A 144,179-nucleotide genomic window follows, 5' to 3' on the forward strand; every position below is an offset into this window, starting at 1 on the left:
TACTATTGGGTTAAAGTAAGAATACCATGCCAAATTGATGCGTTTTCTGATGAGTGGTTTCCTTTTTTTGTGATTAGGATATCATGTTTATATGAACAGTATTAAAATAATTTATTAGCATTATGTGGCATTATTTCAAATCTATTCAAGTAGCTTGTCATAGCGACGATAATGAAAGTTACAGCCTGGTGTAAAGTTTAAAATGAGAGCAGGATGCTTTCTAATCTCCTTTGACAAAAAAAAAGTCTCTTTGACTGAATTTTGCTGAAAACGCAGATCGAGCGGATTAGGTGTATTTACATAGATTAGTGTCTGCAGGTGAAGAGGACGGAGTGAAAAGGTGTTGGTCGAAAGAAGCAAGGAAGGGTCTTCAGCTGAACAAACAACGGCTTCTTCCGGGAAAACTTTGGAACTATGTTGACAGAACAAATGTGAGCGTCCTTTATTATCATGGTCCACACCATTTAATCCCCATTTTATTCCCCAGAATTGTTCATTGGGTGCGCAAATTTCTTTTCCTCGGTGTCGCCCGCCGGTCCTTTCTATTTTCAATCCGGTGTATAGACGATTGGTCTGGAATCGTTTTCCTTTATTTCCAGTTTCTTGTTGATTTTCCATTGTGGGAATATTCAACGGAGAGTTCGTCCTATGGCTGAGCCTTCAGAAACAGACTGATCCACGAAGCATGCCCTTAATTTTAAACGAATTATTTTCAACTATATACGAGTTTTAAACAGTATTAGTTATCCAAAAGTTCGGACATTACCTAGTTCTGTAAACGCATATCTCAAGGATCAAAGTTCAGTAGATTCCGCGCGCGCGTGTGTGATTCCTGATCACTTCGCGTGTAAACGATGCATTTTACCGTATGTTTCAATGTGCATGTAACAAAACTGATCTTCTTTTGTCTTTAAAAATCTTAAAGCCAATTGATTCCAAAATCAAATACATCAAAACGTGAATTCGGTATCCATCGTCTTCATGCCAGTCTCTCTCTACAGATTCAGGATGATTTGTTTCCACTCGAGCGTTCGGGCTCCAAGGCGGCTACCGGGGCCGATGAGGGGACAACATAGACCAAACAAAAGTCAAGCGGCAGCCCTCAATTTTCAATTTCACATTCTACATTGTGAGTGGTCTTGGGCTAGGAATTCCCAAGTGTTCAGATCCAGATTACTTTATTTTGTTGTTATTAAACCAGGCTGCAATGAAATTCCTTGCTCCCCGGAATCACAAAGACGACAAAATCTGCAGATGCTAATAATTCAAGCAACACACAAAATGCTGGAGCAAGTCAGCGGGTCAGTCAGCATCTATGGACAAGAGTAAACAGTCGACGTTTCGGGCCGAGGTCTGGATCTTGGCCCGAAATGTCGACTGTGTACACTTTCCCATAGATGCTGCCTGACCTATAGAGTTCCTCCAGCATTTTGTGTGTGTGGCTCGGAAAATCAATTGTCTACAATGGTAGTGATGAATACGGCGACGTTTACAAAGCAATGGAACGGTCCATATAGTGCACCTGATACGGTCCTCTCCACCTGGTATCATCTTCCTCTAAGAGGTATTCGGCTGGACAATCTGCGGGCCTGGGTTTGGACCTGTCAACACTTAGCTGAGTGTAATGGGAGCCTCAATGTTGGATGTTGGATATTGACACTGGATTGTTTGCCCTTTCCAGTGAATTGGGGGGGGGGGGGGAGAGCAGCATCTGAGATGTATTCCCATTGCCTTGAGAGTCTGCTGCAGGTAATCTAGATATCAGAATTATGTAGGAGGACAAAGATTACTGCTGCTGGTAGACCATGAGATTGTTCCCAAAAGTGAGGTTTTCATCTTCAGAAGCAAATTTCATTATCAATCTCTTGGCTTCATTGAGAGAGGCTTTTGATAGTGGAAAGTGTTTCAGAATTTCCAGAGCCCCATCTTGAATCTCTGTGATGCAGAGTGTACAGTGGAGGTAGATCAGTCTTTATGGGTGCATCGTTTATTGAGGAAACGTGAGCAGAATGGTCGTTGCAACACAAACAATACCTATTGGCTCGATGGCAGCGTTAATATGTTGGTTTGAAGCACAAAGTAAACAACTAAATGCGTTCTACTTCCTGCGTATATTTTTACGAATGAAATTTCTTACATTTGGAGACAGATTATGGAGGGACTTTGCATATTGCTGTGCGCAATATTCTGTTTACTCCGAGGTGAAGCTCTCAGTCGTCATTGACATCACTGAGGTACAGGAGGAGAAAGGTCTTACACTGGGAGTTACAAAAGACAGTAAAGACTTATCATTAACGAAAACTGTCCTAAGGTTTCACAACCGCAAATGTGGTTAAGTAAGCTATTGCCCGGAATTTTTTTTTAAATCACTGGAGAATATTTCAAAATTAAACCGCGCTGTATTTCTGTAAAGCGACTCAACACACAGCTATCATCGGGCTGGCCGAAACCCAGGACTCGGCCCGAAACATCGACTGTACTTTTTCCCATTTATGCTGTCTGGCCTACTGAGTTCTTTCAGCATTTTGTGTGTGTTTCCAGCATCTGCAGACTTTCCCTTGTATGTACTTAAATCATATGACAATAAACTGAACTTTGATTTCTAATTATTTAAATTGTCCTGTAATCAAATAGAATTGTCCCTATCTGCCCGTTTATTTAAAGATATTTATTTTAACTATTCTAAAAATATATGCAATTGAACATAAAAGTTCTAACAACAGCGATAATTCGCAGTTTTCCTTTCGAAGATCAGTTTGAACTATTGAGACAGAGACAGAATTACTGAGACTGAATGACCGTCTGGCTGGTGGCGACTCGAAGAGGGAGGGAACTGTTCATTTCGTACCAAATGGTTTTTACCGTTGTCAGTCTGTCTCTTCATATATAAATGTAGACTGACATTCCGCCTGATCGAAGATTTACACATAAATACATTGCAACAGACATAAAGGTAGTGATCAATATTAAGACTCGGTGGCATTACATTGAAGCCTAGTGCACGAGCGTAATGTTTATCTTCAAGCAACATCACTAATAGGCAAACTATTGTTGCATTGTCATTTTGCTGATTACACGTTTGCTTTCCTGCTAGATCAGCTGTTTTTCAGGAAATAATTCATTGACCTCCATATAGATACGCGCGTTTCGAAATCCTAAATTTAAAATATATCCACTAAACGAGCGGAAAACGCCAAGAACGTGAAGCCAACTAGTTGACTGGATGATGCCAGTTATAAGACTGTAGACGCAATACATAATGCTGCTGGAGGAATGAAGCCGGTCGAGCAGCATAGGTGAGGGTGGGGTGTGGTGGTTAGGAATTGTCGACGTTTTGATCCGAAATACTGACATTTAATTCCCCTTACAGATATTGCCCGAACCACTGAGACCTTCCCGCAGATTGTAGCGTCTGATTCCAGCTTCTGCATTCTCTTGTGTCTCTGTAGAGGATATCTTGCAGAAATATTATTTTTAATATATCATTAATGTTTAAATGTCTGAATCTGTAAACCTCATAGCTCCTTCCTTCATTCGGCTGGTGTGGAAATGTGCCTATTTAAATAGGGAGCGCTGTCCTGCAGTGGGAGTGACTGCCTGGTGCCTGCGAGAAGCGCGCACGTCACCAGAGACTTGCTGCTCGAGTCAGGAGGGAAGGTTTCCGAGGCACATTCCTCTCCTTTCCCACTTCAACCTGCCCTCTGCCAATGCGACTGCCTTCATGGTGCAGGAATGACTGCCGAGAGCCAGCGGCCACCTTCCGAGGAGTCGTGCTGTGTGTGGACTAGGAACCAGGTGGAAGTGAAGGTGGAGAAGGAGCCGGTGGCGCAAAGCCATGCAGAGATTCGGCACGGAAGGAGGCGCAAGCGGCCTCCCCAGCGGGACAAACCTCCTTACAGCTACATCGCCCTTATCGCCATGGCGATCGCCAGTTCCCTGGACAGAAAGCTCACCTTGGGTGGAATCTACAGGTTCATCACAGAACGATTCCCCTTCTACCGGGAAAACTCCAAGAAATGGCAGAACTCCATCAGGCACAACCTTACCCTCAATGACTGTTTTGTCAAGGTTCCCCGTGAGCCAGGACGACCTGGGAAGGGAAACTATTGGACACTCGACCCAGCTGCCGATGACATGTTCGAGAGTGGCAGCTTCTTACGAAGGCGCAAGAGATTCAAGAGGTCGGATATCTCCACTTACTCTGCCTTCATACAAGAATCGAACGCCTTCAGTCCGGTACAAGCAAGCAAACCATACTCAAGACCGCTATATGCCAACATGGGTATCAGCTCCAACTATTCCCCGGCCCTCCCGACATACCCTACTGCCCATTATCCGTCCTCACCCTCCGCCTTCAGCAATAGCCAGCCACGGATATACAGTCTCAGCAACATGACGGAGCACCACGGTCCTGGGACAGAGCTGGCCCACCGCACCGCCAGTCCGTTTCTTTCGGAGTTGGGTCCTAGTTATACCAATATTGGAATGAGTTCCTACCATCCTCAGACCTGCAACGGGCCCATGCTTCCCAGAAATTCTAGCGGCGATTCCTACCCTTACACCAGGTCCAACTCACATCTCCAAATGGATCAGTCTGCTTGTTGTCTCGCCAATAGCCAAGCGTATGACACCTCTGGCCGCTTCCCTATCCCTACCTCCTCGGTAAGTAATGAGCCAATGGGCCCCTTTGGAATAATTTCTTCTGGACAGTTCACATCACTCCGACACTATAACAGCAGCGGACAGATCAATTGTCCCAGCACTTACTTTAATCATCAGTCTTGCTATACAAAAGTCGACGGGCTCCGACCTTCCGCTGAAAGCTATAACAAACTTTAGACCATTCCCCGACAACTACTATGGAAGTAGGCTTAAACTGTCCGGGCGTTCGAGCGAAATCGATAGAACATAATTCAGTTGTCCAGCTCACGAATATTTGATTTTTTTTGTTACAACTTGCTCGTTACTGTACAGTTTAAATATTTGTATTTTATGAACTTATCTGTACAATTCTTACTCTGAGTTTATTCTTAAAAAAATTATAACGACATTGTTTCTTCTATGGAATTGACGGTGATTTCAAGTTACTGGGGCACAATCCTTTCAGAAAAAGGGGGTGATAATTCCCAAAACTTCGAAGTGCGTCATGTTGGTTTAACTATAGGCGTTTAATAATTTCGAAATGTAGTATCAGTCCTGCTTGCACAAATTAGACCCCACGCTCATAAGGAGAAAATGATAATAATCAAAAGAAATCGAGATAGACATGCTGATGTAATCAAAGTAAGGTTTGTGCTCCAATTCCTTAGATTAAAGCTATCACCACATCCCTGCGTTTAACTTCAACAAATCAAAATGTCAGTCGGGAAAATCGGTGCGGTATGGACAACTAACGTTTCGAAGACTTTTGGACAAAGGTTGGAAAATAAATCAGGATATTTTAATATACTGTAATTACTTTGAATGCTGTGGGTTAATTATAAATCTAACAGATTTTACCCAAGTTCAGCGCCATTTTTGGTGTCAGTGTCTGTGCCGGGGATGTTGGCTGCTGCATTGATAGGAATTGCATAAAGTATCAAGTTTCCCGTACACCCATTTTCACACAACTGCACGTGGATAAAGAAACTGATTCACCCCATTATTAGCATTGATTTAAGGACAATGATCACAGTGTCTAATTTATTTACTACCTGGACTTCGCGAGTTTAACTCTGGTTAATAAAATAGAATGTGCAAGGACCACAGAGAAAAAAAAGTTTTGAGACGAGTTCATCTCTCCGGGATTAATTTTGAGGTTTGAAAGGATTTTAGTATTTTGATGTCAAATCTATTGGATGTCATCCCAGTTCTGGCTGGAGTAGCTTAATGTGAAAGTGATTGACTAAAATGTAACTACCAGCCTCAGTATTCCACATTCTTTTGATTCAGGTATTTGGGCTGGAAAATTAGAGATGATTAATAATATTAGCGACCGGCAACTTAACACAAGACACGTAATATGTGCGGTGTTTATCCGAAAACTCATTGTTTGGAGATGCTTTCATACAAGCTAATGCAATGGAAGTAATGTGCATTCATTTACTCAGTCCAGAAGTTGCAGAATATATAAAGATTTGCATTTAAACAATGCTGAAGTACAACTAGTTAATTACTTGAATTTGTCCTGTTGTAGGAAACATTGCTGCCAAACTATGCCTAGCAAGCTTCTAGAAAAGAAAATTTACCAAATTTAGTGATACCTATCAAGGAATGGATATAGGTTGGATCATTGGTCACACACGTAAGCAATGCTTTCCTCAGGTTCCGATCAAACTTTTCAGCAATGCTCCGAGCCAATTCCTGAGGAAGTATAAAACCTTCTTTATTGCAAACTCCACTTAGGACATGACAAGTTTCCTCAATGCTAGGTGCAGAGGCCACGGACCACAAGACATCGGCTACGAATAGAAGTAATAGCTTTTGATGTTGAGCTACAGCTACATCTGCATGTGAACATGTACTTTTCCATTGTCCTCCTCAATGCATGCTGGGCATTCTTTGTTAGTCTTTCAACTTCTGTTAGTATTACAACTTTGAAGTCTCTCTGTGCACTGGTCTCAAGTTGCTGAGTCTGTGCCACTGTTTTAATTGGTTCTTGAATAACCACTCCGTCACTGTTCCCAGCATCACTTGCATTCATTTCAAGGTGAAATTTGCTTGCTATTGAGATTACTTCCAGTTTCATTTTAGATGGTGTTGTAATTGTTTGATGTTCAATTCTTAGCTTCTCTATCCCATAAAGCCCACAAAGCAAACACATTATCCTGGTCTTCTTTCCTGAACGTGAAGGCCCATATACCAATAAATGAGGGAAATTGCCACACTGCACTAGATTTATGGAGCTAACGGGCCCGCTCCCTGTGACAGTCCAGTTTGCTCAGGGACGTCGGTCGGTTCTTGACCACCCAGAAACTCATGTCGATAACTTATCCAGCATTTCCGAAGTTAAACCGCCAAACCTTCCCCGTGCACTCCGTTCTCCTTGGAGTGGCGGAGGATGGGAGGTGACCTGATAGAGGTGTATAAGATGACGAGGCTTTGATCGTGTGGATAGCCAGAGTAAACACAAAGTACACTGCAGATGCTGTGGTCAAATCAAATAGAGGCTTTTTCCCAGGGCTGAAATGGCTAACAGGAGAGGGCACAGTTTTAAGGTGCTTGGGAGTAGGTACTGAGGAGATGTCAAGGGTAACGCTATTACACAGAGAGTGGTGAGTGCGCAGAATGGGCTGCCGGTGATGGTGGTGGAGGTGAATACAGTATGGCCTTTTAAGAACTCCTGGATAGGTACATGGAACTTAGAAAAATAGAGGGCTGTGGATAACCCTAGGTAATTTCTAAAGTAGTACATGTTTGGCACAGCATCATTGGCCAAAGCGGCTGGATTCTGCTGTAGGTTTTCTAGGTTTCTAGCTTCTGTTGGTCATGGGGAGAAATTTTGCTGTAAGAGAATCTAAAACAACACATCCTCAGTGCTGTAACATTCAAAACCTTGTAGGGTTCAGAGATCTGATTGAACAGCAAACAGTAATTAGAATCCTACAAGCTTGATATTAGACTCAATGTTTCAGCGTGTTAATTCCCTTAGAATGGGATCCTATTAAATCCATGGAGTGTGTTCAAATACAACAATCTTTTTAGCTACTGAATATTTTCTATTTTCAATTTATGCTTATAGAGTTTAACTGGACTGCAAGGGTGAACTGTCTTCATGCCACAGACTGAAAACTATTGACTGCATATTGCTACCAATACGTTATCCTCCTTATTATCTTTTGCAGAGCTGGTGTCAAGATTAATTTAACGAATTGAAATTCAGAAGGGACAGAAGGCCTGAATACAGTTAAATATTTATATATTTTATAAATTGCTGATTAAATTTATAGAGCATCAGAACTACTGGCCAAAGTCTTATTCTGATTGAATACCAGAATACAGAAATGTTAATGTTAAAAAATTCCAAGTGTTTATGATACCTGTTTGTAATCAAGTGAAAATCTCTTTTAATGATTAAAACATCAAAATGGCTAATGACTTTGAATGAAATTTAAAATCGAGTTTATGGTCATGCATTGGGAAATTTACTTGCAGAGTCAACACAGATATATTACACAACATCATATAAGCAGCAGTCACAAGAAAAACATAAAATAAATGTAAAGTGTGCTCTATTTTTTACAAGAAAGGCCAATCAGATCAAAATCTATTTTAATGTGAAGTAAACAAAGTAATCACTTTGTTGCCAAACTGTAGTGGTTTGGCATTTGCTGGTTGCTTCAAGGACTGAATGGGTGAAGGAAAGTAGCTGTTCTTGAACCTTATGTAAAACTACTGAGCGATTGAGATATGGCTGGTACCTCTTAAATGAATATATCTGACATATTTTGAGGAAAATTCACTGAAGTACAATAAGGTTTAATTGCTGCACAATACTTTGCAATCTAAGAATATCCTAAATCCATTGTTTGTATTATCAATTGAATTACCATTACTCAGGTAAAATTTATAAGGATTCTATAACTACGTACCTACTAAGATGCATGCCAAGGCAAGACAAATAAAGTTGCAAGATGGATAAAATGGCTGTTGAAAAATCAAAATGTATCCACTTAATAAGATCGACATACTACCTCCAAGTTACAAATGCCTGACTTATGGACATCCCCTACATATGAACGAGTTATAATGCTATTCATTATGCTTCTGTAGAGGTGAGGTAACAATATTGAGCGACTTTTGTTTATTTTCTGGCTTATGGACAAAACAGACCTATAGATGTTTGTAAAAATGGAACTTGTTCATTACCCTGAGGGAATTTTCCAGTATCTATTTAGCTATTACTTATTTAGATAAGTTTCAACAATGTCCAATTATTTAGAAGTGGAAATTTGGCCTTTTCTGATATAAAACACTTGCAGGCATTAATAAGGCATCTTTCTTTCACATGAAAGATATGCATTTTCAACTCTTGAGTTGGTGTTTTGACCATAAGTACTCACTTTCATGTTAAATTTACATGTTCCAATAAAAAGAAAGACTTCCATTTCTAATGTTTCTTTCACATCCTTAATTAATTTCTGGGTAATGAATGACCTGTACAAAAAGGATGGGTATATCGGAACTTGAGGGGACCAATGTCCCTGACAGACAGTTTGCTAGAGTTGTTGGGGAGGGTTTAATCTAGTTTAGGAGGAAAATGGGAACCAGAGTGATAGATCTGCGAATGGGACACTTGGTGAACAGGTAGAAGCCACATGTAGAGAGACTGTGAGGAAAGATAAGCAGATGATAGGGAAAAATTTCAGTAACTGGGATGGGTTGAAGTGTGTCCATTTTAACTCAAGTATTAGGAACAAGGGTGATGAAATTAGAGCATGGGTCAGACTTGGCTGCCACAAAGATAGCAACGGCTGCTAGATGTTGCAGAGTTTAGATGTTTCAAAATGAACAGGAAGGGAGTATTCCATAGACAACCCCCTTCATAGAAACAGAGAAACTGAGGAATAAATTGGGAGCCAGATTTTGGAAAGGTGCAAAATAAAACAAGGTTGTTGTCACGAGTGACTTCAACTTCCCTGATATTGATTGGCACCTTATTACAGCAAAAGGCGTTAGTTAGTGCAGATTTTGGTAGGCGTGTCCAGGGAGGATTCCTGACTCACTATGTAGACAGGCCAACTAGAGGAGACCCCATACTGGATCTGGTACTAGTCGATTAACCAGATCAGGTGACAGATCTCTTGGTGGGTGAGCAATTTGGAGAGAGTGACCACAATTTCCAGACCTTTAACAGACCCCTGGAGCAGATGGTAAGGGCCAGTATTTAACTGGGGGAGGGGGAATTATGATGCATAGTGCAGAAACTGAGCTCCGCAGTATCATAGTGGTTAAGATGACACTATTACTGCTTGGGGCATTGGAGTTCAGAGTTCAATTTAGACATCATCTGTAAGGAGTCTGTATGTCCTCCCTGTGAAATGTGTGGGTTGTTTTCTCTGGGTCCTGTGGTTTTCTCTCGCAGTGCAAAGGACATACCAGTTTTTAGATTAATTGGTCATTGTAACTTGTCCCATAATTAGGTTAGGGCTATATCAGGGATTGCTGGGCAGTGTGGCTCAATGGGCCAAGTGGGCCTATTCCATGCTATATCTCTAAATGAAAGTGAACTAAACTTAGGAACATAAATTGGGAAGGGATGCACTCAGGGAAATGCACAACAGAAATGTGAAGGTTGTTTAGAGAGATTTTGCATGGGGTTCTGGATAGGTTTGTCCTACTAAGCCAGTGTAAAGATGGTAGAGTGAAGAATCCATGGATGACAGGAGATGTGAAACATCTAATCAAGAGGAGGAAAGAAACCTACTTAAAGTTTATGAAACAATAATCAGACTCCTCCAGAGGGTACAATGTAGCCAGGAAGGAGCTGAAAAATGGGCTTGGGAGAGCTAAAAGGGGGCATGAGAAGGACTTGGTGAGTAGGATTAAGGAAAATCCCCAAGGCACTCTACACATATGTGAAGAACTGGAAGATGACTGAGGTAAGGGGCAGAAGTGGAAACAGTGCCTGGAGTCGGAGAAGGAAAGGGAGGTCCATTATGCACTCTCTGCTTCAGTATTCAACAGTGAATGGGACCTTGATGCTTGTGAGGATAGTGTAAAGCAGGCTGTATGCTAAATGTCAACATTAAGAGAGAGGATGTGGTAGAAATCTTGAAAAAAATTAGGAAAGGTAAGTCCCCTTTGGCCAGACAGGATATACCACATGTTATTACGGGAAGGAAGGGAAGTGATTGCTGTGCCTTTGGCAATGATATTTGTGTCCTTCTGGCCAGGGAGTAGTACCAGATGATTAGAGGATGGCAAATGTTATTCCCTTGCTCAAAAAAGGGTGTAAGGAAAACCCTGTGAGTTATGGACCAGTGAGTGTTACTTCATTGGTGGACAAATTATTGGAAAAGCTTCTTAGAGACAAGATTTACAAGGATTTGAAGAAGCATTCTCTGATTAGGGATAGTTAGCATGGCTTTGTGAGAGGTAGGTTATGCCTCACGAATCTGATTGAATTATTCAAGGAATTGACAAAACAATGAAGGTAGAACAGTGGATGTGGTGTATGTGGATTTTAGTAAGGCGTTTAATAAGGTTCCCCATGACAGGCTCATTCAAAAAGTCAGGAGGCATGGGATCCAGAGAAATTTGGCTGCATGGATTCAAAATCAGCTGGCCCATGAAAGACAGAGGGTGGTAGTAGATGGAGTGTATTCTCTTTAGAGGTCCGTGATCAGTGAGGTTCTAGCACCCCTACCCTTTATAAGTTTTATTAAGACTTGCCTGAGAGTGGGTTAGTGATTTTGTAGATGACATGGAGGTTGGTAGAGTTGTGGGCAGTGTAAAGGTTGTCATAGGTTTCAGCGGGTTAGTGACGAGATGCAGGGCTATGCTGAGAAGTGGCAGGAGAATTCAACCTGGAAAAGTGTGATGATTCACTCTGGAAAGTCAAATTTGAAGGCAGAATACAGAGTTAATGAGAGGATTGTGCGAGGAACAGCTGGCTCTTGAGGTCCACGTCCATAGATCCCTCAAAGATGATGTGCTTGTTGTTAAGGTGGGTAAGAAGACATCTGGCATGTGGGCCTTTATTGGGGACTAAGTTCAAGAGCCAGGAGGTAATTTTGTAACTCTGTAAAACACTGGTCAGACCACACTTAGAATGTTCAGTTCTGGTTGCCTCATTCTACTTTAGAGTGGGTGCAAAGGAGATTTGCCAGGATGCTCCTGGATTATGGAGCATATGGTTTATGAGGATAGGCTGAGCAAGCTAGAGCTATTCCCTTTGAACAAAGAAGTGACTTGATGGAGGTGTACAGGGTGATAATAGGTATAGATTGAGTGGATAGCCAGAGAATTTTTCCTAGTGCAGAATCGGCTAAACTAAGGGGGCATAATTTTAAGGTAACTGGAGGAAAAGCGGATGTCAGAGATAAGTTTTTTTTTAAACAGAGTGGTGGGTGTGTGGAACACTGTGTCGTGGGTGGTGGTAGAGGCAGGTATATTAGGGACATATGAAAAACTCTTAGATAGGCACAAGGATGATAGAAAAATTGAGATCTATGCTGGAGGGAAGGGTTAGATTGAGCTTAGAGTAGGTTATAAGGCCAGCACAGCATCGTAGGCTGCAGGGCCTGTATTGTGCTTTATATTCTATGTAACTTTTCAGTTTTCCTATTAAGATGGCAGGATAAATTACATGTGCACCCAACTTTATCTCACCACTACTTCTTCACAGTTCCAGTGTACTAAAATTGTCAAACTGTTTGCCCAACAATGGATGAGCAGATAATTCCTTTGATTAAATCTTGAAAGACCAAAGCCATCAATTTTATTCCCAATGGATCAATCCCTCTGTGAAAATGTGTTTACAATTCTATTGTCATCTTTGACCTATAGAACAATCTTCAAAGATCACCTATTTTCATATTTAACATCTCCCTGTCTCATATAATAACAACTTTCTTGTTTTTATGCCTTACTATTCCACCACAGTCTTAAGCAATCTTTCTCATTATGTCCTCCATAAACTTGACATCATCCAATTTGTTGCCCACATTCAATGTTGCATCAAATCTTCTTCACCTATCATGTTCTGTGGTCATCCTTCATTTGGTTCCCAGCTAAGCAAAGCTAGTATTTTAAAAATTGGTGTCTTCCTTTGCAATTCTCTTTTTTTTAATCTCAAACTTACAAATCTCTGTTATCTCCTTCCTGTCCATAAACCTCCCCCATCTTCTCTAAGTTTAGTCTTTTGACCTTTCCTATATTTAATTGTCCCACAATTGTTCATGGTGTCTTCAGGGGTGGTGCATCATCAATAACTCTCTGAGACGTGAGTCGAGATAGGCTTTTATTATCTGGAAGAAAGCACTGTCAGCAGCAAGAGACCATCATACAACATCCTAGAGACTGAGGGAGGAGCAGTGCCTCCAATCGCCTTTATACAGGGGTCTGTGGGAGGAGCCACAGGAACAGCCAGCAGAGGGGCGTGTCCAGACAGGTGTATGTAGTTCACCACAAGGGGCCAAGGCCAAAACACAGGAATTCTTTCCATCTTCATCCAGCTTTAAGATGCACCTTAGATCTACCCTTTGATCAAGCTTCTGATCAATTTCTCTGAATTGTCAACTTTAGAGTAAAACCATTAATTTTTGGCTGATAATACCACAGAGAACCACTTTAGGATGTTTTGCCTTATTGAAAGTACAATATCAATTGAAGTTACGTTGATGTTTTGTAACAGGGGAGCAATTGTCAGTGTGCATTACCTTTAACATTGTCCTTGACTTTTAAAAGTGCTTTGTTTCACAAACAGATACAGTGTTTTATCTCTAACCAAGCAGGTTGTGCAATGTTTTAGGGTTGAGGGCAAGGTAGATAAGGCTAACATATATTCTCCTTTCCAGTCTGATTTGGAGAACATAATGATGAGCCACTTCTTGAACCACTGCAGTCTGTGAGTTGAAGAAGCACTTTCAGTGGTTTAAATGAAAAAAAAAACGGGCTGCTGGAGGTCAGGCAGCATATGTAGATGAAAAGAGACAGTTAATTTTTGGGTCTAAACCCTTCTATTAAACTGATGAAGGATCTCGACCTGAAATGTTGACTATCCATTTCCCTTCATCGTCGTTGAATTTCTTGAGCAGTTTGGTGTTTTTGCTCCAGATTCCAGTATCTACAGCCTCGTGCCTCCCACACATGGTCGTTTGGTTAGACAATTCCAGAAATTTGACATAGTAATCATGAAGGAATGTTGATGAACTTCTAAGTCATTGTGCTCTGCAGAAACTAAAAAAAAACTGCAAATGCTGGAAATCTGAAATTGAAACAAAATATGTCAGAAAATCTCAGCAGGTCAGGCAGCAAAGAGAAACTTAACATTTCTGATGAGAGCCCCTTCATCAGATTAGGGGAAGAGCAGAACAAATTAGTCTAGTGAAGGGCAGTGGGTAAAACAAGGAAAATTTCCACCACTTCTTTGACAGGATGAAAAATTTCTATTACTTAAGGAGCTATTAAGTTTCTTTGTCCCTATAATGTGTTGTTCTTGTATAGTTCAGCCTATTAGGACATGCCCAACATACCAGAAGAGATAACAAAAAACCATGGATGCAAAGCTGAATGCAGATAGAATGAAAGAATGAGTTATCTAAAGGAGGGGAATTTGATATTGAGCCCTGCAGGCTGCATTTCTGTCTAGACAAAAGATGGAAAGTTGTCTCTCAAACTTGTTTTAGGTCTTAGCGTAACAGTGCAGGAGGCACCTGACAGCAAGGTCAGAGTGGGAGTGTGCTGGTGAATTAAATTGGCAGGCAGCTGAAAACTCAAGACACACTTCTGTTGGCTGTGCAGGTGCTTCTCCAAGTTTAATATGAGTTGGACGAGGACATGGATGTGGTGATGCTCCCATGTATCTGCTGCCCTTGTCCTTCTAGACAGTAGAAGTTGCTGGTTCTACTAAAGGTGCATTTGAAATTGTGCCCCATTGACTAAATTCCAATTTATTAAAATAGTTCCAACGTATCTCAGGTTGTTTTTTTAAAGGCGTAAGCTGCCTACTGAATTTATTTTGTGCTATTATATTTTTAATGCTGAGTAAAAACTGTCATAGAATCAAACTGCTTTTATTCTAATTTTAACTACCTTGGTTGAAGAAAGATGGTGAGTTAATTTGCCAAGTTCTTAAAAAGTGATGAATCTTCTGGGAATAGTTCATTTCTCCATCTGTAACACTAGCTCATTGAGATGTGGGGCTGAATGTTTCCTTACCCTTTCTAATGCCATTAAAACCATATAATCAACTTGCTTGTGAAGGTTGCACACTGGGAGGGATCTGAGACTTTCAGATGGGGGGCTCACAGAATAATGCTGCCAGGATTTCCTATTTAATAAACACAGAAAATTCTGCAGATGCTGGAAATCAAGAGCAACACACATGAAATGCTGGAGGAATTCAGCAGGTCAGGCAGCATATATAAAGGAGAATAAACAAAGGTCCTGATAAAGAATCTTGGCTCAAAATGTCTACTGTTTATTCCCCTCCATAGATGCTGCCTGACCTGCTGAGTTCCTCCAACATTTGTGTGTGCTTTCCTGTTTAATGCTGTTTTTGAGCTGTTAATGCCCAAACAACAAAGAAATGTTTTTCTTTTGTTTAAACAACTTTACTTTCAATGTTTTAGTTCAGTACCTGAAGGCAGCTTCCTTTTTTTTCCACCATCCCACCTCTCCCCCCCACCCCCGACACACATAGAAGCACAAGTGCATATGCCTACTAAATACTTACTTGGTCCAAATGAACAGAACTCAGCACTGTCTCAGTCTGCTGTTCCCTATTAATATATTCCAAGTTCATGCTGCTTTCAACACTCAGGCTTGCTGCTGCGAAGTTACCTCTTGGGAAAATGTAGCAGTTTGATCAGCTCTCAACTAGCCACAGGGAAACATTATAACAAAGTAATTGGTGGGGGATTGCCCCTGGGAAATTGTGTTGACATGGATAGGTAGTGAAGAACAGTCCAGTAAAGTTGTGTCCCTTGTGCAAGGGATCCACAGGGATCCTCCTCTGCTATAGCCCTATGTTCCCGGCACAAAACTGAGGAATAGAGTGTGGTCAGTGGATCCTGTACTTCAGGGAAACTTGCAATGCAAGCAAAAGCTCATGCCTGATTCTATGGATGGAAGGAAAAACAAACAGGTGGTCCGTCTAACTGATCAGTGAGCAGCAACCTGATGGACACTGTAGATTAGCAGTAGCAGCCTTGAAACAGTCTGGAGGCTGGGAATCTGAGACAGAACATGACCTCGTCTTCTACAGATAAAACAGTCAAAATATATGTCATGGGTTGTACTAGTGGTGACAGGAATTTACAGATATCTGTGATGATAGAATGTAATTTCAGTGTTTAAATACCATGGTTACAAAGGAAATGAGATGAGTAAATCTTGGCTGTTCTGAGGGACTGTAGGAAAGATGGGCAACTGAACCATGCCACCGTAGTTCAGGGTGCCATCAAAGAGGCAGGAGAGAAGAGAAATTGTGTTGTAATTAGGGATAGGATACTCAAGGGAATAGACACAATTCTCTCTTGCATGGACTGAGTGTTGTTTTGTCTGCCTGATGCCCTAGTACAGGAAATCTTATCTGACCTGCAGAGTAATTTGGAGAGGGAAGGTAAAGATCCAGTTGTCATGGACCATATGAAAACCAACGACATAAGTGTGAGGAAAGAGGTTCTGTTGAGGGAATTTGAGCAGCCAGGGACTAAATTAAATTAAATTAAACACAGCATCAAAAAAGCAATAATCTCTGGATTGCTACTTGAGCTACATACAAAATTGTCACAAGGTTAACAAGATCCGAAGGTTAAATGCGTGATTCAAAGATTGGTGTGGAAGAAGTGAGTTTGAATCCCTAGGACACTGGCACTAGTATTGGCAAAGTATCTCCAGCTACCTGCCTTTTCCCCTTAACCCTTAATTACCCTACAATGCATATATCTATCCAACCTTGTCTTAATTTTTACTGAGGTAGCCTCCACTGCTTCATTGGGCAGAGAATTCCAGATTCACCACTCTCTGGGAAAAACAGTTTCTCCTCATTTCTGTCTTAATCTACTCACCCAAATCTTGAAGCTATATACCTAAGTTCTAGTCTTATGTGCCTCTATCTTATCTATCCCTTTCATAATTTTATATGCTCTATAAGATCTTCTCTCATTCTGAATTCCAGCACGTACAGTCCCAGGCAACTCAATCTCACCTCATAGTCTAACCTCCCTCATCTCTGGAATCATCCTAGTGAGCCTCCTCTGCGCCACCTCCAAAGCCAGTACATCCTTCAACTAAGGAAATCAGAAATGCATGCTGTACTCCAGCTGCAGCCTAACCAGTACCCTGCACAGCTGCAGCATTATCTCCCTGCTTAAATTCAATCCCTCTAGTAATGAAGGCCAACATACCATTTGCTTTCCTGATAGCCTGCTGCACCTGCAAACCAACCTCCCAAGTCCCTCTGCACAGCAGCGCTCAATTTTTCACCATTTAAATAATCTGCTCTTCCATTTTTCCTTCCAAACCGGATTACCTCGCATTTACCAACATTGTACTCCAAATACCAGACTCTATCACTTACCTGTATCTCTCTGTATCTTCTAAACAATTTGCTTTTCCACTCAATTTAGTGTCATCAGCAAACTTAGATACATTACACTTGGTCCCCTCTTCCAGATCATTAATGTATATTGTGAACAGTTGCGGCCCACCACCAACCCCTGCGCCATACCACTCACCACTGGTTACCAACCAGAGTAACGCCCATGTATCCATCCCAACTCTCTGCTTTCTATTAGTTAACCAATCCTCTATCCATGCTAATACATCACCCTCAATTCTATACATCTTTCTGGGCAAGTCCTCTGGAAATCCAAGTAAATAACATCCATCTGTTCTTTTCCTTATCAATTCTTGACCATCCTTTGTTGAGGTCTCAAATTCATGTTTGTATAGTTGCAAGAAAAAGCAGAAAGCATTTTCATAGATTTAATATTACATTTTATTTTCCTGTAACCTGGAGTTGGAACACTTACTGTTATGCTACATGCAACATGTAATACAATTCTTCTCGTTTCTAGTCATTGATTACTTTCATATCTGTGTAAATTTACAACAAAACTTGCATTTTTAGCATTAAAACAATGAGGAACTGTAGCTTTGGCACATGACCTAGTCAACTGTTAACTTGCCAAAAGAAACTATGTGATTAAGTTGATAATTTTGAAAGATTAATAGCAGCCACTTGCCATAAGGACCCACCCTTATATCAGAACCTCTGGGCATTCCAGAGCAGGTCACAGCCAGTGAAATATTTTTGAACTGAGGTTTTTGAATTACAGGAAACAAGAGCAGTCAATTTGCCCATCAAATTAGTAAGGTGATAATGACTAGATAACCAAATATTAGCCCATGATATAAGTAAAGGACATTCTAGGGAACTATTGACAGATGGGCCATTTGCCAATCATGCTGTCTTTCTGATGAGATGTTGGATCATGGCACAGATTTGGCAACCAAAGCTCCATTGTGATGCTCAAAAATTTCTGCTTGTTTGAACTTTGTAAGTCTAGCATCAAAGCACCATCGGGAAATGGCCAGCAAAAAACTGCCAAAAAATATGTGCTTTTCTGCTCTAATGGCAATCCTGAACTTAGTGCCAGTTATGTGGAGAAATGCTTTTATGTTCTAATCCATTACAACCAGATTATAAAATACATAGGGTAGGGAAATACTACCAGATGCTTGACGGCCATTACATCCACCAATGAAATGTCCACTAAACTTCTAGCTCATTTATATTTGTAATTTGCTATGTGCATGTTGACTACCATATTTTCTTTAATGGGTAAGTGCCATCCAAAATTCAGTAATGGCTGTAAACTATAGCTGATAGAGGTGCAACACAAGTACTTTTTTCTGCAATCTTATGGAAAGATAGAAAAAAAAGGTTTTAAAGAAATACACATTTTGAGGAAAAAGTAAATTTATTTAGTTTTTCTTATAGTAATTTTGAAAAATTTCTGAACAGCAAACATGTCTGAAACTTCTTTTTTAAAAAAAACCTGAAGCCATGGTTGGTTTTGAGAACAAGATTCAGGAATCAGGTTCGTAACTGGGGTTCTCAGCATGTGATCAGAGCCAGGATCTGGAACATCAGGAATGCAGATAGGTTTACATACAGATTAAAACTGAAGTCTAATGCTGAAACATACACAAAAGTTATATCCAAAGACTGGTTGACCACTGTCTGTCATTACATCCTCTGTGTCACATTAAGTGGCCTTATTGGCATCTACAGTTTTGTAATCTGTGTCCTTTTCCCTCACAGATAAGGATTTAACGTATACAAAACATGAGGAAATCTGCAGATACTGGAAGTTCAAGCAACACACACAAAATGCTGGTGGAACGCAGCAGGCCAGGCAGCATCTATAGGGAGAAGCGCTGTCGACGTCCTGACGAAGGGTCTTGGTCCGAAACGTCAACAGTGCTTCCCCCTATAGATGCTGCCTGGCCTGCTGCGTTCCACCAGCATATTGTGTGTGTTGCTTAACGTATACCAAGTTGCTTCAATCCTATTTGATATTAGAAATTCCAATTGCTGAGCAAAAGAAATCAAAAATCACAGCTCTGAGAGACCTGTTATCAATCATCCGACAGAAAATAAATGATACAATTTTGAGGAATTGAGTGAAATTGTCACCGCAATCTAAATGACATAGCAGTATTATGGATAAAACTTACAAAGAGACATTACCAAATTAATTTTATCTAATTCAGTTCTTCAGAAGAAATAAGCACATTACTGAAATTAAAGTTACTGATAGAAACCAATACGGTTGCCTGAAAAGTGGTGCAAACCTAATGATGAATAAATATTAAAATCACAATAGTTCATGAGTATTTTCTTCAGATGAAGGATTAGAGAACAGGTTACAAGACTGTTTCCAGTCTAAAGCCAATTATACATTCTTATCTTCAGAAGGAAAGTTTCAACATCACTGAAGCACCATAACTTCATAACAGTAAAATGAAGGTCATTCAATGGAATATTCAATGGAAATGCACTTTGTAAAATCTAAGTGTTTGTTCGAGAGGAATTGCAACTCATCACGGAAGATTGTTAAAGGTTTTTTTATTTTATTGGAAGTGCAATGCTTTCAGCTGGACCAATTTAAACTTTGACAGTTCCAATGTCTGGTGGCTCTTTCAGAGGTTTTATCCTGAGGATTTCACTAAAGCCATCTCCAAACCAAGTGGTGATGTGGGCAGTGTCCAGAGTGAAATAAAAGAGCATGTCCCGGCACTGTGTCCTCCGATATATGGATCTTGGATCAGCTGATAACACAGACATCATGGCAGATTTTATTTCCTCTACAGACTGGAAATAGTTCAATGTCATTTTCTCTGGATCTGTAAATGTACAGAAGGTGAAAGATTTAGATTGGAAGTCAGATATTATAATAAAATTTAAGAAACACAAAAGAGCCATAAAACTAAAATTCTACAGATGGTGGTGGTGGCGAGAGGTGGGGGCTTTTAAAAATGATGCCATAAATACTGAACAGATGTAAAAGCATATGAGAAGCAGAATTAACATTTCAGGTCTATGACAGAGATTTCATGAGAACACTGGCTTGACACATCAATGCTGGCTGACATTAATCAGGACTGATGTGGCAGGCTTATAAAGCAACTTTCATATTCCTTTCAGGTCATCCTAAGCATTTAATATTCAATGAAGTGCTTCCAAAGTGTGCTTACTATTGCAGTGTAGCAGCTGCCAAATTATCAGGAAACTCTATTCTATTTTGATCAGGATTGAGAAGTGGGCCTTTTCCATTTTTATGTCTTCCTCACAACACAGCCTCACTTTAGTAATCCAAAAGACAGCACCCTTAGCAGCAGAGCAAATCTCACTTTATTCTCAATTTTCACCACACTTAAATCCATAATGTTCTGACTCAAAAACGAAAGTACTATTCACTGAATCACACCCAAAAAATAACTAAACACTCAACACATGAAACAAGGCAGTTAAGGCATTCTATTCTTTTCAAAAGTAACTTCTTTTCATAACCAACTGCACAAACTTCATTCATTTTTATCAACTTCAAAGAAATCTAAATTAATGCTTACAAAATATAACATCTTGTCTGCATGAACACCCTAATGTCTCAGTATTAAGTGTAAGCAGTGGTGTGGCATTTGTGTTTGGGTGATAACGAACTACACTATTTTGAAAAGTACGTGTTCCCTTTGCCCCACATTTCACTCTAGGATCACTTTAAACAGAAAATGTTTTAAATCCATACATGAGCAGATGGGTGGATGCAACTGTACTCATCTTTTAAGTACACAGAATCTGTAGACTTACTACTATAATGTATATGGCAGCTTTTAGACCTCAGATGAAGTGCTGAGTTCTAGTCTGCACAAGACACCTTGGGAAAAGGATGCCAGACATCCAATAGAAAAGGCTCAGTGACATTGATTATTTTGAAAAAGTTAAGGAATTAAAGCTGTCCCTGGGTTACGAACCCTGACTTATGGACAGCGGTGATAAAAAGCTTGTGAACCCTTTAGAATTTTCTCTATTTCTGCATAATATGACCTAAAACGTGATCAGATCTTCATGGAAGTCCTAAAACTAGATAAACAGAACATAATTGAACAAATAAATATACTTTTTCATTTATTTACTGAGAATAAATATCCAATATTACATGTATTCGTTGGAAAAAGTACGTAAATCTTGCTTTCAGTAATGGGTGTGACCCCCTTGTATAGCAATAACTTCAACCAAAGGTTTCCAGCAACTGTTGGTCAGTCCTGCACATCAGCTCAGAGGAATTTTAGGCCATTTCTCCTTATAAAACTGCTTCAACTCTGGGAGGTTGGTGGGCTTCCTTGCATGAACTACTTACTTCATGACCTTCCACAACATTTCTATAGGATTAAGGCCAGGACCTTGACTTGGCCATTCCAAAACTTGAAATTCCTTCTGCTTTAACCATTCTTTGGTAGGCTGACTTGTGTGTTTAGGGTCGTTACCTTGCTGAATGACCCACTTTCCCTTGCGTTTCAGTTCACAGACGGATACACTGACATTTTCCTGTGAAATTTGCTGGTGTAATTCCAAATTCATCGTTCCATAAATAATGGCAAGCATCCTGGTCTCTGACGCAGCAAAACAGGCCCAAGTCATGACACTGCCGCTACCATGTTTCACAGATAGGATGAGGTTCTTATGCTGGAATGCAGTGTTTGCTTTTCACCAACCATAATGCTTCTCATTAAGTCAAAAAGTTCTATTTTGAACTCATCCGTTCACAGAACATTCTTCCAATAGCCTTTGGGCTTATCCACATGACCCTTAGCAAACATTAGACGGGCAGCAATGCTCTTTTTGGAGAGTAGTGGCTTTCTCCTTGCAATCCTGCCATGCACACCATTGTTGTTCAATGTTTGCCTGATGGTAGACTTATGAACACTAACATTAGCCAAAGCAAGAGAGGCTTGTAGCTCCTTAGATGTTACCCTGGGGTTCTTTGTAAACTCCTGGAATAATACATGCCTTGCTCTTGGAATGATCTTTGTTGGCCGACCACTTCTGGGGAGAATAACAATGGTGTTGAACTTCTTCCATTTGTACACAATCTGCCTGACCATGGATTGGTAGAGCCCAAACTCTTTAAAAATGGTTTTCTATCCTTTTCTAGCTTGGTGAGCATCAACAACCTTTTTCTGAGGTTCTCAGAAATCTCCTTTGATCAAGGCATGGCTCACTTCCAAAAACCAGTGTGGTGAAGATCAGACTTTGATAGTGAAAACCCAGGCTTACTTTCATTAAATAGGGCAGAACCTCCCACACTCACACCTGACAGTCATCTCATTGATCGAAACCCCTGACTCTAATTTCCCCTTTAAGTGAACTGATAATCCGAAATGTTCACATATTTTTTCTAACAAATACATGTAATATTGCATTATTTTTCTCAATAAATAAATGAACTATAAAGTTTTTTTGTGTTACTTATTTAACTGGGGACTTGCATGAAGATCTGGTCACATTTTATATCATTCTGATGCAGAAATAGAGAAAATTCTAAAGAGTTCACAAACTTTCTAGCACCATACAAATGGGCTCCTGTAATACTATTACATTCGGAAGCCTAATATTTGTACAAAAGTGTGTTCTACTGGAAAGTAGAAATAGTATTTTTCTCTCTCCACTTTTAGTGATTATTCTTTATCATCAATCTTTTCAAGCCATTCCTTACAATATTGTGAAGGTTACCATATAGAGATTAAAGTAAACTTTTTATGAAACTATATACATGTTACCATATACAACCCCGCGATTCAATTTCCTGCAGGCATACTCAGTAAGTCCAATAACTATAATAGAATCAACGAAAAACTGCACCAACTGGGCAGACAACAGTGTGCAAAAGTCACACAAACCATTCAAAAAAGAGTGCAAATAATAATAATAAGCAATAAATATCGAGAACATGAGATAAAGAGTCCTTGAAAGTGTGTCCACAAGTTGTGGGAACAGTTCAGTGATAGGGCAAGTGAAATTGGGTGAAGTGATCTCTCTGGTTCAAGCGCCTGATGGATGAGCAGTAATAACTGTTCCTGAACCTGGTGGTGTGAATCCTGAGACTCCTGTACCTTTATTCTAATAGCAACAGTGAGAAGAGTGCATGGGCTGGGTGGTGGACGTCCCTGCTGAAGGATACAGCTTTCCCAAGACAATACCCTGTGTAGATGTGCTCAGTGGTGGAGAGGGCTTTTCCCAGTGATGGACTGGGCCAAATCCATTACTTTTTGTAGGATTTTCCATTCAAGGGCATTGGTGTTTCCACACCAGGTAGTCATGTAGCTAGTCAATATACTCTCCACCCCACATCTATAGAAGATTGTCAAAGTATTTGATCTCATGCCAAATCCTCATAAACTTCCAAGGAAGTAGGGGCATTGCCGTGCTTTCTTCATAATTGCTCTTATGTGCTGGGGCCAGGACAGGACCTCTTATAAAATAACACCTAGAAATTTAAAAGTTGCTGAACCACTCCACAGCTGATACCCCCCCCCCCCCCCACCACCCCCGATGAGGACTGGCTCATGGACTTCTGGTTTCCTCTCCTGAAGTCAATCATCAGCTCCTTGGTCTTGCTGACATTGAGTAAGTGGCTGCTAGACCAGACAATATTCCTGGCAGAGTGCTCAGAGGACATGCAGACCAGCTGGCAGATGTTCTCACTGACATCTTCAACATCTCCCTGAGCAGCACCGTCATTCCAACGTGCTTCAAGGCCGCCACCATTGTCCCTGTGCCGAAGAAGTCTTCAGTGTCGTCTCAACGACTACCATCCCGTTGCTCTCACATCCATCATCATGAAGTGTTTCGAGAAACTCATCATGAGGCACATAAAGACCCTGCTGCCCCCTCACTGGACCCCCTGCAGTTTGCATATCGTCCCAACCGCTCAACAGACAACACCATTGCCACCATCCTCCATCTGGCCCTCACCCACCTGGACAAAAAAGGCACACACGTTCAGATGCTGTTCATAGACTTCAGTTCAGCATTCAACACAATCATCCCTCAGAAACTGATTGGAAAGCTGAAACTGCTGGGCCTGAACACTTCCCTCTGCAACTGGATCCTAGACTTCCTGACTGGGAGACCTCAGTCAGTCCGGATCGGGAGTAGCATCTCCAACACCATCACACTGAGCACGGGGTCCCCCCAGGGCTGTGCTCAGTCCACTGCTGCTCATGCTGCTGACCCACAACTGTGCAGCAACACACAGCTCGAATCACATCAAGTTTGCCGATGACACAACCGTGGTGGGTCTCATCAGCATGAACGCCGAGTCAGCATACAGAGAGGAGGTGCAGCGGCTAACAGACTGGTGCAGAGCCAACAACTTGTCTCTTAGTGTGAACAAAAGAGATGGTTGTTGACTTCAGGAGAGCATGAAGCGACCACTTTCCGCTGAACATTGACAGCTCCTCCGTTGACATCGTTGAGAGCACCAAATTGCTTGGATGTTCACCTGGCAGAGAATCTCAACTGGTCCCTCAATACCAGCTCCATAGCCAAGAAAGCCCAGCAGCGTCTCTACTTTCTGTGAAGGCTGAGAAAAGTCCATCTGCCTCCCGCCATCCTCACCACATTTTACAGAGGATGTATTCGAAAGCATCCTGAGCAGTTGTATCACTGCCTGGTTCAAGAATCTTGGATCTTGGATCTTGGATCACAAGGCCCTGCAGCGGATAGTGAGGTCAGCTGAGAAAATTATCAGGGTCTCTCTTCCCGCTATTACAGAGATTTACACCACAAGCTGCGCCCGCAAAGCTAACAGTATTGTGAAGAATCCCACGCACCCCTCAATCTGTTCTCCCTCCTGCCATCTGGCAAAAGGTACCGAAGCATTTGGGCTCTCACAACTGGACTGTGCAAGTTTCTTCTCCCAAGCCATCAGACTCCTCAATATTCAGAGCCTAAACTGTCACATACATCATTTATTATATTGTAATTTGTCCTCTACTGTGCCTATTGTCTTGTTTATATAATTATTGTACTGCCCGGCACTGTTTTCTACACTTTATGTAGTCTTGTGCATGTCTGTAGTCTAGTGCAGTTTTTATGTTGTTTTACATAGTCTAGTGTAGCCTTGTGCTGTCTCACAGAGTCTAGTGTAGTTTTGTGTTTCATGTAGCACCAGGGTCCTGGAGGAACGTTGTTTCGTTTTTACTATGTACTGTACCAGCAGTTTAAGTAACAATAAACTTTACTTGACTTGTTGTTGTGGTACCATTCAGTCAGACTGAAGATCTACCTCCTATATGCTGATTTATCACTGCTTTTGATTCTGCCTATGGCAGTGGTGGCATCAGCAATCTTAAACATGGCATTCAAACTATGGTTAGCCACGCAGTCCTAAGTGTAAAGTGAGTAGCGCAGGGAGCTAAGCACACAGCCTTGTGGTGCACCTGTGCTGATGGAGATTGTGGAGAAGACATTGTTGCCAATCCAAAATGACTAGGTCTGCAAGTGAGGAAATCGAGGATCCAATTGCATAAGGAAATACTGAGGCCAAAGTCTTGAAGTTTACTGATTATCTCTGACAGGATGATAGTATTGAATGCTGAGCTGTAGTCGATAAACAGCATCCTGACGTATACATCTTTGCTGTTCAGGTATCCAGAGCTGAGTCAATGAAATGGCATCTGCTGTAGTCCTGTTGTGCAGGTAGGCAAATTGGAGCAGATCCAAGTCACTTCTCAGTTATGAGGTATTGTGTTTCATCATCAGTATCTCAAAACAATTCATCATTGTGGATGCAAATACTACTGGACAATAACCATTGAGGCAGGTTACCTCATTCTTATAAGGCACCAGTATAACTGAAGCCTGTGTGAAGCAGATGGGTACTTCAAACTGCCAAAGCAGGAGGTTAATGATCTTAGTGAACACTTCAGTCAGTTGATCTACACGGGTCTTTAGTACTTGGCCAGGTAACCCACCTGGGCTGGATGCTTTCCGTGGGTTCACTGTCCTCACGTGGGCCTCAGAGTCTGAAATCACAGAGTCATCAGGGCTGTGGAAGTTCGTGATGGTTCCTCCATGCTTTAACAGTCAAAGCAATCAATTCAGCGCAGACACAGGCCCTTTGGTGCAATTAACCCACAAAGAACTGTTATTCTATCTAGTCTCACTGACCCGCAGCTGCGCCATAGCCCTCAATAACCCTCCTTATACTTATACAAACTGCTCTTAAATATTGCTATCAACTTGCTCCACCACTTCGTTTCATACTCACAGCACTCTCAGAGTTAAGACGAACCCCTCATGTTTCTGTTAAATATTTCATCTTTCACATTTAGCCCATGACCTCTTATACTAGTCTCATCCAACCTCAATGGAAAGACCCTGCTGGCATATCCCATCTATACCTTTAGGTTCTGTATAACTCTATTAATTAATCTCCCCTCTTTCTCCTATGCTCCAGGAAATAAAAGTCCTAACTTATTCAACCACTCTCTAAAACTCAGATTTTCAAGTCCCAGCAACATACTTGCAACAGTCTTCCCAGTACTCTTTAAATCTTATTGACGTTTCTTATTGGTAGGAGACCAGAACTTCACATCTCTCCAATTAAACCTCACCTACACCTCATACAATTTCAATGTAACAGCTCAACTCCTGTACTCAGTGCTTTGATTTATGAAGGCCAATGTGCTGAAAGCTCTCTTTACAACCTTATCTACTTGTGGCACCCCTTTCAAGGAATTACGGATCTGTATCCTCAGGTCCCTCTGTTCTACTGCACTCTTCAGCACCCTAATGTTCATTGTGCATGTCCTACCCAACGTTTGTCAACCCAAAATACAACACCTCACAATTATTTACATTAAATTCCATCAGCCATTTTTGCTGATCCACATCCTGCTGCAAGCTTTGCTTCCTTGCTGTCTAATACACCTCCCAATCTTGGTGTCATCCACAAATCTGCTGATCCAGTTTAACAGATTATCATCCACATCAGTGAGACAAATGACAAAGAAACCAGCACCAGTCCCTGTGGCACATCACTGATCACAGGCCTCCAGTCAGAGGGACAACTACCTACTATTACTCCTTGGCTTTCTCCCATGAAGCAGATGTTGAACCCAGTTTACATCATCCTAAATACCAAGTGACTGCACCTTCTTGACCAACCTCCCATGCAGGACCTTATCAAAGGTCTTGTTGAAGTCCATGTAGGCAGTAGCCATTCATCATCAATTTTCCTAGTAAAAATCTTTGAAAAACTCTAAGATTGGTTAGACACAACCTACTACAAAGCCATGTTGACAATTCATAATCAGGCTGTCAATCCAAACACTTACATATTCTTTCCTTTAGAATACCTTCCAATAATTTACCCACTACTGACATCAGAATCCCCAGCTTATTATATTATTGTTTATTTTTAGAACCCTTCTTGAACAATAGAACAACATTGGCTGCCCTCCAGATATCTGGTATCTCACCCATGGTTAAGGTCATTTTAAATAGTTCTGCAATTTCTGCATGAGCCTCCTGCAAGGTCTAAGGGGATACTTTGTCATTCCCTTGGGATTTATCCATCCTAATTTACCTAAATGACAGCAAGTACCTCCTCCTCTGTAACCCTGATACAGTGCATGACCTCACCACCATTTATAGTTATATAAATCATATAAATTATATAAAGCATCAGTTATATAGATTCCGCATCCATCTCCTGCATAAATACACATTAAAAAAATCCATTTAATATCTCCCCCATCTCTTTTGGCTCCATGTGTGCGTAGATGACCTGATCTTCAAGCAGACCAATTTTGTCCCTTGCTATCCTTTTGCTCTTAGTCTACATGTAGGGATTTTTGGGATTCCCCTTCACCTTGTCTGCCAGAGCAACCTCATGCCTTCTTTTATGCCTCCCGATTTCCCTTTAGTGTTCCAATGCATTTCTTATACCCAAGCACCTTGTTTATCCCTTCCTGCCTATTTTTGCTATGTACCTCCTTTTTTTCTCTCTTAACCTGGGCCTCAATATCCGTTGAAAACCAAGGTCCCCTAAACCTGTTATCCTTATCTTTTATTCTAACAGGAACATACAAATACTGTACTCTTAATATTTCACTTTTGAAGGTCTCCCACTTACCGTGCATCCCTTAGCCAGAAAACAATCCATCCTAATCTACACTTGCCAGATCTTTTACTGATACCATTAAAATTGGCGTTTCTTATCCTTGTCTATTATTATCTTGAAACTAATAGAATTTTGATCACTAGATCCAAGTGTCCCCTATACACACTCTTCTGACTTATGGACAAAATCAACTGATGGATGCATGTAAAAACAGAACCCATTGATTATCTGGTGACAGCACAAAGATTTAATACAGGTGTTCAAGATAACAGGCAAAAGAACTAGAGGGGAAATTAATTATTTTGTGCAGCTATTTGTGATTATCTGCAGTGGTCCTCTGAAAGAAAACTGGAAGCAGGAAAGTAATTTTCAAATTGGAGCTGATCGGAAGCAACTAAAACAGAAAACAAAAATCACAGGACCAGATGTGGGACAGTGGATAAAAAGCAATGCAGCCAAAAACTTTATCCAAGAACTCTCAGAGGCTAGTAACCTTACTTATGAGTCATTACTATTATGATAATTTCATTATTCAGTTGGTGATACGTCTGAAAGCAGAGACCTGGATTCTACATTCCAATTTCACTATTAATTGCACCATCATTCATACCTGACCCTCCTGGAGCCTGAAACTGCTGCAAATCCATTTCTGCATGAGGAGTGAATCGAACCTTTAAGGAAGTCACAGGTGGCTGTTTTATCCAAGTTGCAATATTGCCATTGGGCAATTTATTCCAAGGTATGTTAATAGCAACATTATCTGTTTTCTTCCTCTTGCTGACTATCAGAGATTTCTCAGGCTTAAAGCAAATTACTTCTTCTTCTTCAGTTATTTTGTTTACAATATCACTGTGAACTAACTGGCTTTTGATTTTCTCCACGGTTAAGTGTATGCTTTCACAAGAAGCAATCCCTTTTCCAGCAAGCTGATCAACTTTCTCACTTAGTTGATGTTCACAATACTTCTTTTTTTCGGGATTATCGTTGGTAGTTTGTAGTGAGATTTTCCCAACCTTGCCTTTTTCATCCATTATCTCGCCATCTGTCTTTCTAAATGGACACGTGGTATCTTTGGGGGAATGTTCTACCTCAACAATAGCACAATCAGCTACTAACTTTGAAGCCACTTTGACATGGATTGATTGCTTATCCTCACTCTCCTCAGTTACCTTCCCAAAGATTGGATTGGGTATTCCTTGGCATTGCTCTTCTGGCACAAAAACCTCTTGACTCTCATTTACATTATCCATTGGGTCAACCCTAGGTGCGTCATAATCTGGAATATATGGTTTAATGTCCAGTACTGGCGTTCCTTGTATCATGTCAATTCCCGAAAGATAAAGAGTATCACCTGAAAAAGGTTTGGAAATTACACAGTATCAATCACAAATAAAAATCAGTATTCATTGTCAAGCATGAGTAACCACAATATTAAAAATCGGGCTGAATCAATTTGATCTATTTTTGATGGAATACAATTTAAAATACTGACATAAGGAGTCAAAGTTGATGTGAACTGGGTTCTCCAAATCCGGGAGAAACTGATCCTTTTTTTTTCAATCTTTTTATTGAATTTCATATATAAAGAAAAACATAATATAAATAGATTATAAGTGCACTAGATTTGAAGTTAAATTTATAATAGGATAACAATATCTTATTAAATATCAGCCAAAAAAAAAACTTACAATAAACAATCAAACCTATTTTGATTGAATATGAAAAAGAATAAAAATAGTCATCAAAAGAAAAAAAAATGTAAAAATGCACGAAAAAATGTATATTAAAAAAAAATAAACCTAAACTAACATGGGCAATAATACCAGTTTATATGAGTATGATAGTGTCAAAAACTCTGGAACTCCATACCAGAACAAGAATAAAAAGAGAAAAGGTCTGAAAGAGGCCAAATTAATTCATATGAAAGTGTCGAATGAACGGTCCCCAAGTTTCTTCAAATTTAATTGATGAATTGAAAATAGTACTAATTTTTTCTAAACTCAGACAAGAGATAGTTTGAGAAAACCACTGAAATGTGGTAGGAGGGTTTACTTCTTTCCATTTTTGTAATATAGACCTTCTGGCCGTTAATGTTACAAAGGCGATCATTCGTCTGATTGAAGGGGAAAGTCGACTACCATCCTCATTTGGTATACCAAAAATTGCAGTAATAAAATGAGGTTGTAAATCAATATTCCAAATTGAGGAAATGGTAGCAAATATGTCCTTCCAATAGTTATGTAAGGTGGGACATGACCAAAACATGTGGGTCAATAAAGCCACATCTGAATGACATCTGTCACATTGAGGGTTAATATGAGAGTAGAATCGAGCAAGCTTATCTTTAGACATATGAGCTCTTTGTACAACCTTAAATTGTATTAAGGCATGTTTAGCACATATAGAAGAAGAATTAACCATTTGTAAAATTTTTTCCCATTTTTCTGTTGATATATTATATTGAAGTTTTTTTTCCCACTCTTGTTTAATTCTACCTGATATTTCTGGTTGTATCTTCATAATCCTATTATAACTAAGAGCCACTAATCCTTTCTGACAAGGATTCAGGGTAAAAATCATGTCTGAAAAATCTGTCAAAGTTGAATTGGGAAAGGATGGTAAAACTTTATATAAAAAATTTCTAATTTGTAAATATCTGAAAAAATTAGATTTAGGTAAATTAAATTTGTTGGAAAGTTGGTCAAAAGACATCAAACTACCTTCAAAAAAGAGATCACGAAAACATATTATACCTTTCCTTTTCCATATGCTAAAAGCTTGATCTGTTAAAGAAGGTTTAAAAAAGAAGTTAAGTAAGATAGGGCTATCAAGAACAAAGTTTTTCAGAGTAAAAAACTTACGAAACTGAAACCAAATTCATATTGTATGTTTGACAATAGGATTGGATATCTGTTTATTGAGTTTAATTAAATCAACAGGAAGAGAAGAACCAAGAACGGAGAATAAAGAATATCCTTGTGCAACATTACATTCTAAATTTACCCACTGTGGGCACAATGGTGAATCCAAATCTAGTTTCCAATATATTAAGTTTCAAATATTATTCGCTCAATAATAAAATCTAAAGTTAGGTAAAGCTAAACCACCATCTTTTTTAGATTTCTGTAACCGTCTTTTACTTAACCTGGGATTTTTATTTTGCCACACAAATGAGGAAATTTTTGAATCAATGTTATCGAAGAAAGATTTAGGAATAAAAGTTGGTAAGGCTTGAAATAAATATAAAAATTTCGGTAAAATCATCATTTTAACAGCATTAATCCGACCAACAAATGATAAGGATAAAGGAGACCATCTAGTAGTAAGTTGTTGAATTTGCTGAAGCATGGGTAAAAAATTCAATCTGAATAAACCTTTATACTTCTTAGTAATTTTTATACCTAAATAAATAAAGTTATCAGTAACAACTTTAAATGGTGTCCTGTCATTCAATAAAGTTTGCGCATTTAAAGGAAATATTCACTCTTATCCAAATTTAGTTTATAACCAGAAAAACTACCAAATTGAACCAACAAGGATAGAATAGCGGGAATAGACCTATCAGGATCAGAAATATATAACAACAAGTCATCAGCATAAGGTGATAACTTGTATAACTTTTCATTACGAGTAATACCAAAAATATTAGGAGATTCACGAATAGCAATGGTTAAAGGTTCTAATGCGATATTAAATAATAAAGGACTTAAGGGACAACCTTGTCTCGTATCACGAGTTAATTGAAAAAAAGAGGATCTGTAATTATTTGTAAAAACAGAAGCAACAGGTTTATAACATATTAATTTAATCCATGATATAAAATTAGAACTAAAATTAAAATTTTTCAAGGCATTAAATAAGTACGTCCATTCAACTCTATCAAAAGCTTTTTCAGCATCTAATGAGATAACACATTCTGAGGTTGTGGGTGAAGAAGTATAAATTATATTAATCAATTTTCTAACATTAAAAAAGGAATACCGATTCCTAATAAAACCAGTTTGGTCTTCTGAAATAATCTGTGATAATACTTTTTCTAACCTAATAGCTAAAATTTTTGTAAGAATCTTAGAGTCTACATTTAATAGCGATATAGGGCGATAAGATGCACATAAAGTAGGACCTTTATCTTTTTTAAGAATTAGAGAGATAGTAGCTTCATAAAAAGACTGGGGTAATCTCTTCTTAGTAAATGCATCATTAAAGATTTCACATAACCAAGGGGAAAGCAAAGAAGAAAAAGTTTTAAAAAATTCTATAATATAACCATCAGGACCAGGAGCTTTCCCTGAATTCATTGATGAGATAGCCTCTCCTACTTCGGCCATAGAAATAGGAGCATCAAACACACTTTGATCTTCATCTGTCAGTTTGGAAATACTTAAATTGTTAAAAAAATTATCCATCATGGACAGATCGCCATCAAATTCTGATTGATATAAAGATTTATAAAAATCTTGAAAAGTATTATTAATTTCTTTATGATCAGTAGTCAGATTACCGTCTTGTTTACGAATTTTAATAATTTGTCGCCTAGTCGAAATAGCTTTTAATTGGTTAGCTAACAATTTACCAGTTCGATCACTATGAATATAAAATTGAGCCCTGGTCTTAATTAATTGATTCTCAATTGAAGAAGATAATAATAAGCTATGTTCCATTTGAAGCTCAACTCTTTTCTTATAAAGTTCTTTGGTAGGAGTAACGGAATAAATCTTATCAATTTCTTTAATTTTATCCACCAATAAAGCTATATCTAAATATCTTTGTTTTCTTTTACCAACGGAATCTGAGATAATTTGTCCACGGATAAAAGCCTTGAAAGAGTCCCAAAGTATTCCTCTATCAATCTCTTCGGTATAGTTTGTTGAAAAAAATGTCAATTTGTTGTTTTATGAAGGTAATAAATTCTGGATCTTGAAGCAAAGTAGCGTTGAGTCTCCAAGATCTAGTATTAATGGAAGAGTCCGAAATCTTGATAGATAACTTCAAAGGTACATGATCCGAAATGGCAATAGAATCATATTTTCAATCAGTAACATCTGTTAATAAACGATGATCAATAAGGAAATAATCAATTCTAGAATAACTATGATATACATGTGAAAAAAATGAAAATTCTTTATCTTTAGGGTTCAAAAACCGCCATATTTCAGTAATTCCCGAATCAACCATAAAGGAATTAATAAGTAAGGCTGATCTATTCGGAAGAGTTCGAATAGGTTTAGATCTATCCATCAAAGGATTCAAACAACAATTAAAATCTCCACCCATTATCAACATATATTCATTTAGATTAGGGAGGGAAGTAAATAAACGTTTAAAAAATTCAGGGCAGTCAAAGTTTGGAGCATAAATATTAACTAGAACCACTTTTCGATTAAAAAGTGAACCAGTAATCAACAAAAATCTGCCCTGTGGGTCAGAAATAATTTCATGATGTGTAAACGAAATTGAGGGGTCTATAAAAATAGACACACCCCTAATTTTGGCGGTACAATTTGAGTGAAATTGTTGACCCTTCCAGAACCTAAAAAAGCGTTGATTATCCTCCCTCCTAATTTGGGTCTCCTGTGCAAAGATAATATTAGCATTCAGTCTATGGAATACTTTGAATATTTTTTTACGTTTAATCGGATGATTTAAACCATTAGTATTCCAAGAGATAAAATTAATAGACTTATCCATCATGCCAATATTGATTGTGTATGTCATAAAAGGTTAAAAAGACACATAAGCCATAATTCAGGAAGAAGAAACAATGATTCAGGAGCAATCGGAGAAAATGACACCTCAACAATATTAATAATTTAAAGTCGGCCCATAAACTAAAAGCAAAAAAATAAAAAGCAAAAGCATGAGAAAAGATCCCTACCCCCTCCCCCAACCCCTCGAAAAAAAGCCAAGCGGCAGGCGCACAAACTAATACTAATATTACCCCCATTTCAAGATGGCAACTCCATGAAAAGATAAAAAGAGATTATAAAACACCCAGATTTAAGTACAGGGTTGCAAAAAAAAAAAAGAATATATATCAATCAAAATGAAAAAAAGTAATATAATAAAGTAAAAGATCATTAATTAAAAAAGGATAAAAATTAAAGTTTGAAACAGTGTAATATGCCTTTAAAAAAAATCCATATTCAAATACAAAAAAATGACATTTCAAAAGCAAAGACTTATGGGAAGAAGAAACGACATTTTGAAAAAGCCATATTACAAAATATAAATGTAAATTCACCAATCTATTAAAAAAAGTTTAAAGAAAAGGTTATCAAAATAGAATTAAAAAAGGATTCAATAATCACTACAATATAAAAAATTCGTCCCATTCTCAAATACAAGCAAACAAATGAATGCTTACGGAAAGCAAAGTCTTATGGGAAGAAGAAACGACATCTTAAAAAAAAGAAATCATTATTACAAAATATAAACATGTATATCCAATTCAGAAAAAAAATTAAGAAAAAAGACATTATAGTAAAATTAAAAGAGCATCTATAAACCATGAAAACTGGGTCTACAGACCAAAGTAAAAAGCTATAACGCAATAAGTTAAAGCCCAAAACGAAATGGCATCTTCTCTCCAAAAATTCTTCAACATAACACATAGTTCAGCTTATGCTGCAAGATCGATGTTCTTCGACGAATTTCTTCGCATCTTCCACAGTATTAAAAAAGCGCTGACTGTCGTCACTCAACGTAACTCTGAGATTCGCTGGGTATCTTAAAGCTTGTTTAAATCCAATCGAATGAATCTCTGCCATCACTGGTTTAAAAGCGATTCTTGCTTTCATTACTTCAAATGAATAATCTTCAACAATACGAATCGTGTTGCTTCTGTAAGAAATCACACCTTTCTGACGAGCTAGTCAGATTAAAAGTTCTTTCTCCCGAGGATAATGGAGGCGAACAATCACAGTTCGTGGCTTGTCTCTCGAGATCGAAAATCTCGAAACTCTGTGGGCACGATCAATAGTAGGTTTAGCTTTCAAAACATCGGCGCCAAAAACTTCCCATAATAAGTTAGAGAAAAATTCAGTTAAGTCACCAGATTCAACATTTTCGGGAAGCCCGATGATTCGCAAATTCTGTCTGCGAGAACAGTTTTCAAGATTGGTGATTTTAAACTTATAATGCTCTACTGTTTTAGCAGTTGACAGTACCTTCTTCTCCAGTGTTTTGATTGTACGTATTTTTTCACAAATTAACTTGTCAAGAGCTGCGAACTTTTCTTCATGTCGTTCAATATCTGCTGTCTGCGATTGTAACTTGGTATCAAACGATCTAATGGCTTCTTCGAGCCCAGACATTTTCGCAGTAAGCTTATTTTCCAGACTTGTCATTTTACTTTCCAAACTTGCAAGTTTAGTATCCAGTTTAGCATCCAGAAGATTAGAAATTGCCTCAATAGATAGAGGCTCTTTAGACGATTTCTTAGGTGCAGACATTTTAAGTTTGGAAAGATTAAATCAAGTATTATTTTAGAAAAGAAATAAATCGTAAGTATCAACCCATGTAATAAAGATGAAAAGATTTGATTAAAGGGTGATTATAGTTTAAAAAATGAAGAGCGCCTAAAAGGCAGGTGTTTACATCGCCATCTTGAAACTCCGCCCCCCAGAAACTGATCCAAAGCTGAGCTTTCAAAATTGCTTGAATTAAGGAACAATTTCACCTGTATAATGTAATTCCAACCTTCCCATGTCAGAACATGTATAACACACTTAAGTCTCCAAAGTTTCCCAAAAAATCCTTATATTAACTTGATTTTGAATTAGATCACTGTTAATCATTACTGGCTCAGAATTTTGGAATGATCCATCAAGAAACTTCACTACACATGCTGCAGCTGTTTCAAGCAGTGGTTATTCAGCACTTTTAAAGGCAAGTAGGGACAAGTGATGAGTCCCAGGAGTATCAAAGTCCTCTATATTTAGCATGTGAACTAACAAATTTCCAGTGCTTCCCTCTCAGCTCTCACAACCTCTATTATGGGCACTGGCAATTTTGCAAAGGTTAATAGCATTGTTTTTCAGATTCCTTTCACTGATCATTTAACTAGTTTGACACACTATCTTAGTAATTTTATGACTATTCATCTTTTAGTATGGAAACTGCAAACACTCATAGTGCAAACATTCTGTCATTAAGAAAAGTTCCACTTAAAAATTTATTACTGCCTCCTTAATCTGGAATTCATGCAGACAGCACTAAGATCCTTACTTCTGCTTTCCCTGTTTTCAATGAAGTCTTATTGTATGCAACAACGTAGTCTAGCGCCCACACTGAATATATCTGAAGCAGCTTACCTTCAATCTTATCAAGCTTCCCCAATGTTAAACCTACTGCATTGGGGCGGTGTGGACTTCTTGTAGAAAACACTCCAGTTTTTAATCCATTCAGTCGAGGTGGTTTGACTTTAGCTTTATAGCCTTGATGCCCATTCTTGTGAAAAATAAAGATAATCCTGTATTCAATATAATCAATTGTTTCACATTTAAAATTTAGATATTTAATCACATATTCAAGCAAAGAATAGGGTTATTCATTGGTACAGAAATTTTTAAAGAGTATAGAACTTGTGTTGCAATATACCTATCGATTATTGATGGAATAATATAAAATGACTCTCAGACAATGATTGCAGTATTCTGTAAATTGAGATATAGTCTTTAGTAACACACAACCACCACCATGACCACTACCATCTGGAGGACAAGAACAGGAGATACCTGGGAACACCACCACCTGGAAATCCCCTCCAAGTCACTCACCATCCTGATTTGGAAACATATCACCGTTCCTTCATTGTCGCCTGGTCAAAATCATGGAATTCCCTCCCTAACAGCACTGTGGGCACCTACATCTCAGGGACAGCAGAGGTTCAAGAAGACAGCTCATCATCACCTTTTCAAGGGCAACTAGAGATGGGCAATAAATGCTAGCTTAGCTGGTGACCCCCATTATCTCATAAATGAATAAATAAAACACAAACATAACAGAAACAGCCACTCATACTTGCTGCATCATTCAATGAGTTTTAAGGCTAATCTTTATCTTAGCAGCACTTTACTGCACTAACCACAAATCCCTTAAATCTGAGTACCTCACAGTTGTTGTTCTATCAGTGTCATAGAACTGTACAGCACAGAAACAGGCCCTTCAGCCCAATTTGTCCCCGATACCCATGTACACTAATCCTATTTGCATACATTAAGCTCATATCCCTCTTCTTTCCTATCCAGGGATCTATCCAAATCCCTCCCCACTATTTTCCCTCCGCTCATATATACCTGCAAGTGGCAGAAACACTACACCTACCCATTCTCCTACTCCCTTACTTCAATTCAGAGTCCCAAGCAGTCTTTCCAGGTGAGGCAACACTTCACCTCTGAATCTGTTGGTGTCAATTATTATATCTGGTGCTTCCGATGAGGCCTCTTCTACCCAATGTGAATCTGTGTAACTACTTTTTCAAGCAATTCTGCTCCTTGTGCCAAAAGTGGAATTTTCTGGTGGCCGATCCCCATTCCAATTCTGATATTTAAATTCCTATCCTCATCGTTATTCCGACATGATGATCCATGGTCTCTTCTTTTGCCATGATGAGGCCATTCTCTGGGTACAGGAGCAACACCTCATATTCTGTCTAGCTGGCCTCCAACCTGTTGGCATAACCGTTGATTTCTCCTTCCAGTAATTTATCCCCTCTCCCTTCCCTCTTACATTCCCCTTTTTGGCTTCTTACCTTTTCTCCTCACCTGCCTATGACCACCCCCTAGTGCCCCTTCTATGGTCCACTCTCCTTTCCCATCAGGTCCCTTTTTCCCCAGCGCTTTCCCTATCCCTCCCTCCTGGATTCACCTGCACCTTCTTACATGTCTTCGTTTTCCTCCCCCCCCCCACCTCACTTCATTCTGGCGTCTTCCCCTTTCCTTCCAGTCCTGTTGAAGGGTCTCTGTCCAAAACTTTGAATGCTTATTCATTTCCATAGATGCTGCCTGACTTGCTGAGTCTCTCAAACATTTTATACATTACTCTATCTAGTCAATGCCTTTTAAACATTGTAACACATTCCAAAGATGTACCAGTTGGCAGGTTAACTACTCATTGCAAATTGTCCCGTCATTTGGCTGGGGTTGCCGGGTGAGAAAGGCCAATAAATAAACAAATGTATCTTGCTCTACCATTTCCTCTGGCAACTTGTTCTATATATTCAGTACTCTCCACATGGAAAACTTGGCCCTCATATCTCCTACTTCAAATAAGAAGTACTCAGTCTATCGAATCTCTCCTTATAAACAAGGCCCTTGAATTCAGGTGCATTATGATGAATACCATCTGCACTCTCTGAATGCAACCACATCCTTCCTGTAGTGTGACAACCAGAACTGCACACAATACTCCAAGTGCAGCCTGACCAATACTCTGAACAAATCATGAAGCATATTTTGTACTTAAATGCCAGACTGATTGTGGAGAAAATATTTCTAACTTTCAAGGAAATCCATCATCATATTAAAATAATCCACTCTTCATATTAGACAAACCTAACATATTTGCATATATTTTGTTTTCAGACTGAGATCTTGTATCAATACTCGAGCCGGCCAGTGGAAAAGTGGCATCCAGACTGGAATTCAAGGTGGATGGTTCTGCGTTGAAATCTGGCCAGGTCCCAACTGGACAGAAGCAGTATCTGCGCGGAAGAAAGGCCTGGCAATTTGCTTCCATATTTTGCCACAAAAACCCGATGGACAACTACACTATCCATAGGGTTATCATGAGTCAACAATGACTCAACGGCACAACACTTAAAAATTTATATTATACTATTATTCTCAACATCCCCAGTAGACAATTTTATGACAAGGAACTAGAAAAATATACTGCAAGGCTCTATTGTTCTTATGGAGTCTTTCAGGATGAGGCTACAAATCAGAGCCTCTCTTATTTTTTTTTCCCCACTCTGCTCTTTAGTCCAAGGACATATTCACTTATCCTAGCTGGGAACTGTATCAAAAAGGAATGCTGATCCGAGATTTTAAAAATCACACTGTGATGCTGGTGCTCCAATTTGTTACAGCATTGTCTTCCTCTGGGAGTGTACAGTACCTAAATTTGAACATATTGCTACAGTTTTATTTTCTTTCTGAAAATTAATATCCAAGCAATAGAAATTCATCACAAATCGTTAAGCATTAGAGCAGGAGCTATAGTTCATGGTAGAGTAGCCCCGCCACTTGTATTGGAATGCAGACATTCCTGAGACAATGCAAATATAAGCCAAAAGAAGAAAATGAATTGGTTTGTTATCTGCAGCATTGTTCATTGGAATCTAGGGATTCAGATATACAAATGACCAGAAACAAATGAAAGCACCAGACATGTACACTGGAATAGTAGAGAAGCTTTGTTAAGCAACTTTAACACTCCACATAAATTTCTCATCTCCATAAAAACATCCCAGAAAAGATAGAATCTGATTATTTATTTTCAAGTTTAAATTGGTTACAGTTATTTTCTCTGAAAAAAAAAGAGGGTGATGTGTCAACCTGAGGTTTATAATATAACAAAAAGCCTTGACAGGGAAAATACTTGCAAACTGAGAACCCATAACTAGAAGTCAAAAATAAGATACAGCCACTAATTAATACAGTGGGGAATTCAGGGGAAGAACTTCTTAGAATGTGGAATTCTCTTCCAGAATATGCTTAAAACAAACTGGGCAGATCCATTTACAGTGAAGCTTGGTAGCAAAGAGGAGAAAGGAATTAAAAAGGCCAGTGTGAAGGGGTATGAAGCAGTTGATTTGATACACAAACAGTAGGATAATTAAGTTGAACTGAATAGCTTGCTTTTGCAATGTAGGTTCAATGTATGAAGAACTATTTTAAAATACATCATAGTTATGACAATGTACTTTATTTCCATCCTAAAATCTTATCAATCATTGTATTTATAAAATCAAATGTACTGATTACCCACCTAATCCAGAAAGAGAAATAATTAAATATATTACAGTTGATCCACTAGAATAAACTAAAGCTTCAACAATCTAATAAATAATTTATCCAAATCCTTAGCTGAATATGTGCTTGCCATTTACCCATTCCAGTGCATAACTAAGTAAAGCTGACCAGCTATCCAATCACAATATATTTCCAATTATTTATTTCTGTGATTATGATCCAAGCTTGGAAACTGAGTATTTTAAAATCCCATCACTGTAAGTTGTGAAATTGAATTTGCTAACAGTGGTGACATAATCAACAAGGTGACACGGATATTGGATTTTCATGAAAATAATTTATTTTGTTTATAGAGATACAGTACAGGCAGAGTAGGCTCTTCCAACCCTTCGAGCCAAGTTGCCCAGCAATCCCCAATTTAATCCTAGCCTAACCACAGAACTTCTTAAGCTACAAAGCGGACACCTGGAGGAAACCCACCTAGTCACGGGGAGAACATATAAACTCCTTATAAGCAGCAGCAGAAATGACCCCAGGTCGCTGGTATCATGAAGCGCAATGCACTATGCACCATGCAACCCAAATAATACTGGCTCAGGTAAGGTAACCTATGATACCAGAAGTGGCATAAAAAACTACTGTATATCAGATTTACTCAAAGAGTGATTGAGTAACATATTTGCACTAACAATCACAATGAAGCACGATGGAAGATAGCTCAATAACACCTAAACAAAGTAAAAACTTGTGCACTAAATATGCCCTGCCAATTTTATACAAAAGGATGAGTACAGCAGCTAACACGACCAAAGATCCCCACCAACCCTGGCCATCGTCTCTTCTCTCCTTTCCCATCAGGTAGCAGATAGAAAAGCTGACGAAGGATCTCAGTCCGAAACGTCGACCGTGCTTCTCCTTATAGATGCTGCCTGGCCTGCTGTGTTCCACCAGCATTTTGTGTGTGTTGTTGTTTGAATTTCCAGCATCTGCAGATTGTTATTTTTAATTATTGTTTTACCTTATTCTACCTCAATGCACTCTGAGATGGTTTGAACTATATGAACAGAATGCAATTTAAGCTTTTCACTGTGCAGTTGGCCCTCCTTATCCGCGGGTTCCACATGCGTGGATTCAACCAACCGCAGATCAGGAAAACCCGGAATTTCTCTCTCCAGCACTTATTTGAGCATGTACAGACTTTTTTCCTTGTCATTATTCCCTAAATAATACAGTATAGCTATTTACATAGCAATTACATTGTATTAGGTATTATAAGTAATCTAGAGATGATTTGAAGTACAAGCAGTCTTTAAGTCGGATTTGGACCCAAGTCAGAACAGGTACATCTGGTATTATTTAGTGTCAGTTAGTCAAACGTTTGTCTTAGTATATAGTATATATTTTACCTTTCTATGCATATAAAACACTTAAGAAGCATATGTACTTCAATAATTAAACCACTGCATTGCTTAGTAATAACTGTAGCTTTCATTGGGGCAGGGCTTTTCGCATGCTCCATTATTCTCACTTTATCCTTTAAATTTGTTCCGATCGTTGACCGACTGTAACCTAAAGCTTTTCCAATGACCGATGCCGTTTACCTATTTCCGATCACTTTATTATTTCCACTTTATTTTCAATCGTGATCGTTTTCGGTCAACGGAACATTCAGCAGCAGCTGCGGGCTGCAGGTCCTGTGCTCTGCCGGGTCCTAAAGTCCACCGCACTGAGACGTATTAAATAAGGGACTTCAGCATCTGCGTTTTTTGGTATCCGTGGGGGGTCCTGGAACCATTACCCCGTGGATAAGGAGGGTCGACTGTATTTTCATAAAAGTGACAATAGTAAACTAATAATAGTGAAAGTGAAGATCACAATACAATAAAAAATTACAGGAAAAGGCCAGGAGTCAGATTTATTTTGCTGAAATTTCAGTACATAAAGTGTATTGATCAAATCAGGTTGCCAAAAAGTGCTACTGTTAGATCCAATGAGCTTGCTGACAGACAACATTTCCAGTCAATTAACCAATTTCACAAAACATTTAATCCTTTTGTCATAATCGAGTGGTTATCCTGTGGCTACCCACTTTCTATGCAGGCGAACCGGTTCACAAAATGGCGCATGCATCAGCAAAGGCCAACGGATTACCAAGCCACGCGCCTAACAGCAGGCCAGACCAGGCCCGGCAAAGGAGTTCACACAACCCAGAGGCAGGCATGAGGAGGCCAATGAACAGTGGCGTTTCTACCACCAACGATGGGGCACAGAAGTCCACCGTTGTTGTCCACCCCGCAAGTTTCCAGGAAACGCCAGGGCCAGCCACTGCTAATGACTATGGTGGCTGGCCACCAGGAAAGCCTCTTGTTCATCTGGGACAAACAGTTGGGACACCGCTTTTTGGTCAACACTGGAGCGGAAGTCAGCGTCTTAGCCCTGATGGGGTACAACACCCGCATCAGGGAGCCAGGACCTACCCTGAGGGCCGCAAAAGGCAGCATGACATGGACCTATGGCACAAACACAGTGCAGCTGCAGCTCGGTGCAAGCCGGTTCACGTGGGACATCACACTGGCCGCCGTGACCCAACCACTCCTGGGGGCAGACTTCTTGCGAGCTCACAGCCTGCTGGTTGACTTACAAAGGAAAAGACTGGTCCATGCCAAGACCTTCCAGATGTTCTTCCTGGGTGAAGCCAAGTTACCAGCCCCGCACCTGGACTCCATCACGCTGTCTGACAACGAATTCACCAGGATCCTGGCGGACTTTCCATCAGTTCTGGCATCGCAGTTCACGGCAGCCATGCCCAGACACAGAGTACAGTACCACATTCCGACCCAGGGACCACCCCTCCACGCCCACGCATGAAGACTCCGTGGACAAGCTCTGCCTGGTGAAGGAGGAGTTCAAGAGGATGGAGGAATTGGGTTTCGTATGGCAGTATGACAGCCCATGGGCCTCCCCCCTGCACATGGTGCCCAAAGCAGCCGGGGGCTGGAGACCATGCGGCGACTACCGCAGACTGAATGAGGCTACCACTCCAGACCGCTACCCCGTGCCGCACATACAGGACTTTGCAGCAAACTTGTACAGGGCAAGCATCTTTTCCAAAGTAGACCTCGTCTGGGTATACCATCAAATTGCAGTACACTCTGAAGACATCCCCAAAACAGCACTCATCACCCTGTTTGGCCTGCTCGAATTCCTCCGAATGCCGTTTGGCCTGAAGAATGCCGCACAGACAATCTAGCGGCTAATGGATGCGGTGGGACGCAAACTGGACTTTGCGTTCATCTACTTGGACAACATCTTCGTAGCCAGCAGTAGTCGTCAGGAGCACCTGTTCCACCTCTGCCAGCTCTACTCCCGCCTGAGTGATTTCAGCCTCACGATCTACCTGGCCAAATGCCAGTTCTGACTTGACACCATCGACTTCCTGGGCCACAGGATTACCAAAGACGGGGTAACACCTCTGCCTGCCAAGGTAGACGCGATCTGCCACTTCACCCAGCCCGACAGTCAAAGGCCTGCAGGAGTTTGTTGGTATGGTGAACTTCTACCACCGTTTCCTCCCCTCAGCAGCCCGTAACACATGCCTTTTGTTTACCCTGATGTCGGATAAAGGCAAGGATATTACTTGGGACAAAAAGGCCATGGCCGCTTCCGTTAAAGCCAAGGAAGCCTTGGCAGATGCTGCGATGCTGGTGCACCCCAGAATGGGCGTTCCAACTGCCCTCACAGTGGACGCATCCAACACAGCAGTCGGTGGGGTGCTGGAGCAACTCATTGAGGGGCGTTGGCAACCCCTGGCGTTCTTCAGCAGGCACCTACGCCCACCCGAACTCAAGTACAGTGCCTCCGACCGGGAGCTGTTGGCACTATATCTGGCAATCCAGCATTTCAGGTACTTATTAGAAGGCAGGCCGTTAAACTGCATTCATGGACCACAAACCGTTGACCTTAGCGTTCACGACGAAGGTGTCCGATCCCTGGTCGGCCTGCCAGCAGCAACATCTGTCCTACATCTCTGAATACACGACGGACACCCAGCGTGTCTCGGGAAAGGACAACGTCGTGGCAGACGCACTCTCCAGACCAGCTATCCAGGCCCTGTCCCTGGGGGTTGATTATGCAGCACTGGCGGAGGCAAAGCAGGCAGACAACGAGATGCCCAGCTACAGGATCGCAGTCTCCGGTTTGCAGCTGCAAAACCTCCTCGTAGGCCCAGGTGAGAGGACCCTCCTGTGTGATATGGCTTCCGACCAACCTCGCCCCATCGTCCCGGCAGCAGCGAGTTTTCGACTCCATACAGGGCTTGGTGCACCCATCTATCAGGACAACCGTCCAGATGGTCTCCAGCAAGTTCTTGTGGCACGGACTTTGCAAGCAGGTCAGCGAATGGGCCAAAACGTGCACGCAGTGCCAAACAGCCAAGGTGCAGTGGCACACCAAAGCCCGCTGCAGCAGTTCGAACCCACCCGCCGGAGGTTAGACCACATTCATGCGGAAATCATGGGGCCCCTGCCATTGTTTCGAGGAGCGCGGTACCTCCTAACTATGGTAGACCCGTTCACGACATGGCCAGAGGCGGTCCCGCTCACCGACACCACTGCTGATTCTTGCGCCCAACCGCTGATTGAAACCTGGGTAGCATGCTTTGGGGTACTGGCCCACATTACCTCTGACAGAGGCACCCAGTTCACCTCCAGCCTGTGGTCGGCTGTGGCGAGCCTGCTGGGAACACAGCTACACCACACAACTGCCTACCACCCACAGTCGAACGGACCAGTGGAACGCTTCCACCGTCACTTGAAGTTGGCTCTCATGGCCCGCCTGAAAGGGCCTAACTGGGTGGACGAGCTTCCCTGGGTCCTGCTCAAAATCCGCACACCTCGTCGGCCAAGCTGGTGTACGGCACATCCCTGGTCTTCCCAGCAGAGTTCATACCAGTCCCAAGTTGGCAAGAGGAAGAACCCGCAGCAGTCCTGGACAGACTACGCGAAAGGCTCGGCCACCTGGCCCCTGTACCAACTTCATAGCATGAACAGATCCCGACCTGAGTACCCAAAGACCTGCAGAACTGTAAGTTTGTATTTGTACGAAGGGGCGCACACCGGGCACCGCTACAGTGGCTGTTCAAGGAACAATCAGGAACAATGGGTCCATGTACGTTTTGGATACTGGGGGGAAAGAGGAGTTTTTCACGGTGGACCGACTCTAACCAGCCCATGTGAACTTGGCGCAGCCAGTCGAGGTTCAGGCACCACGATGCAGAGGCAGACCGCCCAAACAGAGACTGATCCAGACTGTGGACATTGGGGGGTGTATCGCCAGTTCGGGGGGGGGGGGGGGGGTTATGTGGCGACCCACCTTCTACGCGGGCAAACTGGCTCACAAAATGGCGCACGCAAGAAGAGACTTTTGTAATGCACCTCTGAGTTCCGCCCAAAGAGGGTGGGAACGGAACTGCGTAAAAGCCAGTGCCGTGAAGTTTGAATAAACTAGTCTGGAGTACAACTTACAGACTGCGTGTCATTATTTCTAGCTCTGTGTGTAGCACATCGCTACAATCCTAAAGAATAAAAGGACTTCATATCAATTCAAAAGGGAAATTGGAAGTTGTTCTTAATTGAAATTTCCGTTTCTTTACAGCTATGTGGACCAATCATTGAGTTATAGCCAGTCATAGAAAACTACAGTAGAGAAACAGGCCCTTTGGCACATTTAGCCCATGCCAAACAGTTTAAACTGCCCAGTCCTATTGACATGCATGCAGACCAAAATTCTCCTATCCATGCACCTATCCCAAACTTCTCTTAAGCGTTGAAACTGAATCCATCACTCACCCCGGCAGCTTGTTCCGCACTCTCACCACACTCTGAGTGAACAAAGTTTCCCTTCATGTTGTTCTTAAATATTTCACCTTTTATCTTTAACCCAGCCTCTATCAAATCTCCCCTCAATCTTCTAAGTTCTAGAAAATAAAGTTCTAACTTATTGAACCTTTCCTTATAATTCAGGTCCTCAAGTCCCAGCAACATTATTGTAAATTTTCTCTGTACTCCTTCAATCTTATTTACATTTTTCCTATAGATAAGTGACCAAAACTGCACACAATACTCCAAATCAAACTTTATCAACGTCTTATACAACTTCAAAATAATATCCCTATGCTTGTACTCAATACTTTGATCTATGAAAGCCAATGTGCCAAAAGCTTTCTTCACGACACTATCAATGAATTATGGAGATATCTGTTCTACTGCTAATGTGCAAGACCTACCCTGGTTTATCCTCCCAAATTTCACACTTGTCTCCATTAAATTCCATCTGCCATTTTTCAGCCCACTTTTCCAGCTGGTCCAGATCCCACTTCAAGCTTTAATTAATCTTCCACAAATTTGCTGATCCAGTTAAGAACATTATCATCCAGATAGTTAATATAAATGACAAACAACAACAGATCCAGCATTAGTCCCCTGTAACATTTCACTAGTCACAGGCATCCAGTAAGAGAAGCAACCATCTACTACCACCCTCTGGCTTCTCCCGCAGCCTCATCTTGAATGCCAAGTGACTAAATCTTCTTGACCAACCTCCCATGCGGGAATTTGTCAAATGGCTTGCTGAAGTCCACGTGGATAACATCCACTGCCTTGCCTTCAACTTTCCTGGCAACTTCCTCAAAAAACTCTTAAGATTGGTTAGTAATGACATATCACACACAAAGTCATGTTGACGATCACTCCATCAGTCCCTGTCTATCCAAATTCTGATATATCCAGCCCCTTAGAATACCTTCCAATAACTTTCCCACTACTGATGTCAGGCTCACTAACCTTCAGTTTCCTGGCTTATTTTTACTGCCTTTCTTAAATACCAGAATGTCCTGCAATACTCCGGTTCCTCACCTGTTATTAAAGATAATTTAAATATCTCTCCTAGGGCCCCTGCAATTTCTGCACTGCCTCCCACAGGCTCAGAGAGAACACCTTCTCAGCCCCTGGGGATTTGTCCATCCTAATTTGCCTCAAAAGAACATGTAACCTCTTCCTCTATAATCCGTATAGAGTCCACGACTTCACTGTTTCTTCGCTTTACTTCTAAAGACTCTGCGTCCTTCTCCAGAGTAAATACAGCAGTCCTGACGAAGGGTCTTGGCCCGAAACGTCGACAGCACTGCCTGGCCTGCTGTGTTCCACCAGCATTTTGTGTGTGTTGTTGCTTATCCATTTAAAACCCCTTTTGGTTCCATGCATAGATTAACATTCTGATCTTCCAGAGAATCAATTTTGTCCTTTGCAATCCTTTTGTTCTTAACATACTAGGAGAACCTTAAAATTCTCCTTCACCTTGTCTGCTAGAGCAACCTCATGCCTTCTTTCAGTCCTAGATTTCTTTTTTAAATGTTTTTCTGCATTTCTTATACTCAAGTACTTCATTTATTCCGATCTGCCTGTATCTTCTACCTCCTTTTTTCTTAACCAGGACCTCAAAATTGCTTGAAAACCAAGATTCCCTAAACCTGTTATCCTTGCCTTCTATTCTGACACGTACAATTTCTCTTTTCAAGGGCTCCCAATTACCAACTACACCTTTACCAGAAAAGAGCCAATCCATACTTGCCAGATCCTTTCTGAAACTATTAAAATTGTCCTTTCGTCAATTTAGAATCATTAAACACTGACAATGTAAATACGCCGGCGCACTAAAATGCTTCAAAGTAAAGTTGCAATCCATTTATTATTCACAAAATTTATGGTTATATTAATTATCACAATTAATTACAGGGTATTTCCTAAATATATGAACATAGATTTTCAAAATTACATTAGCATATAAACATAGATTTTCAAAATTATATTAAAATTACATAAAACAAAATGTCAGCTGCTCGGCAGGAAAGACTACGTGTAGGAACATTTCAGTTACTAAGCAGCCTCACATCTGCACAGCTTAGAGGGAACAGTGATTTTTACACACAAAGGTTAAATGATGCAGTTCAGACAAATGTGCTTTTACAATTAAAGCCAACTTACCAAACATGTGAAAATTGTTCCAAGCCCATGAGTGAATGCTCCGCATTAGTAAAAATAGTCTTGCTAATTTTAAGTCGTGCACGAGACAAACCACAAACTGTTGGTTGCCGAGGTGTGCCATTTTTGGCAAAGAAGCAGGAGTCAATGTATCCTATGGGTGTAGTTTGAATGTTTCCTTCAAAATTACCAAAACATACTTGTTTATTATTTCATGACATGGGTAAGAAACTACAATTAACTTACACTATACTTAATTCTGCTATAACACTTTTCCATGATTCTAATTGGATATAAAGCAAATGATGAATTGGGGAACACCATATGTATTTTGCAGACCTAATTGGTTATAACACTATTTCAATCGGGAACTAGACCCCAATAACCAGGCACCATTGTCTCTTAAGAACACAGTATGCCAGTTTCACCATGGGAGACCTTTTGAGAGTTACTCCGGAAACTGACAGGCAATCGCTTTTATTGGTACTTAGAAATACAATTATAGTGTAATAGCAGAACCACGTACTTCCATTTCTAATCAGCAGGTCTGGGGAAAAATGTTTATCATATGTTGACTTGAAGGATAAGCAGACTTTTAAGCAATAAAGCTACTTACCAATGCTATCAGTAACCAAAGAGATATAACTTGGCAATTTATTTAAATTATCACTTACATCATGGGTAAAGCCCTCCTAACCACTGAGCATATCTGCATGAAATGCTGTCATAGGAAAGCAGCATCCATCATCAGAGATTCCCCACCACCCAAGTCACACTCTCTTCTTGCTGCTGTCATCAGATAGAAGGTACAAGAGCCTCAGGACTCTCACCACCAGGTTCACAAACAGTTACTGAAATAAAAGGGAATAACTACACTCATTTGCTCCATCATTGAAATGTTCCTACATGAGAAAATGAGATAAAGGATTCAATCTTATTATCTCAGGTTCTCCTTATTTATTGCTATTTATTCATATTTGCATTTGTAGTTTCTTGTCTTCTGCACTCTGGTTGATCTTTCAATGATCCTGTTGTAGTTACTTTTCTATAGATTTGCTGAGTATGCCCACAAGAAAATGAATCCCAGGGTTGTATAGGGTGGCATACTTGTACTTTGATAATAAAAATTACTTAACTTTTAACTTTATATATGAAAGTAAATTCTCATTGACCAACAGGTATGGAATTTTATAATTGCACCTGCTTACAAAGTTTCACCAAATTGAAAACTTCCTATTTTTATGTCATGTCAAATTTGTTACAATTTGTTCAGTAAATGTGATTCAAGAATGTATTTTCATTAGAAACACAAAAGCACACCTTCATTTCAATCTTCTATTTTCATCTGGATTCTAATCCAGTTCATTTTATAGGTTTAATAAGTTAACAGTCACTCATTGTTCTATTCTGAAATCACGTTCACACAAAGTAAAAGCTTCTACCAATGTTTATACAATAGGTTCCCAGGCTTTGACAGGCTTTATTCCTGAGAACTGTTTGTACATTGGAAATAAGCAAAATTCGTCTGTGGGATAGGACCTGCTGTGGTTCAGGAAGATTGACAGCTGGCCAGCCTCAATAACTCAGTGAGCGAGTCTGCTCAATGCTCAACTTAGCTTATTTTGACAGCTGAATTGTTGCTGCTCAGGAAGGGTTGCTGAGGGAAGCCATGCAAAAAATGACCCATTCCACTCAGCAGAAGTTACCCACAGCCAGTAAAATGTAGGCCCATCCATCCTCCCACTCCCACAAATGTTCATATGCAAGGGAAATCCACTAAATCGGGTATTCATAGCTCAGGGAGGACCCATATCCTAAAGTTATAATCCAGGATTACTAAATCAATGATACAGTACAAAATTAAAACTTAACGAAACACTACATGTGCCCTCAGACAATTATTATTTTGAAGAGAGCCACCACTAACATCCAAGAGCTGACCCAGCCCAATGCAACCCAAACCATACTCAAAGACATCATTTTCTTCAAAATCAACCCAACCTAAACCTTATACATGCAGTTTCCTCCCGCTGAGATCCTAATTCCTTATTCAGTCATTCTTTATTTTACATGAACAGAGGCGGAATGGCATAGGACAAAGGACCCCATGATAACCCTGCTGGACAGAATTTTATTCTGGTACTTAAAAAAGAACCAGTAGTTCTCAATCCATGTACAAAGACGTATTACTTCAGCAAGCAAACCCACTTCAGCAACATAGACAAATACCACCTGAAATAGAAACAAAATATGCTGCAAAACTCAGCAAGTCAGAGAGTGTTTACTTAAAGAAAATCTGTCAATGTTTCATGTCTTGACCATTCAGCAAAAGTTTAAAAAAAAGGATGCCAGTTAAATTACAATTTGGAGAGAAAGCGTGGGAGGGATAGGTAGAACAAGTCAAGAGTTAAAATGACATAATGGCAATAGATAGCTGGCCAGCGGTGAAGTGGCATCAGCACTGGACTTCAAGGCGAATAGTCCCCAGGTTTGAAAACGGTCAACTCTTTGCATGCTCTCCATCTGTGCTGGATTGAGCACTGAACTAGCAACTAGGGTTCGGAAAAAAAGTAAAACGTTACAGAAACAGCAAAGATGCTGCCCATGTGTCAGAAGGCACGAAAAGGAACAAACAACAATAATAGCAATAGTTACTAATGCATAAAGCTTCTTGGACTGTGCAATGAGTTGTTAAATGTAAGGCATTGAGACAGCCTAGTAGGTTTAACTATTACAGAAAGTTAAGAAAAACCAGGCCCATTGCATGTTTATTACTTAAGTAATATTGTAAAGACAGATGCATTCAACTGCACGACAGATAACTGGGCAATGCATACTGAATGAATTGATCAGTATTTTAAAGGAAATGGAATAGCCAATGAGAAATGAGTGCCAGTTTTGCTGAGTTCAATTACTTGGGCGTTTGACTGCTCCAACCAAACCAGACAAATTGAATTTTGCTGATAATGTAAACATAACAGAGGAACGTTTAGAACTGAAACCATTGCTGATTACACAATGCATTAGGTTTCATAAACAGAATCAAAAGGCAAGAGAGTCCATTTCAGTTTACATGAATTGAAGCAGCTGTCCGAGCATTGTCAGTTCAATAATGGGCTTAATGATGCACTCAGAGATCATTTGTCGAATCTTACAAGAAAGCAATCAAAAACGGCTCTGAACTGAAACATTTAAAAGAGCAGTTGAAATCACTGCATCAATGGAAACAACAGCCAGAGATGGAATTGAGTTGCAGTCAGAAATGAAAGTGAGCGTGAACAAAATTCCAATGGCTAAACAGAAACTGTCCTGGCTGAACTAACTGTGTTATTGTTGTGGCAGGGGCTCACAAACACCAGACCAATACAGGTTACATACTAAATTCACATCGGGCAGACAAAAATAAATGGACTGCACAGGGAAGAGAAAAAGATAAAATAAAAATCAAGTTGCAGCTTCAAAAAGAGCACTAGATCTGCATGCAATTGATTAAAAATCTGATAATGATGAAAGTGACACAGGACTGAGTAGCCTTGAGATCTGCTGTGTGAAATCAGACAGGAGACAAGCAACGTGGCCAGAAGTGAACGGCATATTCATCAAAATGGAACTGGACACTGGCTCAACCAAGAACTTATACTGGAGAAAAAATAACTCCTGAGGGAATGACAGCTGTGAAATAAAACAACCCACAACTATGTTGCCACCCACAACTCTAATCTGCTAAATTTGGCAATGACACTACATTGATTGGCCTAATTGCAAATAATAACGAGGTGGCCTACAGGGAGAAGTCATTTCTCTGACACAGTGATGTCATGAAAACAACCTCTCCCTCAATGTCACAAAAACAAAGGAGCTAGTTGTGGATTACAGGAGGAATCCCTACTAACCCCAATTAACATCAATGGCTCTGGTGTTGAGAGGGTAAACAGCTTCAAGTTCCTCTGCATCCACATCACCAGGGACCTCATGTGGTCTGTAACACCAGATGTGTGGTGAGAAAGGCACAACAGCACCTAATGTTGAGTAAGTTTGGTATAAACCCCCAAATCCTAAGAACTTTCTACAGAGGCCCAATTGAGAGCATCCTGACTGGCTGCATCACTGCCTGGTATTGGAACGGTACCTTCCTTAATCGCAGGATTCTGCAGAGCGTGGTGCAGACAGCCCAACGCATCTATAGTTGTGAACTTTGCATGATTCAGGGCATTTACAAATATAAGTGTGAAAAAAGGGCCCGAAGGATCATTGGGGACTTGAGTCATCCCAACCACAATCTACTCCAGCTGCTACCATCCAGGAAATGGTACCGCAGCATAAAAGCCAGGACCAACAGGCTCTGGGACAGCTTCTTCCACCAGGCCATCAGACTGAATAACATGCTGATTTGAGTGTATTTCTACATCACATTGACTGTTCAATTTATTATAAATTACTATGTTTGCACATTGCACATTTTGACAGAGATGTAACATAAAGTTTTTACTCCTCATGTATGTGAAAGACATAAGAAATAAAGAAAATTCAATTCAACCAAACAACCACATTGGGCTTGTATGTGGTACAAACAGGAGGGTCAGATTTGTGGGGCGTTGATTGGAGATCCATCCACCATTTGCATGCCACATCCACTGCAAGAATCAGCTGAACGGGAATTAATTAAGAAAGGTACTGGTTCTTTAGATAATCTGTGATAATGCAGCCAGTGAGCTGGATGGTATGGAGGCTGGAGGAATTCTTTCCAGTGCTGAGTGGAGCCCATGGGCAACACCAGTGGTTCCAGTAGCCAAGAAGAATGGGTCTGTCAAGATCTGTAATTATTTTAAGGTCACCATCAACTCATTTCTGAAGGTAGATCAATACTCCCTGCCCAGGATAGAGGATCTCTTTGCAAAGCTTTCTGGAGGGAAACACTTCAGCAAAGTTGACTTAGTTCAGTTAGCTGAGGCCTACCTACAGATGGGGATGGAGGAAAAGTCCAACTAATTTCAGATCATAAACACTCGCAAGGGGCTGTAATTGGCTTATTTTTGGAATAGCATCTACACTCTGGCAGAAAGCTATTGACCAGATGCTGTAAGGCTTCCCAGGCAGTGTTACCTGGATGACTTCACTATTACTGGTGAGTATGACAAGCAACATCTCCAAAATCTTGAAACAGTATTAAAAAGATTAGTAGATTTTAGGCTCAGAACACGATGCAGCAAGTGATTTTTAAACCAAACAGCACTTCCTGGTCACACCACTGATGCACAAAAATTACATGAGTGCACTGAGAAAATTCAAGCAGTGGTTGATGCCACAAGGCCAAAGGGTGTGTTCACAGTTGAGGTCCTTCTTAGGACAAAGGCCTTCAGCCTGGTTTGGGGTGTAAAACGTTCCAACCAGTACTGTATGATCATTATGATCATCAATCACAAGTGTCCATTTTCATTCCAGACAGCAGCAACATGAGTGCAGTGATGGGCTCTGCTTTTCTGAGGACACAATTGTAAGATTGAATTCAGGAGGACAATTAATCACAGAAATACTGATGGACTGTCCCATTTACGTTTGGAAAAGGAAATACCTGAAAACTTAATTCTCTAGATGTAATCTCCTATAATAAATTGAAAGTCTCCTTATTACAGCAGAGATGATCCAGAGGGAAACCAGCAAAGACCCCACATTGTCTCAAGTCTACACGGCAACACAAAATGGCTGGAATGTCCATCAGAAATTTCAGTTCCTCCATTCTTACCAGCACTAGGATGAACTTCCCTTTGATGGGGTTTGCCATACATGGGGATTGAGAGTTGTACCATCTAAGTTGAGAGCTAAAGTGATGGAGCAGCCACATGCCTGTCATCTAGACATGGTCAAAGCTCTGTTTGAAATAATAAGTCCTTGAAAGTGAGACCAAGGTTGTGGGAATAGTTCAGTTGAGTGAAATTATTCCCTGTTTCAAGAGCCTGATGGTTGAGAGTTAGTAACTACTCTTGAACCTGGTAGTGTGAATCTAGAGGCTCCTGTACCTTCTTCCTGATGGCTGCAGCAAGAAGAGACCAGGCTGATGGGGATCTCTGATAATGGATGCTACTTTCCTGTGGTAATACTGTCTCCATCTATGGCCAGCATCCTACAGATACCAAAGACATTGAATATGAATCTTTCTTTAAAAAGATACTATGAACCATAATGCACCATAATGAACGCTTGACAATATTAAATAACATACTTTTTCTTCTTTTACTGCCGCTAAGGAATATATAGGTTAATTGTCAAATTAGAACTTTAGCTAATTATAATTTCTTACCTTTCTCCAAAGATAGAGATAGTTGATTTCTGGTGGGAACATCATTCTGGATGGGCACATCAGCTTGGATAGACCCTCTTTTCAAACTATACAAGAGAGCTCGTAGATCCTCAATTGATTTCTTATGTACATGAACAGCTTTGTTGACTTCCTGCCTAAGATTTTATATATTTAAAAGAGATCATTAGCAATATGGATACATTTCAGAGTAACTCCTCCTTTGCAAAGGAATCGACAACTCTGAATTAATCTAAAAGTTACCCATGTCTGAAGACTTAGTAATAAGAAGACAATTTTGTAACGATATAATACACAATACAAAAGAAAAAGTATATTAAACAAAAGGATTACCTTAAAAAAAGTGTTAAGAGAATCTTTAGAATTCCACCTGCTATGCATCATTCTTTCTACAGATCACTTTGAAGAGATATTTTGATTCTGGAATGCATTTAGAGCACCACTGCATGATTTCAACAACTTGCGTACAGTATGGTCTCTTTAGAAAAAGAAAGACAGGAATTCTTGACAAACGCAGATGATGAGCCTATAAAGATATTACGAAGGGTTGGGAAATGCTCCTTTAAAAATGTAATAAAATAAAGGACACATTTAAAAGAAGAGCATGAAGGCCTTTCGGAAAAGAGAATTCCAAGGCCAAAGCAACACCCTGAACACCAATGAAGAGACGATGGACATGGAATGATTCACAGGAAGAAGAGCACCGTTGAAGAGCAAAGTGCTTCCATTTACAATGCGTTGCTGAAAAATTGTGGGCTAGGTTTACACGGAAGAAAGCTTTTGAGAGGTGTCTTGTACAGAACCATGTTTGAACCAAATGCAGCAAAACAATTTCACATTCAATTAATTGTATTTTTTTTTAAATCAGCATTAACTCTATATTGACCTTTAGGTTTCCTTGCTCAAGTTACTGGTCAAAAGCTACCTAATAAAATTTTAGCAACAGAGACAAATCTTTCAAATCTACTCCTCAGCTTTTTTTCTCCAGTCTTGCTGAAGGGTTTTGGCCCGAAACATCGACCGTACTTTTTTCCATAAATACTGCCTGGACTACTGAGTTCCTCCAGCATCTGCAGACTTTCTCTTTTGTGATCTAATAAAATTTGAAACACATTAATCAGAGTGTATGCCCAATATAAGTAAAAACAGAACTGAATGTATTTTAGAGAAATATTTCCATTTACAAAGCACCTCCATTATCTTTTCCTAGGTCATCCTAAAGCATTTTACAACAAATGGAAGTATTAAGGTGGAGTTGTTACTTTAATCTAGTGAAGAATATTCAACGATTTGTACACAGCAATTGTCAAAATGCATTCCAGAATCTAAACATCTGTTCAAAGTGATCTGCTTGTCCACAAACAGTAATGAAAAAGAACACTTCAGATGCTGGTAAATTGCAATAAAAAAAATAAAAAGTTAAATATAGTCAGAAGGTCAGGCTGTTTAAATGTCTCTCAATCTGTCCTAACAGAGACTCAACCCTAAATGTCAATCATTCTTTATGCTTGACCCAGTGAGTTCTTCCAGCAGTTTATTAGTTAACCACTAGAAATAGATTATCTTCTTTTGGATGTGGTTCAAGATATAACCAAGTAATTAGAAGGAATGCCCTAATGATCTTCAAAGTGGCAGCCAGAAAATATTTTATATCCAGATGGGGCTTTAATGTCACTTCAAAGAAAACTGCATTCCATTCAAACCAGCTGGAAACACAGGTTGCAAAATAAGAGTGGGAATTTTTTTTGCAGTCCAAAAATCAAATAAAAATGGAAAATACTAGAAACATTTAGCAAGTCAGGCAGTATCTGTACAGCAAGTGATACACACAAGATGCTAGAGGAACTCAGCAGGCCAGGCAGCATCTACGGAAGAGAGTACAATCTATGTTTTAGGCCAAGCCGATTTCCAACAAATGTAGATTTTCTCTTGTTTGTGATCTGTACAGTGAGAACTGTTAATGTTTCAGGCCAATAGCCTATTAAATAATTTTCAGCATCTGCAGTTTTGTGATTTTTAAACAATTAATAAATCCCTCTTTTCCAATTAAACGTATAACCAACTATTCCCAAACCAATTCCATTTGGTCCTCTACATCAGGTTTCTGTCCTACTCAGAGACTGAGTAGATTAACTGTCTCATAACTGAGACAGAATCTCCAATGGAACAGAAGAAGTGCTATACTGTCAATGAGACAAAAAAAGGCTATCTGCCATCTCAAATGAGCAAAATTTCTAGTAAATTTTTAAAAATGAAGATGTGGATATTTAACTAAGGGCTGCTACCCCATTTCTTTCTCCACATATGCTGTCTGGCCTGAGTTTTTTTTAGGCATTATCTGTTGTATTACAAAATATCCCAGGGCCACAATATAAAAGAATGGGGCAGTTTTATCAAGAGTCCTGGAGGCAATGTTTATTTTCCAGTCAATATCAATAAAATCACATTACAAACAATAGCTATGATCAAAAGCCAACACAAAAACAAACTACTGAAAATGCTCAATAGGTCAGGCTGCATTGGTGGGAACAAACAAAGTCAATGCTTCAGACTGAAACCCCTTCATCAGAACTGAAAAGGAAACAAAAGTTTGTAAAGCTACAGAAAGAGGGACATGTCTGACAGGTTAATACTGGGGTAATCATGGGGTTAAAACTGGGGTAACTATGAGGATGAGCTGAATTAGTTGATCAATGAGGAAACATGGACAAAAGAATGATTGAGATTTGAAATGCAGAGTGCAAGGACAGGCCCAAGTCAGACTGGGGATAACCTCCACTCCCAGAGGGAAAAAAGGTTAAAAAAAAAGAGATGAGCTGGTATGATAGGATAAATGACTGATCCAAGCTAAGAAACCTCATTACCTGAAGTTGTAGAATTCAATATTATGCTAATAAGGCTCCATCCTGCCCAGACAGAAAATGAGGTATTTTTCTGGGCACATTGCAACCTTTTGGGCTCATTATTGAATTCTGTAACTTCAGGTATTTTGATTTCTATAATATTACCTCGGCTTATAGATTTATTTAAATTCCTTGCTTATCTCTTTGGCAGCTCTGGATATGCGCATGCTAACCTTCTGGGCTTGTTAAACAGCACAGAAACAGACCCTTAGGCCCAAGTGGACTGGGCCAACCATAGCATCCCCCTGCTGGTCCCAGTTGCCTGTGTTCAACACAAACTCTCAGAGCCCTTTTCCAGGAAAGTACCATTTGCCTCTCCAAATGTCTCTTAATTGTTATAATTGGACCTGCCCTGGCCACTTCCTCTGGCAACTCATTCCAGAAACCACCCTCTATTACTCTTAGTGTAAAGGAGTTACTTTTCAGGTGTATTTTAGATCTCTCCCCTATCTTTATCCTCTATTTGTCGCTCCCCAACTCTCAGAAAAGAATACGACTTATTCATACTCTTCATTTTATGAACTTTTGTGAGGTCATCTCTCATTCGTCTATACTCCAACCTCTCTCTATAATCAGGTTCTCTGAACCTAGTGCAGGCAGCATCCTTGAAAATCCCTTCTACACCTTCTCTAGCTTGACGATATCTTTCCTGTAACAGACTGACCAGAAATGTACACAATACACCAAGTGTGTCATTACTTGCATAACTTGGACATAATGCCCCTACTCCTAAACTCAAACGTCTTCACAGGTGAAGGGCAGTACACAAATGTCTTCTTCACCACCCTATGTGTGGGCCACTTTCAGCACACTTGTAGCCCCACGTCCCTCAGTTCCACAACACATGTCTGTATCTTGCCATCCACTGTGGTCCTCTCCTGGTTTAAATGTCCAAAATGCACTGCTTCATGCTGAACTCAGTTGAAATTTATTTGTTATATCTCATCTCATCTCCCTTACTGATCAAGATCTCCTCATAATTCATTGTAAACTGCTTCATTGTCAACAAGACCTATAACTTTGCATCATCAACAAACTTGCTAATCATGCCATGTACAATCACATCCATATTATTTACATAAATAGTAAGTAAAAGGTCCCAACACTGAATTATGGAGCACCCCACTAGTCAGAAGCCCCCATTGAGAGAAATGACCTTCAGTCATGACCTGTTGTTTCTTAGCAATGAGCCAATACTCAATCTCATGTGACCTAATTTTTCAGATAAGCCTGCCAAGCAGGACCTTGTCAAAGGCTTCAATGATGTCCATATTTATTTATCAATACAACTTCCACTGTCCTACCTTTCACCTATCCCCTTAGTTAGCTCTTCAAAGATAAAAGTCCAAATGATTCATCAGACATGAATTCATTAGATGATCAGAGGTGGAGAGGGTCAGTAACTTTAAATTTCTTTGCATTATCATGTCAGAGGATCTGTTCTGGGACCAGCATGCAAGTGCCATTTCAAAGAAAGCACAGCAGTATCTCCACTTTCTTAGAAATTTGCCGCAATTTGGCATGTCATCGAAAAACTTGACAAACTTCTACAGATGCATTGTATCCTGACTGTTTACACCATGGGCCAGTATGGAAACACCAATGGCCAATAACAGAAAAGCCTACAGGCGAAAAGCCCTCCCTAACATTGACATCTACAAGGAGCAATGCCTCATGAAAGCAGCATCGATCAACAAGGACACCTACCATCCAGGATATACTCGCTTCTCACTGCTGCCATTGGGAAGGAGGTACACACCAGAAGGTTCAGTTACAGTTATTACCTTTCACCCATGAAGCTCCTGAGCCAGTGTGGATAACTTCACTCACTTCAACACTGAACTGATTACTGAACACAACCTATGGACTCACTTTCAAAGACCCCACAGCTCATGTTCTCAGTATTGTTTATTTATTATTTGTGTTGTGTTTTTGTATTTGCAGTAGGTTTTCTTTTGCACTCTAGTTGCTTGTCAGTCTTTGTAGTTTTTCATCGATTCTATTCTACTCCTTTGTTATACTATGAATGCCTGCAAGAAAATGATTCTCAGGGTAGTATATGGTGACATACACACACTTTGCCATTAAATTTACTTTGAACACTTCCAAAACCATGCTGACTTTCCCTGATCAAGTATTGACCATCCAAGTGATGGAAGGCCTTGTCCCTCAGAAATCACTCTTTTCTCCTCCTGTACATAACTACCTCATCATTTTGTCTAACTTATCACTAAATAACTGCTCCCATTCACTGAATCATAATCTACCCTTCCTTGTTTACAACTAATTTCCTTAGCCACCCAGTGTTTTATTTCATCACAGACAGGCACCTGCAGCTCACCAAGTTTATTTAGTTCCATTCTCAGTTTTGACAATCTTCAATCCAAGTTACCTAATCATTTCTCGCCCCACAAATGCAGCCCGTTCTGTCTTGTTTTACTTTATCACATTGCTTCTTGTGGATCACGCTGTGCATACTGGCATTTCCTATTAATGTTCCAAAAATTCGGACAGGTGTATGCAGAGGAACAGGTCGGGTGGATATGAGTCAAATGCAGGTCTAGTTCAGGAAGAAACCCTGGCCAACGTACACGAGTGAAATAGACAGAAGGGCATGTTTCCGTGTTCTGTGATTGCAGACCTTCGGTTACGGCGTGGGGAGCGTCCCACAACCCGGACCATAGTCTGAGGCCCGAAAGGCCGCAGACCCCACCCCCTTCGCTTCGTCCCGCTCCCTCACCTCAAATTCTTCAGTTCAGCCCTCAGGGTGCGGGCCTGAGCCAGCAGCAGCTGCGTGCTCGCCGCCTGCACTCCAGTACGGATATCGGCCTCTGCTCCCACCGCTACATCTAATCCAGTCACATCCATGACACCGGCAAGCGCTCGGCAACCGCCCACGTGATCCGCCGCCCCGCCTCCACCACGTGACCCGGAGGACCTCGGTTACCATGGCAGCGGATTGGCCAGTGGGAGTCCCTTCACATTCAAAGTTCAAAGTGCATATGATCCTGAAGAAAGGTCTCGGCACGAAATGTCAACTGTCTATTTCCAGAGGTGCTGCCTGACCTGCTGAGTTCCTCTAGCATTGTGTGTGTATTGCTTTGAATGTCCAGCATTTGCAGACTTTCCCGTGCTTATATTATCAAAGTATGCATACAGTATACAACCATGAGATTTGTATTCCCACAAACAGCCACAAAACTAACACCATAGAACCTGTTCAGAGAAAAACCCCACAGAAAAAAGACCATCAAACGCCCAACAAACAAAAAAAAAGAATGTCATGAAAGCAGCAAAAAGTGAGCAGATAACACCCAGAACATTAAACAAAAAACCACAGTCCCCGAAACGATTCCAGAGCCACAACCCCCAAGTCAGTCGATTCAGTGCTGTGTCAATGGCTGCAGGCCACAAAGTGCATAGCTAGTTCCATGCCTCAATCAAGTTGCATAAACAGTAAAAAAGAGTAAACACAAAATACACGGAAAGTGAACCGCAGAAACCCCAAAAGTGAGTCCACAGCCGTGGAGCATGTTCAGCATTGAGAACATCAAACTGCAAAGTCCCCCGAAAATGAGTCCACACTCACGAGCCTCTGGGATAATTGAACCTTGCAGCATGGGAACCAAGACTCCTGCAGCTTCAAGAGGAGACCAGTTAAGTGCAGGCAGAGGCTGCTGAACACCTGTTCGTTTTTCACTCTCCTCATCATCAATTTTAATCTTGCTCGACGCTGTAAGTGGAGTGGTGTGATGGAGCCAACCTCAGGTTCACGTTCCCAAGGGATCAACGAGCACTCTTGCATCCTCCGCTCTCCAACCTCAACAAGTCCCCCTGGAGATCACAGAAGTGCCGCCACAGACTGGGAGACCGTTTCGTCGAAAACCGGCACTCAGTTCAGCAATGGCGGGATCTCCCTATGGCCACACACTTCAATTCCACAGACCACTCCCACTCCAATATGTCTGTCCATGGCCTCCTCTACCGTCAAGATGAGGCCACACGCAGGTTGATGGAGCAACACCTTATCCCCTGCCTAGGTAGCCTCCTACCTGCCGGCATGAACATTCAACTCACAGACCTCCGTTGATACCCCTGCTTCCCCTTACCCCATGCCTATCTATAATTTTAGTCTGGTTCTCTTTCTCTCTCTTTTCCCCCCCTCACTATAATCTCCCCCCACCCCTACCTTTCTTTCTCTTTTATTTCCCATAATTCTCCACCTTCCCCCAGCCCATTTCCCTCCAGCCTATCATTTCCCAGCTCTCTACTTCATCCCTCCCCCCACTTCTTATCCCCCCCTTGACCATCCCATTTTACTTCACTCCTGATGAAGGGTTTCAGCCCGAAACGTCGTCACTACCTCCTCCCATAGATGCTGTCTGGCCTGCTGAGTTCTGCCAGCATTTTGTGTTTTTATTTATTTCCAGCATCTGCAGACTCACTCGTGTTGCCGCTAGAGCAGCAGCCACTTTTACCTGCTGATGGAGCAGCGCCAACGCTACCTGTTGTAGAGCATAGGTTTAGTTACACCAACCTCTCTCACAAGAACATAGCAACAGGCTGCTCAGCCCATCCAGCCTGTCCAACATGGCTGATCTGCCATAGGCCCCTACTCTTCTTCATTGTCACTTTCTACTCAATTTTCCTCTTTAAATACCCTCAGTCATCAATCTGTAAAACCTTCTGTGGTAGATAATTCCAGATGTTCACCACCCACTTCAAGAATAACCTCCATCATACCTTAGTTTTAACGAAAGGCCTCCCCAGTTTACAGACACTCAACTTGTGTACATACGACAATTTGGCAGACCAATGGAATGAAGTTGCTGGCTGGTGCAGGCTTGCAGGTCTCTTCTACCTGTGAGAACTTGGTTTGTGGCTACATTTCCAATTTCTAACTTTGATTTACAGAGTTTACAGGAACAGAAGCCTGCCACAGCCTGGAGATGTTCTGCAACTGTCCCTTACTTGCATTGTCTTACTGCTCTCTATCTCTGTGACCTCCTCCAGTCCTGCAACCTTCTCAACAAAAATATATTTTTAAAAAACTGTAGATGCAGAAGATCTGAAAAGCAAAGATGCTGGAAACAGTCAACAGGTCAAACAACGTCTTTGCAGACATCCCACCCTGCAAAAACTCATTTCAGGGAGGTAGCATCACCACCACTGGCCCCCCGCAACCCCATATCCACCCCCACCCCACCCTGCCCCAGTCAACCTCCAAGGGTTTATATTATATTATCATGGAGTTGTTTTGTTATTCTATTACAACTTTAAGCAAGTCTACAGGGAGTTTGGCCTCATCACATAGGACATCAGTAGAGTAGCTCCTGAGCAGCTAGCCAGCTAGTTTAAATAACGTCAGCTATGCTAACGAACGAGTGACACCTGTTAAACTCACCTCAGCATGTCTTTTACATTTTAACCCACCATGGGCAATAGAAAAGTCACTGTAGCAAACAGTGCAGCAAGAAACACTGTCGTTATTTTTGACCCCTATTAGGCAGTGGTACACTTTAGTGTAGTCTGGGGTGAGGTATGTTTTATATTTTATTTTTCTGGAACACTCTGTCATGGCGCTACAGGACATTAAACTGAACTGATGGACAATGAAAGAGAGAGAGAGGTCGACTGTAAATCCCACCCACAGTGAAAACTGATAGGTCTACTTAGCCCAATGAGTGACATGTTCTCTCTCTCTCTCTCTCTCTCTCTCTCTCTCTCCCCCCCCCCCTCCCACTAAGCAGCAAATAAGCAAAGGGAATCCCAGCTATTTTCTTGATTAGTTTTTTTTGTTCTTTAAGAGTTGTATTAATTAAGCAACTGTCCTAATTAACAGATGCCCAATTAACCAGAATCCATTATATTGTGGCGACCCATTTCCTGGCACATCCGAACCGACTCACAATTAGATAGCCTACGGGGGTTTGCGAGCACAGAGCTTTGGAGCCTCTGCGCCATGGGGGGCAGGTTGAGGGAGGCTTAAAAGTGAGGCTGAAGATTTCGAATAAAGTTTTTTCCTTCGACTGCAGTTACTGACCCCGTGTCGTAATTTTAGCGCTGCGTGTAGCACACCGCTACAATTGGTGACCCCGACGGTCCAAACGATTTTTGGACCAGAAATGACCGACGCCGCCTCTGTTCATGTGGTTTCGTTGAAACTGCCGGGTTTCTGGACACAGCGACCGAACCTATGGTTCCAGCAAGCCGAAGCCCAATTCCACGTTCGTCAGATCACCTCAGAAGACACCCGCTACTACTACGTGGTGTGCTCCCTCGACCAGGACACAGTGGCCCAGGTCACGGAGTTCGTACAGTCGCCCCCAGCAGAAAGCAAGTACACGGAATTTAAAGCCCTGCTCCTCAGGACTTTCGGACTCTCACGGCGCGAGCGGGCTGCCCGTTTACTGCACCTGGATGGCTTGGGCGACAGACCTCCATCGGCTTTAATGAATGAGATGTTGTCTCTCGCTGACGGACACACACCCTGCCTTATGTTTGAGCAGGCATTCCTGGAGCAGCTGCCTGAGGACATACGCCTGCTGCTGTCCGACGCAGATTTCAGTGACCCCCGGAAGGTGGCAGCCCGGGCGGACTTGCTGTGGAACGCCAAAAAGGTGAGCGGGGCATCCATCGCACAGATCTCCCAGCCACGCTCCCGGCAGCAAACCAGTCCAGGCCCGGCCGCAGAGCCCGCCAACCCCTGGCCCAATAAACACTGGTGCTTCTACCACCAGTGGTGGGGCGCGGAAGCCCGCCGTTGCCGCCCGCCCTGCAAGTTCCCGGGAAACGCCAGGGCCAGCCGCCGATGATGGCTACGGCGGCTGGCCATTGGGATAGCCTCCTGTATGTGTGGGATAGAAGGTCAGGACGCCAGTTTTTGGTCGATACTGGGGCTGAGATCAGCGTTTTACCTCCGACGAGTTACGACACCTGCAGCAGGGCACCGGGTCCCCCCCTGAGGGCCGTGAATGGCAGCACAGTAAGGACCTATGGCACCCTTCAGGTGCAGCTACAGTTTGGCTCCAGCCAGTTCACGTGGGACTTCACACTGGCCGCCGTAGCCCAACCGCTTTTGGGTGCGGATTTTTTGCGGGCTCACAGCCTACTGGTCGACCTGCCCAGGAAGAGACTGGTACACGCCGAGACCTTTCAGACGTTCTCCCTGGGTGCAGCCCAGTTGCCAGCCCCTCACCTCGGCTCCATCACGCTGTCCGACAACGACTTCACCAGGGTCCTGGCGGAGTTCCCATCGGTTCTGGCACCGCAGTTCACAGCGGCCATGCCTAGGCACGACGTACAGCACCACATCCCGACCCAGGGACCACTCCTCCACGCCCGCGCTCGGCTGCTTCCCCCGGACAAGCTCCGACTGGCGAAGGAGGAGTTCCAGAGGATGGAGGAATTGGGGATCATCCGGCGGTCCGACAGCCCATGGGCCTCCCCCCTGCACATGGTGCCCAAAGCGACAAGGGGCTGGAGACCGTGCGGCGACTACCGCAGGCTGAACGAGGCTACCACACCGGACCGCTACTCTGTGCCGCACATTCAGGACTTTGCAGCAAACCTGCACGGCGCACGGATCTTCTCCAAGGTAGACCTCGTCCGAGGGTACCATCAAATCCCGATGCATCCTGACGACGTCCCCAAAACGGCTCTCATCACCCCGTTTGGCCTTTTCGAGTTCCTCCGCATGCCGTTCGGCCTGAAGAATGCCGCACAGACGTTCCAGCGGTTAATGGACGCGACCTGGACTTCGCGTTCATCTACTTGGATGACATCCTCATAGCCAGCAGCAGTCGTCAGGAGCATCTGTCCCAACTCCGTCAACTCTGCGCCCGACTGAGTGAGTACGGTCTTACAATCAACCCCGCCAAATGCCAGTTCGGACTCGATACCATTGACTTCCTGGGCCACAGGATTACTAAAGACGGGGCAACCCCTCTGCCCGCTAAGGTAGATGCGGTCCGCCACTTCCCCCGACCCACCACGATCAAAGGCCTTCAGGAATTCGTAGGTATGGTCAATTTCTACCGCCGCTTCCTCCCTTCAGCTGCCCGGATCATGCGCCCCCTGTTCGCCCTGATGTCGGGTCCGAGCAAGGACATTACCTGGGACGAGGAGTCCGCCGCCGCTTTCGTTCAAACGAAGGAAGCTTTGGCAGACGCCGCAATGCTGGTACATCCCAGAATGGACGCCCCTACCGCCCTCACAGTGGACGCATCAAACACGGCAGTCGGTGGGGTGCTGGAGCAGCTCATCGCAGGTCGCTGGCAACCCCTGGCGTTTTTCAGCAAACACCTGCGACCACCCGAGCTCAAATACAGTGCTTTCGACCGGGAACTGTTGGCGCTCTACCTGGCAATCCGGCATTTCAGGTACTTCCTAGAAGGTCGGCCCTTCACCGCGTTCACGGACCACAAACCGCTTACCTTTGCGTTTACGAAAGCGTCCGACCCCTGGTCGTCCCGCCAGCAACGCCACCTGTCCTACATCTCTGAATACACGACGGATGTCCGGCACGTCTCGGGTAAGGACAATGTCGTGGCGGATGTGCTCTCTCGCCCTACCGTTCATGCCCTTTCCCAAGGGGTAGACTTTGAGGCACTGGTAGAGGCGCAGCAGGCGGATGAGGAGATTCCGAGTTACAGAACCGCAGTCTCCGGTTTGCAGCTCCAGGACCTCCCCGTGGGCCCGGGTGAGAGGACCCTACTCTGTGACGTCGCCACCGGCCAGCCCCGTCCCGTCATCCCGACAGCCTGGTGGCGACGCGTTTTTGACTCCATTCATAACTTGGCGCATCCCTCCATCCGGACAACTGTCCGGATGGTTTCCAGCAGGTTCGTTTGGCACGGACTCCGCAAACAGGTCAGTGAATGGGCCAAAACGTGCATGCACTGCCAGATGGCCAAGGTGCAGCGGCACACCAAAGCCCCACCGCAGCAGTTCCATCCCGCCCACCGGCGTTTCAACCACATTCATGTGGATATTGTGGGCCCCCTGCCAGTGTCGCGCGGAGCGCGGCACCTCCTGACTGTTGTGGACCGGTTCACAAGATGGCCAGAGGCAGTCCCGCTCACCGACACCACCTCCGAATCTTGCGCCCGAGCCCTGATCGCCACCTGGATATCTCGCTTTGGTGTACCAGCCCACATTATCTCCGACAGAGGCGCCCAGTTCACCTCCAGCCTGTGGTCAGCTATGGCCAGCCTTTTGGGGACTCAGCTGCACCACACCACTGCCTACCACCCACAGTCGAACGGGCTAGTGGAGCGTTTCCACCGTCACCTGAAGTCGGCCCTCATGGCCCGCCTGCGAGGAACCAACTGGGCGGACGAGCTTCCCTGGGTCCTACTCGGCATCCGCACAGCGCCCAAGGACGACCTGCACGCCTCGTCGGCCGAGTTGGTATACAGCGCGCCCCTGGTCATCCCCGGGGAGTTCCTACCAGCCCCAAGGGGGCAAGAGGAAGATCCCGCAGCAGTCCTGGGCAGACTACGTGAGAAGCTCGGTAACCTGGCCCCCATACCCACTTCACACTACGGGCGGCACCCGACCTGCGTACCCAAAGACCTACAGAACTGTAAGTTTGTGTTTGTACGAAGGGGAGGGCATCGGCCACCGCTGCAGCGGCCATACGAGGGGCCATTTATGGTGCTCCGGAACAATGGGTCCACGTTCGTGCTGGACGTTGGGGGGAAAGAGGAGGTTTTCACGGTGGACCGCCTCAAACCGGCCCATGTGGACCTGGCGCAACCAGCCAAGTTTCCAGCACCTCGGCGCAGAGGCCGACCTCCCAAACAGGTTCTGGCCCAGACTGTGGACATTGGGGGGTGTATCGCCGGTTCTGGGGGGCGGTTATGTGGCGACCCATTTCCTGGCACATCTGAACCGACTCACAATTAGATAGCCTACGGGGGTTTGCGAGCACAGAGCTTTGGAGCCTCTGCGCCATGGGGGGGCAGGTTGAGGGAGGCTTAAAAGTGAGGCTGAGGATTTCGAATAAAGTTTTTTCCTTCGACTGCAGTTACCGACTCCGTGTCGTAATTTTAGCGCTGCGTGTAGCACACCGCTACAATATTTTGTTTCTTTGCAAAATCCACTGATCTCATGTGGATAGCCTGTTTTGATAAATCTGCCTTTGATAGCTGTGCCTTCATCTGTTGTGGTGGTTTCACTGGAATTCCCTCCTGTAAAACTCCTTGAGACATATTATTGCCTAAAAGGTGCCAGATAAATTCAAATTCTGGTTCATATATGAAGCATAGAACAGAGTAGCTGAGGAAGAAGAATAACGGGATGTTAGGGTTTAGTAACTTTCTGTTCTGAGTTACACAAACTCTCAAGATTAGTGCAAAAATGAGTGCTTGGTGACATAAAGCTTAGAGACATAAAGAACTTGGGATTTCCAAAGGGACCACTATATGGAGTTCAGGAAGGGTAAGATGAGGGAACATGAACCAATTCTCATAGAGAGGTCAAAAGTGGAGAGAGTGAGCAGTTTCAAGTTCATGGGTGTTAAAATCTCTGAGGAACCAACCTGGTCCCGTCATATTGATGCAGCTAGAAAAAAAAGCAAGGCAGAGGCTATATTTCATTAGGAGTTTGAGGAGAATTGGTTTGTCACCTAAAACACTCAAAAACTTCTACAGAAGTACCGTGGAGAGCATTCTGACAGGCTGCATCACTCTCTGGTGTGGGGGTTACTGCACAGGATTGAAAGAAGCTACGGAAAGTGTTAAAATTAGTCAGCTCCATCTTGGATACTAGCCTCCGTAGTATCCAAGAAATCTTCAAGGACTGGTGCCTCAGAAAGGCAGCGTCCATTATTATGGACGTCAACCACCCAGGACATGCCCTCTTCTCATTGCTATCATCAGGTGGGAGGTACAGAAGCCTGAGGCACGCACTCAGTGATTCAGGAACAGCTTCGTCCTCTCTGCCATCAGGACAATGAACCCATGAAGCACTATCTCACTTTTATTCTGTTTTCCACTATTAAAATGGAACTATTTAATATGCATATGTGTATATACTTGTTGTAATTGATTTACTTTTTTACCTATATTATCATGTATTGTATTGTACTGCTGCTGCTAAGTTAACAAATTTCATGGCATAGGTCGGTGATATCAAACCTGATTCAGATTCTGATTCTACATGACTCCCTTGTCCATTAGTTCTTCTTGGCACTTAACCCTGCAAGTGTGACAAATGCTACACTTGCCCCCACACCTCCACCCTCACCAGAATTTAGAGCCCCAAATGGTTCTTTTGGGTGAGACAAAGGTTCACTTGTGAGTCTGTTGGGGTCAGCTCTTGCACCCAGTGCCAGCTCCTGCACGTTGCTGAGACCTGACCGCTTCACTCAGCATCTTCATTCTACATGCCATCAAGGGCAGGATCTGCCAGTGGCCACCCATTTCACTTTGACTTCCCATTCCCAAACTGGCATGTCTGTCCATGACATTTCCTACTCCCATGAAGAGGGCAAACTCAGGCTGCAGAAGCAACACTTCCTATTTCATCTGGGTAGCCTCCAGTGTGATTACATGAACATTGATTTCTCTAACTTCGATTAATTACTTCCTTCGCCCTCCTCACTCTTTTCATTCCCCATTCCAGTTACACTCTCAGTCCCTTTCTCCTCACGTGCCATCACCTCATCTGGCTCTCCTCCTTCCTTTCTTTCATCACACTCCACTGTCCTCTCCTATTAGATTCCTTCTTCTTCAGCCCTTTACCTCTTCCACTTATTTCCCCCTAGTTTCTTACTTTCTCTCGTTCCCTCACCCACCCACTTTCCTCCTCATCTGGTTTCACCTACCACTAGCCTACTTGTTCTCCTCCTCTTACCCCTCCCCCCCCCCCACAACCTTCTTATCCTGGCCCCTTCTTTTCCAGTCCTAATGAAGAGTGTCAGCTGAAACATTGACTGTTTCTTTCTCTCCATAAATGTTGTAGCACCTGCCGAGTCCCTCCATTATTTTGTGTGTTTCTCAAGATTTCCAACATCAGCAGAATCTCTTGTGTCTATGTTGTACAACAGTCTGATAAAGTGAGATCAAGTTGAGTGGGAGGAGCCTAGTGCGTAGCAAGGACCTCATTGGACAACATCAGCTGCTTCTGTACAGTTAATACTTAAAGTTCGATAGATTATTTTCATTTCAGTGGGAAGTTTATCAGAGCAGCACACACAAAATGCTGGAGGAACCCAGCAGGCCAGGCAGCATCTATGGTAAAGAGTAAACAGTTGATGTTGCAGGCCGAGACCCTTCATCAGGGTGGATACTGAAAGGATGTGTGGCACAACTGGCAGGTGTGTTTACAGACAACTTTAATCTCTCCCTCTTCATCCAGGACATCACCAATTACAGGACAACATCACCTGACTGTGCAGGTGATGCCTTCCTCCCAGATGCGCTGAATAACTTCTACACCCATTTTGAGGCAGAATATGACGTGGCAGCGAGGAAGTCCACCCCTTCTACAAATGACCAGGTGCTGTGTCTCACCGTGGCCAATGTGAGAAGAAATCTGTGTAGGGTCAACCCACGGAAGGCTGCTGGACCAGACAACATCCCTGATAGAGTGCTCAGAGGATGTGCAGACCAGCTAGCAGATGTTCTCACTGACATCTTCAATATCTCCCTAAGCAGCACTACCGTTCCAACATGCTTCAAGGCCGCCACCATCGTCCCCGTGCCGAAGAAGTCTTCAGTGTCCTGCCTGAATGACTACCGTCCCATTGCACTCACATCCATCATCATGAAGTGTTTCGAGAGGCTCATCATGAGGCATATCTAGACCCAGCTACCCCCCTCACTGGACCCCTTGCAGTTTGCATACTGTCCCAACCGTTCAATAGACAACACCATTGCCACCACCTTCAAATAAGGTTTGAGGAACAAATTCAAGAGATGCAAGAGAGCATTTAATAAGGAGATCAGGATGGTGCTGAATGACTGCCAGTGGGAGGGCTACAATGCTTCTTAAACAGGTCAATCTTAGCTAGCACAAAGGTGTGGCTCTCGATAAACAGGTCAGATAAGACACCTACTGCAACATTCCACTCCTAGAAATCTGCAACACTGTGACATCTAGTCCACAGGCTAGTATAATCCCCATGGATGCACCACTATTCTACATACAAATACTATGATGCCCAGAAGTATTGGCTCACCAGTTGCTACACAGTGAACTACAGTAGTCCACCAACGTGTCAGTGCCACTTTGTCTTAACGTTTGGCTGATGCATATGTGAATGTCTCATGGCCACCATTTTGTAAAGGTGTGCTCTTAACTTCAATTTACTGCTGATTCTTGTTTGAATTAATTTCTGCTACATTCACATAGCTCCAGAATACTCCTTAACCTCCTCTTGCCCCCGGACAGAAATCTGTCCCAGCAAGGCCAAACTTTAAGGACAATCTATTTAAGTAGGTCAGCCAAAATGCCTTTCATTTCAGATAAACATTATACAGTGAATGGTAGCACGCTGAGTTGTGTGGTAGAACAAGCAAACCTGGGAATACTGTCTCAACAAGTCATTTCATGTACACAAGTGTAAGGAGAACAAAATAATTGTTATCCCAGATCCAATGCAGCTCAAAGTAAAACACAAAAGATAAGGAACATTGTAATAATAATAATAACAACAACACATAATAAATACAAATTCATAAGATAGCTTATATTGATAGATTGACAAGATGTGACTTGACATCTAATACTTTGACAAGCTAATGTAGATGTTTGGTGGAGAGTATGTTGATTGGTTGCATCACAGCCAGATACAGTACACCAGAGCCCTTGAAAGGAAAATCCTACAAAAAATAGTGGATATGACCCTGTCCATCATGGGTAAAGCCCTCCCCAACATGGAACACATCCATAAGGAGCATTGTTGCAGAAAAGCTGCATCTAGAATACTACTTTAACTTTAACTTTGTCATCTTTGACTTTATGCCTTTTGGAAATCAGGTCATCTTTTACTTGCTTAGCTATTCACAGTAACAGAAATTTTGATCAGGTGCCCAAACTTTTGCATGCCACTGTACTTTGATAATAAATTTAATTTGAACTTTGACATATGATATTGGTGAGACCAGTTTCTTGTCACCATCTTGGAGGAAAGATATTAATCAGCTTGAAAACTTACCTGGATGTTGCTGGTATTTTAAGACCTGAGTTACAGGGATAGGTTGGTACTTCATTTCACTGATTGCAGGAGAATGAGGTGTGCGTAATTATGAGGGGTATAGATAGGATGACTGCATGCAGGATTTTGCCTCTTAGGTTGGATGAGACTACAACTAATGGTTGTAGGTTTAGGGCGGAAGGTGAAATATTTAAGGGGAAATTTTTCACTCAGATGGTGGAACAAGCTGACAATGGAAAGGGTGGAGGTGGGTTCATTTAAGAGAAGTTTGGATATGTACAAGGATGAAAGAATGTCAAGGACTATGATTCAGATGCAGGCAGATGGGGCTAGGCAGAAAACCAGGGTGGCACATATTAGAGGGGCCAACTGGCCTGTTTCTGTGTTGTATGATTCGATAAAAGAAAAGGAAATTGTCTTGACATTGTGCATTTTCCTGTAAATGCCTGTAGAGGGAGCAAAAGTGCTGTTAAAGGAAAAATGTTTTCTTACCACTGTTAACTTCAATTACTGTGTGCTTCAGACCTTGAAGAGCTATGTGACAGGAAAAACATTAAACAAATGGTGCCATTAAAATGTTGTAGAAAAGTAAACAACTCAGATGTGTCAGTTTTACTAATTTAATTGTTTTCAATAGTTCTGATCGGTGAAATTATTGCTATTGCTGTTGTCTTACATGATCTAAGGACATTCTGTGACACATTATAGTTAATGAAATATTTCTGGTGTTTGGTTACTGTTGTAATGAGGGAAAGATGGCAGCCAATAAGGACCCACTAATAGTGACAAAGAAAATTACATGCCTGATTATTTTAGGTATTGGAGTATAAATATTGATCACCAAAACAGGATCCTTCAATTCATTTGGGGGCATTTTCACCAGTGTAGCACTTCGAACAGTAATGGAGTGATGTATCAGCCTGCATTTTTATGCTCATCCCAGAGTGAAACTTGAATGAAAAGCTGTCTAACTCCCAACTATAGTGTTACCAATCAAACCATATACTGTATTCCCCTGAGGTCAGCACACTTTATTTTGACTTCTCTGAATTGATGGCCCCATAGTACCAATTTTAAAAAAATGTCATAGGTCTCTGCACAATTGTGTTTGGGCTAGGTTCCAGAATTTGCAAATTAATGTGCCTCATTTTGTCCTGTACCCAGAGTGTGACTATGCTTATAAGCCATATTGAACTTTTGGCAATTGCACTGAAAGTTGTTTCATAGCAGTACAATCTTTTTGAATTGCATCATATCATGCAGCAAAATAGAGCCCAATTTGTTGAGTAGGTTTATTTATACAATCAGTCTGATGAGGAACCATCCACTCTCCTTCACAAAGTAATAGCATATTGCAGAGCTTCAAAGCGTTACCTTACAATTGAATATAATTAGGGTTGTCTGGAAAGCCTTCTGCAGCTGTCTGATTTTCTTCCAAGGTTGCTACCAGACTAAAATGAATTATGGATTGGCCATTTTTCAGCTCATTGGTTGGCTTGTTTTTAATCAAAAGGTTTCTTAGATTAATACCAAAGGGGAACAATGGTTCATCAAAGAAGCACAATCAGAGTCAAGTCCATGGTATTGTGGTGAACCCAACTATATTGAAACGGGTCTAGAAAAGATGCAGCGATAAATGTTTCAATATTTGGTGGGGTGGAGGGCATTTCACTGACCACATACAGAATGTAATTCCAGAATGGTGAATTGCTTCCAGTGCTAGGATCAAGGAATCTGCTAAATAGCTACAGAGCATTCAGATGGGAGAGGTTTCACAACTAGAGTTTGTCATCCACTTTCTGGGAGATTAGTAAGTAGGATCACAAATGTAGTAATATCAACACTACTACCTGCAGCATGTGTCAATAGGTACAGAAGTATGAGATTAATAGAGCTGAATGTGTGGTTTAAGAGAGATGGTGCGGAACAGGGCTCTTTAGATTCATGGGATATTGAGAACTGTTCTGGGAAGATGGAACCAGTACAATCCATAAGATCATAAGACATAGGAGCAATATGAAACCATTTGGCCCATCAAATCTGCTGCATCATTTGATCATGGCTGATGTATTATTCCTCTCAACCCCATTCTCCTGCCTTCTCCCTATAACCTTTGATGCCCTTACTAAGCAAGAAGCTATTGACCTCCGCCAGGTTGAGCTGCAATCCAGGCAGTTTGCGACTCAAATGGGCTGGGGAAATTATTACCGCAGTTGGAAAAAGTTTAAACTAGATTGGGAGGGGATGAGAACCTAACTGCATTATACATTGAATGTAGCTACATTTTTCAGAAACATCTGTACCATACAGTATGACTTTTGAATCATTGATGTATTGTTTTCAGAGTATTGTATACCATCAGTAAAGTTGGTAAACTGTAAGGTCTGTCTTGTTACTTACCATATTAAGCAACAACATGAAGAACATTGGTAACATGGATAAGTATCTTCTGAGTAAGTGGCAAGGCAGTGATCAGGTGTTTGGAAAATTAGGGTAATAATAGCCGTTGGTGAGTGGAGTGTATGTCACACAGCCAGAAAATATGAGAGGTTGGAGACATGAGAGACCTGCAGATGTTGAAATCTAGATCAACACACAATCTGCTGGACGGACTCTGCGGGTAGAGGGGAATGAAATAAGATTGGTGATTTTCACAATTTATACTGTGTATTTGGATGAAAAGAGGTGGGTAAAGGGTGTATTTTTAAGACCGTTTTAGAACAAACCCCACAAGATCATTTAAATAGCAATCAGAAGATTCAAACAAAATCTGAAGTTTGGGGAGTTATCTTTTGCTTAGAGCATGATATTGAGGGGCAGACATTAAGCAAGCCATGGAGTTAAGAAGGGTCAATTTTTTAATATCTGCTGGATAGGGTATTTTACGTGGTTCTGCAGGGCACTCAGGAAGGCAACCTCTGCTGAGGATAGTCGTCGCTTTTTGGCATAAATACAAGGGAACAATGATGTAGAACAGTCTCATTGGAGAACCATCCATACAATGGAGTTAGAGAATATGAGACAGAGACAAAAGCAGAGAATACTTAGCAGCTCAGACAGTATCTGTGTAAAGAAAAAAACAGTTCATTTTTCAGGTTGGAGATCTTTTGTCAGAATGAAAAGATGGAGTTGGGTACTTAAATGGAATTTATTCTGCACTTGCAGTGGGAGTTATGAAAAATGCATTAGTAGCTCTCTTATCAATTGAAGACATAATAATCACTGTAGTTGTGTTGCCTTTAAGGCATTTGTTTAGTTTATTATATTTTCACTTTAGTAATTCGTTTGTAATTGTTTTCTAGTTAAAGTTAAGGTTGTTTAAAGTAAATTCGTTGTCTGTGATATATCGCGGCATGCGATGACGTCACACCTGGTTTCGCCGCATCCTGTGGGAAAATACTGGTTTGGAGAAACGAGAAGGAGGAGCCTTAGGTGTGTGCAGGATCAGCGTGAGAAAAGTTTTCTTTCTACGCACTAGAAACATCAGAGAAACAATGCCGTAAGTTCATGGGATAATCGATATGTTGAAGTAAAAATGTTAACGCTGATTCTGTTAAAAGTAATGACGGTTGATAAAGTTTATGTTCTTTGTTATTTAAAGAGTTGTGGATAGTTTGTGTTGATGTATTTAAAGCCAGTCGATGGCGTAGGTAGATTCTGACTGTATGTTGCACTTTAATGTAATATAATTGTTGTAGTTTTACTTTTGCAAGTATTTATGATGTAAATGTGATGCCGAGAAGGAAAAAAATACTCTATATATTTTGTATTGTTTTATCAACAGTTTTCACCATACGTTAATGTGGAAGAGTGAACAGTAAACGGTTAATCTTACTGGGACCGCCTCATTGACTGGTTTATGCTTGGTGTTTAGTTCAGAGTTCTTATACACCTGTGCGAAAACACTACAGTGGAAAGGCGGCATTACCAGGTGTTTCAAGTGCTACGATGGCATCACGATCCAGCATCAAGTCGTTGCCATCCAGCACCAGGAGCAGTAGGGCATCAAAAAGTAAGGCTGCCCATGCAAGAGCTAAAGCAGAAGCCACCAAGGTACGAGCTTTGTACGCCGAACAGGAAGCAAAATTGAAAAAGGAAGTGGCTGCCAGAGAAGCTGAAAACCAGTTAGAAAAGGTAAGGATAGAGTCAGAGTTGGAAGTGCTGATGCTATACTGAGAAGCCGAAGCTGCCAGGGTGGAAGCAGAGATATTAGAAAGTGCTGAAGAAATGCATGTTCTGGATGACGTAAAATCTACTTCAGAAAGGACCAGATTGGAACGCACAAGTGACTATGTCCGATCTCAAATGGACTTGAAGATTCGTCCTTCCTCTCTGTACTTATATGCTAACATCCCACCTCATGAAGAGTCTCAGAGAGGCCCAATTGCATCACATCCATCCGAAGAAGACAATTTACCCTTGCAACTCCACGACGAATTCAAGAATGATAAGGCTGATGACAAATACTTCTTGACACCAAACTTACCAGATTTGGCGAGAGGAGAGGCAAAGGCTGAATTCAGAACAGCAAATTCCATAACAAATGTACCCCTCAGTCATATACCCGCCGACATATTCCCCCAGACAGCATGCCACTTGCAGTTGAACCCATGGCACAGTATTTAGCACGACAAGATCTCGTCACTTCAGGACTATACCAGTTCGACGATAAACTAGAAAATTACCGTGCATGGTACTCCTCATTCGCCAACGCTATCCACGGAGTCCAGCTCGGAGCAACCCAAGAGTTGGATCTTATGGCGAAATGGCTGGAAAAAGAATCATGCGAACAGGTGAGACGCATACGTTCAGTGCACATCAACTAGCCTTACGCAAAGCATGGGAGAGACTTTGGGAGCGCTATGCGGCCCCTGAAATTATTGAAACGGTACTACTTCAACATCTGGAAAATTTTCCTAAGGTGTCAGCCAAGGACCATACTAAGTTAAGAGAGCTTGGAGATTTACTCATGGAGATTCAAGGCGCCAAAGAAGATGGCTATTTAACTGGTCTATCATACCTAGATACTTTATGATGTATCATAAAGTATACGGGATTAGACCAATCGTGGACAAACTTCCATTTGGGCTGCAGGAAAGGTGGGTGTCTGTTGGCTCAGAGTACAAGGAAGAGAACGATGGTCGATTTCCTCCCTTTGAATATTTCACTAGGTTTGTGTGCAAGGAGGCGAAGAAGCGAAATGACCCTAGCTTCATGAGTCAAGGTAGCAGTACAATTTACACCAAGCCAGTTAAATCCACTTTGAATAACTTTATCATCAATAAACCTGACTCAGTGCGTAAAACTGAAGCCTTTACAACTAACAATGACCCTAGCAAGAATTGTCCATTGCACAACAGACCCCACCCCCTCAAAAAATACAGAACGTTTAGAAAAAAACCCTTTGAAGAGAGGATGGCCCTTATCAAGGAGAAAAAAAATACATTTTAAATGCTGTTCCTCTACCTCTCACCTTGCTAGAGAGTGTACGATCCCCGTGAAGTGCCCGGAATGTAATAGCACTAATCACGATGGGGCCATGCATCCCAGCCCGTTACCACAAACCGACAAGGCTCCTTCACCCTCACAACAGGACAGCAGGGAGGGAGAGGCTCACTCCAGGACAATTGTTGTCATCTCGAGCTGCACAGAAGTTTGCAGTCAAGGTCAGTCAAGCCGTTTTTAGTCAAAGATCTGCCTCACTAAGGTGTACCCTAAGGGAGCCAAAGACAAGGCCATCAAAGCCTATATAATCCTGGATGATCAGAGCAATCGCTCACTAGTCAGACCAGAGTTCTTTGACTTGTTCAGCATTGAGAGTAATCTGTTCCCATACTACCTTAGAACTTGCTCAGGCAGCGTGGAAACTTATGGAAGGAAGGCAGAAGGCTTCCAGCTCTAGTCCCTGGATGGTAAAGTCGTCATCTGTCTCCCTCCACTCTTAGAGTGCAATGAAATTTTGAATAACCGCACTGAGATCCCGACGCCAAGTGCAGTGCTACACCAGCCACATCTCCACCACATTGCCAAGCACATCCCAGAATGGGATCCAAAAGCAGAAATACTCCTGCTATTAGGAAGAGACGTTCTCCAGGTGCACAAGGTTAGGCAGCAGGTCAATGGACCACACAACGCCCCCTTTGCCCAAGGCCTGGATTAAGGCTGGGTGGTGATAGGAGAGGTGTGCCTTGGCAATATACACAAACCGACAGTTAACACACTCAAGACCAATGTGCTAGAGAGTGGCCGCCATTCAATTTTTCAACCCTGCGCAAGTTTCATGTGTATCAAGGAAGCACGACAAGGCTTTAACAAACGTAAAGTAACCGACAAGATGCTGGGTCAGTCAGTCTTCGCTCAAACTGAGCATGATAATAAACTTGCTCCATCAGCACAAGACGCCATTTTCTTAAAAATAATGGACACCAAGGTCTTCAGAGATGAAGCAAATAATTGGGTCGCCCCACTACCTTTCAGAGAACCACGCCAGCACTTGCCAAACAACAAAGAGCAGGCAGTCAAGCGGTTCACGTCCTTGCAAAAAACCCTGAAAAGGAAACCTGAGATGCAGCAACAATACGTAGCATTTATGGAGAAGATCTTCGCTAATGGACATGCTGAAGTGGCACCGCCACTGAGAGAAGGCGTGGAGTGCTGGTACCTCCCAGCGTTTGGGGTTTACCACCCACAAAAGCCCAATCAGATCAGGGTGGTCTTTGACTCCAGTGCTCAGTGCGCTGGTATCTCCATTAATGACGTGCTCCTCACAGGCCCCGACCTTAACAATACCCTTCTCAGGGTCCTGCTGTGCTTCCGGAAGGAAAAGGTCACAGTCCTAGCGGACATCCAGCAGATGTTCCATTGCTTCTTAGTACAGGAGGACCATCGCAATTTCCTCCATTTTTTTATGGCACAAGGACAATGACATCAACAAGGAAATAATTGAGAACCGGATGAAAGTCCATGTTTTCGGCAATAGTCCATCACCTGCCGTGGCCATCTATGGGCTGCGAAGAGCCATCAGAGCACAGGAGCACAGCGATGACACCGTTAAGTTTGTAGAAAGGCACTTCTATGTCGATGACGGCTTGATATTGCTATAGAAAGATGACGAAGCAATCGATCTGCTCCAATGTACACAAGCCTCACTCGCTGAGTCAAACCTCTGCTTGCATAAGTTCGCGTCAAACTGTCAGGCAGTAATGGAGGCCTTTCCACACGATGACGGTGCTCCAGCAATTAAAGACCTAGATCTAGATGGAGACACCATACCCTCACAAAGGAGTTTGGGTCTCCTTTGGGAGATTACGACTGACACATTCATGTTCTCCATGCTGACCGTGATTAAGCCATTTACCCGCCGTGAAGTTCTCTCCACTGTCAACAGTGTTTTCGATCCCTTGGGTCCACTGGCACCAGTTACGATCTAGGGAAGAGTCCTTCTCAGAGAACTTACCTCTGAGCTCTCTGACTGGGATACTCCCCTACCAGAAGACAAGCTAAGCAAATGGGAGGCTTGGAGAGATTCACTTCAAGATCTAAAACAGCTTCATATCTGACGTAGGTACACTGCGACCTCACTCACCGAGGCAGTGGATGCGTCTTTTTCGGATGCGTCTACTAAGGCCATCGGTGCTGTGGCTTACTTGAAAGTAATCGGGAAGGATGGTCAAGTTGAAGTAGGATTTGTAACTGGTAAGGCGAAGCTCGCTCCTCAGTCCGAGCCGACAATTCCAAGGCTGTCCTGGCTGTGGAAATGGTGGATCTTATCCAGGACGAGCTAGACCTAGAGCTGGACGATATCAAGTTCTACACAGATAGCAAGGTAGTGCTTGGTTATATTTATAATGAATCAAAACATTTCTACGTGTACGTTCATAATAGTGTTTAACGTATCCACCTGTCATCAAAGCCTGAACAATGGCATTATGTATGTATGGAGGATAACCCTGCAGACCATGCATCGAGATCCTTACCTGCATCCCGTCTGGCGCAGACATCCTGGTTCACCAGACCCCCCTTTCTGTATCAGCCACCAACAGAAAATACTCAAATGAGCGAGACATTTGAGCTGATTGAACCTGAAAGAGACTCGGAAATTCGGCCGTAAATACAAACAGGAGTCACCTACCCGGAAGAATCAATACATACTAACGAACGCTTTCAGCAGTTGTCCACTTTGAATTCTTTAGTGAGAGGACTTGCATTCCTCATTCACATGGCCAGATCACACAAACACTCATCCCGAAATAATAAATGCAAGGGATGGCACAAATGTAACTTACCTCGCACTGTGGACGAATTGGCCCAGGCAAAGGACGTCATCTTTAAAGCAACTCAAAGAGCAGCCTTTGCAAGGGAGTTTTTGGCTCTCCAAGCTAATAAACCAATACCAAAGGACAGCCCTTTGAGGAAATTCAACCCGATCCTGAAGAACGATATCATTTGCATTGGAGGCCGGTTAATACACTCTCACCTTCCAGCTGCAGAAAAGAGCCCAGTAATCCTGTCCAAATACAGCCATGTGTCCTTACTGCTCACTCGCCATCACCATAAACAGGTAAGGCATCAGGGCCGTCACCTGCCGGAAGGAACAATAAGGACTGTGGATCTTGGGAGGTAAAACACTGATCAATTCAGTACTCCACAAATGTGTAACCTGCAGGAAACTGCGAGGCAAGTTGAAAACTTCTGACCAAAGTGATGTGAAAACCTACCAAAGACCAGTTGCAGAAGTCATTCTACTTCTACCTAAGGACTGATTTAGAGACTGAAGTTTTGTATTATTTACAAGAGCAAGGATGTCCTTTTGCATTTGTACAGGGCCCTGGTGAGACCACACCTGGAATATTGTGTACAGTTTTGGTCTCCAGGTTTGAGGAAGGACATTCTGGCAATTGAGGAAGTGCAGCGTAGATTCACTAGGTTGATTCCTGGGATGGCAGGGCTGTCTTACGCAGAGAGATTGGAGAGATTGGGCTTGTACACACTGGAATTGAGGAGATTGAGAGGGGATCTGATTGAAACGTTTAAGATAATTAAAGGATTTGATAGGATTGAGGCAGGAAATATGTCCCAGATGTTGGGAGAGTCCAGTACCAGAGGGCATGGATTGAGAATAAGAGGTCAGTTATTTAAAACAGAATTGAGGAAGAACTTCTTCTCCCAGAGAGTTGTGGAGGTGTGGAATGCACTGCCTCGGAAGATGGTGGAGGCCAATTCTCTGGATGCTTTCAAGAAGGAGCTAGATAGATATCTGATGGATAGGGGAATCAAGGGATATGGGGACAAGGCAGGGACTGGGTATTGATAGCGAATGATCAGCCATGATCTCAGAATGGCGGTGCAGGCTCGAGGGGCCGAATGGTCTACTTCTGCACCTATTGTCTATTGTCTATTATGTTCATAGTGACCTTACAAAGGTCAGGTGGGGAGTGCGTTGCCTTTAATGCATTTGTTTAGTTTATTATATTTTCACTTTAGTAATTTGTAATCGTTTTCTAGTTAAAGTTAAGGTTGTTTAAAGTAAATTCATTGTCTGTGATATATCGCGGCATGAGATGACGTCACACCCGGTTTCGCCGTGTCCTGTGGGAAAATACTGGTTTGGAGAAACGGGAAGGAGGGGGCTTAGGTGTGTGCAGGATTAGCGTGAGAAAAGTTTTCTTTCTACGCACTAGAAACATCAGAGAAGCAACGCCATAAGTTCATGAGATACTCGATATGTTGAACTAAAAATGTTAACGCTGATTCTGTTAAAAGTAATGATAGTTGATAAAGTTTATGTTCTTTGTTATTTAAAGAGTTGCGGATAGTTTGTGTTGATGTACTTAAAGCCAGTCGATGGCGTAGGTAGATTCTGACTGTATGTTGCACTTTAATGTAATATAGTTGTTGTAGTTTTACTTTTGCAAGTATTTATGATGTAAGTGTGATGCCAAGAAGGAAACAAATACTCTATATATTTTGTATTGTTTTATCAACAGTTTTCACCATACGTTAATGTGGAAGAGTGAACAGTAAACGGTTAATCTTACTGAGACCGCCTCATTGACTGGTTTATGCTTGGTGTTTAGTTCAGAGTTCTTTTACACCTGTGCGAGAACACTACTGTAGTCATCACTTAGAAGACAGTTGGAATAAAGATTCTTTTTCATGTTGAAAGTAGCAGTTGTTGCCCCTCAATTATTTATGATTTATGTGGCGGAAGGCACAGAGAGTATGCTATCCAAGTTTGCGATTAACTTTTACAAAGTGTACTGAGAGAACATGTAGCATTGAGTATACTTGGTTCGCTCCCCCCACCCTCCAACAGAATATAGATAGGTTGAATGAGTGGACAAATCTTGGCGAGCACAGTCTAACGTGGGAATGCATGACTTTCTGGACTGATATGAGGAATTTAATGGTAGACTCTTTTCTAAAGGGAGGAAAATTGCAGTTGAATGAAATACAAAACCATCTAGGAGGTCTTGTCTTTGAATCACAAGTAAAATAGCAGGCGGGTTCCGCAAATTACTAGGAAGGTAAATAGCATATTCCCCTTTATTTGAAGACAGTTAGAGTTTAGAGATAAGGAAATAATGCTAAAATAAGTACTGGTGAAATCACACCTGGAATATGGTGCATATTTTGATTTCTATTTAAGAAAGGATATAGATCAAAAGAGATACACTGACATAATTTCTGGGGGTTGGGGTGGGGTCGGTATTGTCGGTACCACCATCAGCCAAATTAGATTTATGTTCTTTGGAGTTTAGAAGTATGAAGGTTATTTTTATTGAAACCTATGATACTGTGTACTGTGGGAGTATGACAGTAGAAGTTGCACTGTTTCTAGTGGCAATTTTGAATGAGGGGACATAGTTACAAGATTAGAGATTAGATTCTAATTAAGTAATTAGATTAATTATTTTCCTTTGATACTGAGTGGTGCAATTTAAAAACACAAATATGCATCATAAAATGCCATTCAAAAGTGAAATGCATAAGAATTTCTCACAGATGACAGTGAATCTATCGAATGCTCTACCTTGGAGGATTGTGGAAACTAGATCGTAGGGGGTAGTTAAAAAGAAACTAAATATCATTTTGAAAGATTAGGAATTGACCATTCTTGGGAAATGGCATGAAGAGGACAAGAGGCCTGGGGCATATGAGTCAAAATCAGATTGAATGGTAGGGCAGGGAACAAAGTGGCGTACTCCTCATCCTATTTTCTGGTGATTCTATATTATTAAAAGTCAGTTAGTTTTAGGAAAAGTGAATACCAAAATATATTAAGCATCCTTTTTTGTGAAGTTGGTGTTTTGCTTTTATGTGGAGATAGATTCTAGGTTCTTGCAGGAAAAGTTTTTGCGATTTAATTGGAATCAGTTGGTTCCAGGGACTTATCATGGTGATAGGCCTGTGTCGTGTTCCTGTTGGGTGTTGATTAAGCCACTTGAGTTGAGAGATTGTAGGTTTTAAAGAAATGACAATGACAAGATCCCAGCGTCAATCAAGCTGAAGGATGTATTGTCATATCCAAGAACATTTAATGGTGACTCAAGAGATGCCTTGAAGTCTTGAGCCTGGAGAATGAAAGGGTGGATATTTCTTCACTCGTTAGAAAGGTAAGAGAAGGAAGCGTGCACGGAGAGTATTGTGAAGACTTGTGATGATAACATGTAAGTAGTAAGCAGTGATTGTGATGTGAGTTGTGATAAGCAGTCATCATTACAAATGGAATTTGAGGTGAACTCACCTCATCCAAAATGCAAGGCTTGGGCCATAAAGCAAGAGAGAGGAAAATGGAAATTCTTCTCTAGAGGGGTAAAGGTAAACATTGGGTAAGTGCATGTGAAGACTGCATATACAAGAGGATGCAAAAATGTGGAGTTATAGAGGAATTGCAGGATTACATGGTCCTGGATACAATGTAGAACTTTTAATGGAGAGTACATCTAGTGGAAATTTTTTTTAAATCATAATTGAAAAAAATCTGCAGGTGCTGAAAATCTAATGCATATTTCCATATGTTTTTTGAAGCCTGAGCAATTGGCACATCTCATCAGCCACAGAAGCAGCTGTGCAGGTGTATATTTGGCTGCCTGGTAGCAGGTAAAGCAGAACACTGGCAGTGAGGTACGAGGGTGCAAGGTATCCATGGTAGAAATAATTCATAGTGACTGCCTTCGGCTGAATAGAGGTTACTGTCTGCAACTTCATTGAAGCTAGAAATGCGTAAGTTCTGCAGTGACAAATAGTACTAGATGAATTGTTTGAGTCAAGGTCATAGTGGAGACAGTGATGTTGCTTTTTCAACCTGATGGAGTATACACAGTCTTCAGTAGCAATCAGCTTGGAAGTGGATTCTGTAGCTTATTTAGATGAAACAAGATGGGTGCATTAGGACAATAATTACACCATTGCTTAAATTACTGGGAAAACAGCAGGTGAGAAATTAACATTTTACTGTAGCAAAGCTAATCCAATCAAGTTGGATACTGCTGTTGTAGTGGAAAAGGTTTTGGAACAGTGTGTGGCATATATGGCTCTTTTGTCATTCATGGAGACACAGAAGCAGACCTTGAATGTTTGTGTTGACATATTAAGATTGCCTAAATGAAATTGAAGGTGGCATACATGGCAGTGCCTCGGGCATGGTTTTACTGATGTTGGTACATTTCACAGTAGCCTAGGTGCACAAGATAAGCTGAAGCTCACAATCGGTGAGTTGCATGCACTGGAAACTATCCAGAAAGGGAAGGTCAATAGCAAATCAACTTAGCTTTGAAGGAGTAAATTGAAAAAAAAAAGGAAGATCCAGTGTATATAGAAAACCTCTGGTGCTCACTACTCATTGTGCCCAGAGCTTTGGGTGTACAGTGTGTCCTAATGTTAAGCTACTTTCACTAGATTTGATTAATTTTGGAATTCAAAGTAACATTTTAACAGAACAAAATAAGATTCATATTGCTAAGCAATGTAGTGTCAATAATTATTTTCTTTTGATACTGAGTGGTGCAATTTAAAAACACAAATATGCATCGTAAAATTTTAAATTTTGTGTGCAATAGGAAGCACTGATAAAGATTGTCCCAATAGTTCATGGTATGACTGTTGCTCTGGTAACAGGAGAGCATTGTGCTGTGTTTCTTGTGTGATAACAGCAAGAGCCATATGGCAACTGTTAAATTTTTTATATATTCAATTAACACCCTGTGCACCTGCTATTAATTCTTTTCAATGCATAGTGATTATATTCGGAAAATACGAACATCTGAAATTTCATCTTTTCTCATAATTAGGATGTTCAAGATGACTTAAAAAGTTGTAAGGATTTGTTAGAATCCATATCCTCTGGCAGAGAACCCAGAGCACAAGAACTTCACTTAAAATTAAGACTCAGACAATTTAGGATTGGTGTCTGGAAACACTCCTTATCACAAAGGGTGGTGGAAATATAGAATAGCCTAATAAAATGTTTTTGAGTAAGTGAATCAATTACAAATTTCAAAGTTTAGACTGATTATTTTTGTTAGTCAAAGATTGTTAAAAATTGGACAGCAATGGTGTTAATGCATGTAAGATATAGATCACCTATGATCTAATTAAATGTTGAGTCAGGTTTTGAAAGACTGAATAGCCTACTGCTGAACCAGTCATAGAGTTATACAACACAGAAATAAGTCCTTTGGCTCTACACATCAATGCTAGCCAAGATTTCTTCATGAGCTGATCCCTTTTGCTTGCCTTTGCCCCATATCTCTCTAAACATTTCCTAACCAGGAACCTATCCAAATGTCTTTTAAACATTGTTATTGTATCCATTTCTGTCACTTCACCTGGCAGCAGCTCATTGCATATACCTATCATCCTCTGTGTGAAAACGTTGCTTCTCTGGTCCCTTATAAATCTTACCCTCTCACCTTGAATCTATGCCCTCTAGTTTCAGTTTCACCTACCTTGCGGAAGAGAGTGCTTCAATTCATCTTCCCTATTCCCTTCATGATTTTATAAACTACCCCTTAATCTCCCTTTCACCAGGGAAAACAGTCCCAGACTGTACTGTCTCTCCAGTCCAACACAAAACTTCCAGTCCAGCTACCTCCTCATCAATATGTAACCCAAATGTGCAAAACAACTTGCTCCAATTATTTCACATCAACTTATCAAGTGACCTAAGAATCTTGGATGGAGAGGAAAACATTTATAGCTGTACCATGGAGAAAATTCTGATAGGCTACATCACTGTCTAGAATGGAGGGGTGGGGTGTTACTGCACAGGACCAAAAGAAGCTGGAGAAAGTTGTAAAATTAGTCAGCTTCATCTTGGGTACATAGTCTCCATAGTATTCAAGACATTTTCAAGGAGAGGTACCTTAGAAAGGTCTATTATTAAGGACTCTCATCACCCTCTTCTCAGTGTTGCTGTCAGGTAGGAGGTACAGAAGCCTGAAGGCACACACTCAGTGATTCAGGAACAGCTTCTTCCCCTCTAACATCCAATTCCTAAATGGACATTGAACCCATGAACACAACCTCACTTTTTTAAAACATATTTCTGTCTTGCACTATTTTTAATCTAATTATTTAATATACATATATTACTTACTGTAATTGATTTGCTTTTTTTCTATATTATCATGTATAACATTGTACTGCCACTGCTAAGTTAACAAATTTCACAACACATGCCGGTGATAATAAACCTGATTCTGATTCTGATTCAATAATGGGCCAGGTGAATGAAGTTATCCCCTTTGTTCATGAGCCTGATAGTTAAGGGGCTTATCTGTTATGATCCAGTATTATCAGGCTGGTATGTTATCTCTTTCTCCGCCTCCACAGAGGCTGGTTGGTCTTCTGTGTATACTTCCAGCATTTTCTTTTCTTTTTTCTTGTACGGCTATGTAACTCTAAATTTGTAGTTTATCCACAAATGTGGTTTGCACCCTTGGATTATAGATAAATATTAAATAAATGAGCAGAAAAGCAATTTGAATTAAATAATGCTAAATTTAGTCATGGTTTTGAATCGTTTGAACTTATGTAAAGCAAAATTATGTCATTTATGATTGTTGGTTCCCTGTTTTATGGATAAATATGCATTCACAATTTTTGTGACAATTTTGGCAGCTGTTGTACATTATTACTACAACAAAATGCTTCTATTTTCAGATGTAGGATATATCATTTATATCACCAATAAGAGCATGTACCCAAGATAGGAAAGGGAAGTCCCTATCACTTCATTTTGCTCAGGAATAATCTATGAACAATCTATTGAAATACAGGGGTAAACAATTTCTTTATTTTCACATAATTTTACATTTTTTCTTTTTTTGTACATCCACTGCACAATATAAAATATCATGTATAAAAGTCATATCATGAACATAACTAATTTGATAAAAGTGAGCTACTTGAATGGGAAGTGCCGTGTAACATTTACAAAGATAACACTGAACCTCTGTCGAACAGGTGTTGTCAATCATGCATGTTACTACGGGGAGACACCTACAGTTGCTAATAGGGTTGTTGAATTTCTGTACTGCATTCTCTGATGGCGGAGACATAATGAGAATTTTGCTCTGCTCTTCAGCTTTGTAATTGGTGTCTGTCTAGGTAGTTGAATTGTATCATTTCAATGTGTGTCATGCTAAGTGTCATATGAATTTTCCCAATAGGTAGTGCTAGTTGACAAGTACATAGGGAAAAAATAATCTGTAAAGTGTAGTTGACTGCATTTATTATCTACTGATCTTTCTCACTAATATATCCAGTGGGGAATTCAAAGGAATCTCCTTTATTCAGAGTCTGGTGAAAATGTGAAGCTCATTATCACATGGAGTTAAGGTGAACAGGTGAGATGCATCAGTTGACAGTTAAATAAACATATTGGGGAGAGATGAATACAAGGATATTCTGATACATAATATTAAACAATCTTGAGTTAGTTCTGTTGCCCAAAATTTTAGGGGAAAATAGGGCAAAGTCAGATATATGAAGTTAGATCAAGTTAGTTATTTTGGATACTTAGTCACTCTGATTGATCATTAGACTCTAAGGGAAAGTGTTGAGGTAATTGTAGATAACTATCACCTTACCCCATCCAGGAAAATCTAATAGATATTGGTGTAAGGATAGTTCTTGATATGTTGATTCGTGAGGCAGAGGAAGTACGGAAGAAGGAAAATAGTTATAGAGAGTCATACAGCATAGAAGCAGGCTCTTCAGCCAGCAAGGTCTATCAGGTACCCATCCCTACTCATTTATAGTCAGCACAGCTCTTAGTTCATAGTCACCTATACCTCGCTGATTCAAGTGCTTGTTCAGATACTTTCTAAATGTAATTAGCATACGTGCCTCCATCATCTATTTAACCCTTTGGTTGTTTTTTTTTCCCAAGGTCATAGGAAAACATTTCCTTATTAATTGTATCTATAGTTCTCATAATTTTGTACACTTCTTACAGGTTTCGCCTCAGCATCCGCTACTAAGGAAAATAAACCCAGCCTATCAAGTCTCTCCTCTTAACTAAAGTGTTCCATATCAGGCAACATATAAATAGACCTCATTTGCACCTTCTCCAGAGTAATCACATCCTCTATGTAGTTTGACAACCAGAACTGAACACAATATTTCAGCTGTAGCCTAACCAATGTTTTATAAAATAGTACTGTGGCCTCCATGCCCTCATATTTTGTGCCCCGGTTAATGAAGGCCAGCATTCTGTATGCCTTCTTTGACCCTCCTATCTACTGTAGAAGTATGGTCCCTTTACATAAAGAACAATGCAGTTGTTTTGGAGTCAGTGCAGCATAGATTCATTAAGTTCATTCTAAGGATGAAGGAGTTGCCATATGAATTGTGAGTTAAGTAAGTTTGGCCTATATTCAGTACACTTTACAAGAATAAGAGTGATGTTTTCTGAGAGGACTTGATGGGGAAATGCTGGGAGGCTGTTTCTTCCAGATGGCGAGTCTAGAACGAGGGTGCATCGTCTCGAGCTTTGGGGTCAGCCGCTTGGAACTGAGATGATGTGAGCTCTGCATGTTCAGTCTCTGAATATATTCAAGGTGGAGATGGTTGGATGTGTGGATATAGGGGGAATGAGAGGAGGGGGGTACAAGAAGAAAATAAAGGCACATAATTAGTCAAGACCTTATTGATGGCAGAACACACTCAAGAGCATTTGATTTACTTCTGCTCAAATTCTTATTTTTAACCATGGTCTTAATGAAAGGCCAACCAGTTACAGGGGACTGAATGGCTGCATCTAATGCTGTGTTCCTCTGATGGAGATTTGCATAGAGTATAAATACCTACACACACTGGTCGGCTGAATGCCCTGTTTCTGTAATATGTGATACCCTGTTTAACTTTTCTGTCATAGGGTCAGCTCTCTTTTACTTTAAGATACTCCTTTATCATTTTTTTGTGTTTCCTTGCAGAATGCACCATAAATAGTCAGGAGACTGTAGGGATTTTGTTTCACATCCTGCCAGAATGTGGCACATTAAAGAAAGATGTCAACCGTCATCAAAGTCCTGATGTATCAGACTGTATTGTGACGGGATGCAAGTCTGCACCTTCTATAATGAGTGTTTTGGCCTGTGGTGACAAAAGTACTATTGTTATCTCCCCTGTGTAATAATAACTGTCGGATAAAACTCAAAAAAATCTATGAAATTCACATGTGTTGATGTTTTTATATGAACAAAGCTATTTGTTCTTCAAATGGGGTATTTTCCCCAGGCCCGTCTTCTGCTTGCAGTGGCAAACTCTCTGGTATCTTCATACAAGCTGGCTGTACTCCTCCAAGCTCATCTAGAATAAAGGTGAAGAATACAGTATTTTAGTTTCATCGTTGAAGTGCAGTATGATTATTTTCCTGACTACAAACCATCATAGGCACTTCATGACATTTAAGTCATGTTGATTAGGCAGTACGGGAAATATTTCATGAGGTATACGACCCATCATATTGATTCCTATAAGGTTCATTCTACACAATTTTTTTATGAACCTGATATCATTTGCATTTAGATAGCCTCTTAAAATGTAATAACCTTTGTAATAATCTGACTAAGTTATGTATTTAATAAATTGGGCTGAATCCTAGGCCATAAGCTTAGCAGAATATAGAACAGTACAGCATTGGAATTGGCCTTTTGACCCATAACATCTGTGCTGCCCATGGTCCCAAATTAAAGGAATTTTATCTGTCTGCACATGATCCATAGTGCCCACGCTGAGTACCTGTTGAAGTAGTAGCAGGACACCCGATTATTGAAAGGGTTGCACTTTGCTGCAGTGGTGCAGGCTTCTCCCACTGAGGACTTGATTGTTCTACTTTGAATCTGGCTTCCTCTTTTTGTTCTTGCAAAGGCTGTGGTTCTTGGAATGGCGCAGGTTCAGCTGCAGCATGAAACTCCAGCTCAGGCTCAGGCTCAGGGTGAGAGACCATCTCAGGCTCAGGGTGAGACTCCAGCTCAGGCTCAGGGTGAGACTCCAGCTCAGGCTCAGGGTGAGACTCCAGCTCAAGCTCCGGATGAGACTCCAGCTCAGGCTCAGGCTTCTTGGTAAGCTTAATGCTTATTCCACTGGCCTTTCCTTGCCTTCTTCTTTTTGACTTTGATTTCTCCCTATACATCAATGTGACATAAAATACTTCTCATTATCGTGCATATGAAGGCAGTATGTTATAAGCCACACAGAGAAGCATGATTTTTCAAAGTTCAAAGTACACTTATTATCAAAGTATACAACCTTGAGATTTGTCTCTTAACAGGCAGCCACAAGACAAAGAAAGCCAAAAGAAGCCATTTAAAAAAAGACCATTGAGCATCCAATGTGCAAAGAGAAAAACACTCATGCAAATAATAAACACAAGCTAATAGTGCTCTGAACTGAAGTTCACAAACAGAAGTCCGACCACAGACCCTTAGTTCAGTACAGAGCTGAGTAAATGTCACAGAGCAGCAAGCTGAACTGGACCATCCCTCGCCTTACATCCTGACACCCTGACCTTTTCAATCCAGCTTGGCACCTAGATCGTTGTCCAAGTATCGGGTTCAGTAGCTTCGATGTGCTCTGGGGCCTGGGCTCCACCTGTTCAATCCAGCCTGCGCCTGACCTTTCCAATTCGGCTGAGCACTTAAATCTATCAAACCTAGTGTTTTCCTCACTCTCCCCTCAGTTCTGCCACATCGAGTTGCCTCCAGGTGCAAAGAGAAGCTACAGGATGTTGGCCGCAATGATCATGTACCAGAAAAAGCATGACTAACAGTATTTAGCTGTTTTCTCTGTTTCTTTGGCCAGCAGTTAGAAGTCGCAGAAATACACCAGGGCCATCTTAAATCTGAACTTTTTCTTTAAAAACAAATTTAAATAAGTATTTGTTGGTAATATTGGTAATTAGAAAATAAGAAAGGAAATCTTGTGATAGAGGTAGGCAGTCTAGTGGCACAGCAAAAAGTGCTGGCATTCTGGGCTTGATCCCAACATTTGGTGCTGCAAGTTTGGAGTCCGTCCTATGATTATATGAATCTTGTCTTGGTGCTCTCGTTACTTAAAAATGTCCTAAACCTATGCTGGTTGGTGGGACACCTGGCTAATATCCCAAATGTAAGTGCAGTAGGGGAATCAGTGTGAAGTTTATGGTCATCAGAGAAAATACAGATTGTAGAGAAATAAGTGGGGAAATGGAATTAAAAGGATCAGACTGAGAGCTGGCATTGACACGAAGGCTCAAATGGTTTCCTTTTCTGTCATTAGAAAGTGAGATGATGTAAAGAAATTAAAATTGTGGAGGGCTATTGTGCAAATTTTAACGTGAGCTTCCTGTAGTGAAGTTCCACCATGTCAAGTTAATGCAGCTGCTGGGGGTAAGTTAGCCTCAATTAAGGGAGGGGAGCAGAATAGAACCATAGAACATCGCTCAAATGTATCATCTTTTTTTAAAGTTTAACTTTAAAAGTAATTTCAGACTAGTTTAGCTTTATCTTAATTATTCCATGTAATGTCTATATTTTTATTATAGACATTTGTTGTCTAAGCAGTCTATTTCCTTCATGCATATTGTAAACCCTTTTAGTTATAATTCTATTTCAGTCATTTGTACTTCCAAACTTTTCCACCACTATCATGTCACTTACCTGTTAACAATGAATATTAACAATTAGGATTATTCAGTAGATTTATAACCATTTTATTAAAGGTTATTAAAGCACAGTATTATTAAAGCAAAATGAATGAATACATAGATTCTGCATGATTAACTAGTATTACCAGTTTAAAGTTTCATTAATTAATAAAAAGGTGGTTCCAGTGTAGTCTTTGTTTTTTTTCTGTTTTAACAGCTTTAATATTATACGTACAAACAAAGGATTAATTCATCTTACTAATTATTGATTCATAAATATTTCAGAAGAAGACTATATTTCAGCAAAGGTCCATATAAGATATTATATGTTTGGAATTTAAAATGAGGCAGTGCGATTATCTCATAGGTTTGTAAAGCTGAAACAAGTTACAGAGGTAGGTAAGGCCAAAGCCTTTCAGAAGTTTGGAAACAAACATAATTTTAAATTTGAAGCTATCCTTAATTGAGACCTCATGCAAGTCAGCAAACACGGGAGTGCTACTGCAAATTCTGACTATGGTAGCAAAATTCTGAATGACCTAACATTTATGCAAGGCAGGAAGTAGGAAGACAGTGATCAGTTGGACTGAGGCAGGATCACAGTTGGGTAATGTGGAAGAAGTGGAAATAGTATACTTATGTGATTGGTTGTTCATTCCTTGGCCAAAAATCTAAACATGACGCCTAATCTGTAAACAGATATCAGGTAATTGTCAGCAAGAAGAATAAAATAAATGACCTTGAAATCTATATATTGGACCAAAGATGGTGATTTTGGGATTTCATAATATTTTGATGAATATTTTGTGGATCGAGAAATGGATCTCAGACAAGCAGTGTAACAACTTTGATGATGTGGAACAATCCAGAGAGTTAGAGCTGGCAGTGTATTTTCAGATGATATTAACAAACACGTAGTGGAGAAATAAGAAATGCCACAGAATCTTCAAGATGCGTGAATGATTAAGGTCCAGGAGCAGAAAGAGAAACTGTTACAGCAGTCTTCTGATCTCAAATGAATATATAAGAATGGAATAGGACAAGTTTAGTCCAATATGTTAGATGTTGAAAGAGACTTTTGGAAATAGATTGTGAGATTAGCCAAATCAAAGACTGTGGAGAATGGATTACCTTTGCAACAAGCAACAAGTTAATAATGTTTGATATTTTTCAGTAACCTACCAGAGACAGAATTCTACTCTGAGGACTTTATACAGGGACTCTTGTAAAAGACAGGCGTTGAACTGACAGCCAACAGCAGATACGAGAACTTCTAGATAAAGATGTTAAAAGTGGAGCTACATTTTGTGAGGACAGAGAGGTAAAGGCCTTTTCAAAGGAGTTGATGACAGCTCTTTTGAAATAAAGGATAATGGTTACCGCGGAAAGCAAATCGTTTAAAGTATCATATCGGATGAAAGCCCAGAGGAAAGTTAAGAAGTTTAATTGGAAGAGGGTTGGGGAATCTGGAGACAGCTCTCCTAGGCAAGGTGAACTAGGAGATGACACTAGGAGAAAAACAAGGAAATTAAACAAAAAGAAGTCAACTGCAACTTTCAAAGCTATATTTGAAGAAAGGATAAACAAGGTTAACTTTCAACCCAGGTACACTTGAGAGAAGTTATTCAATGGATTTCTTGTTTTGTTTTTATAAATTACATATATTCAAGCCAGAATCAGGATCATGCTTATTATCACTGACAAAAATGGTCAAATCTGTGCTTTGTTGCAGCAGTACAGTTACATAATTTTACATTGCAATAAAAAGAATAAATAGTGCAGAAGAGGAATAGTCAGGTAGTCCAATCACAAACAAGAGAAAACCTACAGATGCTAGAAATCCAAGCAACACACACACTCAAAATGCCAGAGGAAATCAGCAGGCCAGGCAGCATCGTGGAAAAGAGTACAGTCGATGTTTCGGCCTGAGACCCTTCAGCAGTACAGTACACTGAAGTCTGGACGTAGTAAGGTAGTATTCAAAGCTAGATCACAAATTGTTCTTTCAGGGGATTGGGGTACAAATTCTGTTATGTGTATGTGCTATTCTGAAATTCATTGACGATATTGCACAGGAAACAATTTTGATTGCCTAACCTGACGTTTGTGTATCTGTTCTGTCATCATTAGCTTATACGATCGATATGAAGAGATAGGAGATAAGGGTACTTTGATTTTACAAAAATGCTTTCCTCACTTACTGTAGAAGAATAATTGCAGGTTGCAGGTTGAGATAAAACAAAATATTGCTCCTCTTTTTATTATACTGAAGAAAACAAAATGCTGTTACATGAACAAGCAGCCTTGGGACCAATATTACAGCAATTCTCATAATGTTAAATTAATATGTAAATCCCATCTAATGGGATGTTAAAACCATCTTTAGTCATCAACTGCCTGAGATTCACTTCATGTGGGTATTTTAAGTCATCAGTGAGTGCAGACTACCATCCCATTATCTTGGGCTGGGTGTAAATGATTATCCCTCTCTTCTGTCATTATTAAAAAAACATCTTACTTAAACACCCACTGTGAACTCTTCTGCTCCTGTGCTTCCAGCTTTCTTTTCCTGAGCTGTTCACGGTCTCTCAAACGGTACGGAGGGGCTCCTAGTGAAAGAACAAGCAAACATTTTTATGCACCATAAATTTACTTATTTACATAATCTCTGATTTAACATGCTCTACTTTTCTCAAGTATATTCTTACATTCAGAGTATCAAAACTCATGGAGTAAGAAATTGCCCTAGGCTATTATGTTTTCATGCCAGCTTAGCTTTGCTAACCTAATAATCAACCTTTGTGCCTTCCCCAAATTATTTCTGGTTGATCGTATATCTACAATTATTTCAGTTATGTGTTGTAAATTAACATTGTTATTGATTCCATGCCGCCATGAAATTTTGCTTTATAAATGCTGGTGGAATATGATTTATTATTGTGTTACATTTAAAAAGGAGTGAAGGAGTGCAGCATGTGACTGGAATGTGAGATCCCAAAGTACGAGAAGAATGCCTATTGCTAGCTGTAGAAACAGATGTTATTCATTTTTATGACTATAATGATAAATCAAAAACAATATGTGTTTCATCACAGATATGTTGATATCTAAATCTCTTAGTGAAGTATCCACTGGTGATATGCAGTTTATAATATGCTCAGTGAAAATTGGTCTATTACTGATTAACATAGAAGAGTTTATCTTTTTATACAAAGTCAACTTAAAGTGAAAGTTTGAATATTAATTTGCCGTCCAACACACCTAAAATGCTGGAGAAACTCAGCAGGTTAGGCGGCATCCATGAAAATGAATAAATAGTCAATGTTTCAGGCCAAGACCCTTCTTCAGGCTTAGAAAGGAAGAAGGAAGATGCCAGAAAAAAAACATGCAGGGCAGAGGAAGGAGAACAAACTAGAAGATGACAGGTGAAGCCAGGTGGGTAGGAAAGCTAAAGAGCTGGAGAAGAAGTAATCTAATAAAAGAGGAGAGTGAACCATGAGAGAGAGGGAAGAAGGAGAGGTACCAGGAGGAGGTGATAGGCAGGTAAGAAGAAGTAGGAGGTCAGAGTGGGGAACAAAGAAGAGGGAAGGGGGAGGGGAAAGGAAAAAAGAGAGAAATAAATACTAGAGGGAGAAATAACTGTGCATACCATCAGGTTGGAGGCTACCCCTATCAGAATATGGGAAGTTACTCCTCTACTCTGAGGGCTGACTCATCACGGCAAAAGAGGAGACCATGGACCAACATGTCAGAATGGGAATAGGAATATGAATGAAAGTGATTGGCACTGGGAAATTCCACTTTAGGCAATGGAGTAGAGGTGCTCAGCAAAGCCGTTCCCCATTTTAAGTTGGGTCTCACCAATGTAGAGGAAGCCACGTTGGGAACATTGGATACAAATGAAAACACCAACAGATTTGTAGGTGACATGTTGCTCATCTGGAAGGACTGCTCGGGGCTCACAATGGAGTTGAGGGAGGAGGTGAATGAGCAGATGTAGCATTTCTGTTGCTTCCAGGGATACGTGCTGGGAAGGAGATTAGTGGGGAGGGACAATGGACAAAGAGATAAAGGAGAGAGTGACCTCCGTGGGAAGTGGAGAGTGGGGGAGGTGCAGATGTATTTGGTACTAGGATCCCGTTGAAGACGGTGGAAGTTGCAGAGAATGTTGTGTTGGATGTGGAGGCTCATGGGGTGGTAGGTGAGGACAAGAGGAATTCTATCCCTGTTAAGTTGGTGGGAAGACAGGGTGAGCATGGATGTCCAGGAAATGGAGGAGATGTGGGTGAGGGCAGCATTAATGGTGGAGAAAGGAAAGTCCCATTCTTTAAGAAGGACAATATCTCTGATGTTCTGGAAAGGAATATCTCATACTTGGAACAGATGTGGCAGAGATAAAGGAAGTGAGAAAACTGAGTATTTTTATGGGTGACAGGATGGGAAGAAGTATCATCAAGATATCTGCGAGAGGCAGTAGGTTTATAAAATATATCAATAGACAGTTTGTCTCCAGATTTGGAGACAGAGAGATTGAGAAAGGAGAAAGAGGTGTCAGAAATAGACAAAATAAATTTAAATGCAGGATGGAAGTTGGAGGCAAAGTTGATGAAATTAATGAGCTCAGCAAGGTTCTGTGAAGCAACACCAATGCAATCATCAATGTAGCACAGAATGAGCTGAGGAACATTACCTGGGAAGGCTTGGAACATAGATTGTTCCACAAAGCCAATAGAAAGACAGGTCTCGCTGGAGATCACGCAAGTACCCATGACAACCCCTTGAGATTGGAGAAAATGGGAGAAGCCAAAGAGGAAGCTGTTGAGGCTGAGAATCAATTCTGTCTGATGGTGGTGGTTGTTGTTGAAGGGAACTAGTTGGATCTTTTGTCGAGAAAGCAGCAGAGAGCTTGAAGGCATTCTTTATGGGAGACAGAAGTGTATAGGGAGTGGCCATCCATGATGAAAATGAGGCTGTCGGGGCCGGGGAATTGAAAGTTGTTGAAGGGTTCAAGAGCATGTGAAGTGTCACGAATGTAGATGGGAAGGGACTGAACCAAAGGGGATAGAATGGTGTCCCGGTATGCAGACACAAGTTCAGTGTGGCAGGAGACAATGGACCTACATGGACAGATAAGATTGTAGATCTTGGGTAGGAAGTATAAATGAAATGAGTAAATGAAATGAAGTATAAAGGAAAGTGGATGGGAGATCTCCAGAGCTGATGAGGTTAGTGATGGTATCAGAGATAATGCACTGAAGGTCTGGAGTGAGGTTCTTTTCAAGGGTCAAGTTAGAGAAGGTGTCTGAGAGCTGCCACCTGGCCTCAGCCCACCGCTGTACAACAGCATGCAGGTCTACTCTCCTCTCCTATCAGATTCCTTCTTCTCCAGCCACCCACCTGGCTTCATCTGTCACCTTCTAACTTGACCTCCTTTCCCCCTCTCCCCACCTTTTTATTCCCCTTTCCTTTTCCATCCTGATGATGGGTCTCCACCCAAAACTTCAACTGTCCATTCATTTTCATGGATGCTGCCTGACCTGCTGAGTTTCTCCAGTGTTTTATGTGAGTGTTGTTCTGGATTTCCAGCATCTGCAGAATCACTTGTGTTGTGATGCAGTTGATTGAGTCATGTCTCAGAAAAGATCTGTGATCTTTCCTCATCACACAAGTCAAGGGAGTGATGAAATCTTCTCTACTTGCTGGATGCTCAAATAACAGCCATTGTCATCTCATGCTAAAGCAGTCGTTAGTAAATTTACTATATCCCCTTCGTTACACAGACTGAGGATCTGAAATCCTTCACCTTTTAGAGGAGGTTCTCAAATGCAAAATGGAGCTATTAAATTATTCTTGATTATTTTGTTTAAATCAGTTAACTTCATAAATTATTTACATCAATTTGTTTAGATAGTTTTTAAATGAGTAATTTAAAAACAGTTAAAAAGCCACACGTGTTTGATATAAGCCAGTTCTGTTCCCATAGCTTTTCTTTCTGTTGAAGTCTACAGCAGCATTCTGTTCGTAACGTTGGCAGAGATTAGCTTGCCAGCTACACTTCATGGTCCAATCCCATGATGTAGTGGTTCATTTAAATCAATCCCTTACAGTTATCCAATGCATGTGGCCCAGGAAGGAACACGAGTAATAAATTCTGAGCTGCATGCCTGTGTCAAGGCAGCTCCAGCACGTTCGCTTTCTCTCCATACTCTGACAAGTAGATGTTTCACATAAATCAAAGTAACGTTGTTCTGTGCCTTGGCAAACCAAATTTCAAAGTAAATTTATTATCAAAGTACATATATGTCACCATATACAACCTAAGATTCATTTTCATAATGGAAAAATAATCATAACAGAGTAAGTGAAAGACCACACCAACTTGTGTGTTCAAACACTGTGCAAATACAAAAAGAAATAATAATAATTATGTATAAATAAATAAGCAATAAATAACGAGAACATGAGATGAAAAGCCCTTGAAAGTGAGTCCATAATTTGTAGGAGCATTTCAATGATAAAGTGAAGTAATCCCCTTTGTTTCAAGAACCTAATTGTTGAAGAGAAATAACTATTCTTGACCCTGGTGGTGTGAGTCCTGAGGCGCCTAGATTTTCTTCCTGATGGCAGTAGTGAGAAGAGAGCATGTCTTCGGAGATGGGGGCCCCTGATGATGGATGCTGATTTCCTGCGATGATGTTTTGTGGAGACGTGCTCACTGGTGGGGAGGGCCTTACCCATGATGGACTGGGCTGTATCCACTACTTTTTGCAGGATTTTCAGGAGATATTGAGACCAGGGTCTTGAAATTCATTTTGAGGGGATGATGATATTGAATGCTGAGCTGTATTCAATAAAGACCATCCTGATGTATGCACCTTTGCTGTCCAGATGTTCCAGAGTTGAGTAAAGAGCCAATGAGATAGTATCTGCTGTGGACCTGTTGCTAACTGGAGCTGATCCAAGTCACTTCTCAGGCAGGAGTTGATATGTTTCCTCACCAGCCTCTCAAACACTTCATCACAATGGATGTAAGTGCTACTGGTTTATAGTCATTGAGGCAGGTTACCATATTCTCCTTATGTACAAGTATAATTGAAGCCTGCTTGAAGCAAGTGGGTACATCAGACCACCAAATCAAGAGGTTAAAGATCTCTGTGTACACTCTAGCCAGTTGATCAACACAGGGTTTTAGTACTTGACCAGGTACCCTGACTGGGCCAGATGCTTTTCGTAGGTTCACCCTGCTGAAGGCTGCTTTCACGCCGGGCCTCAGAGACTGCACACATCTGTGTACATTCATCACACAGATTATTTAGAGCTGTATACTAATCTTAAAATATTTAAGACGTACTGGCTTTTCCTTGAATTTGTTGATATCAATCACTAGATGGGAGTGAAATTTCTCAGTACTTGTTTCAGTCCACAACCTTAAGCAGTAAACTTGAAAATGAGCTTTGTGACAAAGCGATGACAGTGGACTGGTAGAATCTCCAGGAGAATATACTTCTTCCAAATGTTTAGCTTCATTGAGTCTTCTATGCCAATCAATAAAATAATATTGATGTTACCTGGCCTGTGGAGTTCCTCCAGCATTTTGTGTGTGTTGCTCGGATTTCCAGCATCTGCAGATTTTCTCTTGTTTGTAATAAAATAACTAGTTGTGATGGGCAACAAAGTAATAATGAGTGGTTTTCCTATCAGTTTATGATGAGTTGTACAAGGACAAAGTGGTGGTATAACCTGCATTGTCATCTGATGGTACTGAGGTACTTGAACATTTCTGGAGCTTCATCTGTGCAGACCACAGAAGAATTTTACATTACACTCTTGGCTCACAATATGTCTTATGTCTTCCCCACCCACCTGGGTTCACCTATCATCCTTTAGCTATCCTTCTTCTCCTCCTCCTCCCCCACCCAACCTTCTTATTCTGGGGTCTTCACCCTTCCTTTCCAGCCCTGAAGAACAGTCAACAATTTGTTCATTTCTATGGATGCTGCCTGACCTGCCCAATTCCTCCAGCATTCTGTGCATGTTGCTTTGGATTTCTAGCATCTGTACAATTTCTTGTGTTTATATCTTATGGGAAGTCTTGTGTCTTGAACTGTGATTGATCATTTCTGGTTTGCAATCTCTGAGATATTTTTCAGAGTTCATTAAAAATCATGTTAATATGATAGAGTGCTTAGCTTCATTTCAAATAGTTAAAAAACAAATGTCCATGTTAATCCATTTCAGATGCAATGGTGGCAAATTAACACTTCAATTTACATTAATGTGGCTGATGCAGTCGGTTCCATGTGTCAAAAATCTAGGTGTGGCAATTCTACGTTAAAGTGAATTTTAGGTATGGAAACACTTTAAACTGTTTTTATATATAATAGACACAAAGTGTGGCTGAAGTCAGAAACTTACTTTGCCCAGGAAAGGTTTTATTTTTCTAAACTATTACATTTATTGAAAAATGTTCTTGGTCATATTGTTCACAATGTCTTAGGTTCTTCTTCGGATGGTTCTGAATTACATTGAAACTAGAGGAGTTCCAGCTTTTATCTTTAAAATGCCATGACGTTGCTTTACATTCATTCTGAAAGTTCTTGCCTCAAGCAGAAAGTTCCTAAATAGTTATCTAAATAGTTCCTAAGTAGTTAATGTAATAGCAGTGTAAGATCAGAGTTCATTGTTATGTGTGAGTTTCCACAGCAAATTGCAGTTTTTGAATTTGTTTGATCAGAACGCTGCTTGTTCTATTTGTGTAGCTTTGGTCTTTCACCAGAACAAGCAGTAGGTCATAGAATGTAACTTTCCTGCTGAAATATCACTTCCCAAGGACCTGAACTTAGACTGAAAATTTTAGGTATAACTGTCCTTTTGGGTATTTTCATAAGGATGTTGCAGGGTGTGATCTTTCTTGTGTTGATGTGTTTCTGTTCTTGCACAAAGCTCGGAGGTGAAGTAGAAACAAATGAATACATCTCGTTCAAGATGCAAAACTGTCTGCCACTTATTAGTAATCACCAGTTATACAAATCATGAATGCGATGTTAAAACAGGAATAATTCTCAGAAAAATGCTGAGAACAATAGTATAGTGGGATGGCCTTACAGAAATCATAGACTAGCAAAGGACAGTAGGCATATTTGGCCTATTTGCTTCACATCAACTTTTTCAATGAGCAATGCAATCCAACTCTCTCACTCTTTTCAAATACCTCTGAATATTCTCCCTTCAAATGTCTTTCTTTTTTAAATGTAGCGTCTATATGTTTGAAACACCAAATTGTTCCTGCATTCCACATGTATGTTTGTGCGTGTGTGTGCACTCTTAGCTCCTCGTGGAATCGTCGGAGCGCCATCATGACAAGCTTTTTGCACTGATCTTTTTGGTAATTGATCATCAGACAGTGTGTCTTGGGCATCTGAAACCTGGCGGAGCCCATCCCTCTCCAGGTTTTTGGAGCCGGCTGGATTCGAACTTGGGAGCCTTCACTCCAAAGTCCGGTGCTGATACCACTACGCCACCATCCGGCCCCACATTCCACATACAGGGAATTAATTACTTTGCATATTTTATGCATGAGTGCAGTTCAGCAAACAACATGAGGTTCAATATTGCATTTCCATTGCATATTTAATCATGCTGATGTATTTTGCAGGAACATAAGTATGTGACCTCAAACCACATTAAGAAATACAAGGATAAGTGACCATGATGGTGGTTAAAAAGGCAGGTTGTAAGGAGCATTTAAAAGAGAGCTAAAGGAGTGTATGGAAGGAGTTCCAAATTGTAGAGCCCAGCAGTTGGAGCCACAGCTGGTGATAATAAAAATGAAGATCAACAAGCGTCCAGATCAGCAGAAAATTGCTGATCTCAGAGAAGGGTGTATTTGCTAGAAGATTGGGTGAGTGGATAAGACTGATATGTTGCAAAGGTCTCATGTTTGTGGAATGAGAGAAGAATAAAGAGCAGCAGAAACCTGAACATTTCTTGTGGGTGTGAGGGCACACAGAAGAAAAAATGCTAAGAAATAGTTTCTGCTGAAAATGATCTTGTCAATTGTGCAATAACTTTACAGGAGAGTTACTTGATTTATGTTCCCATTCAAGGCATTTTAGATATCATGCAGGTCAAAAACAATTGTTCTAAATAGGAAAATATGATTAAATATTCCTTAGCAAATCTATTTGAATAATTGATGTGAATTTATTCTGGCATTATCCACAGAAGTCACATAGAAACTGACAATTAGTTTGAAGTGCAAAAGCATGTGTCACTGATGGCATGCAGACATAAAAACTAATGCTGGAAATATTCTGGCGATCAGGCAGCATCTGTGGGAAGAGAAACAGAGTTTATGTTTCAGGTTGGAGAACCTTCTAAACTGAAATATTACCTCTGTTTCTCTTCCCACGGATGCTGCCTGACCTGCTTTGTGCTCTCCTCATCTTCTGTTCTTGTTTCTGCTTGATTTTGAAGTGCTAAGATGAGAATAGCTAGCCGTTACGCTTGCCATTTTAACTACCCCCTCCAACCTTCCCCAATTCTTCAGGGGTTTTAAAATTCCTACCTCACCACCTCACCTTTTCAATAATGAAGGAATCAGTTCATGTTTTAGATTATTGCATTTCAGTAAATTTCACACAGAAGTAAAATATAATTTTATCTAAGCAGTACCAATTTCGTTTTGTCAATTTTAATAGCACTGAAATTTATGTAACACAATACATAGTTTGCTAAAACAGTCCACATTGATTATTAATTCAAGAAGTTGTCAACAAAAAAACAACTAAACAACATTTCATCAAAAATTTCTAAATTGTATGAAACTTTATAATGTTGGATCTTACTATTGTTAACAGTCAGTTATTCAATTGACATACATACATGGCCTCAGAATGACGTACAATACTTCTGAATATTTCTAGTCTAGCAATAATCAACCACCAACATGTGATCCAATGGAATCTGAAAGCAATCGAATTTTCTACTGCTGTAACCTTTGTTGTTACTTTCCGGGATTAAGATGAATATTACCTGGAATGTCCTGTTCCTTGGTATTCTGGGTACTCTCCATTGTGTCCATTTTCTCCACACTGCTAAGAATTGTTTATCTCTTTGAAATTACAGTGTGAAAGAAGGGAGTTAAGTCCTTTTTTTGAAAAAAAAGTGGATTAAATGGTTTCAGTGTTGACACCCACACAAGCATCGTTATCTAATATGTACATGGAATCAGTTGGCATCGCATGATAACTGACTAGCTCTCCAGAATGAACAAATAAAATGAATATAAGAGAAATGCCCAGCCAAAAATAACTGGATGAATAGATTTCTGCAAAATACCATATTGCATGGTTACTTCTGGTAACTGATAATTAAATTTGCATGGTAGGAAGTACATTTAAGTTTTATTTTTGTAGAAAGTTTTAAAGTTGTTTAACTTTAATCATTAGTTTGCTTAATGGTTTGATTTTATTTTATATTTTTATTTTCCTGTGAAAAATTATAATTAAATATCACAAGCAGAAAATAAATGTTAATAATAGCTGCATGTTACATTACCAACGTTTATACCAGGATTTAAAACAAAGCTAGGATTATATCTAGCAGCTACTTATCTTTGATTATTTAATTAGAGAACTAAAACTCCTGCTTTCAATCCAGTGCAAATATTTGACAGTGATAACAAAAAAAATTATTCATTTATCTGCATACCAACAATAGTTATTCTATCAAGTTAAAGGTAAACAAAAAGACATATGAAAGAAAAACTTCCATTTTATATTTTCATGACCTTCAAAAGCTTCAAAGTGTTTAACAGCTAATTAGCACTTTTTAAGGTTTCTTTTCTCTGTTTTAATATAATCATAAGGCTGGAATGAAGATCATGAAATACATGACAAAGAAAAGAACATGAGAGAACCATCAAGTAAAAGCATATCCTTTATGGAAAAATAAATACTTTAAAACTATTACATAGATATAAATTATGTCAGTAGAATCCAGTCTGGTTTAGAAAGCAGAGGTAGTAGATGAGAAAGTGCCTTAAGCTCAGAACTGTTTTTCATTTCTTGTTACAGTAGTTATTTCAGTGATATATTTACATCCAGATTGTAAACTTAGAAGTACAAGTAAATTACCACCAAACGCAATCATGTTTTAGGAAACACTGAAAAAAATTCATAAAAAGATAACCATTTCATTTCCTGAATGTGTATGATCAATATGTTCGATGGAAATAACTTGAAAATCAATATTTTATTTGAAACTTACTACTCATAATATGCTGAATTCTAAAAATTTGATCAAAGAGCCATTCGAGTAATCAATTTTATGAAATCACGGCTTCCTGTAGAAAACCACAATGGTTTATAAGTATACAGTTAGGCTTTGGATAAATACATCCAAAGTCCCAATTTGCAAATTAGTAAAATTATACCTGGTTCTAGCATTTTATTTTTTAATCGTGTGGTGTTTCAGTACTTTGAGCACTGAGTAAGGAGCCAGGAGAATCAAATATTCCATTCCCTAACTGCTATTCAGTTATCTCAACTGCAGAATAATGTGTGTACGTTTACAGATTCAGATTTTCAAAGGCTATCATCACACAGATAGTTGACCTGTTTATGAAGACATAATGCCACTTTGATGTCAGAGTTTGAGGTTAAAGTATGAAATACCATGCAGTGGACACAGCAGATCTAACTTGTGTCTGAATTTGCAGTTCACTATTGCATAAGGTTCTCTGCCGCTTGAAAGGTCTAAACCTAAAACATTGGCTGTCCATTTCCCTTCATAGTTCCCATCTCGCCTGCTGAGTTCCTTTAGCTTTTAGTGTGTTGCTCCAGATTTCAGCATCTGTAGTCTCATGTGTCTCCAACGAACTCTGGAACTTGAAGATTCACAAGAAAAGGAGGAGAAGTCAGTGGAAGAGGCACAGGGAGATGAACCTCCAGACAACCTACAGCATTGTCTACTAGCAGTGGATAGAAGAGAGATCACCTCTGTAGGGGTCAAAAGGGGTACCTCTTAAAACCACTCTGCACAAGCAATGCATTAGTATTGTAGTCCTCCAAAAAATTACGGAGCAATTTATTGGAGGAATACATTATAAATATATCCCTCCTTTTCAGGTGTACATTCACTGCTCACTATACATCAGCAAACAACATCCCCAAGAAATCAAGCTCTTTGTTACACCCTCCAAGTTTAATAATTGTTTCAGTTCTGAAGAACTTAGATGTCAATTGAGAGGCAAAGAAGTGACGCTGACTGATATAATACCCTCAGTACACCCTGTGTATGCTCTACTGTCTTCTGCTGCTCTCACCCATCCACTTCAAGCTTCGGACAGTGCTCTTTTGCACACCACTGTTGTGACACACAGTTATCTGCGTTACTGTTACCCTCCTGTCAGCTTGAAACAATCTGACCGTTATCCATTGACCCTTCTCATTAACAAAGCACTTTCGCCCACAGAACTGCTGCTCACTGATTTTTTTGTTTTGTTTTTCACACCATTCTCTATAAACTCTAGAGACTTGTGTGTGAAAATCCCAGGAGATCAGCCGTTTCTTAGATACTCAAACCATCCCGTCTGGCACCAACAATGGTCGAAGTCACTTAGATCATATTTCTTTCACCAAAAAATTTCTTTCTCTTAGCCATGTCTGCATGCTTTTATGCATTGAGTTTCAGCCACTCGATTGGCTGATTGGACATCTGCATTAATGAGTAGGTGCATTGGTGTACCAAATAAAGTGGCCACTGAGTGTATATATGGTAACATTATAAGATGATTAGCATTCAAAAGTCAGGAAAGCCTTCCAGGGGTTAACATTTCCATCCACTCAAATCCTACTTCAATCATTGATAACAAGATTCCAATCAAGGACAAATGGATGCAGAGTGGTTTCTGGAAGCATTTTGTTTCATGAGCTCTCAGCATAATTTAATATGTTATGCATTTTACTTGCACAATCACACAATATTCCAAATCAAAGACACGTATTCAGAGTCCTCAACGGCCGGAGGACATTGTAGAAGATTTTAAGATCACTGCCAGCAGTTTCACCTGCAACTTACTACCTGCCTCAGAGTGGCTGTGATAACTAGAGGGAAGTGCAGAACAACAAGGGATAAAACAGAGTGAGGGGAAAAGTTACCTCACATCTGTCAGATGTAAGCTCAGAAAGTCCAATCATAAACCTCAATGGAAAACTTTCGTTCAAATGAGGAAAAGCATGGAGTTCCATCACATGGTCTGCATCCATTTCACAAATTGCCAGATAGAGGCACACCTGCCAATAGATGCCATCATATGGTCAGTGGCATCCAGCTGAAAGTGAGAATGATCACAAAAAAACCTACACGACTCCCTTGTCTACTTGTTCCCCCCACCCCCCCCCCCCCATCCCTTCCCACCAATCTCCCTCCTGGCACTTACCCTTGTAAGCGGAACAAGTGCTACACCTGCCCTTACACTTCCTCCCTCACCACCATTTAGGGCCCCAGACAGTCCTTCCAGGTGAGGCGACACTTCACCTGTGAGTCGACTGGTGTGGTATACTGCGTCCGGTGCTCCCAGTGTGGCCTTTTATATATTGGCGAGACCTGACGCAGACGGGGAGACCGTTTCGCTGAACACCTACGCTCGGTCCGTCAGAAAAAGCAGGATCTCCCAGTGGCCACACATTTTAATTCCACGTCCCATTCCCATTCTGATATGTCTATCCATGGCCTCCTCTCTACTGTCAAAATGAATCCACACTCAGGTTGGAGGAACAACACCTTATATACCGGCTGGGTAGCCTCCAACCTGATGGCATGAACATTGACTTCTCTAACTTCCATTAATGCCCTTCCTCCCCTTCTTACCTCATCCCTGACATATTTAGTTGTTTGCCTGCTCTCCATCTCCCTCTGGTGCTTCCCCCTCCCTCTTTCTTTCTCCTGAGGCCTCCCGTCCCATGATCCTTTCCCTTCTCCAGCTCTGTATCACTTTCACCAATCACCTTTCCAGCTCTTAGCTTCATTCCACCCCCTCTGGTCTTCTCCTATCATTTCTTATTTCCCCCTCCCACCGCTACTTTCAAATCTCTTACTATCTTTACTTTCAATTAGTCCTGACAAAGGATCTCGGCCCAAAACGTCGACAATGCTTCTTCTTATCGATGCTGCCTGGCCTGTTGTGTTCCATCAGTATTTTGTCTGTGTGTTGTTTGAATTTCCAGCATCTGCAGATTTCCTTGTGTTTGCTCTACAAAAATACCTGAGTACTTTCCATCTGGGAAAGTATTTTAATAGAAATTGGTGCCCTGCACATTTCTCTGCCCTAACTACGGGATTACATTTTTTGACATTTCATTTTGCCTTCTGGAAGCTGATCCTTACAATTGTGGAGTCCATAAGAAGTCCTTGTATTAGAGGGGCTGCCTTCAGATTGCTGCCCATAGCCATCTGAGGAAGCAGTCTAGAATAATATGCTAGCTGTAGGGTTGTTTTAACAGATAACTTTATATCTTGTGAGGGAGTTATCATTGTCAGAGCAGGTGACCTCTCAGAGTACAATGATGCAATTCAGGGTTGGATACCATCCTGAATTCTCCATAACAGTTTTCATTGCTAAATCCAAAGATAGACATCTGAACCCTACTGTCCTCACGAAGATGTGTGCAATGAGAGCACTATTCATCTCATGATAAGCAGGTGAATAAGTAGAGTGTGCATGTGTGCTGCTGCTTATGAGGAAAGATCTCAAGCATAGGCATCACTTCTGCTCCTACTGCAGCTGGCAATTCTCTATTGAACTTTGTGTCAGTTCTAGTGAGGAAGAGTTTTTGGTCTCCAAAGATGCACTCATGGCATCCCCCCCCCCCCCCCCCCCAAGCTCAGCACGACTTTCTGCAAAAACATTGGAGCATCTTCTCCATGCACCTTGCCAGTATCAAACACCCCACCTGATGCCAGCAGCCTTTTGTGAGCCTCCCTCCAGTGTGATGTCTCCCTCCCTCTTTTCCTTGCAACTTTTGCTTAAACTGAGAAGACGATGATACTAGTAGAAATGAGATATGTTTCTGTGTCCATGTTTGACCTCTGAGGCAATTGTGGTGCTGAAACATGAATGGTAGTGAGAAAGTTAAGGCCTATTGTGTATGCGTATGAGTATCATTATGAAAGAGTTCCTCTAAATGGCTTCGCACATCTCATTTTTGACATTATTGCTCAAATCTTGATGCTTCCAACATTGTTCCATGATATTGTGATTGTCATTGCGATTAGGCACTACACCAACCAGGTATTTCAAGGTCTCAGTGTCAGCCTGGCTTCTCTGCAGTAACTCTCCCCTTTCATCTTCATCAGTCACATTGGGTGATTCAAGGAGCTCTCTCCATCTCCCCTGCAGCCTCTTATCAAACTTGTTGCTATCATGTACATGGTTGCTCTTTGTGTTGCCAGTGAAGTGCCTTTGTGATAAATCAGATAAATTTGCTTTTGTTATCTTAAGAAATGTCTGAGGGAAATGCATCCTGAATACTTTCAGCACATCAGAAAGTCCTGAAGTCCAATGTTCAGGCAATTGCCTTTTCACATGTTTATTTATTGAGGTACAGCATGGGCTGCCCTTCTGGCCCTTTGAGCTGCACTGCACAGCAACCATCGATTTACCCCTAATCTAATCACAGGACAATACTTACAAGGACTAATTAACCTACCAACCAGTACATGGTTGGGCTGTGAGAGAAAACCCGTGCAGTCACAGGGATAACGTACAAACTTTTTACAGGCAGCAGTGGGAATCAGACATATTTTCAGTTCAGCTGTGACCCAGGTTGCCCTTCCTAGATATTAAGTAATTATAAAACAGATGTATAATAGTGTAATGAAGAAAGAAAAGTATTTTCTGACAAAAAGTAAACTCTTCCTTAACCTTTATCTACTAAGGTCTGAGCATAATAGCCAAGGTCAAATCCCAGCCAGCAGTAATGGGTTGTTGACAGTTGGATGAGATATTAAGCAAAGGCCCCAAAGCATCCTCAAAATGATGTAAAAGATTCCCTGGCATTTTTGTTTTGTAAAAGGGTAGAGGAGATCTTGCCAAGCATGAACACTGACTAATATCACAAAGAAAATTGTAGATGCTGGGGGAGACCAGAAATAGAAAGGAAAGGTGGCAGAAATACTCAGGCAGCATCTACGGAGAAAGAAAACACATATTTCAAATGTTAACTTTTTTCTCACTTCAAGGTGCTGCTTGACCTACTGAATATTTCCAAAATTTTCTTGTTTTATTTTTTAACTCCAGAGAGAAAATCAGTATCACACTAATAGTATAGGTAATTCAGAGGTAAATAATTGGCTAATGCATTTTCTGTATTATAACGCTTCATTATAAAGTACATTGGTATGTGCTGAGGTTGTTTAAAGTACTGTATAAATCCATGCTATTTTCTCATTTCTTCTTTTTTCGCACCAAGGACATATGTACAGAAAAGTTCCAGAAAAAAGAAGCCAGTAACATAATGAAGGATCCCACCCACCCTGCTCATGGACTGTTTTTCCCACTCTCATCAGGGAGGAGGCTACATAGCATCCAAACTAGGATCACTAGTCTCAAAAATGGTTACTCTCCTTGAGCAGTAAGGAAGATCAAAACCTTCAACCATTAATCCACCCACCACCATAACTGCACCATTTATATACAGACATGCCTGTGCCTAGCATCACTTTATACAATCAATCTATGTATATAAGATATCTTATATTTTTATATTTTTGTGATTCTTTTATTATTGTGTTGTGTTGCATTGGATCTGGAGTAACAATTATATCTTTCACCTTTATAATAGTGCCCTGGAAATGACATTAAACAATCTTGAATCTTGAAGAATTTTAGCCTCAGTTTACCATACGCTATACTCATCATCTTCTCACCAGTTTATTGTGGAGCAATTTTGTTGTTTGCTGTCATCATCTTTGTTACAAAGCACAATCAATCTTTGATCATAAAACTATGGACACATTCACAATGAATCATTAAGTCCAGAGTTTGGTCTGGAAAGTCTACTAACTGTATTTTGTGTAATTTGCTTGTTTCACTCCAGCAACAGTCTTGTACTATGTTTATAATAGGAGATCCTTTGAAAGAATGAGAAAATGAAACCTTTCTGAGGTAACAAATATTTAGCTCAAAATGTAAAATGGTTGTTTTGTGGAGAGGTTTCTGAAGAACTGAATTGTGTAACAGGACAGAAAAAAAAAAAATGCCTGGAATTTGAAGATAAGAGAATATTCAGACATCAGAATCTGCCACACCTTCATCCTTATCTCCTGAACTACTAACGTGACTAATAAAAAAAAACGTGCATTGGGTAGAAAACTGCATTTCCTGATACTACATTATTTTTACCACAATTTTATATTTTCTTCAAACTTCAGTTGAATTTTTGTCTTTCCCAACATGAACAGTCTCAACACAAGAATATTTTTCCATACTTAGATGCGTACAGGGTCAGGTAGGGAGTTGTGTGGTTGTTTCTATGATGTTAAGTTCCATAGTGTACACATAGAAATTCAGAGCTTGTGTAATGTGGATTTGCTACTGAAAATGCTTTCCCCTACTGGAGTAGCATGTCTCGATCATAATATCAAAACGTCAACCTACACAGCATCCTTTTTTTGATTTTCAGGTTGTCAGTGATCTTGGTGAATTCAGTATGTATATACTCATTGTGTAGATGTGTGATGAAGATCTAGTGTCTACACTCTGGCAACTCACAGAAGTCCTGTGTAAATGGTGGAAGGGGAGCATGACTCACAAGATACCAGGCATCTTCTAACCTGCCTGTGGAAGGGTTTATTGTTCTCATATTGGCTTCATCAGTCATTTTGGGATCTCACTTAGCTAGGCATGGAAAATCACCCTTGATCCCAAAGAACTGCCAATAAAGAAGCATGTATAAGACTTCCTGGAATATTCAGCAGTAACAAAATTTACACTTTGGGGCATCTTCAGTTGATGTGTGGCATTGAGGAAATAAAAATTATTTCCTTTTCATATGCATTGACTTTTGATAAACTAACAAGTATTGACCACCTACTGCTTGTCACTTCCTTCAACTGGACACCAAAGTAATGACAGCAACAGAAGAACTGCAATAAGATCAACGCTGAAGATTTCAATGACCCTCAAAGAAAATCCTTCCCAGTCAGCACCTCCCGGATGTCCTGATGATGCCCAGCCAATATCAGCATCATGCTCACAGAGCATGCCTGCATTCATCATAATTACCACCTACAAGGAGAGGTGACTTCTCTCCCTGAAAAGAGACTAAAGTTTGATGAAATTTGGATAAGAGATTCAGGGACTAATTAATACATAATACTATAAGTTCTTGTATTAGAAATTTCATCATATCACACAAGAAAAAAATACAGTTCCACAGGTACCTAAAAGACAAGGTGCAAACAAAATATGGGTGACCTAATGAACAAGAGATTCAGCAAATCAAATTTTCACCACAACCAAGACTGTTTGAGGACCAAATACCCTAGGCTACTCCACTGAGAGCCAATAGAGGCCATTTTAGCAAGATCAGAGATTTTGTCAGTGTCATAGCGTCATAGAACCCTACAGGCCCTTTGGCTCATCTAGTCTGTGCTGAACCATCAATCTACCTAATAACAATGGACTCAGAACCAATATCTGTGGCACACCACTGGTCACAGGCCTTCTGTCAGGGAAGCAACTATCTACTACCACTCTCTGGCTTCTCCCACAAAAACTACACCTAATCCAATTTACTACCTCATCATGAATAGTAAGCGACTGAACCATCCTTACCAACCTCCCATGTGAAACCTTGTCAAAGGCCTTGCTAAAGTCTACATAAACAATATCTACTGCCTTGCCTTTTTCAACTTCCCTGATAATTTCTTCAAAAAAACTCTGACCTACCACACACAAAGCCATGTTGACTATCCCTAATCAGTCCCTGTCTATTCAAATACCAATACATCCTTCCAATAACTTTCCCACTGATCTCAGGCTCACTGGCCTGTAATTTTTTGGCTTATTCTTAGAGTCTTTCTTAAACAACAGAACAACATTAGCTATCCTCCAATCCTCCAGCACCTCACTGGTGGCTAAGGATATTTCAGCTATCTCTGCTAGGGATAGCAGAAATCTCTGCAATTTCTGACAAGAACATACAAACTGCTTACTCTGGAAATTACACTTTTGAAGGCCTCCCACTTACTATGTACATCTTTGCTAGAAAACAACCTGCTTCAATCCAAAGCAGCATACACAAAATATTGGAGGAATTCAGCAGATCAGACAGCATCCATAGAAATGAAAGAAAAAACAGTTGACATTTCTGGCTGTGTCCCTTCTTCAGCACTGGAAAGGAAGGGAGAAGATGCCAGAATAAAATGGTGGGGTTTGGGGGAAATGGGATAACTAGAAGATGATAGGTGAAGCCAGGTGGGTGGGAAAAGCAAAAGGCTGGAGATGAAGGAGTGGAGAGTGGACCATAGGAGAAAGGGAAGCAGGAGGGGCACCGGGGGAGGTAATAGGCTGGTGAGAAGAGGTAAGAGGCCAGAATGAAGAATGAAAGAAGAGGGAAGGGAGGGGGGGGGGGGGGTTCTGGAATGAGCCCTGGTGAGACCACACCTGGAGTATTGTGTGCAGTTTTAGTCTCCAAATTTGAGGAAGGACATTCTTGCTCTTGAGGGAGTGCAGCGTAGGTTCATGAGGTTAATTCCCAGGATGGCGGGACTGTCATATGTTGAAAGATTGGAGCGACTGGGCTTGTATACACTGGAATTTAGAAGGATGAGAGGGGATCTGATTGAAACTTATAAGATTATTAAGGGATTGGACATGCTAGAGGCAGGAAACATGTCCCCAGTGTTGGGGGAGTCCAGAACCAAAGGCCACAGTTTAAGAATAATGAGTCGGCCATTTAGAATGGAGTTGAGGAAAAACTTTTTCACCCAGAGAGTTGTGGATCTGTGGAATACTCTGCCTCAGAAGGCAGTGGAGGCCAATTCTCTGGATGCTTTCAAGAAAGAGTTAGATAGAGCTCTTAAAGATAGTGGAGTCAAAGGGTATGGGGAGAAGGCAGAAATGGGGTACTGATTGTGGATGGTCAGCCATGATCACAGTGAATGGCGGTGCTGGTTCAAAAGGCCAAATGGCCTACTCCTGCACCTATTGTCTATAATGAGAAATTGATAGTCATGCCATCAGATTGGAGATTACCCAGACGTAATATAAGGTGTTGCTCCACCACCCTGAGGGTGGCCTCATCATGGCAGAAGAGAAGGCCATGGACTGAGTGCATAAATACATCAGGGCACTTAGAAGTCAAGGAAGAAGGAATGTTGGACCCCCTAAGGAGTATTAAGGTGAATAAGTCCCCAGGGCCCGATGGGGGTTACCCCAGGTTATCGAAAGAAGCAAGAGACAAGATTGCTGGAGCTTTGAACAGTATCTTCGTGTCCTCTCTAGCCACAGGTGACAACCCAGAGGACTGGTGAGAGGCAAATGTTGTAGCTCTATTTAAGAAGGGAACAAGGGAAAATCCTGGGAACTATAGATCAGTGATTCTCATGTCAGTTGCTGGAGAAAATTCTTAGGGATATGATATATGACCATTTGGAAACCCCTGGCCTAATTAGGGAGAGCCAGTATGGCTTTGTGTGGGGCAGTTCATGGTTTACCAACTTGAGTTCTCTACCAAATTGAGTTTTTTGACAAGGTGATGAGAGAGATTGATGAGGGTAGAGAACTGGATGTTGTCTACATGGATTTTTGTAAGGCTTTTGACGATATCCTTCATGGGAGGGTAATCCAGAAGAGGAAGATGCATGGGATCCATGGTGAATTAGCTGTTTGGATTCAGAACTGGCTTGCCAATGGAAGACAGAGGGTGCTGATGAAGGAAATTATTTAAGCAGGAGGTCTGTAATTTGTGGTGTTCTGCAGGGATCTCTGCTGGGACCTCTGCTGTTTGTGATGTATATAAATGACCTGGATCAAAATGTAGATGGGTGGGTTAATAAGTTTGTGGATATATATAGATCAGTTGCAGATATGGGCAGAGAAATGGCAGATGGAGTTCAACCTAGATAAATGGGAGATGTTGTGCTTTGGTAGGGTAAACGCAAGGAGACAGTACACTACTAAGGGCAAGATTATTTACAATGTTGTTGAGCAGAGAGATCTTGGGATCCAGGTTCATAGCTCCTTGAAAGTGGCTACACAGGTCGAGAAAGTGGTTAAGAAGGCTTATGGAATACTTGCTCTTATAGTCGAGGCACTGAGTTCAAAAGTCAAGAGATTATATTTCGACTTTATAAAACCCTTGTTAGGCCATATCTAGAGCATTGCATAAAGTTCTGGTTGCCCCTCTATACAAAGGAAGTTGAGGCTTTGTAGAGGGTACAGAAGAGGTTTACCAGGATGCCTCCTGGTTCAGAGGGCATGTGCTATCATGAGTGGCTGGATAAGCTTAGGCTGTTTCTTCTGGAGTGCCGGAGGCTGGGTGGGAGATCTAACAGAAGGTTACAAGAATATGAGAGGCACACATAGAGTAGACTTGGAGTATTTGTTCCCCGGGGTTGAAATGTCTAATACCAGAAGGCATGCATTGAAGGTGAGAGGGGGGTTGGTTGAAAGGGATGTGAGGGGTCAATTTTTTACTCAGGGAATTGTGGATGCCTAGAATGGTGGTAGAGGCAAATAAATAAGAGGCTTTTAAGAAATGTTTGGATAGACTCATGGATGTGAGGAAGATGGAGGGATATGGATATTGTGTAGGTAGGAGGGATTAGTGTTTTGGGTGTTTATGCTTTTTAGCTGGTTTTGCACAATATTGTGGACCAAATAACCTGTCTCAGTGCTATTCTATTCTACGTTCTACATCAGATTGGGAATGGGAATGGGATTCGGATGTTGTTGAGCCACCGGGAAGTTCCTCTTTTGACAGATGAAGCAGAGGTGCTCGATAAAGCAGGGCCCCAATCTACGACAGGTCTCACCAACGTAGAGGTTGTTGCACTGCGAGCACCAGATACAATAGACGACTCCAGCTGATTTGCAGGTGAAGTGTTGCCCCACTTGGAAGGACTGTTTGGGGCCCTGAATGGAGGTGAGGGAAGAGGTGAATGGCAGGTGTAGCACTTTGGATGCTTGCAGGGACTAGTGCTGAGAGGGAGATTAGTGGGGAGGGGCAAATGGACGAGGAAATCAGGGATAGAGTGATCCCTGCGGAATACGGAGAGTGGTGGGAGGGGTGGTAAAGACGAGCTTAGTGATAGGATTCCTTTGGAGATGGTGGGTGTTTTGGAGAATGTTGAGGCTCATGCAATGGTAGGTAAGGACAAGAGGGAATCTAAGGCTGTAGGAAGATGAGGTAAGCATGGATGTCCGGGAAATGGAGGATATACAGGTGAGGGCAGCATCAATGGTGGAGGAAGGAAAACCCCATTCCTTGAAGAAGGAGGACATCTCTGATGTCTTGGAAATGAAAACCTCATCCTGGGGACTGGGTGGAGCCTGAAGAACTGAGAAAAGGGAATAGTATTTCTATAGGAGACAGGGTGGGAAGGTGTATAGTCAAGACAGCTGTGGGAATTGGTAGACGTTGGTAGACAGTTTGTCTCCAGAGATGGAGGCAGATCGAGGAAGTGGAGAGAGGTGTAAGAAATGGACCAAGTGATCTCAAGAGCAAAGTCGAAATTGAAAAGTTGGTGAAATTGATGAGTTCAGCAGAGGTGCATGGGACAGCACCAAAGTAGTCATCAATGTAACAGGAAGATTTGTGAAGCATTACCAGGGAAGGCTTGGTCCAAGGGCTATTCTATGGTGCCAATAAAAAGACAGGCAGAGCTAGGGCCCATGGCTGCCCCTCAAGTCTGGACAAAGTGGGAGGAGCCACAGGAGAAATTGGTGAGGGTAAGGACCAGTTCCGCCAGATGGAGAAAATTGGTGTGGAGGGGAACTGCTTGGTTCTTTTATTGAGAAAGAAACAGAGAGCTTTAAGGCTTCTTGATGGGAGGAATAAAAGTATTAGGATTGAACATCCATGGTGAAAATGAGGTAGTCAGTGCCAGGGAATTGAAAGTTACTGAGGAGATGGAGAGCATGAGAAGTATCATGAATGTAGGTGGAAAGAGACTGAACCAAGGGGGATAGAATGGAATCAAGGGTTGAGGACATGTGTTCAGTGAGCTAGGAATAGGCAGAGACAATGTACCTACCCAGACAGTCTTGTTTGTGGATTTTGGGTAGGAGGTAGAAGCGAGCAGTGCAGGGTAAGGAAACTACGAGTTTGGTGGCAGTGGATCGGAGTTCTCCAGAGTTGATGAGGTCGGAGAAGGTGTCAGAGAGAGTTTTCTGATTAATAAATGGAGAGGAGTTCTCTTCAAGGAGTAGGTATGAGGGGGTGTCTGAGAGATCCCCTGTCCTCAGCAAGGTAGAGATCAGACCGCCAGTTTACAGTGGCACCTGCTTTTGTCTGCGGGTTTGGTGGTAAGGTTGGGATTAGTGCAGAGAGAATGGAGGGCAGTGTATTCAGAAGGAGTAAGGTTCGAGGAGGAGAGAGGAATGTTGAATTTGAGCCAATTGATGTCTTGTCAGCATTTAGAGATGAAAAGATCCAGGGAAGGCAGAGAACCAGAGCAGGGTGTCCAAGAAGAGAAGGAAGGTTGGCAACGGGAGAAGGGTTTATTGTCATGGGGTGGGGACTTCTTGTCAAAGAAGTGGGCTTGGAGATGGAGGTGACAGAAGAAGAGCTAGTCGTTTTGGTGGGTGCAGAACTCACTGTGGTGAGGGCAAAGGGGGACAAAGATAAGATCCTTGCTGAGGACAGAACGCTCCACCTCAGAGAGCAGAAGCACAGCGGTAATGGTGAAGACGCAGCAGGGATTAGAGCTGGGATAAAAGGGTGATAGAGAGTTGGAGGTATCAGGGGAGAGGGTAATGGTGTTCAGGGAGGGTAAGGTGTTAGGAAGATCATTCCTTCTCTACAGGTCCCATCTTCCTTGAAAGAGAGCCCAATGATCCAAAAATCTGAAGCCCTCCCTCCTGCAATAACTCCTTAGGCACTTGTTAATCTGTATGATCTTCCTATTTCTGACCTTACTAGCACCTGGCAAGGGTAGGAAACCTGAGATTACAAACCTGGAAGACCTGTCCTTGAACTTAGCACCTAACTCCCTGAACTCACTTCGCAGGACCTCGTCACCCCTCCTCCTTCCTGGTACCACCACGGATCATGACCTCTGCCTGCTCACCCTCCCGCTTGTGGACTTGTATAAGATGACCCTAACCTTGGCATCTGGGAGACAACATATAATCTGGGAATCTCGTTCTCTTCCACAGAACCTCATTTCTGTTCCCTAAACAATATATCCTCTATCACTACAGTTCGCCTCTTCTCCCCACTTCCTTTCTGAGCCACAGAACCAGTATCTGTGCCAGAGATCTGACCACGGTGACTTTCCTCTGCTAGGTTAACCACTCCCCCCCCCCCTCCACTAGTATCTTAAGTTGTATACCTGTGGTAGAGGAGAACAGCCACAGGGGTGCTCTGCACTGACTGCCTATTCCTTCACCTCTCCTAACGGTCAGCCAGTTACCTGTGTCCTGCACCTTAGATATAACTACCTCCCCATACATCCTGACTATCAAACCCACAGCTTCCCAATTGATCCTGAGTCCAATTCCTTAACATGGTCTGTTAGAAGCTACGGCTGGATGCACTTATTGCAGGTGAAGTTGACAGCAGACTGGAGGTCTCTGTTACCAGGTTCAGATATGGCCCAGGTGCAGAGTGAGAGATACTGAAGCAGGTCGATAATTTACAGACTTTAATACGAACAGTGTTAAAGGGAAAATAAACAATAAACACTAGGCCAAACAGAGCCGTTAACTAAAACTCTCAAAAGGAACACGAAGCCTACACTGCAGCTGAAAAGAAAAACATTAAACGAATACTGCTAGTCTTCAGAGTCAGTTGACTTGAAAGTCCAATATCTCAGGGAGGGCCGAATACAACACAGCAGTGAAGCATTGCTATGCTCTGTCCAAGTCTCGACAAGCACTATGATGACAAGTATACAGTTAAATACCATAACGATTAAATAATAATTAGCTGACACATGCAAATTCACAAGCGCAATTGCTGTATCCACTGCACCGCTGAATCTGCGGTTGCAACAGGGCCCCCCTCTCTAGGTGCAGCCCCTGAGGCACCACAGACCTGTGTCCGCTGGAAGTCCCGGATCAGTGACTTGTCCAAGATGTCCTTCGCTGGGATCCAAGTGCGTTCTTCTGGGCCATACCCCTCCCAGTCCACAAGGAACTGGACCTTACCATGTACCCGGTGAGATGCCAGGCGGCACCTCACAGTATAGACAAGGGAACCATATACCAGGCGGGGAGGAGGGGGAGGTAGGGTGACTGGGCCCAGGGGAGAGGTAGTAACTGGCTTGAGCTGGGATTCATGGAATACTGGGTGGATCTTCAGTGATACTGGTAAACGCAATCTATAGGACACCTTGTTGACAGCCTTTGATATTTTTTGAACAGCTATGATGTACTTGCTACTTTTGTGAACAGCAACAAATACTGTAGGGAGTTTAAGCAATTTGGACAAGGTTCCAGGGTACTAGAAACCATTCAAAGTTGGGGATTTAGGGATCATATACTCTAGGCCAGACAGCATTGTGGACGTTTTCAGGGGATACCAAGATAAGTGGAGGACCAGGAGTATCAATGAGGCAGGGAGTCTGCTGAAGGATATGGCCAAGTTGGGAGAGTTGGCAAAGAAGTGGCAGCATAGGGAAGTATCAGGTTATGCACTTTGGTAGGCAGAATAAAGGAGCAGAGCAATGGGGTAGCCTAACTGGGCAAATATAAGGACTTAGGGCTCAACTTGCTTAAAAATGAAGTCAGAAGACTAATAAGATTCCTTGATTCAAACATCACAAAGTCTTCATGGAGTACAGAATAAAAGTACCACTGGAAACTTGTAAGAGTTTAACTAAAATTGTCATTTACTTTGGGATAAGGAGTAAAGATGAAGACTATTTTCGAAATGGGAGGTGAGTTCAGAAATTGGAGGTGCAAAAAGACTTGGGAGTCCTCATGAATGATTCGCTAAAGATTAACTTGCAAGTTGAGTTGGTAGTAAGGAAGGCAAATGCAATGATACCATTCATTTTGAGAGCACTAGGGTATAAAAGTAAGGATGTACCACTGAAGCACTATAAGACAGAGATTTAGAATATCATGAGAGCAATCATGAGAGCCTAAGGAAGAACGTACTGGCCCTACGGAGGTTCCAGAAGAGGTTCACAAGAATGTCTCCAGATGTAAGGGTTAACACATGCAAGTATTTGAAGCCTGTACTTGATGGAATTCAGAAGGATGAGAGTGATCTCATTTAAACCTATTGGTGTTACCAGGTTTGGATATGGCCCAAGTGCAGAGTGAGAGACACTGAAGCAGGTTGAAAGTTCAAAGACTTTAATACCAACAGTGTTAAAGGGAAAATAAACAAAAAACGCTGGGACAAACAGAGCCGTTAACTAAAACTCTCAAAAGGAACACGAAGCCTACACTGCAGCTGAAAAGAAAAACATTAAACGAATACTGCTAGTCTTCAGAGTCAGTTGACTTGAAAGTCCAATATGTCAGGGAAGGCCGAATGCAAAACAGCAGCGAAGCGTTGCTATGCTCTGTCCATGTCTATGATGACAAGTATGGAGTTAAATACTATCATGATTAAATAATAATTACCTGACACGTGCAAATTCACAAGTGCAATTGCTGTATCTACTGCACTGCCGAATCCGTGGTTCTGACAGTCTCCCTGCCTTCCCACATTTCACAAGTGAAGCATCCCTGCTACTCTAAGTGGACAATAAGAAAGAAAGAATAAGTCTGCCTACAACCTACATCTCTCCTCACTGAAGCCTCAATAAACCAAAACCTCAACTCTCCAATCTAACTCTGGCTCACTTGCACGATAACCATTCTGCTTCAACCTAACTTCTTTTTATTGGATCTTGCCAAATGTCTAATTATGCACAATCCAATGTCTCCTCAGGAAGTGTGGTGTGCAAAATTTGCCAACTGCTCTTGCTTGTTTCTTTTAAGCTCTCTCTCCCTCTACGCAATCCAATGTCTCCTCAGGAACTGAGATTCACAAAATATGATGGCTGTTGCTGCTTGCTTCTTTTTTCTTTCAGTATTCAGGAGAAGAGACACTTTGGAGGATTTCTCAAGCAATGATTCGTGACCACCACCTTGATACAGATACGCTTGTCTCAATTCCACACCACACTAACCATTTTAGTCTCACAACCACAGCAGGCTGGCAAGAAGTCATAAAGGCCCCCGCCAGCTGAGAGACAACAGTCACCTGTTGGTAGAGAGCATAACTGCTGAAATTTTAAAATTTGGTAGAGAGGAACATCTGTGCATGCTCATCTCCTTTATTTTCTTCGTCTGGAAAGAGAACTTTGGCAGACCTCAGAAACACCACAATTGTGACCATCTTCAAGAAAAGATTCATGAAAGACATTAACTGCTGGAAGATTCCCTTTGCTGTTTGGCAAAGATAAAGTTAATACAATTATCTTCCTTAAAACCCTCCTCATGGTGGCCAAAGCTTTACTCCCTGAAACAGTATGGATTCTGTCCATCAAAAATACAGTGGACAAGATCTTCACTGTGTCAACTACAAGAAGAATGAAGGAGGTGGTATCAGCCTCTGTACACGACCTTTTCCATCCTTTTCAGCACTTTATACCACATGAATCAAAAAGGAACTTCAGATCATTCTTCCCAAATACGTCTCTCTGCAGAAATTTATCTCCATTCTTTGTCAGCTACATGATGAATCTATGACCTATTGCCAATATGCAGTGTGATGAAGCAAGGCCAAGTCATCACTCCAGTCTTCCTTAAGTCTTTCTCTTCACAGTATTATGCCTCTCACCCAGCAAGCTCTCACTGAGGTGGAACTAATCTACAGGATGAATGAAAGTCTGTTCACTTTCTGTGACATCTACTCCAGAATGAAAAATGTTTGAACTTCAATAGTCATACAGTATGTAGATAATTTTTGCTTCTATGATCATTAAGTAGTTCAAGAGAATGACAACTACAAAATTAAGTTCCTTTTCCAATCTGAGTCCTCTCCTCAAAGCCACTGCCTATAGTAATAAATGTTCTCCATGTTTCAGGAGCAACTCTCTATGAAGGCAGACATTGATGACGACATTCACTGCTCCCTGCAACCCAATGTGCAAGAACAGTCATTAATTGTTTGGGGAAAGGAGTGTTCAAAGAGCTAGGCATCAAAATCAGCACTGAGCTCATTGCCCTCCTATATGTTTCAGAAACTTGGCCTACCTACAACAAGCACCTCAAAGCACTGGAAAGGTACTATGAAAGCTGTCTCCACAAAATCCTTCTAATCCATTGACAGGATCAGTAGACCAATACCACCATGCTCTCTCCAGGTCAGTATGTTGAGTTCTGTTCATTTAGACTATGTAAGTATTTAGTACACACGCACACTCTCCCTGTTATGTGCGCATGTTGAGAGAGGGGTATTGTGGGATGTAAAGGTGGTGGTCCTCAAGTACTGAAGGGAGAAGTTGGAAACAAAGTTGCTTAAACAAAAGAATAATGTGTCCTTGTTGTTTTGGCGTTAACAGTGGTGGAAGAGGATGGTTTCCAGATATAGGATCCCACCAGCATTTGATGAGGCAAGCCATATGAAAACTGGAAAAATTGAATTGGAATATGGATTCATGCTTCTGAAGTACATGTTTGGCACAGCATTGTAGGCTAAAGGGCCTGTATTGTGTTGTAGGTTTTTCCATGTTTCTATGTAACGGAACTGGAGAAGACAAAGCAAGCTTTGGCTGTTTCATTGTCACTTTCAAGAAGAGCAAGAGAGACTGTGAAGTCTTTCGGTGAAAGACTTGAACAAAGATGACGGTATGAATAACACTAATAAATATGTACACTTGGCTCTGTTTTAGCAAAATTGAAAAGAAGAATTGGATTTATGAGGAATATTCAGACTTTGACAAAATTTATAGAGACAATTCTAAAAATATGGCTGATTATATTATTGATTTTGAAAAGTACAGTCGTATGTGTAAATACAAAATGTAATTTGCTGACACTGTATTAGCTTGAAAAGTGATGGAAACGGTGTGTCTAGATATAAAGGACAGACAGCTAGCATTAACTGCATGCACAGAACTTACATTTGCATCTATGAAACCAGCACTGAAGAGGATTTTTGGAGTAAAGCCCATTAAGACAACAGTCGGAATTAGTTTGAGTCAGGAAACAGCATACTTCACTGAGCAGAAACAAGCATAGATCCCAGAGTGACCAGACAAAAGTACCATTATCTGGCAACAAATTCAAAAAACAAGTTGATGCACCATCAATAACTCTCGGAGACGTGAGGCGAGATATAGGCTTATATTGGCTGGAAGAAAGAACAAGCAGCAATTGACCACCACACTACATCCTGGAGACTGAGGCCGGAGCTCAGGCCCCAATCGCCTTTATAGCGGGGTCCGTGGGAGGAGCCACAGGAGCAGTCAGCTGGGGGGGGGGGGGGTGTCCAGACAGGTATATGTAGTTCACCACACAAGTACAGTAGGAAATTGAAATGTGTTAAAGTATTTACCATTGGGCAAGAAACTGGCCACATGGAACCGAACAAGTTAGGCTAACTGAAGAAAACGAACAAATCTGAAGATGTAGAAGAGAACCATATCACATTGTTTGTGAAGGAATCACTTACTAATGCAGGGACATCTGAGGGAGAGATCTTGATGATAGAATCTCTAGGATCTGCTGTTGTTGGTACAGCATGCGCGCACACAAAGTGTGCAGAGAAACATGGCTTGAAAGCTATGTGAGTGAACTAGACCAGAATGAAATGCAGAAACTGGAGAACACAGATTCACTTAGTAGTAAAACATTCAAATTTGGAGATGGAAAGATTGTACATTCCACCAAAAGAGTGAAAATCCCTGCAAAAAATAGGGCAGACAAAATGTTACATTGAAATGGAGGTGGTACCAGTGAACTATCTTGAGTAAATCTATTACTCTTGAGTAACTCTTCCCTAAAGAAAGCAGGAGCAGTGCTGGATATGGAGAATGACCAAGCAATGATGTTTCAACAGCCAGCGTCTTAAGCTCACTAGCTCTGGGCATCATTGTGTGAACATTCCAGGTAAACACTACTTGAGAACCAGTGTGAGAATGAAGTACTAACTGTCACACAAACATGACCATAGATGAGAAATGTAAAGTGTTGCTCAATCTTCACAAGCAGTTTTGACATGCGTCAGTTGTTAGACTTCAGAAACTGCTCAGGAATTCAAAGTTACAGATTATTTTTCCATCCTAAAGCAGATAATTGACACCTGTGAGACGTGCCAAAAGTTTGGCAAACCAAAGCCCAAGCCTGTGGTTGGTCATCCACGAGCATCGAAATACAAGGAAACAGTAGCCATAGAGTTACATGAACTGGAGCAAGGAGTATGGTATCTCCACATCATTTATGAGTTCACACGTTTCAGTGCTGGTAGCATAGTAAATACAGAGACCCTCAGAGATGGTTAAAAAAAAACTTCATCCATTCCTGGATAAGTGTGCATGCCCCACTATGTAAAGTATTCATTTAAGGACCCTGGTCAGACCCCACTTGGAGTACTGTGCTCAGTTCTGGTCGCCTCATTACAGGAAGGATGTGGAAGCCACAGAAAGGGTGTAGAGGAGATTTACAAGGATGTTGCCTGGATTGTGGAGCATGCCTTATGAAAACAGATTGAGTGAACTCGGCCTTTTCTCCTTGGAGCGACAGAGGATGAGAGGTGACCTGATAGAGGTGTACAAGATGATGAGAGGCACTGATCATGTGAAAAATCAGAGGCTTTTTCCCAGGGCTGAAATGGTTCCACAAGAGGACATGGGTTTAAGGTGCTGGGGAGTAGGTACAGAGGAGATGTCAGGGGTAAGTTTTTTACTCAGAGAGTGGTGAGTGTTTGGAATGGGCTGCCAGCAATGGTGATGGAGGCTGATACAATAGGGTCTTTTCAGAGACTTTTGGATAGGTACGTGGAGCTTAGAAAAATAGAGGGCTATGGGGAAGTCTAGTAATTTCTAAGGTAGGGACATGTTCGGCACAACTTTGTGGGCCGGAGGGCCAGTATTGTGCTGAGGGTTTTCTATGTTTCTATGTTTTATTCAGTGATAATGGTGGTGATTTTATTAAAGATGAATTAAGAGATATGTCAGAGAACTTTAACATTGAAACAAAGACAACAGCAGCATATAGTCCTTGGAGTAATAGACTTCTGGAGCTCCCAGGTCCTCCACAAAAGTTCAAAGTAAAATTTATTATCCGAGTACATACATGTCACCACATAGTACTCAGAGATTCTTTTTCTGCGGGCATACTTAGCAAATCTATAGAACAGTAACTGTAAGCTGTAACCATCAGGAACTGTTAACTGTAAACAAACTGTGCAAATTCAGATATAACTAGCAATAAATAGCATGAAACAGCAATATGTCAGAGTCTTTAAATGAGTGTAGTTATCCCGTTTTGTTCTCGAGCCTGATGATTGAGGGGTAGTAACTGTTCTTGAACCATGTGGTGCGAGTCATGAGGCACTTGTACCTTCTACCCAACTCACAAAATCACAGTCATCTTCCAGCTGTTCACACAACGTACCGTATAACCATTACAGCACGGAAACAGGTCATCTCGGCCCTTCTAGTCCGTGCTGAACGCTTACTCTCACCTAGTCCCACTGGCCCGCACTCTGCCCATAACCCTCCATTCCTTTCCTGTCCATATACCTATCCAATTTTACTTTAAATGACAATACCGAACCTGCCTCTACCACTTCTACCGGAAGCTCGTTTCACACAGCTACCACTCTCTGAGTAAAGAAATTCCCCCTCGTGTTACCCTTAAACTTTTGCCCCCTAACTCTCAACTCATGTCCTCTTGTTTGAATCTCCCCTACTCTCAATGGAAAAAGCCTATCCACGTCAACTCTATCTATCCCCCTCATAATTTTAAATACCTCTATCAAGTCCCCCCTCAACCTTCTACTCGCCAAAGAATAAAGACCTAACATTCAACCTTTCCCTGTAACTTAGGTGCTGAAACCCAGGTAACGTTCTAGTAAACCTTCTCTGTACTCTCTCTATTTTGTTGACATCTTTCCTATAATTCGGTGACTAGAACTGTACACAATACTGCAAATTCGGCCTTACCAATGCCTTTTACAATTTTAACATTACATCCCAACTCCTATACTCAATGCTCTGATTTATAAAGGCCAACATACCAAAAGCTTTCTTCACCACCCTATCCACATGAGATTCCACCTTCAGGGAACTATGCACCATTATTCCTGGATCACTCTGTTCTCTGGTCCATTGTCACTGACTAAGTGTTCTTGAACACCAATCCTTGAGAAAAGGCTTCTCAGCACATTAACAGTGTGCAAGGCTATAGTGGAGGTTATTGCGGACACATCTGCCCACTTTGTAGCTGCATCCACTACTATCATTAAATTTGTGCCCATGAATGATTTGACAAAATCTACATGAACCCTCTGCCAGCGTAATGCAGGCTATTCCCAAGGATGCAGAGGTGCTGCTTCGCATGGGTAAGCTGCTTGAACTGCTGATCTATCCCAGGCCACCAGACAATGCTTCAAGGCAATGCGTTCTTTTTGACCATGTCTAGATGACCAACATGAAACTCTCCCAATACTCAACCTCTCAGTTTGAATGGTACAACAACTCTCAATCTCCACAAAAGGGTCAGATCATTCTGGCACTGTTAAAGATTGAGGAACTGGAGTTTCTGCTGCAGATTCCAGCCACCTTGGGTGGACATGTAGACCTGAGACAGTGTGGAGTCTTTTCTGGTTTCCCTTTGGATCATTAGCACTGCGGCAAGGAGACTTTTGATTTGCATTAGGAAAAATACGTCAAAAAAGTGACCTCCTTTGTAAAGTTTTCAGGCATTCCTTTTCCAACGGTAAACTGAACAATCCATCAGCAGTTCCATGGTTAGTCATCCTCTAAAATTTGATCTTCTAATTGTGTCCTCCAAGAAACAAAGCCCAAACCTGCAGTCATGCTGCAGCTGTTAGTGGAGCACTCTTCTGTGGATTGAAAATGGATACAAGTGGTTGATGATCAATAATGAGGAGAAACTCTCTCTCACACAAGTACTGGTTGAAAGGTTTTACACCCCAAACCAGACTCTCTGACAATGTGTGCATACTTTTTCTCTGCAGTGTAAGGGAACATGATACAAATGCTACGGGGCATTCACTCACATCAGTCATAACATGTGACATGACTGCACCGGTACCATAAGTCGAGGCATCACAAGCAATGTGTGAGTATGATGTCTGATGCCACCATTTACTTTACTTTGGAAGATTACACACTGCTTTGTCCATTACAATTTCTTCCTGTTCTGCAGTAAGGAGTTCAAGGGGTGATGTACAGCAGCCAGATTTGGCAGAAACCTGATAGAATCATTGACAAATCCTAAAACTATGACATGCCCTTTGGCCTCAGGACATCCACCATAGCTTGAATTCTCTCAGCACACTTGCATAATCCTTGTGCCTCAACAAGTGATGCTTGGCTTAAAGAATTCACATTTGCTGCATTGTGCTCTGAACCAATAAGCTTCTAACCTTTTTAACATCATCTTGAGATTTTGGAGATGTTCCTTGTCATCCTTACTGGTAAAATGAAGTCCATCAGATAGGGACAGAATTAGGCCATTTGGCTCATCGAGTCTGCTCTGCCATTCAATCATGGCTGATCCATTTTTCCCCTCCTCAGCCCCACACCCCGGCCTTCTCCCCATAAACTTTGATGCCATGTCCAATCAAAATCCTATGAAGCTCTGCCAACGACCTGGCCTCAACAGCTACCTGTGGTAATAAATTCCACAAGTTTACCATCATTTGGCTCAAGAAATTTCTCTGCATGTCTGTTTTAAATGTATGCCCCTCTATACTGAGGCTGTGCAATCTTGTCCTAGACTCCCCCACCATGGGAAACATCCTTTCCACTTCTACTCTGCCTAGGCCTTTCAACATTCAATGAGATATCCCCTTATCCTTCTAAATTCCGGTGAGAATAGATCCAGAGCCATCAAATGTTTCTCAAATGTTAATCCTTTCATTCCCAGAATCATCCTTGTGAACCTCCTCTGAAACCCTATCCAATGCCAGCACATCTTTTCATAGACAAGGAGCCCAAAACTGTTGATGCTACTCAAGGTGAGGCTTCACCTGTGCCTTGTGAAGCCTTAACAGCACATCCCTGCTCTTGTGTTCTGGACCACCTGAAATGAATGTTAACATTGCATTTGCATTCCTCACCACCGACTCTACCTGCAAGTTAACCTTCAGGGTGTTCTGCACAAGGACTCCCAAGTCTCTTTGCAATCTCAGATTTTTGCACATAGTTTGCAAATTTATTTCTACTACCAATGTGCACGACCATGCATTTTCCAACATTGTACTTCATTTTCCACACTCTTGCCCATTCTCCTAATCTGTCCAAGACCTTCTGCAGCCTTCCTATTTCCTCACAACTACCTGCTCCTGCATCAATCTTCGTATTATTTGCAAACTTACCAACAAAGCCATCTATTCAATCATCCAAATCATCGACATACAGCATAAAAAGAAGCAGTCCCAACACCGACCCCTGTGGAACACCACTAGTCACTGGCAGCCAACTAGACAAGGATTCTTTTATTCCCACTCGCTGCCTCTTACTGATCAGCCAATGTTCTAACCATGCCAGTAACTTTCCTATAATACTATGGGCCCTTAACTTGGTAAGCAGCCTTGAGTGTGGCACCTTGTCAAAGGCCTTCTGAAAGGCCAAATATATAACATCCGCTAAATGCCCTTTATCTATCCTATGTGTACTCTCCTCAAAGAACTCCAACAAGTTTATCAGGCAAGATTTTCCCTTAAGGGAACAATGCTGACTTTGTCCTATCTTGTCCTGTGCCATCAAGTACTCCATAACATCATCCTGAATAACTGACTCCAACATCTTCCCAACCACTGAGGTCAGGATAATTGGCCTGTAATTTCCTTTCGGCTGACTTCCTCCTTTCATTTGTAATTTTCCAGTTCTCTGGCAGTGTGTCAATGATCTTTGAAAGATAATTACTAATGTCTCCACGATCTCTACCTTTCAGAACCCTAGGGTGTAGTTCTTCTATGTAAGGGTACATAACTCCGGGTGACTTATATACCCTTCAGTCTTTCAGCTTTTTGAGCACTTTCTCCCTTATAATAGTAACTGCACTCACCTCTCTTTCCTCACACCCATCAACATCTGGCACACTGTTAGTACTTTCCACAGTGAAGACTGATGCAAAATACTCATTTAGTTCATCTGCCATCTCCTTGATCCCTGTTATTGTTTCTCCATCCTCATTTTCTAGTGGTTCTATATCCACTCTCATCTCTCTTTTATTTTTATATACTTGAAAAAGCTTTGACTATCCACTTTGAATTTGCTTGCTAGCTTGCTTTCATGTTTCATCTTTTCCCTCCTAATGATTCTTTCAGTTGCTCTCTGTAGGGTTTTAAAAGCTTCCCAATCCTCTGTCTTCCCACTAATTTTTACTTTGTTGTATGCCCTCTCTTTTGTTTTGACTTCCCTTGTCAGCCACAGTTGTACTATCTTGCCTTTTGAGTATTTGTTTTTGGAATACATCTATCCTGCACCTTCCTCATTTTTCCTAGAAAATCATGCCATTGCTGCTCTGGTGTCATCCCTGCCAGCAGCTCCTTCCAATTTACTCTGGCCAACTCCTCTGTCATAGCACTGTAATTTCCCTTAATGTCATCCAGATAACATGGAGATCCTGGGCAGCCTTGCAGAACTTGGTCTGTAGCTTTCTGTCTGAGTGCAAGTCCAAAAATAACCTATTATAGCAATTATGTCCTTTGTAAGTGTTTATAGTGAGAAACACTTTGGACTCTTCTTCCATCTGTTCATAGGTGTCAGCCAAGTCCACTTTGCTGAAGTGTTTCCTCCAGAAAAGTCTGCAAAGATATCCTCTATCCCGGGCTAAGGATATTGATCTACTGTCAGTACTGGTATAATGGTGACCTTAAAATCATCACAGATCCTGACAGATCCCTTCTTCTTGGATACTGGAACCACATGGGCTCCACTCAACCTTGGACAAAATTGAAACAACACACACAAAATGACGGAGGAACTCAGCAGGCCAGGCAGCATCTATGGAAAAGACGTTTTGGGCCAAGAACCTTCATCAGGAGGGGAAAAAAGATGAGAAGTTAGAGGTAGAAGGTGGCAAGAGGGGAGGAAGAAGTACAAGGCAGTAGTTGATAGATGAAACCAGGAGAGGGAGAGTGGTAAAGAGCTGAGAAGTTGAAAGGTGAAAGAGATAAAGGGCTGGAGAAGGAGGAACCTGATAGGAGAGGACAGAAGACCATAGAAGAAAGGGAGGTGATGGGCAGATAGTGAGAGAGGGAAAAAGAAATAGAAAATGGTGAAGGACAGGAGAGGGGCAATTACAGGAACTTTGAGAAATCAGTGTTTATGCTATCAGATTTGAGGCAACCCAGATGGAAATAAGGTGTTGCCTCATCACAACAATAGAGGAGGCTGTGGACTGATGTGTCGGAATGGGAATGAGAAGTGAAATTGAAGTGGGTGGTCACTGGGAGAATCCGCTCTTTCTGGTGGATGGAGCGTAGGTGCTCAGTGAAACAGTCTCCCAGTCTACATCAGGTCTCACCCACATACAGGAGGCCACACCAGGAACACTGTATACAGTAGATGACCCCAACAGACTCAGAGGTGGAGTGTCATCTCGCCTGGAAAGACTGTCTGCAACCTGGATGATAGTGAGGAAGGTGGTGTAGTGGGCAGATATGGCAACTCCCTTGTCCATCTATCCCTTCCCACTGATCGCCCTCATGGCACTTACTCTTGCAAGGAGTCCCTACACCTCCTCCCTCACTACCATTCAGGGCCTCAAACTTCTGGTAATTGCCCACTCCACACCTTCATCTTTCCCATGTCCCTCTCTTTACCTGCATACCACCTCCCTCTGGTGTTCCTCCCTCCCCCATCCCTTTTTTCCATGGTCTTCTACCCTCGCCTCTCAGATTCCCCCTTCTCCAGCCTTTTATCTCTTTTATCAATCAATTTCCCAGCTCTTTACTTCACCCCTCCTCTTCTCCCAGTTTCACATATCACCTTGTGCTTCTTCCTCCCCTCCCCCCACCTTTTTGCTCTGACTTCTCATCTTTGTGTCTGGTCCTGATGAAGGGTTTCAGCCTGAAATGTGACTGCTCATTCTTTTCCAGAGATGCTGCCTGACCTGTTGAGTTCCTCCAGCATTTTGTGTGTGTTGCTTGGATGGGCCTTACAAAACTTGGCTGTGGTTTTCTCATTTAACACTATTTGACTTTTGATATGTTTGAGTTTTCCAATGCCATCCTTGAACACTGCTGTGGCATCATCCAGTAACTTTCTTAATTTGCTCTTAGTTAACTCTATTGCAGGGATGTGACATGCAAATGGTGAATAGATCTCCAATCAAGTTGTAGTTGTTTCAGCCAGTCATGTCCCCACAATGCTGGCCCTCTTGTGTTTACCACATACAAGCCCAATGTGGCTTGTTGGTTGTTGCATTTTATGGTTCCAAATATCATCCCCACAGGAGTTACATTTTCTCCATTATAAGTTCTTGTCTGGATATCTGCAGTCTTCACTTCAGTATCTTTGAAAATGTTTTGGAAACTCATTTTGTGGAATGACTGAAATAACTGAGCCAGTGTCCGATTCCATTTTAATTAATTTGCCGTTCATTTCTGGTGTAAACCATATTGCTCATCTATTGTTAGGTTTCACATTGTACATCTCAAGGCTACACAATCCTTTGTCACTCTCTTCATTATCAGATTTTACATCAGCAGCATGTACAGAAGATTAGTGCACTTCTTGAAACTATAACATGATTTTTTAATCTTTTTCTCTTCCCTGTGCAGTCAATTTATTTTTGTCTGCTCAACATGCTCTTTGTATGTGTCCTACTTGGTTATATCCTCTGCAAATTTCGCCTTTAAAACTGCATTCGTCTGGCATATGCGAGCCCCTGCCACAACAGTAACACAGTTTGTTTTGCCAGGCCAAGTTCTGTTTAGACATTGCAATTTTGTTCAAGGTCACTTTCCTGCCTGCAAGTCAATTGCATCTCTAGCCGATCTTTCCATTGATACAGCAATTATACTGCAATTTCTGCTGATCTTTTATAAATGAATTGTGCTTCAGTCAGAAGCTGTTTTTGAATGCTTTCTTGTAAGATTCCACAAACTAAATAATCTCTCATTGCATCATTAAGCCCATCACTGAACCAGCAATGTTCAGACAATCCCTTCAATTCAGCCACGTTAGCTGAAATGGACTCCCCTGCCTTTTGATTCTGCTTATGAAACCTAAAGTGTCCTGCCATCAACAGAGGAGAGAAATGTTCCTGGACAACTTTCATCATATCAGCAAAGCTCATTTTGTCTAGTTTGGTTTGAGCAGTCAAATTTCTAAGCAAACTTCATGCCTTTCCACCCCAATACACTCAGCAAAACTGGCACTTGCTTTTCATTGGCTATTTAATTTGCTTCAAACTACTGCTCAATTTACTAAGAATGTCTACATCAGCAACTTACCTGTTGTACAGTTAATGTGTTTATCTTTCCGATGTAACCAGCCATTTCTGCTTTTTTAAAAATGTATTATTAAAATCACTCGGTACTCACTGTTTATGAACTCTTGAATTTTGTCCATTTTTTGCCGCTTTTGAAACTTGACAAACTCCATCTCCCCTTTCTCAACACTGTTTCTCTCCTCTTGCAAAGAAAGCTTTATTTAAAATCTCGAATGACCTGCTGCACTTCAACACGTAGGTCGTAGTCTTGGATTTGTTTTAAACCTTATTCAGCGTCACTGCTATGTTCTGTAACTCCAAAACATAAAACTAATTGAAAGAAAAACATGGAGCTCGGCATAACCTGTGCACTTTAGTTTCGCTTTTACTTTAGTGAGGCATCCCCTTATGATATGGTGGCATAATGAAATATGCCATTCACATACTCTTACAAATAGCCCATAATAAATTATTTAAACAAACAGAATACTTAAACAATATATTTACAATGTTACTCAAATATTACTGAAATAATAAATGCACAACATTTACATAGCATCTTCTGCCTTCCTTTCAAGATATCTCAAAATGTTTTCACAGTTACTGACATACTGTTGAAATATTGGAAGCACAGTATACAATTTTTTTTACATAGCATGGTCCTATTACAGCAAAGCGAAAACAACCAGGTGTTAATTAAAACGTTTTTAATTGCAGATGTTGAAAATCCAAAATTTAAACTGTTCTTAAAGTCAAAGTAAATTTATTATTAATATATGTGTATATCACCACATACTACTTGAGACTTATTTTCTTGCAGCCATTTAAAGAAAAATTAAAAATACAATAGAATTTATGAAACATTATAATATCAAAGATTTACAAATAACGAATGTGCAAAATAAGACAAATTATGCAAGTAAAAAACAATACTACACTATACTACACTAGAATAATGATAATGGAGTCCTTGGAAGAGAGTCTATCAATTGTGGAATCAGTTCAGCATTGAGTTGAGTGGAATTATCCTTGCTGGTGCAGGAGTATGATAGTTTCAAGATAATAATTGTTCCTGAACCTGGTGGTGTGGTTGCCTAAGACTTCTGTATCTCCTGCACAATATTAGTAGTGAGAAGAGGGCATGGCCTGGACTATGTGAGTCTTTGGTGATAGATGTTGCTTTCCTAGGCAGTGCTTCTTGTAACTATGATTAGTAATGGGAGGGCTTTGCTGGGGCTGTAATCACCAGTTCTTGTAGACTTTTCCTTTTCTCTCTACTGTGCAATTATTAAAGTTTGTCAAAGTTTTAGATGACATACCAAATCTGCACAAACTTCTAAGAAAGTAGAAGTGCTGCTGTGCTTTCTTTGTGATGGCACTTACATGTGGGTTCCAGGACAGATCCTCTGATATGATAACGCCAAGGAATTTAAAGTTAGTCAACTTTTCCACCTCTGATTTCCTAATGGGACTGGCTCATGGGCCACTGGATTCTTCCTCCTGTAGTTTAGAGCCAGCTTCATGGTTTTGCTGATGTTGAATGAGTGGTTGTTTTTATGGCACCATTAAACCAGAAGACTAAGTCCTTCTGCAGTCCTCCTGACTCCACCTATCTTTGTATCAACCACAAACCTGGCCACAAAGCTATCAACTCCATTATCCAAATCATTGACATATAATATGAAAACAAGTAGTCCCAATACAGATTCCTGTGGAACAATACTAGTCTCCAGAAGCCAACTAGACAATCCCCCCTTTATTTCCAATCTTTGCCTCCAGCCAACCTTCTATCCATGCTCGTATCTTTCTTGTAACATCATGGGCTCTTACTTTGTTAAACAGACTCACATGCAGCATGTTGTCAAAAGCCTTCTGCAAATCCAAGTGAACAACATCCACTGACTCCCCTTTGTCTATCCTGTCTATATTTCCTCAAAGAATTTCAACAGATATATCTGTTGAAATTCTTAAGGAAACTATGCTGTCTTTGGCCTACTTTATATGTACTTCCAAGTACCTCGAAACCTCAACCTTAATAATGCACTCCAACATCTTTCCAAATATGATCAGGGAACTTTATGGAATATATATAAGTTTAAATTTCAAGGGCCTGAAATGTTAACTTTGTTTCTCTTTTCACAGGTATCGCCTGCCCTGATGAATACTTCCGGAATTTCCTGTTTATTAAAGATGGTAAACTTGGCCAGAACATTGTCTTGCTCTTGGTCTTGATGGTAGCTTGGGACATTATATGTCCACCTGAATGGATAGGCAGACATCTGGATTTAATTGTACAGATAAAAGTAATGCATTTCTTGACAGTCTTGCATCAGCACTACAATAGAATGGAAATCTTGATGTTTCTCCACAGGTGTTGAAGCTAGATTTGAAAACGCAACCTTCTGATTCAGAGGTGAGGGAGGTAGATATTGAACAGTTATTATAATTATGTATTGTAGTTTGTATCATGGGGAATTTATGATGCTTTGTTGACAGTTGCAAAATGAATCCATAAATGATGGTTTACTTTTTGTTGATACTTACCATGAGGGGAAGAAATTGTTTCACTGATAAAGAAAGACTGCAAAAGATGCAAATAATAATAAGCGTAGACGTGCTACCAACTTGGTATATAATTGATTATAGCCACTTCAGGCTACTAGATGACATGCTCTAAATAGGAATTTGAGTTGGTGCATTGTCATACAGCCTTAAATCACATTTTAAAGTGAGATACTGTACCTCATATCACCTACTGACATCATTCAATCATGTTAGTCCCGTTACTCTCTAAACAGAAATATTTCAAAATGTGCTAAAATAGACAGGAAAATGAGCTCTTAATCATTATCATTATTTTCATATTTAAGATTTACAGGAGAGAACAGTTAACTCTATGTGAGCTGACTCCCACCTTGTTTCATCCTAACAATAGAACGTTATATTTCTTTTTCTCTCTAGATTTTAGGTCATTTGATGACAGTGCCATAAATGTATCAAAACAGATTTGCAATTGTGGAGCAATGCACAATAAAAAATAACAACATGCTGGAGGAACTTAAACGGTTAGGGAGCAGCTATAGAGGGAAATTAACAATCTGTGTTTTGGGCCAAGACTCTTCATCCTGAGTTCCTCCAGCACTTTCTTTTTGTGTGCTTCTGCATTGCAGTGTCTGCTGCCTTTCTTGTGTCTCCATTTTGAAATCCAAGAGTTATGATCAATTTGATGTGGCAAGGCGAGGCAGTGGGTCTGTCGCCAAGAGCGAGGAAAGACTCAAGGTTCGATCGATTTAAGCGTTGGGCCAAATTGGAAAGATTGGGCTCAGGCCGAGTCAAGGTGATGAGGTCCAAGCATCAGAGCATATGCAAGCGACTGAACCCAATGCTTAGACAATGATTTAAGCGCTGGGCCAAATCGGAAAGGTTGCGTACAGACCGAGTTGAGGCAGAGGGGTCCAGGCCCCAGCATGAATCAATGAACTCTGACATTTGGATGACAATTTAAGTGCCGGGCCATATTGAAAAGGCTGGGTAAAGGCCAAAGAGAGGCGTTGGGGACCAGGCCCCAGAGTTAGTTGCCCAGCCAGATTGAAAAGAACAGGGTGCCAGGGTGAGGGATGGGCCGGTTCAGCTCACTGCTTCGCTCTACACTGAACTAAGAGTCTGTGATCTATTTGCTTGGTTTTATTGTTTCCATGACGCGCTTTATTCCCTCTGCACATTGGGTGTTTGACAGTGTTCTTTTGGGCTTCTTAGTTTTCTGGCCAACTGTCAGGAGATGAATCTCAAGGTTGTAATATACTTTGATACTAAATGTACTTTGAACTTTGAATTTGAAAGTGATGCTGGTCCCTGGCACAAATGAGATGATAGTGTTAATTTCCCTTTCAATCAGGACAGCTGCAAATGACTGAGATTAATTTCATGCCTATACAGTAATTTGTAAATAAATCATTGGATTTTTCTGTATAAATTATCCTTATGTCATGAGAGCTGTTGCAGCTTCTGTAATAAGTTCTGTTTCTCTGCTGTTTAAATAGATTCCGGTCAAGAAATCCTTTCATGTCTGGAAGGGTCCATTAAACAAGCAGTGCATGGCATGTTTTCTTAGTAACACATCTTTATACATAAGGCCCTAGGCAATATGCACAATGAAACACATTGTGAACATAGTGAATTAAAATTGATAGATTGCATATATCTGATTCACATGGAGAGAGATGGTTAGAGAAGGGTTAGAGTCAGGGAAAAGAAATGACCCAAAATGGATCAAAAAATTGATGGGCAAAGCTGCATTTACCTACTAAATGCTGGAGGAACTCAGCAAGCAGCATCTGTGAAGAGGAATAAACAGGGCCAATGAAGGGTCTCAGTCTGAAATGTTGACCGTTCATTTCTAAAGATGCTGCCTGACCTGCTGAGTTCCTCCAGCATCTTGTGTGTGTTGCTCTGGAATTCCAGTGTCTGCAGAATCTATGATGTTCACCTACTCAGGGTTTAAATGGTAGTCACTTGGGGATGGGTTGGGGTGCAGAGTGCAGAGTTGTGAAGCAGTCAGTGTTATGAACAAACCAAAGAGGGGGTAGGTTTATTGGATTTGCTACTGCTGGACACAGGCAGAGTCTCTTTTAATGCAGAATCAGGTTTAATATCACCAGCATATGTCATGAAATTTGTTAACTTTATGGCAGCAGAACAATGACATAAATGGTAAATATAAATTAAAAATACTGAACTACAGTAAGTATATATATCTCTATTAAATAGTTAAGTTAAAATAAGTAGCGCAAAAAACCCAGAGGAATTTTATAAGTTTCTGCAACTTACTTCAAACTTGTGCAATAGCCCTCACCCATACCAAACAGTGATGCAGCTCTCCACGGTACATTTGTAGAAGTTTTCGACTATTTTAGTTGACAAACCAAATCTCCTCCAACTCCGAATGAAATACAGCTGCTGTCTTGCCTGCTTTATAGCTGCATCAATATGTTGCATCCAAGTTAGGTCCTCAGAGATATTGACACCCAGGAATTTGAAACTGCTCACTCTCTCTACTTCTGATCCTCTATGAAAATTGGAACGTGTTCCCTCATCTTCCCCTATCTGAAGTCCACAATCATCCTTTGGTCTTGCTACCGCTGAGTGCAAGATTATTGCTGTGACACCACTCAACTAACTGGTATATCTCGCTCCTGTACACCCTTTCGTCACCATCTGAAATTCTGCCAACAATGGTTGTATCATCAGCAAATTTGCACCAAGCCAACTGTAGATGTATTGTATTGTTTTGCTTTTATGCAAATTGCCTGCAGCAGACATACAGAATGTGAGGCCCAACTGTACACTTGTTCATTGGATTCATTGATTCATACATGAAGCACGTATCAATAAAAATTATGACAGTCACATCCAGTTATACATTATATAGCACTGCACATAACCAAATGCTAATGTATCTGGCAGTGTGTTAAACACTCAGAGAAACAAAATACGTGGATATCAGAGAACCAGTAAATCCTTAAGGTATGCTGTGTGATTAGTGTTCTAAATATAATCTAGTGCAGAAAAACGTTACGCTACATAAAAGAATTTGTGACTAAATTAACTGTTTTTGCTAGACAATAGATACTTCACTCTTGCAAAGCCCTTTGGAAAGTTCACTGGTGTTAAAGATGCTAGTAAAATACAAATTATTTATTATTTTCTTATGTACTTCCTGCCCATTATGTCATTGGTGTTCAGGGCAGCAATGAAGGTCCTCTATCTCTGGCAGCATTCAGGGCTTCATTCATCATGTCAGCAGTTTCCTCTCGGTTTTCACTATTGTCAGTCATACAAGTCCCGGGTGGAGATTCAGGAATACCATCTCGCACAGATGTAGAAGGATTCTTCATTCCTGTTTCCATAACAATTTTGTTTTACCAGTCAGGGTTGTTAGCCCTGAGCTGAATCCCTGGAGGACTGGTGGACCACTCTTACTTTGGCCTCTACCCTTTGACCTTTTTGGCATAGGTGACCTAGGCAAAAGTTAGATGATAATGGTGTTCTTATAATCCTTGACCATCTTGGTGTTAAAGGTCGAGGTTTTTTGGAGGTGCAGTCTAAAAAGTAACTGGTCTGCTTTTGTAGCCACAATAATTATTTGGTCCTGTTTCAGTTAATATTTATCCCAGGAAGTTGATGGTGGAGACTTGTTGATGGAATTGCCATTGAATGTCAAGAGTAAATGGTTAGACTTTCTCGTGTTTGGGACTTCTGTGGCAGAAAACATTAACCCATACCAGAATGCTGGTCCAAGTCTTGTTGAATGTAGTCATGGGCTGCTTTATTCCTAAGGAATTGTGAACAGGATTTAACATTGTGCTAACATTGTGAATATCTCCTCTTCTGACCTCAGATCATGGAGAAGCAGCAGATGGTGTTCAGGCCTATAGCTTCACTCTGAGGAACTCCTGCAGCGATGTCCTGGGTTGGATAATTGAAATCCTACAACTATGCCCATTTTCTTTGTGGAAGACATGATTCCAGTCACCAAAGTGTTTTGGTTTACTGTCCAAATGTCTTCTTATGTAGGAAGAAGTAAAGATTTAGTGTTAATATTCTTATGAACTACTTTTGGATATTTGCCACAATGCTTCTGTTCAGTTCAAGTTCCAGTTTAATGTCATCTGACTGGACATGTATACAACCAAATGAAACAGCATTCCTCCGGACCATGCTGCACCCACACAAAGTACTATCACACACTGCACATAAACCAGAATATTATACTATAAATAAGTTCATGACATACAATTCAAAATGCATGTAGTAAAGCACAGCACAGGTAAACAATAAACAGCTTACTATCCTAGTGATGAGGACTCAGTGGTGGAGGGCATTCATTAGTCTCACAGCCTGAGGAAAGAAGCTGTTACCCAGTCTGACAGTCCTAGACCTGATGCTTCTGAACCTTATTGTAGTGGGTCAAAGAGATTGTAGGATGGGTGGTACGGGTCCTCAACACTGTATTGGGTTCTTCATCAGTAAATGAAACAAATAGATGGGAGGGAGAACCTGATGATGCTCTCGGTAATTTTTACTGTCCTCATAAGTGTGTACCTGTACCATCTGTACCACACAATGAAGCAACCGGACAGGACACTCTTGATGGTGCTCCTGCAGAATGGGGGCAGGAAGCCTTGCACACCTCATTCTCCTCAGTAAGTTTAGGCCCTGCTGAGTCTTTGTGTCTCCAAAGGCAGAACAATGAGTCCAGGTTAGATTGTCCATTATATGCATACCAAGGAATTTCTGCTCCTCACTCTCTCCACGGGAGAGCCATTGATGTGCAATGGACCTACGAATTTGTGAAGCTCATAATCATCTCTTTTGTCTTGTCCATGTTGAGACCAAGGTCGTTATTCTCACACCATTTGACAAGCCTTTCTGTGTGCCAACTCATCATTGTTGCTGATGAGGCCAGGCACTGTAGTATTATCAGTGAACTTGATGATACAGTTTGAGTCGACTCTGGCAATGCAGTTGTGAGTCAGCGGCGTGAACAGCAGCCGACTGAGCACACAACCCTGGGGGCGTGAGGGGTAGCATCAGTGCAGAGTGTGATGGAGCTTGAGATGTTGCTGCCAACTCAAACTGACCGGGGTCTTTCCACAATCCAGTTACAGAGAGAAGTGTTGATTCCAAACAAGGACAGTTTACTCAGCAGCCTCTGAGGGGTGATTATTTTAAACGCTGAGCTGAGCAACACCGTGGCGTATGAGACGTCGTTTTCTAAGGGGATCAGGATGTAGTGCTGGGTCCAGGTTATGGCATTGTCAGTGGGCGGTTTGAACGGTAGGCAACTGGAAAGGGTCCAACTGGAAGGTGGGACTTTATGATTCACTACCAACTGCTCAAACCACGTCACAATTGTTGAAGTCAGTACCACTGGGAGGTAATCATTTACTCCAGTTACCTCTGCTTTCTTGGGCACCAGAACGATGGTGGGTGCCTTGAAGCCTGCAGGGACAGTGGACCGTTTCAAAGAGATATTAAAGATATTTGTCAGAACCTCTGTTAGCTGGGCCACACAGTTCCTCAGCATCTGACTAGGAATGTTGTCCAGCCCTGCAGCTTTACATGGGTTTTCCCTGGCTAGGATCCTACTCTCCTCTGCTGTGGCCAGTCAGGGTGCCTGTTCCTTGGGAAGCGAGGGGGCTTTCCTCAGTGTCACATCATGCGTAGAAAGCGTTCAGCTTATCAGGAAGGGAGGCATGGGTGTTGACTCACAAGGTGGACTTGTAATCGTTCGTGGTTTGTATACCTTGCCACATGTGCAGTGTGTTCCCGGCGTCACAAAGGTGGCTGAATTTTAGGGGCATGCTCACATTTTGCCTTCCTGATGGTACAGGAGAATGCAGATCTAAAGGCAGTGTCCCAATTCCTTAGCAGTTCATGCACCTTTGCGGTTAGCCACGGTCTTTGATTTGCCCTGACAATGTAGCATTTAATCATGGCAATGTCCTCTATGCTTTTCCTCTGTAGCCAGTCACCACATATTCATGTTGTTGTTGTTGTTGAAAACCAAAAGCTTACAGATTCCAGAAATCTGAAATAAAAGCTGGGGATTTCTACAGGTCGGGCAGCATTTGAGGAAGAGGGAGAGGGCTGGAGAAAGAAAACAAAGAGGACGTCTGCGAAAGGGTAGAGACCAGCTGAGACTGAATGACATGAGTGGCAGTGGTTTCAGCTTTTAAATGGCTCCATAACCACAGTTGATAGGAGGAAGCCTAAATGAGACATTAATGAAAACAGAGAACATAGAGCATTGAAAAAAAAAGGCAAAAGAAAGTCAAAGTACCAGAATTGTGCAAAGCAAACAATGCAGATGCTGAAAATCTGAAATGGAACTCCTCAGCAGATTTGATAGCACATGTAAAGACAGTAAATTATAACTAACATTCATAAAAATCAATAATAATCTATTCATATAAGTCAATAGAAGTCAAGATTTCATAGAAGTCAATACATAGAAGTCAATATTTCAGGATGATAACCTTTCATCAGAACTGGAACAGCTGGTTACCTACAGGTAAATTTATTGAAGATGCAAAATCTTTAATGAAAGCAAAATAGTTGCTTGTTGACTTAAGAAAGTGGGTGCTGCACATGCTCCTGTCTTCATCAAGGCTGCTGAGGCCAAGAGGGAGATTTAAGTGCCTAGAAGTGAGCATTACCTTTGTTGGGCCAGCCACAGCCAAGAAAGCTCACTAGCTGCCTCTACTTCCTCAGGAGATCAAAGAAATTTGGCATAACCACATCAACCCTTACCAATTTTTATCGAAGCCTTATCAAAAGCATCTGTAATGATTGGGGTTGATTAGACCGAAATAATTTGAGTGCCCAGGAGATGTGGTAATAAGTGCACAAGCACAATGAAGAAAACACGTTTTATTATAAAACAAAATGTACAAGTGAACCTCAGAAAATATTCCATAATAAGTCACAAAAATTTCAGGGCTCAAGATTCTTAGTCACCACCGATTGTTACCGTTGTCAAGGGAACTCCAAATTCTGACTCACTCATGAAACCACCTTGGGTCCTAGATCGCGATTCCAGGTCTAGATGAAGTCTGACGAACCGAAAGAAAGGTACCCCAATAAATGAGCTACAGAGAGAGACATACAAACTCTTTGATCTTTTGTTCTCATGCCGTTAACTCAGCCTGGTTTCTTTCATTCAAGCAACTCAAGTATCACCACAGTGTTCAGCATACCCTTAAGATCAATTAGACACTTTATTGGTCACTCTTTATCCACCCTGCCACCAATATTTTGGACTTAACATTCATTTAGTTACAGAAGAACATTAATATTACATATCAGCGATAAGCCCAAATGCAAAAATAAATCCATCAAGCCAGTTTGACAGACCTTAAGAAACAATCTATCAACCTAGCTGTCAAAATGACCAACAACAGACATTTAGTCATTAACAGACATCCTCATGTAACCATCTCGCCGGAAGCTCATAATGAATTAGCTAGTACTGTGAATGCAAACGAACATAGAAGTTTGAAAGTTCCTTTAATGGAAAGTTGGACTGTTATTTGGATGAATACTGGCATACCCATGTACATTTACTGTTAGTCAGGAAGCAATAAGTTAACTCACACCAGTATAAGCTTAAAGTTGTATTGACAAATATTTTAAACTGTAACAAACATAATAAAGAAAAAGGCCTATTACACATATATTAATTAGCTTATAGTGTTCACATGATCAATGGAGCACATTGTTGCGTAATCAATCCTGCTTGCTTCACTTCGTTTGCTCACAGTACCAAACAATTCTGCCTGAAAACATAGTCTAAGCGAAACATAAACATCCAAGCAATGTCTAAGGCATCGAACTTTCTCCGAGGTTGTGTGATAACTAGCTAATTAAAAGTTACCTGCACATTCTCTGTGAGACTATTGTCCAACTGCAAGAGGATTTTTTGACAGCAGTACGTGCCCTTCCAAATGAGTTCATGTTCTTCTATTATATTTGTTGTCCATTTTCATTCTTTCTCCTTCATCTTCTTCTTCCAAAACTCCTGCACTCTCTCCAGAAAATGGCTATCCCCAGATCCCTCTAGAACATTCCGGGGCATCTTACTGGATAAGATGTTAACAAGATAAATCCTATTGGCTATTACAGCAACCTTAACTTAATCAACTGAATTATTATTTTAAACAGCAAAAACAATTGTACAATGTAATTAACGGAACACATTGCATTTTGAGAAAATCTTCAGGAAAAAAAACCCAATAGCATTAATACAATAAAGCATGTTCTTAAACCAGGATATCACACTGATGTTAATGGTAACCGACACTAAGAAAAATCCACCGGCAGTCATTAACAGTCCTACAGTGTTTATCTTGAACAGACACTCTATATTACCTGCTCCAAGCTCACAAAACACTGAATTATCATTTTGAACTGTTCAGACATTCAACCAATATTTTAAAAAATTCAATATAACACATTTCAGCCTTTGAATGTCTGGACAGAATAAAGACTCATTGAACTCTTCCTTCTGCTTAAAACGAAGACGACAATGATGCCATCCATTGGACTCGAAGGACAATGGAACGAACAATGGCACTGGAGTAAAGAGATCTTGGGATGCTCGGTCGTCAAGACCCTCCCCTCGGCCTCAAGGAAAGTCCAAATGAAAGCCAAACAACGCGCTTGGCACTAGATTGGCTGTCAGAGCTGCTGGAAGGATGTTCAGTGACATCCAGCCACTCCGGATTTTCTGTCTGGGTTTACGCTTGTAGCCTTTGTCTCTCCCGAGGCTGTGGGGCTATCTACCCATAGCTGGGGATCTGGTTTGTATTAATATTAACATTAATAATACAATACATATTAATATCCATTGGATGATTAAAACTAATATTACCACAATTACTAAAATATGAAAATTTATACAGATCCAATGATTCACCTCAATATTCCCATTAAAATATACAAAGTATATCCTCATCCCTAGGGGGCAGTAACAACATCTTGTTCAATTGGAACAGAATGAGGAAGATTTACAAACACTACACTGAGATCAGGGATGCAAGAGTCAAATTACCATAAATTTGGCACTTCACTTGTTTCACAGGAAGAAGTCGTAGGAGGCCAGTCTCTCTAGGTTTACAATATTCTCTCACACCTATAGGCCTCCAATTAGCACATACCACATAATGCACATCTTTTCCCGAAACAATAGTATCTTTTTCCACAAATGACATGGTTATCAGTGACTTGTTGGATCTCAACAGAAGACCAATATCCAACAGAACACAAGACAAGCAGAGCAAAGCATCGTTCCAGTAGGAACCTTTAAAAACAAAAGCAGAGAGATAGTTAGAAATGCTTACATTCCCTCTTCATCATTTTAACCTTCTCCACACACACAGGATGGGTCTGTCCTTGTACCATCACGCAGTATATATTTCCTTGTCTGCTGGCAATAATCTCACCTTCCATTAGAGAGGAAGACAAGTATGTCACAAACACTTTACCCCCCCCCCCCCCCCCCGCAGAACTGAACTGGCTTTTTATCAGTGCATTCAGTTGTGCCATCAGGAACAAAAGGAACAGATTGTCCTTTCATTAACAGAAAGGGGGTGCCTCCTTTCAAGAGAAGTTGGTCAAATGATACAAAGCATGGGGAAAGGACAGGTAACTGTCTAGATAAGGTATGGGCAGGAGTAAGTAAACAAATTTGCTGTTGTAGGCCACTCATTTGTTCAATCAGACAACTGGCCTGAGGATCATAGGTGATATGGAAGACCCACCATACATCATTAGAGACAGCCCAGTCTTGTACCTGACAACCCAGAAAGTGTGAACCATTATCAGACTGAATTTCAAGGGGACAGTCGTATGTAGAAAAACAATGTTCTAATCCCCGAAGGGTACTGTCAAAGGTTCAAAGGTCCCTGTATTATCAAAGTATACAACTCAGAAAT

General features: G+C 41.3%; 3 protein-coding genes, 1 long non-coding RNA gene and 1 pseudogene across 6 annotated transcripts in view; 1 reads left to right on the forward strand and 4 right to left on the reverse strand.

Annotated features, from left to right (window-relative positions):
• Nucleotides 1–3,732: 3,732 nt before the first annotated feature.
• On the forward strand, nucleotides 3,733–4,839 carry foxe1 (forkhead box E1). Its single transcript, XM_059973846.1, has one exon. It carries the CDS (start codon nucleotides 3,733–3,735, stop codon nucleotides 4,837–4,839), a length of 1,107 nt encoding a protein of 368 aa, XP_059829829.1.
• A 1,359-nt stretch (nucleotides 4,840–6,198) lies between these two features.
• Nucleotides 6,199–7,319, reverse strand: LOC132397470 (replication factor C subunit 3-like; annotated as a pseudogene).
• Nucleotides 7,320–17,635: 10,316 nt separating this feature from the next.
• On the reverse strand, nucleotides 17,636–60,480 carry trmo (tRNA methyltransferase O). The gene is made up of 6 exons (XM_059974698.1): nucleotides 60,317–60,480; nucleotides 54,656–54,810; nucleotides 48,361–48,535; nucleotides 36,659–36,816; nucleotides 28,957–29,697; nucleotides 17,636–20,061 (listed from the first exon to the last, which is right to left on the reverse strand). The coding sequence occupies exons 1-6, from the start codon at nucleotides 60,442–60,444 to the stop codon at nucleotides 19,823–19,825; spliced, it is 1,596 nt and encodes a 531-aa protein (XP_059830681.1). The 5' UTR covers nucleotides 60,445–60,480; the 3' UTR covers nucleotides 17,636–19,822.
• A 26,544-nt stretch (nucleotides 60,481–87,024) lies between these two features.
• hemgn (hemogen) lies at nucleotides 87,025–103,690 on the reverse strand. 3 transcript variants are annotated; one of them, XM_059974700.1, is made up of 5 exons: nucleotides 102,909–103,687; nucleotides 94,393–94,483; nucleotides 89,990–90,375; nucleotides 89,425–89,557; nucleotides 87,025–88,791 (listed from the first exon to the last, which is right to left on the reverse strand). In XM_059974700.1, exons 1-4 carry the CDS (start codon nucleotides 102,955–102,957, stop codon nucleotides 89,439–89,441), a joined length of 645 nt encoding a protein of 214 aa, XP_059830683.1. In that variant the 5' UTR covers nucleotides 102,958–103,687; the 3' UTR covers nucleotides 87,025–88,791; nucleotides 89,425–89,438. The 3 variants fall into 3 exon arrangements, with proteins under 3 accessions (XP_059830683.1, XP_059830684.1, XP_059830682.1); XM_059974701.1 differs by having other exon boundaries at nucleotides 87,025–89,557; nucleotides 94,405–94,483; nucleotides 102,909–103,690; XM_059974699.1 differs by having other exon boundaries at nucleotides 87,025–89,557; nucleotides 102,909–103,686.
• Nucleotides 103,691–121,888: 18,198 nt separating this feature from the next.
• Nucleotides 121,889–144,179, reverse strand: part of LOC132396792 (uncharacterized) — a 33,985-nt gene continuing 11,694 nt past the window's right edge. Inside the window, exons 3-4 of the long non-coding RNA XR_009513128.1 lie at nucleotides 131,798–143,545; nucleotides 121,889–126,118 (exon numbers count right to left, since the gene is read on the reverse strand). This is a non-coding gene — a long non-coding RNA (uncharacterized LOC132396792). The remainder of the gene's footprint in view (nucleotides 126,119–131,797; nucleotides 143,546–144,179) is intronic.

This window comes from Hypanus sabinus, chromosome 7, assembly GCF_030144855.1.
Source record: "Hypanus sabinus isolate sHypSab1 chromosome 7, sHypSab1.hap1, whole genome shotgun sequence".
Taxonomy (NCBI): domain Eukaryota; kingdom Metazoa; phylum Chordata; class Chondrichthyes; order Myliobatiformes; family Dasyatidae; genus Hypanus; species Hypanus sabinus.

Excerpts from the sequence above, each read along its gene's own strand:
- foxe1 (XM_059973846.1), top strand. The coding sequence starts at position 3,733 with ATGACTGCCGAGAGCCAGCGGCCACCTTCCGAGGAGTCGTGCTGTGTG.
- trmo (XM_059974698.1), bottom strand. The coding sequence starts at position 60,444 with ATGGATGTGACTGGATTAGATGTAGCGGTGGGAGCAGAGGCCGATATC. Across the intron at positions 48,536-54,655 it reads ATCTCTATCTTTGGAGAAAG|GAAACATTCAAACTACACCC; the intron begins GTAAGAAATTAT and ends GTAATTTTGAAG. Across the intron at positions 36,817-48,360 it reads GAACAATTTTCACATGTTTG|GATTATCTTTATTTTTCACA; the intron begins GTAAGTTGGCTT and ends TATTGAATACAG.
- hemgn (XM_059974700.1), bottom strand. The coding sequence starts at position 102,957 with ATGGACACAATGGAGAGTACCCAGAATACCAAGGAACAGGACATTCCA. Across the intron at positions 90,376-94,392 it reads AGTTCACAGTGGGTGTTTAA|GGAGAAATCAAAGTCAAAAA; the intron begins GTAAGATGTTTT and ends ATTGATGTATAG. Across the intron at positions 89,558-89,989 it reads TCCTGCTACTACTTCAACAG|ATGAGCTTGGAGGAGTACAG; the intron begins GTACTCAGCGTG and ends CCTTTATTCTAG.